Source organism: Lagenorhynchus albirostris, chromosome 16, assembly GCF_949774975.1.
Source record: "Lagenorhynchus albirostris chromosome 16, mLagAlb1.1, whole genome shotgun sequence".
NCBI classification, from domain to species: domain Eukaryota; kingdom Metazoa; phylum Chordata; class Mammalia; order Artiodactyla; family Delphinidae; genus Lagenorhynchus; species Lagenorhynchus albirostris.
The window spans coordinates 10,601,872-10,746,050 of NC_083110.1; the positions used below are offsets into that span (position 1 = coordinate 10,601,872).

The 144,179-nt window shown below is 39.7% G+C and overlaps 3 protein-coding genes and 1 non-coding gene across 9 annotated transcripts in view; 2 read left to right on the forward strand and 2 right to left on the reverse strand.

The window, feature by feature from the left end:
- Positions 1-32,040: 32,040 nt before the first annotated feature.
- LOC132507495 (zinc finger protein 33B-like) lies at positions 32,041-111,368 on the reverse strand. Its single transcript, XM_060126917.1, is given in 7 exon segments — positions 32,041-35,194; positions 76,153-78,075; positions 78,181-78,285; positions 96,556-96,651; positions 96,912-97,038; positions 108,836-108,894; positions 111,148-111,368. Coding segments are annotated over 6 exon segments (3,111 nt in total). The 5' UTR covers positions 108,851-108,894; positions 111,148-111,368; the 3' UTR covers positions 32,041-34,349.
- On the forward strand, positions 40,282-60,195 carry ZNF25 (zinc finger protein 25). Of its 2 annotated transcripts, XM_060126981.1 has the most exons (6): positions 40,282-40,417; positions 42,701-42,814; positions 53,653-53,779; positions 54,078-54,173; positions 56,191-56,254; positions 56,749-60,195. In XM_060126981.1, the coding sequence occupies exons 2-6, from the start codon at positions 42,800-42,802 to the stop codon at positions 57,806-57,808; spliced, it is 1,362 nt and encodes a 453-aa protein (XP_059982964.1). In that variant the 5' UTR covers positions 40,282-40,417; positions 42,701-42,799; the 3' UTR covers positions 57,809-60,195. The 2 variants fall into 2 exon arrangements, 1 of the variants encoding a protein (XP_059982964.1); XR_009536208.1 differs by lacking the exon at positions 56,749-60,195 and having other exon boundaries at positions 54,078-54,299; positions 56,191-56,255.
- On the reverse strand, positions 60,389-60,461 carry TRNAG-CCC (transfer RNA glycine (anticodon CCC)). Its single transcript has one exon. It is a non-coding gene; the product is annotated as a tRNA-Gly (tRNA).
- Positions 111,369-122,278: 10,910 nt separating the features above from the next.
- Positions 122,279-144,179, forward strand: part of ZNF248 (zinc finger protein 248) — a 21,958-nt gene continuing 57 nt past the window's right edge. Inside the window, exons 1-7 of one of the 5 annotated variants that reach the window (XM_060126976.1) lie at positions 122,279-122,363; positions 123,375-123,428; positions 124,167-124,268; positions 124,361-124,402; positions 132,621-132,768; positions 133,047-133,142; positions 137,819-144,179. The exon at positions 137,819-144,179 is cut by the window's right edge and continues 57 nt beyond it. In XM_060126976.1, the coding sequence (XP_059982959.1) occupies positions 124,388-124,402; positions 132,621-132,768; positions 133,047-133,142; positions 137,819-139,299 (1,740 nt within the window). In that variant the 5' untranslated portion in view covers positions 122,279-122,363; positions 123,375-123,428; positions 124,167-124,268; positions 124,361-124,387 and the 3' untranslated portion in view covers positions 139,300-144,179. The remainder of the gene's footprint in view (positions 122,364-123,374; positions 123,429-124,166; positions 124,269-124,360; positions 124,403-132,620; positions 132,769-133,046; positions 133,143-137,818) is intronic. The other 4 variants (XM_060126975.1, XM_060126977.1, XM_060126978.1 and 1 more) reach the window with 4 other exon arrangements.

The window sequence follows — 144,179 nt, forward strand, 5'->3', positions numbered from 1 at the left end:
ATAATCAGTGTGAGTACAATTTACCTGTTGAAACTGCCTTCTTGAAAGTGTGCCCTGTGTTCAATTATTTTTGAACACTTAGGCCTGGACATTCTTTGAGGCCAAGTATCATTTAGAGCCCAGCAGTTCTTGTGAATATTAAGTGCCCATAATCAATCGTCTGGAGTTTGATTATCCAGATTTCCTCCGGCCCAACATCTTGCCCAGCAAACAGAGCCTTAGGGCAAATCCTGTTTGTGGCTTGTAAACTGAAGGGGAGTGAGCCAGAACAAACACCCACATCTCGTGTCAATTTTTAAATTAGATTAATTTTAGATTAATTAAATTAATTTTAGATTAATTTTTAGTTTTTATTGGAGTAACAGTGATATACAATGTTGTGTATGTTGTAGGTATAGGGAATCTTTTTTTGTTATACATATAGAGATATATATGCATGTTTGGCTTCTTTTCTCATATATATTATTAGAGAGTTGATAGCCCTACCTTGGTATACGTACATCCTTGTTGAATATCTGTTTTATATGAAATAGTTTGTATTTGTTAATCCCATCCTCCTAATTTTTCCCTTGTCCCTTTCTGTCCCCTTTGGTATCCATGTTTTTTTTTTAAGTCCTTGAGTCTGTTTATGTTTTCTCAATTATTTCAATGGTGTGTATTTTAAGATTCCACCTATTAGTGATATCATATAATATTTGTCTTTCTGATTCTGACTTACTTTACTTACTATGATTATCTCTAGTTTTCTCTATGTTCCTGCAATTATTTCATTCCTGCATTATTTCATTCTTTTACATGGCAGAGTCATATACCATTGTGTACATGTATCACTTTAAAAAAATTTGTTCATCTGGCCATGGACATTTTGTTTGTCTCCATGTCTTTGTAATCAAATTTACTCTGATAAAAATACAAATTTAATTTAAAAAATTCAAATGAGAACTAATGAGATATAAGCTTTTGGGGGTTTGTCCTGGCTGATTCCACTCTAATTTACAACCTAGGAACAGGACTTCCAGGAAGGGTCTGTTGCCATAGTAACCAGAGCTGGGAATGGAGAAATTGTGCAGACTTGTGGCCGTTTAGCAGCTTTCAATCCAGTGCTAATGGTCACTTAATATTCACAAGGACTGTAGGGCTGTAAATGACACCTGCCCTCAAAAAACATCCTGGGGTCTGGAATTGACAAAAAATTTCAAAACAGGGCAAACTTTCAAGCACATAATTTCAAGAGGTAAATTTTTCTCGCTGTAATTTTTAAAGAAAAAAAAGGACATGGAAAAATGGTCAATATAACGAATAATTAGAGTCATGCAAATCCAAACAACAAAGAGGTATCACCTCACAGCAGGCAGAATGGCAATCAGCAAAAAGGCTACAAACAATAAATGTTGAAGGGGTTGTGTAGAAATGCGTGCCCTCCTATGCTGCTGGGGATATGTAAACTGGTAATAGCAACTAATGAGAAAAGAACGGAGCTGCCTTTAAGAGGTAAAAATTGAGCTACCATATGATCCAGCAGACCTATTACTGGGCCTATAACCCGAGAAGACCAGAATGGATAAGGCAGAGGCACCCAAAAGAGCACTGCAGCCATATGTACAATAGCCAAGACTTGGAAGCAAGCAAAATGTCCATCGACACATGAATGGACAAAGAATAAGTGGTACAGGTACACAGTGGAATATTAGCTACAAAAAAGAATGAAACATAGCCTTTTGCAGCACCATAGATGAACCGAGAGATAATCATAGGACGTGAAGTAAGTCAGAAAGAGAAAGACAAACATAATAGAATATCATTTGTAGGTGTTATCGAAAAATTGATACCAATGAACATATTTCCATAGAGAAAGACACTCACAGGCTTAGAAGACAAACTTATGGTTAACCAAAAAGAAAGGTGGGAGGAATGGATAAATTAGGATACTGGACTTAACATACATATACTAATACATGTAAAATATATAATCACCAAAGACCACCTTGTACCAAGGAATGTCTACTCAACACTCTGTAATAACCTGCATAGGAACAGGATCTGAAGATGAATAGGTATATGTATATGTATAAATAAACCAAATTCTGCACACCTAAAACAAACACAGCATTGTAATCAAATTTACTCCGATAGAAAATAAAAATTAAATTAAAAAAAAGAAACAACAAGTCATGAGACATAAGATTGGGGTTTTGTCCTGCCACATTCCACTTCAATTTATAACCTACGAACATGAATTCCAGGAAGGCTCTCTTGCCATGGTGACCAGAGTGGGGAATGGAAAAATCCTGTCACCTTGTGGCGGTTTCCCGCAACAGCAGTTTTAAACCCAGTGCCAACAGTCAGTTAATATTCACAAAGACTGCAGGGCTTTAGAAGACACCAGCACTCAAAAATGTCCTGGCGTCGGGAATTTACAAAAACTTTCAAATCAGGGCAAACTTTCAAGAAGATAATTTCAAGAGGTAAATTTTTCTCACTGTAATTTTTAAACAAACAAACAAAAAATGACAGAAAAATGCTCAACATCATGTATCATTAGAGACATGGAAATCTAAACTAGAAAAAAAATATCACCTCACATCAGTCAGAATGGCCATCAGCAAAAAGTCTAAAAACATTAAATACTGAAGTGGTTTTGGAGAAAAGCACAACCTCTATGCTGTTTGTGGATGTATTCTGGTAACGGCCACCAAAGAGAACAGAATGGAGGTGCCGTTAAAGGTAAAAATTGCGCTACCATATGATCTGGCCGACCCACTACTGGGCCTGTAACTGGAGAAGACCAGAATCGAATAGGCAGAGACACCCCAATGGGCACTGAAGCAATATTTACAATAGCCAAGACATGGAAGCAAACAAAATGTCCATTGACACATGAATGTACAAAGAAGCGGTACATGTACACAGTGGAATACTAGCCCCTAAAAAGGATGAAATGATGTCCTTTTCAGCACATAGATGAGCCTAGAGATAATCATACTATGTGAAATCAGTCATAAAGAGAAAGACAAATATCTTATGACATCATTTATAGGTGTTATCTAAAAATTGATACCAATGAATACATTTCCACAGATATTTACTCTGTTAAATAAAAATTAAATTTAAAAAAAAGCAAGCAAGAAGTAATGAGACATAAGCTTTTGGGGGTTTGTCCTGGCACTTTACACTCCAATTTACAACCTCGGAACACAACTTCCAGGAAAGTTCTTTTTCCCTAATAGCTAGAGTTGGGAATGTAGTAATCCTGCCGCTTTGTGGTCATTTCCCGCAACAGCAGCTTTAAACCTAGTGCTAACAGTCACTTCATATTTCCAAGGACTGCTGGGTAATAAATGATACCTGCCCTCAAAAAGTGTCCTTAAGTCAGTAATGGAAAAAAAATTCAAAACAGGTCAAATTTTCAAGAAGAAAATTTTAAGATGTAAATTTTACTCACACTTAAAAAAAAAAGGACATGGCAAAATGCTCAATATCACGAATTATTAGAGACATGCAAATCCTAACTACAAAAAGGAGGGGAGAAGGAATGATACACATGCCCTGGGGTGTTTGTCCAGGCACATTCCACTCTAATTTCCAACCAGGAGAAGGACTTTCCCTAAGGCTCAGTTTGTCCCAATTACCAGAGTGGGGCATGAAGAAATCCGGCAGGTTTGTAGCTGATTCCCGAAACAACAACATGAAAACTGGTGCTTGGGGGTCCTGCATATTCACAAGGCCCTCAAGGCTGTAAATTACACCTGTGTCTTGGGGTTAGTTTTGGAAAACAAATTCAAAACGAGGCAGAATTTCAGGAACCAGATATCAAGATGTAAATTTCCCTCACAGTGATTTTATATTTTTTTTAAAAAAGCACACCAGAAGCTACTCAACATCAGAAATTATATGCTAGTGCAAAAAAAGACTACAACGAGGTATCACCTCTCACCAGTCAGAATGACCATCACCACAAAGTCTCTGGAGAGAGCGTGAAGAAAAGGGAACCATGTTACACTGCTGCTGGGAATGAAATATGCTAATATGTGCTAAAAGGCACTCTGGAGAACAGTATGAAGGGTCCTTAAAAACAGAAAAATAGAGCTACCTTAGGATCCATCAAAACCACTCCTGGGTGTAAATCTGGGGAAAACCAGAAATCGACAAGACACACGGCCCACAATGCTCACTGTAGCCCTGCTTACAAGAGCCTAGACTTGGAAGCAATGAAAGTGTCCATCAAAGGACGAATGGATAAAAAACATGTTGTACATATATACAATGGAATATTACTCAACTATGAAATGAATGAAATAAGGTCATTTGCAGCAACTCGGATGGACCTTGATACACATACTAAGTGACATAAATCAAACAGAGAAAGGTAAATTTCATATGATATCCCTTATAGGTGGAATCTAAAAATTGATACAAATGAACTAACTTACAAAACAGAAACAGAGGCACAGACTTAGAAAACAAACTTTTGGCTGCCAAGGAGAAAGGTGGGGGGAGGGAGGCATAAATTAGGAGGTTTTAATTAGCATACATACCCTTATAGAGAGAAAACAGATAATCAATAAGGACCTACTGTATAGCACAGGGAACTCGACTCAACACATTATAATTTCGTCAATGGAAAAGGAATCGGAAAAAGAATATACAGATGTCTCCGTGTAAGTGACTCCAGCTGCTGTGCAACAAAAAGCACAACATTGTAAATCAGCCGTATCCATTATATGATTAACATTAAATTAGCAAAACAAACAAACAACAACAAAAAGAGAAATGGTTACTAAATTGGTTCAGGCCCAGTGACCCAACACAGCCTCACATCCCTGGAGCAAGCGCTGGCTTGGCTCTCAAGGCTGAGTTGCCAAGGGGCTTAGGGAGCTGGTGAGGATGTGCCAGCCAATGCAGCCCCACGGGAGTTGTACTGCCTGATCCCCACTCCATGCGTCCAAAATCTCCAGGTGCAGCGGAGCCAACCTACAGCTAAACATGCCTGGGACACCCAAAGGATGGTGCACCCTCTGGGCAGGAAGAGATATGAAAAGTCACCTAATCTCCACATCTCCTGGTGGTGGGGTTCCCACCTCCAGCCTCTTTCCTTAGAGTCTCCCCACCTGGGGAAGACAGCACCTTCCAACAGCCAGTTTTGCACAGATTGGTATTTGTCCGGGGATGAAGGGTAAGGGGGGGAAGGAATGAGACACAAGCCCTGGGGTTTTTGGACAGGCACAGGCCACTCTAATGTCCAGTCAGGAAGAGGACTTTCCCGAAGGCTCAGGTTGCCCCAGTAACCCGAGTGGGGCTTGAAGAAATCCTGTCCCCTTATGGCCATTTCCTGAAACAACAACTTGAAAACCGGTGCTCAGGGACATTGCCGCTCACAAGGCCTGCAGGGTTGTAAAGAACACCTGCCCTCGAAAAATGTCTTTGGGTAAGTAATCAAAAAGGACTTGAAAACAAGGCAGAATTGCAGGAACCGGATTTCAAGAGGTAGATTGGACTCGACATTAAAGTCGAGTCATTGGACATCGCCAATGACTGGGTTGGCCCTAATGGGCATTGGAGTTTTTCCATAAGGTATGGAAAAACCCCAACGCCCATTATGGCCAACCAAATATTCGCGAAATGCAAATCAACACTACAAACAGGTATCATCTCGCACCACTCAGAATGACCATCATCACAAAGTCTAAAAACAGAAATGCAGAGAGGGCGTGGAGAAAAGGGAACCCTGCTACGCTGATGGTGGGAATGTAAAATGCTACCAGCCACTCTGGAGAACGGTATGCAGTTTCCTTAAAAATCTAAAAAACAGAGCTACAGAGGATATGGCAATCACAACATTGTAAATCTGGTATACTCCATTATAAAAATAAAGTAGCCTAACATGTGAAGTATTTAGGTATGAAAGTCTTCATTATTTTTTATTTTTTTAATTTTAATTTTTTCTAATTTTTTTTTTATTTGCTTGACAGGGTCTATTTCCATATCGAAAAACAAGACTGTCCTTTTCCAAAAAGCAGCCTTTAATTGTATCTGTCAAGCATAGTGTTTGCTCTACAATTGGTTATTTTAGGTTTTCCATTTTAAATTCGTCCACCATTTCCATTGTTTAAAATTTTGTCTTTCATTCCTAGGTTCAATGTATGTTTTTTGTAATTAATACTTGTAATTGAAAACTTCAAGTTTTTACTGAAAAAATAAAGCACAGCTGCCATAAGTGAAAAAAGACAAAAGAAATGAAGTTATAGTAAGTGATAGATGGAAGAATGTATTTTCCCCATAGATAAGACAAAGAGTTAAAATCAATTACATACAAAGTTACCACAAATTAAGAAAAAAGAATAGAAAACCTGACAAAGGGCATAACAAAAACTCACATCTAAGGAATTGCAATTGTCAGTGAATTTCAAATTTATCCCTGACCTTAGCTAGCCATAAGAAAAGAGCATTTTAAATGACTTCCAATCACTACTTTTATACAAATTTTTAAAAATTGTACCATGCTTTACCTGGCACGAAATGCACCTCTTTCACAACAGAAACAAGCAAATACCCTTCAAGATGCAAGGCTAAGCACACCTCTTTGTGCTTCTTTCATAGGTTATAGGGTCTTGATTGGATAACTGCAACAGCACGGATTCTATGGAGGAGCCATTTCACCCATCAGCTTACCTTTTTCCCAATTAATCAAATGATCTAAGATGCTGGGGGGCTGAGAAGACTCCTTCAAGGAGAGACTGGTGACAAACCTTCGTTATATGTTAGTTAACCATCATGTACTGGTGTGAAACACTAGGAAATAGAAGACTTGTGTTCCCCTGGCTGTTGATGGCGGGGTTTTCATTAGGAGGGAAGACCCCTTCTCAGCTACCACCCACTTCATACCAGTGTTTCCCAATTTCCCTGAGCATGAGAGTTCCTGGGAGCCTTGTTGGAAGCAGAGTTCACCTGGTGCTTCACGGAAGCCTCAGCAGCAGGATCAGGAGCATGGACTTTTCACAGCACGAGGGGCTTCTTAACATCAACAAAGACTGGGGAAACACTCTTCAAATCATTCACTCTGTGCTGCTTTATCGACAGCTTCATGGGTGTACCAATGAGGTACAAAAAACTGCACATATTTAAAGCATACACTTCAATGAGCTTTGTCATATGTATATACACAGTAAAGCATCAGCCTAATTAAGATAAAATACATACCCATTGCCCCCCAAAGTTTCCTCATGTCCCTTTGTAATCCACACCTCCCTCCTTCCCATCCCCAGGCAACCACTAATCTGATTTCTTCCACCAGAGATAACATTGCATTTTATATGAATGACATCTTTCTGTATCTGGCTGCTTTCTCGTAGCCATAAATATTTTGAGATTTACAAGGAAATAAATAAATAGCTACAAGGATACACTGTACAACACAGGGAATACAGCCAGTATTCTAAATAACTTTTTCTTTCTTCTTTTTTTTTTTTTCCTGAACCACACGGCATGCAGGATCTTAGCTCCCCGACCAGGGACTGAACCCACGCCCCCTGCAGTGGAAGTCAGGAGTCTTAAACCACTGGACCAGCAGAAAAGTCCTAAATAACTTTTAATGCTGCATAATCTATAAAATTTTGAGTCACTATGTTGTACACCTGAAACTAGGATAATATTGTAAATCAACTATACCTTAATTTAAAAAAAAAGAACACCATTGTGACCACCATCCAGGTGAAAATTTTACTTTTCCATCCATGGCAGAATACCCTCCCTGTGCCCCATCCCAATCTCAACCACCTCCCTACTTCCAAAAGGACTCACTGTCCTGATTTTTATAGTCATTACTCTCCTTGAGTTTCTTTTAGTTTTTATCACCCAACTGTGCTCTCTAGAACCTACAGTTTAGTCTCGCTCATGTTGTTGATGTCTTTTAATCCTCTCTTAGCCACTAAGTTCCTTCTCCATCCCTTTCTCTTTCTTACATTGTATCCATGGAAGAACCCTAGCCCTTCCCCCATGGGATTTTCCAGTAAGAATTTTGTAGACTGTGTTCTCAGGATGCAGTTCAACACATCCCTCTGTTCTCTATTTCCTGCAAATTTTCAACTGTATTCAGAGGCTTGACCAGACTAGGATAAATATTTTTGATGAGACTCTAGGTATTGATGTGCTCTTTCATCAAGGGGCACATAATCTCAGGTTGTCTGTCTTTACTGAGATGTCAGCAGGGATGATTTTCAATGCTTACATTCATTAATCCATTGGGGGTGGAAAATTATGATATTCTAATTACATCATTTTTTTTATTTATCAGCTGGATTAATCTAATAAACAAATACTTCCCTTCATCTACTATTTAATCACCCAGTAGAACCATTCATAAAGGAAAGGCAGATTAGATGCTTCTTTCATTTATTTATCTGTTATCAAGATAATAACTTTCTGCCCTGTCATACTCCAAAGATGATGAATTAATTTAAACACACCGGGATGAAGTGAAGAATTAAAACATATGTGACAGATTTCAATACATGGCCATTATTATATCTGTTGATGTTCACATTGTCCCATCTTTTACATGGTGAACCCTCTTCAGGTTAACTCTTAAGTCCTTTTGACATGCCCCTAATAGTCTGAATACTTCCATGATATCTGGTTTGGCAAGATGTTTCAAGTTCATCTTGTATATTTCCTTCCCAGGACTAGAATCAGTCATTTCTCCAAGAAGCCTTTGTTTCCTTTAGTGGGAAATAATATTGAATATTAAATACTGAACATTGTGAAGTTAGGAATCCTCTTTGCTTCTGGTTTGATCACTGTTTCTAGTCTTTTCAGTGGGAGGAGATAGATTTTACACATATAATACAATACTCTGGTAGGTTATACAGATATACCCAATTCAAATTGAGAACTGTAAGGTTTTTACTTAACCTGTTCTGTGACATCTGTATTTCCTTTCCTCCACACTGGGAAATCTGGTTCTCAAGGACACAATGGAATAACTGAATTAGAATATCCAATTAGTCATTTGTTTCATCTCAACTGATGCACACACAAGTTCAGATTAACAGTATCCATAATAGCATACAAGACACAGATGAAAGAAGTTGAAGAAGATATCACTAAATGGGAAGATATTCCACCTCATGGATTGGAAGAATCAATATTGTTAAAATGACCATGCTACCCAAAGCAATCTAAAGATTTAATGCGATCCTTATCAAAATTCCAATGGAATTTTTCACAGAAATAGAAGAAACAATCCTAAAATTCTATAGAACAACAAAGGTCACCCAATAGCCAAAGTGATCTTGAGAAAGAATAACAAAGCTGAAGGATTTACACTCCCTAATTTCAAACTATATTACAAAGCTATAGTAAACAAAACTCTATGGTGTTGGCATAGAAACAAACCTATAGATGAATGGAACAGGGGGGAGAGCCTAGAAATCAACCCATGCTTATATGGTCAGTTAATTTATCACAAATAGCTAAGAATATACAATGGGAAGAAGGACAATCTCTTCAGTAAATGGTGATGGGAAAACTCAACAGCCCCATGCAAAGGAATGAAACTGGACCACTATCTTACAACAAACACAAAAGTTAATGGATGAAAGCCTTGAGTGGAAAACCTGAAATCACAAACGTCCTACAAAAAAACAGGCAGTAAGCTCCTTGACTTCAGTTTTGGTGATGATTTTTTGGATCTGACTCCAAAACAAAGGGAAAAAAAGCAAAAATTAATAAGTGGAACTACATCTAACTAAAAAGCTTCGGGACTTCCCTGGTGGTCCAGTGGGTAAAACTCTGCGCTCCCAATGCAAGGGGCCTGGGTTTGATCCCTGGTCCAGGAACTAGATCCCACACGCATGCCGCAACTAAGAAGCCTGCATGCCCCAACTAAAGATCCCACATGCTGCAAAGAAGATCCCACGTGCTGCAACTAAGACTGGGTGCAGCCTAAATAAATATTTAAAAACTAAAACTAAAATGCTTCTGCACAGCAAAGAAAACCATCAACAAAGTGAAAAGGCCCATTGGAATGGGAGAAAATATTTGCAAATCATGTATTTGATAAGTGGTTAATATCCAAAATATATAAAGCACTCATACCACTCAAGAGCAAACAAAGAGGCACTCTGATTTTAAAAAATGGGCAGAAGAGCTGAAGAAACATTTTTCCAAAGAAGATATACAGGTGGCCAATAGGTATTTACGTGAAAAGATGCTCAACATCATTAATCCTCAGGGAAATGCTAATCAAAACCACGAGATGTCACCTGTCACCAATTAGAAAGGCTATTATCAAAAAAGACAAGAAATAACAAATGTTGGAGAGGATGTTCAGAAAAGGGAACCCTTGTGAGGTGTTGGTGGGAATGGAAATTGGTGCAGCCACTATGGAATATGGTATAGCATTTCCTCACAAAATTAACAGTGGAACTACCATATGGCCCACCAATCCCACTTCTGGTATTTATCCAAAGAAAAGGAAAACACTAATTTGAAAAGATATATGCACCCCTATGCTCATGGCAGCACTATCTACAATAGCCAAGATAGGGAAACAACCCATTGTCCAAAGACGGATGACTGGATAAAGAAACTGTGGTATAGATAGATATACAATGGAATATTATTCAGCCAAATAAAAAAATGAAATCTTGCCATGTGATAACATGAAAGGACCTTGAGGACATTATGCTAAGTGAAATAACTCAGAGAGAGAAAGACAAATACTGCATGATCTCCCTTACACGTGGAATCTTTAAGGAAAAAAACAAAAATCCTAGTTCATAGATAGAACAGACTGGTGGACGCCAGAGTTAGGAGGTGGGTGGGGTGAAATGACTGAGGGTGAAAAGGTACAAACTTCCAGCTATAAATAAGTCATGAGATGTAAGAAACATCATGCTGACCATAGATAATAATATTATATCGAATACGTGAAAGTTGCTAAGAGAGTCGACCTTAAAAATTCTCATGAAAGAAAAAAAAATGTACTTATATATGGTGACAGATTTCATCTAGACTTATTGTGGTGATTATTTCACAATATATACAAATAACGAATCCTTATGTTGTACAGCTGAGAGTACCATAATGTTATATGTCACCTATACCTGAAAAAAAATAAACTATGATATCCTTAGAACAATAAAATATCAGAACTAGTTGTGACTTCTGAAAACAGTTAAAACTTTTTTTGCATGAAATTCTCTCCTTCCCTTCCCCTTTTCTTTGTTTGTACCATATCTATATTCTTAGATCATAAAGCCATTATGAGATGGGTTGGGACGTGGGACCCTCTACCTGAGCGCTTGTACCTGCACCTGGACAAACGTCTCCTCCAGCAACAGAATAGAAGGCAACTATAAGGGATTAAAAATAGCTTCATGCCAGCCAGGTAGAGGCAATTAGGAACAGTAAGATACTAAAAGGCCACAAACCAACCACCACTTCTGAGGTGCCAGGAGCAAAGGCAGGGTACTGCACATGATCATTGCACACGGCACCACCAAGGGGGTGGGCAGGCCACCTAAGCCACACCTCAGTCCGACTTACCAATCCTCCCCCACCCTCATCCCATTGAAGGAATCGGCCCCCCACTGGAGAGCTAGCAAGGGCGCCTGTTACTTGTTTTTATCCCTTGTGCTTCAGCATGAGTCCCAATAAAGGCTTGCCTGAATTCCTTGTCTGGCCTCTTATCAATTTATGTTGATTGAAGAGTCCAAGGGCCCAAATCTGTATCAGTTACATAGTATAACCTCTTCTTTTTAACCCGCATTTAATCTTAATTCTAGAGGTAACTATATATTTACTGCTCACACTAATCCTTATTGCAATGTCTCTTTAGTTATTGTGGTTTCTGAAGCTGGTTCTTCAGTAGATTCCTCAAGGAGGGCTCCTGGAACACTCTCCTGAAACTGTAATAAAGACAAGGTCAGTATTACTGGCGCTTCCTTTTGCCTCCAGCTCCAATATGGCTCAATACGGGACTTTTAATGATTCCATCTTTATTTCAAAGTTTGATATTTTGTTCATCAAGGACTTTTTGGCATTGAATTTGGTTTTCGAAAAATTATTGCATTAAAATTTCAGTTGTCTTGATTACTGAGTTGTTTGGTGTCCCTGAAACTTTGTGCCCAATGCCAGTGCCTTTCTCACCTCACTCTGGCTCAAGCATTGAGTTGAGCTTCTCTGTCCTTCCTCTTTACTGTTTCCATCGTACTTATTTTGATTACACACCTTATAATGGATGTCAATTGTGGGGTGCAGTCCCAGTGGAGCCCTGGGGGCTCAGTGGGAGAAGTCAAGGACTTTTCATGCCTTACCTTAGACCTCTGCCTCACTCACTGGCGGAGTGAACCTAGTCCTCCCAGTCTCAGCTGCGGCTCCCGGCCTGGCTCCTGCTCTGCACAAGCTCAAGGCTCTGCGGCGGGTCCTCATTTGGCTCCTGCACCGCGCATGCGTGGGGCTCTCCTGGGAAGGGGGCGGATGCGGGCGCACCTGCTCCTGTACTGAGCATGCGCAGGGCCCTCAGGCGTCCAGTTACGCTGTTACTTCCTTCTCCTTTCCCAACACTCATGGTGATATTGGGCAGGTCTCATGGCTGTTGTTCACTTGTATTTTGTGGTAACAGGGGGATACCTTGTCATCTAGTCTTGTTGTAAATATTGCCCATGGGTTTTGTTTTTAATACCGCTCTGTGTTTATGTGGGGATTCTGGAAGACAAAGACTATGCTTCCACGACAATTGCTATCTTCCCAGAATTCTTAAATTAATTTTATTTTTAAAAGGATACTTTAAAAGAAAGCAACGGAGAACCAGAATTATTTTCTACACACAGAAAGCTTAAAAAAAAAAAAACTACATAAAAAAATCCACAAGAGTATTGTTAGCTAAAGGCCTACGCATGTTCTCATTGTTAACAAGGGGGACTGCAGCTGCCAAGGATGTGACAGCTCCTGGTCCAGGAAACATGCAGACCACACAGTCCAAACACCCTTGTGCTACAAACACCCAGTCGTGTGATGGCCTGGCCAAGCTCAGAAGAGAGCAAGGGAAAGGCTCTGGGAGTGAAGAGAGAAAGGAAAGCTGGGTGCAAGTTTGTGATCTAATGTTTCAGCTGCCAGGTGAGGTTCCTGCTACTGGTCCACAGAACCAGGTGAGGGACTGAGTTTCACTGCCTTTTGGTGGGAGAGGAGGCAGGGATCAGGGATGGACACACACAGAAAGCCAGGTCTGCTGGTGGACTGTGCCCCTAACAGAAGGGGGACTAGAAAACATTCTACTCACTGAGGAAGCTTTACTGTCTGGGCTCTGGGTGAGCAAGAAAGAGACCCCCCTGAGGGAAAAGCTACTAGGCCTTTGCTATGGACTGAATATTTATGTCCCCCCAAGTACATATGCTGAAAACATAACCTCTAAGCTGATGATATTAGGAGGCAGGGCCTTTTGAGAGGTGATGAGGTCAGAAGGCAGAGCCCCGATGAATGGGATGAGTGCCCTTGTAAAAAAGGCCTGAGAGAGCCCCCTGGCTCCTTCTCACATGTGACAACACAGCAAAAAGACGGCCACCTATAAACCAGAGGATGGTCACTCACCAGACACTACATCGGCAGACACCTTGATCTTGGACATTCCAGCACCTAAAACTGCAAGAAATAAATTTCTATTGTTTATGTGCCACCCAGTCTCTTTGTATTTGTTATAGCAGCCCAAACAGAATAAGACAGCCCATGATTCAGGCAGCCAGTGTCTGATTATAAGGCCAGCGTCTGAACATAAGTAAACGGAGGAACAGGGTGGAGATGGGGAGTGTGGGACATTTTGTTTTACTGAGGTGATAAGTGAGGTCCATGTACTTTTCATTCTAAACTATCACTCAAGAATAAAAGCAAAATAAGAACATCTTCAGATAAAAAAGACTAAGAGTCTGCCTCTCTCAGGCTCTCACTGAGTGTGAGGAAAGATGTATTTAAGGAAGAAGTGAGTGAATCCCAGAAGGAAGGAGTGGAGTCTGAGAGACGGAGGCAGGAGATGGCGGGAAGCGGGTCTCAGTCAGACAGTCATTGACTGTGTGAAACAACAGTCATGGATTAGTAATAACAATAATCACGACTAATTAGAGGCATAAACTTCTGTGGTTCAGTGCTGTGTCCTGGCCACCACCTGCCACTCTACCAGGGTTCAGGAAGCCTGAGCTGAGGTTGGGAGCACATATACATCTATTTATATAATAATCAGTTATAACTACTTTGTAATAAGAATATATACCATGAACAAGTGTGATTTATTCCTGGAATACAAGAATGTTTCAACCTAAGAAAATGTACCAGTGTAATGCACTACATTAACAGAATGAAGTAAAAAACATGATCATCTCAGTTATTGCAGAAAAAGCAACTGAAAAAAATTCAACACACTTTCATGATAAAAAACGCTCTAAAACTACGTTTGTAGGAAATTACCACAACATAATTCAAGCCATATATGTAAAACGCACAGCCAACATCACACTCAATGGTAAAAGACTGAAAACTTCTCCTTTGAGATCAGGAAGCATGTAAGAATGCTGTGTTTTACCAACTCTATTCAACATTGCACTAGTATTTTTAGCCACAGCAGTTAAGAAAGATAGATAAATACATTAATTAATTAATAAATGAATAAATCACTGACATCCACATTTGAAAGGAGGAAGCAGAATTATCTCTGTTCACACATGACATGATTTCATATGGAGTAATTTTAAGGATGCCACAAAAATCATGTTAGAATATATGAATTCAGCAAAGTAACAGGATACAAAGTCAATGTTAAAAATCATGTACATTCCTGTACACTAACATGATCCCCAAGGGAATCAGAGGCATCCCCTGAGCCCTGGAGTGGACAGCCACACAGTAGGACAATCAAGGAGGACAAAGTGAGGAAGAGAAGTCAGCAGATGGTGAGATTTGATCTACGAGATACCTGGGATCAGCTGAGTCCTGGCTGAAGGGTGCTATGAGAAGGCCAGCAGGTGTAAAGGGCCTGGCAGGTGAGGTGGCAGCCGATTTACGATGACCTCCTGTCAGGACAGCTCTGGGAGAGTCCTGATTTCAAATACATTCTCAAACCTGTCAGATCTTGCTTCCCAAATGTATTCATTCAGCAGTATTGGCCTGTCTTCTTTGCCAAGTGCAGGGCTGGCGGTCTGTAATATACTGAAACCAAGGTGTAGACTCTGCTGCCAGAAGGTTGAGCATCAGTTGTAATGTAATACAGTGAAGGCTGTTGTAGGCAGAGTACCAGGTAATTAGAATCATAACCCATCTCTCTCCCATAATTATTTTTTTTAATTAATTAATTTATTTTTTTGGCTGTGTTGGGTCTGTGTTGCTGTGCACAGGCTTTCTCTAGTTGCAGCGAGCAGGGGCTACTCTTTGTGGCGGTGCACGGGCTTCTCACTGCGGTGGCTTCTCTTGTTGCAGAGCACGGGCTCTAGGCGTGCGGGCTCAGTAGTTGTGGCGTGTGGGCTCAGTAGTTGTGCCTTGCGGGCTCTAGAGTGCAGGTTCAGTGGCGCACGGGCTTAGTTGCTCCGCGGCATGTGGGATCTTCCCAGACCAGGGCTCGAACCCATGTCCCCTGCACTGGCAGGTGGATTCTTAACCACTGTGCCACCAGGGAAGTCCCTCTCTCCCATAATTATTATAACCATTATAATAATGACCCTGATGCTCCTTTAGGATGGACAGGATTTTAGCAAAGTTCCCCAGGGGGAAAGCAGACAGTGCTTTGGGGATAGGAGACATGTGGACCCGATCTTGGCTGTGCTGAGTAGGAGATCTCCACTTTTGACCGACTCCACTGAGACCTACTGCCCACCTTCAATTGTCTCCTAGGGCGTCAGGGACATTCTCACTGTCTTACAAGCAGACAACGTGCCACCCAAAAAGATTCACAGCACAAAGAAGGGGCAATGTGATTGAAAAATATCTCTAATATGTTACATAGATGATGTTTTACATAAACAGATGTTTATAGATGGTTGGAGGGAGAGAGGAAGGTCCAGAGGTAGACAGACATGGGGAGGAGTTGGACACATATTTTTTTTTTTTTTACACTAGGCCACCAGGGAACTCCCTTTGGCATTATTTTTTTTTTAACATCTTTATTGGAGTATAATTGCTTTACAATGGTGTGTTAGTTTCTGCTTTATAACAAGGTGAATCAGCTATATGTATACATATATCCCCATATCTCCTCCCTCTTGCGTCTCTCTCCTACCATACCTACCCCACCCCTCTAGGTGATCACAAAGCACAGAGCTGATCTCCTTATGCTATACAGCTGCTTCCCACTAGCTATTTTACATTTGGTAGTATATATAAGTCCATGCCACTCTCTCACTTCGTCCCAGCTTACCCTTCCCCCTCCCAGTGTCCTCAAGTCCATGCTCTACGTCTGCGTCTTTATTCCTGTCCTGCCCCTAGGCCCTCCAGAACCTTTTTTTTTAGATTCCATATATATGGACACATACTTTTAAATGCCTGGAAAGATCACAAGGGACAACATCCAGTCAGTGGCTCACCTTATATTTGTTACTTTTAGTGGATTTTCACTAGTTTCCAAATGACATTGGAGAAGAAAAGCAAGCAAATATACCTTAAAGAATTCCTCTAAGTTTATAAAACACATTCTGATGAAGGCTAACTTGGAAATGACTGCTTTTGAAGGGGGCAGTGTGTTTGTCAGAAGCAGCTACACACCGCCCTCTGGTGGCCTTGTGAGAAATGGGAAGAGTGCTGCAGGGCTCTATAGTTCTGTCAGCAGAAGTCAATCACACTTACCCACCTTCACAGTCCTGCTGTTAGAGCAAACCAAATTCTGTAGATTCAGTGTTTCTGAGGGGTGCCTTCTAGTGGAAGTCCTTGTCTGGACTATGACACAATAGGCCAATGAGCCCCTGAGTCAGGCGGCCCTGGGTCCACAGCAGAGAATAGAGATGAGGTCGATGCCTCACAGGGAGAGGACCTGCAGGGAAAGGGTGAGAAAGTGCTGGCGTTCACTTGTCTACATCCCAGCTGTGTGTGTCTGGTTTGGAGGAATTAGTCTATCCAACCAATGTAATTTATGGCACTTTTCTGTTTAAATTAACCATAAAAAATTTTAGAAGACTGTCACTCAACATATCTATATAATTCCATCCAAATTTATATAGAGTTAAAAATGAGATTAGCTTATTTACTGGTCACTTTTTCATTTAACATTAGTAATTATTCCATCCATTTAAAATTTTAGAAAATATGAATTTAATGGCTGCATTATATTCCTTATGACACCTTGTACTTAAAAGACCTGCTTCTACAGCTCCTGCTGCATCTTCCTCCACACCCGTATCTTGCTCATCTCTGAAAGTGGAGTCCAAATCCTATCATCTCCAGGCAGCTTCCAAATCTAAAATCATCCCCTGAACTTCCAGATCAGGTTGTCTTTATCCTTTTCTCCCAGGATGGCAGGCACTTTATACCATGTCCTCTCTGCTTCTATGGATTCAGAGCTTCTCCCCGATCAAGATGCTGCTCAATCAATTCTCACTTTAAACCCACAGAATGGGAGAAAATATTTGCAAATGATGCAACTGACAAAGAATTAGTCTCCAAAATTTACAAACAGCTCATGCAACTCAATACCATAAAAACAAATAACCCAATCAAAAAATGGGCAGAAGACCTAAATAGACATTTCTCCAAAGAAGACACAGATGGCCAAGAGGCACATGAAAAGCTGTTCAACGTCGCTAATTATTAGAGACACTCAAATCAAGACTACAATGAGATATCACCTCACACCAGTCAGAATGGCCATCATCAAAAAATCTACAAACATGGGGACTTCCCTGGCGGTCCAGTGGTTAAGACTCCACGCTTTCGTTGCAGGGGGCACGGGTTCCATCCCTGGTTGGGGAACTAAGATCCTACATGCCACATGGCACAGCTAAAAAACAAATTTAAAAAAATTTACAAATAACAAATGTTGGTGAGGATGTGGAGAAAAGGGGACTCTCCTACACTGCTGGTGGGAATGTAAATTGGTACAGCCACTATGGAGAACAGTACGGAGGTTCCTCAAAAAACTAAAAATAGAGCTACCATATGATCCAGCAATCCCACTCTTGAGCATATATCCAGAGAAAAACTTGGTTCAAAAGTATACATGCACCCCAATGCCCACTGCAGCCTTCTTTACAATAGCCAAGACATGGAAGCAACCTAAATGTCCATCGACAAATGAATGGATAAAGAATATGTGGTACATGTATACAATGGAATATTACTCGGCCATAAAAAGAGAATGAAATAATGCCATTTTTCTAAAAATTTATTAAATTTATTTATTTTTGTATATGTTGGGTCTTCGTTGCTGCGTGCAGGCTTTCTCTAGTTGCGGCAAGCAGGGACTCCTCATCGTGGTGGCTTCTCTTGTTGCGGAGCACAGGCTCTAAGTGGACGGGCTTCAGTAGCTGTGACTCGTGGGCTCTAGAGCGTAGGCTCAGTAGTTGTGGCACACGGGTTTAGTTGCTCCGCGGCATGTGGGATCTTCCCAGACCAGGGCTGGAACCCGTGTCCCGTGCATTGGCAGGCAGATTCTTAACCACTGTGCCACCAGGGAAGCCCCTGAAATAATGCCATTTGCAACAACATAGATGGACCTGGAGATTATCATACTGAGGGAAGTCAGACAGAGAAAGACAAATATATCATATGATATCACTTACATCGGGAATCTAAAAAAAGAAAAAAATGATACAAATGAACTTATCTACGAAACAGAAACAGACTCATAGACTTAGAGAATGAACTTATGGTTACCAGAGGGGAAGGGTGCTGGGGCGGAGTGACAGACTGGGAGTTTGGGATTGACATGTACATCTGTAATATTTAAAAAAGATAACCAACAAGGACCTACTGTATAGAGCAGGGAACTCTGCTCAATATTCTGTAATAACCTAAATGGGAAACGAATTTGAAAAAGGAATAATTTTTTTTGTGTGTGTGTGGTACGCGGGCCTCTCACTGTTGTGGCCTCTCCCGTTGCGGAGCACAGGCTCCGGACGCGCAGGCTCAGCGGCCATGGCTCACGGGCCCAGCCGCTCCGCGGCATGTGGGATCTTCCCGGACCGGGGCACGAACCCGTGTCCCCTGCATCGGCAGGCGGACTCTCAACCACTGCGCCACCAGGGAGGCCCTAAAAAAATTTTTTAATGAAATTAAATTAAAAAAAATAAACCTAGGTGCAATAAAAGTATTATACTTAAAGAAAAATCAAATCTCATTCTACTCTCCACACAGTGCTTGGTGTATGATAAATACTCAATATAGATTTGAAAACACAGTAAATCTAATAAATTACTCCTGTTGCTGACAACTTTGTCTATGGAAATCCATGCTCCCCTTCTTGGGGCACACAGCTGGAAGATTTCCCAGCCTCCTTTGTGGCCACAGGACCATTTTGTTGTCAATGGAGCAGGAGAGGAACTGATGTGTGTCCCTCCAGACCTGGCTCATTTTAACCTCCCACATGCATTTCTCCTGGTTCTTGGCCCTTCTGCTCATGGAGGTCCTAGGGATGGTAGAGGCACAAGATGGGAGACTCTGGGATCCTGAACAACCACGTGAAGGAGTGCAGCCTCCTCAAAGTGAACACCCACCCAGCGCTGAGATGTGGGAAATAGAGAGTGATACGCTGCTGAAATTTTGAGTTATTTGGTAATTCAGCATAAACTACTATACCCACAAAAATTTTAATCATAGAATCAACTTAAATAGCCATTGATCTAATACATTTAAAATGACAAAAGTCAATTTTGCATTTTTAATAGTTTTGCCCTCCAATTTAACCCTGCTCTTCTGACCCAGTGATCTGACCTCAGAGAACTTAAATTCCTCAACAATTTTTACTGAGTTTAATAAACACTGCAATCAGCATTATAATAATATTTGAAAAATAGTGTTGAGAAAGACATTTTAATTCCTTGATCCTGCTTTGAAAACACAGCACAGTAAATTATTTATAGTTTATCCATGTTTATTTTTAATAAACTGAAAGTATTTTGGTTGGGATCTATTTTTAACAAATAAATGACAGGATTCTTGTCCACATCACAGCTGAATGACTATAAATTCTCTCTTTGGAAGTTCTGTCTACTAATTAATATTTGTACTCAGTCGATTGGCCTAGGTCAAATATCAGACATCAAAATTCTTCAAAATGTTCTTTTTCTTTCATCAATATTCAGTCAATAATTCATTTGATGAGGTGCATTTTTATATGGTGTGGATTATTTCTCCATGACGTTGCAAGTGACCTTAAGTTTGAAATGCTGGGGTCTAGTCAGTCCATTTCTTTGAAGACAGCAATTCACTTTTGGTCCAGCTTTTAAAACACTTGCCCCGAAAGGATCCACCACCCTCCCATTCTGCCCACCTCATTAGAGAAGAGCATTTTCTCAGAGCTACTTAGAAGGACAGGCAGATGAAAGCTACACAACAGATTCTGTCACCTGTCTAGGAACTGAAAGAATCTTCCCACTCAAATATCCTGGTGAGGAAACCACGTTTCTAATTTCCCTGGGAATCAAGAAACACCAAAAAGAAAGTATGTGGTTGGTAAATGAATGTCCATTTCATCTGAAAATCACTCCATCTCCTCCCCTTCTTCTTGTTGTTTAGTGTAGGGAAAGAGCCCTGGTCATCACCAGGTGGTTCTCGTTCTTTTTCCCTTAGAAGAGAAACTCAGTTTTATTGAGGCCGCCAATTCACCAAACTCAATGCTCCAATTCCTCTTGTTACCAGATCCCCATCTTTGAAATGTGTGTCATTATTTTCAACAGTGAAACCATGTGCTTGCTTCCTCATTACCAGAGACGGAACTGAAGTGTTTTTAAAAGTCATTCCTGAGTGTTTTGTGTGGAAAATGTGCTAAGTCAAGAAAAAATTTCAATAGAGAAAGGCAACCTATCTCTCTTAACAAAGCACTGTACCTTACATCAACTACTACTTCTGACTACATTCTATTATGATTTGAAGCTAGCTAATTAGGTAGATTGGTACCAACAAAATACTACAAAAAAAAACCCCACAGAACAAAAAACAAACTGTTCTCAAACAAATTATGCATTTGCTGGGGACAATCAAGATTCACCCACTGTTAGATACTCAAAATTGCAATAGTGCTGCATGGCAGAATATCATGAAATAAACATTTCTCATGATTCAGAAATCTTCCCTTCCTCATGCAACATTTACCAAAAAGCCCCCCAAAACAACCAAGCCCTTTTTAGTAGCTAGAATTTTCAAATATTTGAGCATCTATGATAACTACTCAAAAATGAAAATTTAAATGCTCATTTAACTTAGAGTAACGCTGCTTCGCAAGGTCTTGTTGCTGGAAAAGAGTAAAACAAACCAGAGAAACATACTGGTCAAAAAGCCCTCCATACGCAAAAAGCACAGAATTTCCTTATTTCAAACTTTGGTTAGATGTTATTATGTCCCACGTCACCCTCCAGAGAGCGCTCTGCGAGTCAGTTACGAGTCATTTCAGTTAATCAAGGGTGAAAACGCTGAAAGCGAACCTTCAGCCTTTGGAGCTGACCCTCCTGAGGGCTTCAGGAAAGGGCACAGAGGCCCCCGTCTGAACACCGCTCCTGGCGGCCGGGGGTCCAGGATCCCCGAGCTGTGCGCGCGCCCATCACCCGCGCGCGTCCCGAGAGCAGAGGCCCCTGCACCGCTCCGGACACTCCGCGCCCGACACGCCCGCCCCGCGGCCCCGTCTTCGGGCTCCTCTGCGCCGCCTCCCCGTCCAGGCCCCGCGAGCCCACGGCGACGGGGCCGAGTCCGGCGTCCGCAGACCCAGAGGCCAGTCCCCCCCCCCCCGAGCGCGTGGGGACAGCCCCGCCGCGAGGAGGCCCGAGGGGCGCCGAGTAGGGAGGGCTGCGAGCGCGCGGGACGCCCACCGCTGAACGGCCGCCTTCGTGGCCCCGGCCCGGCGTCCTCACTCTGCGGCTGGTGGCGGCGGTCCCGGAGCCGAGGAGCGAGGGAGGCTCGCGCTCCTCGGGGCTGGAGGGGTCGGGCCCCTGGCTGTTGGTTAGGCGGGGGGCGGCGGCCGGGGGGCGCGCGGTGACGGGCTCCGGGTAGAGCTGTACTTACTCGTCTCTGCGCTGCTACCTCGCCGGGAGCGTCACAATGCGGGGACCGACTCGGTCTCCAACTTCCCTTTCCTCGGGACGCGGTCCTTCCAGAGCCCCAGCATCCCAGCGGCGCAGCCCTTTCACCTGCCTCCGCTCACGCCTGCGCACTCTCCTCGGGATGGAGGCGGTGGGGCGGGGCGGGGCGCCTCCCGGCCTCAGGACCCCCGGGCTGCATACCCGTGTTTATTTTTAATTTCCTGAAAGTGTTTTACTTGAAATTAATTAAAAAAAAATAAATGACACGTTTTCTTGTCCAAATCATAATTTACTGACTACAGAGTCTGCCTTTGTAAGATTTCTTTAGGGGATCTTAACTGGTTCTCGGTCAAATGACCTGAGTCAAATAACGGGTATCAAAAACATTTTAAATCATATTCTCCTTCCATCAGTTTTCAGTCACTAATAAGTTTTACCATGTGGGGTTTTATTGGGTGGGGGATTATTTTTACTAATAATCAAAACGATGGTCCATGGGTTCCTAGTGTCAAAATGGCAATGTCTGATAGTTCTACTTCCTTGATCAAAGAGATCTTTTTTTGACAGACACTGAATTTTGATCCAGCTTTTTGAACATGCTGCTTCCCCCAAAGACACCACCCTCCATGTCTCTCCACCTCATTAGAGAACAGAAGAGGAATTTCTCTGAGCTGCTTTCAAGGTACAGGCAAACGAAAGCTACCAAAAGTTTCCAGTCACCAGCAGGAATTGAAAGAATCTTTAATACTCGAATATACTGGTTAGAAACCACATCTCTAATTTCTCTGGGAATGAAGAAACAACAAGGAGAGACTGTTGTGGGGAAATGAATGAACAACTCATCTGAAGAGTATTCCATCTTTAACTCTTCATCCTGCTGTTTACTGTAGGAAAAGAGTACTAGTCATCAACACTTGGTTTTCATTCTTTTACTGAGGACAGCAGTTCACCAAATTCAAGGCTCTAATTTCTAACCTCTCTAGCAGCTCAGAGTGGCCAAACTTCAGGCAAATCAGTTGTGAATAGAAAGATTACCTGGAGCTTTGGGGACTGCTTAAACAGTGCAGACACAGCTGTGTGGGAGCTATGGCCCTTCATCTTTGCTCCGTCCTGCCTCAGAAATGAAGACATGGTGGCTGGTCTAGGCTGGTGCTCCAGCAGCCATTTTGGGGTAGGAGACTGACTTAAGGATTGACACTACGTAAAAGCTGCTGGAACAGAAAGACAGATGATGGCTGACTATACTCATGTGCATTTCAGGATCAGCAAGGACTGTCCAAGTTCATAGATCTTTTTACATGAGAGAGGAAAAACTCTGCCTCTTGTCTAAGCCTGTATTGTTCTGGGTTTTCTGTTATATTATGGAAACCTAATATTAAGGGAACTATTGGTTTTGCACTGAAATACGGTGTGAACTTTGACGCGACAATCCCCATCTCAGAAACGTCCTCGTAGGTACCACGGCAGTCGTAAGGTTGAAGGTGGCTCATCTATTCTGAAGATCCCATTCCTTGGCCTGGTCCGCATCCATGTCATCTTCTATTACTTACAGTGCTTCAGCACATCTTGGGGAACTGTCCCTTGTCCCTCAGTGCACAAGGTTAATTGAGGCTGAAACCCCTTCCTGGCTGCAGGTCAGAGGGACCCAAGAGCCACTGGGGTGACTCCAACCTGTAAGGAATGCCTGAGGGTGCTTGTATCACCAAGACATACCCAGCCCAGGGATGTGGAAGGCTAGTCAGACTGTGTGCAGGCTTTAGAATGTCTTTTTTTTTTAACCCATCATTGTACAATTGGAAAACTGAGGGCCAGAAAGGGGCAGGGAAAACCCAGGGCACTGGGCAGGGGCAGAGTCTTGAGATGAAGTGAGAGTTTGGACCTCCTAGGCTAGGGCTGCCCCCTCCCACAGGGCTTGCTTTGGAATTAGAACTCCTAGGACCCCAGAACATGTGGAGTAGATTCCTCTGCATGTCCACACAAGTGTACACCGACACTCACACGTTATAGGAAGGGACCATGGGGCATGGGGTCAGGAAAGGAGTGGACCTTTGGATGGTGAAAAATGGAAAAGAAGAAAGACAATAACTGAAACCTGGATCACTCTTCCTTGGACTAAAAGAAATTCCCACTTGTTAGACCATCAGGGTCCTCATTTGAAATTGAGGCAAGAACCACTGCACTGGCTGTGCTGAGGAGTCCTTGTAAGGGAACTGGACACCACAGGGCCAATGTGGACAAGAGGGCCCCTTTCCGGGGGGGCCCAACATGCCGGGGCCCAAGGAATGTTGATGTCCTGAATTCTCTGAAACAAAGGTATGTTTTGTGCTGTGGCTTCCCTGCTTGGTGTGTGGTATGGGTGGTTCCCATCAGGGGGAATGATGTGTCCAGTGTGCTCTACTGGAGCAACTGGGGCCAGGAGAGTGTCCCCTGGACTCCTGAACATTCCCCTGCCCCTGACCTGGCCTGTACCTCCTCTTATTAGCATCCATCTCTAACATCTGAGCTTGTCAGTGGCAGGATGGAGCCTCTTATCTACTCATTCACCAGCTGTGCCCTGAGCCCTCAAATGGGGGCCATGATGAAAAGAACCACCAGGGTCCCTGCCCTCCAGCAGCTCACAGTCTGGAAGGGAAAATAGACAAAACCAAGAATACAGAAACAAAAGAAAGAAAACAGCAAGTTCTATATCGAAAAACAGCAGGGTGCCACAACGGGGTACTGGAGTCCACTAGGTGAGGGGATCTGGAAAGGCTGCATTGAGGTGACATGTCTGTTCCCAGCAGTGAGACGAGAAGGAGCCAGCCCTGCACACATCTGGGGAGAATTAGCCTAGAAGAAGGCACGAAACATAGAAGCTGAATGTGTTTGGCCAGAGAGGAAGTCAGAAGGGGGCCAGTGTGGCTGGTGGGAGCTTGGGAGGACAGTAGGGGACAGTAGGGAGGGCAGGGCCAGGGCCTGGTGCTTGATGGCCGTGTGGGTGATCCACTGTGTGCGACAGCATTAGCCACTCTTAGTGGCTTAAGCAACAAACATTATCTCACGCTATCTGTAGGCCAGGAATTGAACAGGACTCAGCTGGAGGCCTCGGCCAGTGTCTCCCAGGGGTTTGGGGCTGTGGACTCGAGTCAGGACCCAGGTGCTCCTCTGTCTGCTGGTCTCCCTCGGTGCCAGGCCACGGGGACCTCTTCAGTCAGCAACTCATAATGTACAGGCTTCTTCCCCAGAGTGAGGGACCTGGGAGAGAGAGAAAGAGAGAGAGAGAGAGAGAGAGAGAGAGAGAGGAAATTGCAACATAGATGAAGAAGTGAATAGTACACCTAAATTCTGGGGGATTGTCAAATTGTAAAAAACCACTGTATACAAGACTTGAGCAGATCCTCAAAAGGACAGGCATACAGTTTTCAGTCAACCCCAAAATTCCACTCCTAGATCAATCAATACCCAAAAGAAGTGAATACAGACACTCAAATGCTGGTACACAAGTATTCAGAGCACCACTATTCACAAGAGCCCAAAGGTAAAACAGTCCTAATGTCCATCAACAGATGTAAGGAAAACTAACTGTGGTGTGTTCCTGGAAGGAAAATTATTCAGCGACCAAAACGGTACAAGTGTTCTCGAATAGATGTTAGAGGGGGTTATGTAACACTGTGAATGTACTTACTGCCATTTACATGTACAATTTAAAATAATCCAACTATTAAATTTTATTTTAAGTGAACTTCATATCATAGAATAAACAATTTAGTATATGTAATAAAAAATATTAAAAATGGACTTGCACCACTGCTGAGCACCACTGCTAACCAGATCCACCAGACAGTGAGCCGGATGCTCTCCACACCTTGTGTTCTGGGTCCCAGAATGGGGGGTGGAGGCAGAGCTGGGATGGAGAGGGGACGGGTGTGGACTCTCTTAGGGGCTGACTCTGACCTCTGACCTCCCGAATGCTCCTCACGGCACCCCAGCCCCGTCCGCAGCGCTCTTGGACTCCTTTCCTCTTTTCCAGGAGAAGCCCTCGGACCTCTGCCCTCAGCACGAACCATCAGATGAGTGGGATCCAGGGTTCTGCCAGCCCTGCCCATCTACAGACCCCACATCTCCATGCAGTTCTTTGGAGAAGGGAGTCCCTCCCTCTTGAACCAAAGCCCACTCACAGGGCTTCCCTGGTGGCGCAGTGGTTGAGAGTCCGCCTGCCAATGCAGGGGACGCGGGTTCGTGCCCTGGTCCGGGAAGATCCCACATGCCGCGGAGCGGCTGGGCCCGTGAGCCATGGCCGCTGAGCCTGCGCATCCGGAGCCTGCGCCTCCGGAGTCTGCGCTCCGCAACGGGAGAGGCCACAGCTGTGAGAGGCCCGCGTACCGCAAAAAAAAAAAAAAAAGAATACACACAAAGACCACTCACATTTTCAGCTGGTGCAGGGGTCCACCGTCCTCATCAGAGTAAGGGAGGATGCATCCATAACTAGGAGGCCAGGAAGGCGTCACATGGACTGTCCTGAGGACACACCTGGATGTGATGCCTAGTGTGACAGTGTGACCCCCGGTAGAACGGAAGCCCTGAGGGGCAGGACTGCTGTCTGCTCGATGCATTAAATGATGGGTGTTCCTAGAAAAGCACCTGCACCTAGTGGGCCTTCCTCTATATGTGAAGAATGACTGAGCCCCACCAGCCCCATCGCACACATCTGAGTGGCCTGGGGCCCCACTGCCCACTCCTAGGAACCCTTGCTCTCACCCACCCAGGACAGGGCACCCCTAATGGAATCACCCATCACCATTCAACTGGGAAGAGTTCATCTCAAGGTGAGAGGCACAGTGACAACTGAGGCAGAGGCTTCCTCGTGGGGAGGAGGGACATGATGAATTAGCACAACCACGGCCCCTCCAGCAGACCTTTCCACAGGCCAGGCCCGCAGAAAGCACTTTCCGTGAAGGACCCGCTGGTTTCTACAGTCACCGTAGGGGGCTGGTCCTCTCTTTACGCTAGTGTGCAGAGGGGCCAGCTGAGGCTCAGAGAGGTGGAGTGACATTCCCACATGTCACAGCTAGAAGGTGGCCGAGTCACCAATGTCCCATAAGGAGCAGAGTGCTCACCTTGTGAAGAGAAGGTCCAGCACCTGCTGGGTGGTAGGGAAAGCCCTGTAGGTGCCCAGGAATGTGGGGAGGTCGGAGGGGGCCCCGCCCAGGCACCAGGTTTCCCACCAGCTTCTCCAGCCTGCCTGCCTGGACGCTCCACAACATGCAGGTCTCATTCCTGTCCCCTGTGGACACGTTTTCCCCCTGGGGTGAAACAGAGCAGGGACATGAGTCAGAGGCAGCCTCAAGGACACCAGGAGGGCTGGGGCTGGAGCTGAGACCGAATCCCCAAGCCTCAGGGACTCGAGGCAAGAGGTGGGACAGGAGTGCCCTCAGCAGAATAAAGGTTCTGGCTTCACAAGTGAATTGGTGGTGGGCGATGGTTACATGTGTTACTATCTCAGGGCAGTTTGTAGCACAGTATTGACAGCTCCCCCTGTATTAACTGCATCATCCCTGTGATTGTTATCAAAACATCCCATTCTGGGGATGAGAACACAGAGTCTCCCTGGGTCGGGAGGGATCAGGTTAGTCAGGCCAACATGGACACCTGAGGATGGAGTTAAAAGAGGAAAATCTGTAGAAAAATGCAGAAACAAAGTTGACTTAACATTAAGTGGGGGCTTCCCTGGTGGCGCAGTGGTTAAGAATCCGCCTGCCAATGCAGGGGACACGGGTTCGAGCCCTGGTCTGGGAAGATCCCACATGCCGTGGAGCAACTAAGGCCGTGCGCCACAACTACTGAGCCTGTGCTCTAGAGCCCGCGAGCACTGCAACGAAGAGTAGCCCCTGCTCTCTGCAACTAGAGAAAGCCCACGCGCAGCAACGAAGACCCACTGCAGCCAAAAAAAAAAAAATGAAGTGGAATCCTATGAAAGTCTCTTTCTGAGATTCCCACGTATATGTGGATAGTGACTTTGCATCTGGACCGGGCAGGGCCTGGGCCGTGAGGGCGGGCGGGAGAGGAGATGGGGGCCCGGATTCCTTTGGGAGCAGGACGGCAGGAGGGACCCAGGGGAGGGGCAGGGCGGCTCTGGGGCTTCCTGGGTGTGCAGTCTCCTCGCTGGCGCTCACCCTGAGCCTGCCCTGGGCTCTGTTGCTGGTGTGGGGCTCCTGCCCCTCCTGCAGGGAGATGGAGCAGGGGCGCCAGGGACCGGCTCCTGCGCGATCTCCTGTGCGGAGCCCTGTGAAGCCTCAGACCCTGCCTGCCGCCTGCGCTGCCCCTCAGACCCACCAGCCATGTCCACTGCAGACACACGCAACCACTCTCCGCACAGACCTCCTCCGGGGGGGTGATGACAAGCTGAGGGCCTTGGGTCCACGCTGGCACAGATGAGAGGCACCCCAGGAATCCTCTCTCACCCCTGTGCTTGCGTGCGATCATGACGGGACCACCAGCTGACCACGTTCCCATCCACCCGTTCCTGCCCAGAGGGGGAACCTCCCCTCAAGTCCCCCTTCCCCCCCATGGAGATGCGGGGACGTGAGGCTGCCCGGGGAGGGCTCCCAGGCGCGGCCGGGCCTGGACTGGCCTGCTCTCGGCCACCTCGTGTTCCCTCAGGGACCTCCTGGTAAAGGACCAGAGTCGTCCAGGTTAAGCATTGAACCGCCTAACGCACCTGAGAAACCTCCCACTCAGGGGTTTCCTGAAGCAGAAGCCCTGGGAAGTCAGGACAGAGCAGGAGAACATCCGTCTCTGTGAAGCGTCTCCAGCCAAGTGAGCCGGCTGTGGGGCTGTCGCTAGAACGTGTGTGCCTGGCTCCCGGGGCTCAGAGTTCTGTTGGGGTCTGTTGCCGAGGAGGTGACTTCACTTCCTGGGGGCCCCTTACTTGAATCCCCTCCTCAGACAACACCGCTACGCACAGCCCTCTGGGCTGCCGACGGCTCACCCCTTCTGCACGCAACCCCATATCTCACACAGTCACACCTCACAGCCCTCTCCACCGCTCCCGGAGCGGGTCTGTGCGCAGCTCTGAGGAGGCAGACCTGGGTTCCAGACTCAATTCCCCATTTTACCTGTTCTCCATCCTGGATAATTCCTAGTGTAATAGCGTGCTGCAGTGTGCATCCCTAGGCCATTGCCGCGAGCTTTACGCACCTCCCCCACGCTGTTACCAGGCAACAGTTACCGGGAGACCATGAATGCGGGAAGGTTAAAGCCGGGTTAGAGGTCCTGCTCAGCCATTGGTCCGCGCTACAGTGGGCCCCCAAGTGAGCAACTGTCAATGAGCGACCCTTAGGGGGCGCATTGAGCCAGTGTTCGGGGGGAGTGTTGGTCGTCAGGTGGAGAGTGAGGTAAGAGGCAGATCCCGGCCTTCTTTCTCCCTGGGGCCCTCAGCTCCCCGGCTTCGGGCTGGCGGGTGAGCTGGGGGCCCAGGGAACAGGCTGGGGGTGTGTCCTGCAGGGCTCCAGAGCCCTCGCCACGACGCCCACTGGCCGGGCCCAGGCCCTGAGGCGGCGGTGAGCCAACCTCTCCCCCATCCCTGCCTCTGCGACCTAATGGCAGCGGCAGGCTGCATGGGACACAGTCTGGGGGACCTGGCCCCCACCATTTGGGCAGCCTGAGGAGCCTGAGGGCCAGCTGGGTGCTGGGTGCCTGGCTCCCTCAGCGATGACGGCTGGGCAGGGTCTGGGGACCCGGCCCTGAGGGAGCCACCATCTGAGATCTGCCTCTTCAGCCAGGCCTGGGCTCTGGCGGGAGGACCCAGACTGGGGGCTGGACGAACGCTCTGGGGCAACGTAACCCGCTCCCCGCCCCCCGCGCAGGGACCCCCTTCTCTCAGCCAGGCCTGGACCTCGAAGGGTGAAAGCCGTGCCTTGCGACCTTCCCCTTTCTTGTAGAACAGAGTAACATTTGTTTCGGCGGAGGTTTAAAGGAACATCGTGACCTATGACCTGACTTCAGGAACAAAGGATCTGACACCAAGAAGTCTGCAACAACTAACCACGCCCCTTCCTCACCTTTCCTGTAAAAGGGCTTTGCTGAAACTTTCAGGGAGTTCGGCGTTTTTTTTTTTAAGGCATGAGCCACCCGTCTCCTTGCATGGTCCTGCAATAAACCTTTCTCTGTTCCTAACTCCGGCGTTTTGGTATTGTTTGGCCTCACTGTGCGTTGGGCACATGGACTTGCGTTTCGGTAACACTTGGGTCTCTCAAGGCCTGTCTCTCTCCCCCCACCTGCCCAGTGGGGATGATTCTAGCATGTATCTCTAAGGATGTCCTCAGGCATGTCCTTTTCTGATCCCACCCCATAGTTCCTTATTTAACGTCACTCTGCAGGTGTGCGTGTCTGTGCGTACACAACAATAAGCACACAGCCCTCTGTACGCGCGCGCGTGCGTACACAACTGTGAGCACTCTCTGGGAAGCCAGAAGAAAACTGCCCCCACATAGGGAGGGATGTGCAAAAACTTCCTAAGATCTTATGGTTTCTAATTTCCAAAGCAATCCCAATGAGAGGTGTCCAATCCTTGGCCTAGATCAGGACACAGTGACACAAGGCCATACAGGTAGCAGGAGCTGGAGTTGGGATAACAGACTCAGACACTGGCTCCACTGTCCACACCCGTAACCACAGTGCTGGGTGCAGCAAGACAGCCGCCTTCAGCAGGGACCCATCCTGGCAGGCTTGGCTACTCTGGCTGGACACATAGTGGCCCAGGGTCAGACTGGAAAATGATGGGCTGCTGTCACCAGACAGACTTGACAATCTTATTTGCTTCTGCCTTCATGTTCCTGTCCTTAAATACCTCTCCTCAGTACTGAGGGTGGCTGACACCTTTTACCCAGGCCCAACCTCAGTATAAACTGAGTCAACTTCACCAGGATCAAGAGGATTTTTTAGTCAGCTGGAGTAAAAAGATCCTCAGCCTCGCTGGAAATCCCCGGATAAGCAGTTTTCCCAGTGACTTCATGAGGAGTCAGGCACCAGAGGTAGTCACTGAGATGGGGAAAAATCACATGCTCAAATTTATAAATATTCTCTCATAAAATCATCTCATTATTAATAATGTCTTACCTGATTAAGGACTTCACGTGTCCTGTCAGATAATATATGCCTACATACATAAAATGCTGCACATTTCCACACTGCATGTTTTATTCAAATATGGCATACATACACACACGCACCAAATCCACTCAGAATATAGTTACAGTAGCTATTTGTACTATTCCTTTCCTTTAACTTCTATATATTTGAGGGGGTAACAGACAATCCTAATACAGAGTTACAGTTTTCTAAGTTTATTTTCACCTTTACCAGTGTCCTGTGTATTTTCATATGTTTTCACGTTGCTGATTAGCATCTTTTCATTTCAGCTTGAAGGACTCCTTTCAAGGCAGGCAGTGTCCTATAATTGGCCCATCTGCGTTATGCACCAGCAGAATAATGTGGACAGGAATGCAGAGCCTAAAAATACAATAGCCACTTCAAAGGGTAATTCTGCATACATTTTTTAAACATCTTTATTTATTTATTTATTTATTTATTTATTTTTGGCTGTGTTGGGTCTTCGTTTCTGTGCGAGGGCTTTCTCCATTCGCGGCGAGCGGTGGCCACTCCTCATCACGGTGCGCGGGCCTCTCACTATCATGGCCTCTCTTGTTGTGGAGCACAGGCTCCAGACGCGCAGGCTCAGTCGTTGCGGCGCACGGGCTTAGTTGCTCCGCGGCATGTGGGATCCTCCCAGACCAGGGCTCGAACCCATGTCCCCTGCATTGGCAGGCAGACTCTCAACCACTGCGCCACCAGGGAAGTCCTGCATACAATTTAAAAATGGGTTTCAAATCAGTGAAATAGGGTGAATAAATCAAACGGTGAGAGATCAACTGGCTATTCATCTGGAAAAAAACAAAGTTGGGTCTTTACTTTGCACCATATTTAATCAAGCAGTAAGAGAAGGGGGTCAGTTGATCATTCAATTTAACTTAAAACATATTTGTTTCATATGTTTTAAAGAGAAGACACCTGACAAAATGGAAAGTTCTAAAAAGAATCTTCTTGTATCAACAAATAGAAATTCCTTTCAAACAATGGAATGATAGACAATTTTATTTCTAAAGTTCAAGTTCTGAACATAAATGCCTTTGGCTATAACAGAACACTCCAAGTCAAACTATTCAGTATCTGTGAAGTAGGTAATAGTATCTCCATGTTGCAAATGAGGAAACTGAGGCTCAGAGAGATTAAATCACTACATAGGTCACACAAATAATAAGTGGCAGAAATAGAACAGCTTGTCTGAGAAAACAATGCCATGTCACATAATTCAAGGAAGAAAACTGTGGCATTCTACTACACTAAATACAAACACAGATAGTTCTTAGCTCACATAAAATCTGGGCTTCACACCTAAATTTATATAAGCATATCACTTAGACATATAAAAAATATAAAATGGGGGTAACTTCTTCAACAAGTGCTGTTTTTAATCTGTAAAGCATAAGTACTAATGTTCAAGGCTACTTTTGAACATTGACTCAGATGTGTGTTATAAACAATTGTGTACTGGTTCGTTGCATACTTTAAGTAAACCTTGATTCTATTAAACATTGTTTGGGTCATTTACTGAAAGGACAGTTTGGTAACAATGTTTATACCCATTTATATATGTCACCAAAGAGTAAAGAACACAGGATATGTGGCATTTTATGCATTCAATGTGTCTTCTAAAGTATATGTTGTGTAAATATATGATGAAACAACAATAGTATTTAGTGTAAGAAACCCTGATATAAATAAAGTTATTTAGGTAAGCGTCATCATTCCACTACGATTATTTTGGGGTCTAAAACAAAAATCAAACATACATGAAATAAGTGTTAAAGAGCATAATTATGCGTATCAGCCTGACATAGCTCAGAGGCTATTTACATACACAATGAAAGCTGCTATTCTGATGCTTCAACTCATTTGTGCCTTTTTTAAAGCTACATATTCCATGGTGAGCATGACTAAGTAAACATACTGTGTTATATTTCTAATAAGATATTTGGTACTGCATCCAAAACCTTGCTTCTAGAATTAGATTATTTCCAGATGAAGATTCCCCCAACATTTTTTTTAATGAATTTATTTATTTTTGGCTACGTTGGGTCTTCGTTGCCGTGCGCGGGCTTTCTCTAGTTGCGGTGAGCGGGGGGCTACTCTTCGTTGCGGTGCACGGGCTTCTCATTGTCGTGGCTTCTCTTGTTGCGGAGCATAGGCTCTAGGCGCACAGGCTTCAGTAGTTGTGGCACATGGGCTCGGTAGTTGTGGCTTGCGGGCTCTACAGCTCAGGCTCAGTAGTTGTGGCACACGGGCTTAGTTGCTCCACTGCATGTGGGATCTTCCCAGACCAGGGCTCGAACCTGCATTCCCTGCATTGGCAGGCAGATTCTTAACCACTGCACCACGAGGGAAGCCTCCCTGACATTTCTAAAGCTGACAATTTTCTTCTGTCACATATTCTCTGATATACAAATTTTGAAATGTATTTTGAGATTATAAGGTTTTATTCTACTCTCAATTATCTGATGTTCAGTAAAATCTGTGTCTTTGTGAAAATCTTCCTACAGCCATCTCATCTTGGGGTTTTTCATGGTAAATATCTGATTTACAAAATGTTTGACTTGCTGATGAAGGGTTATTAAAATGCAGGATATTGACAGGGGTTTCTCTATTACTGAATTCTCTGACATACAGTGTTTCTCACTCCATCATTAGATTCACAGGCTATATGAAATACAGGATGGCTAAGATAAGCTATGACAAAAAATAGACCTGAACATGTGATGGCTCAACACAATGCAAGTTTATTTCTTGTTCCTGAAAAGACTTAAGGGTCATGGTAGAGAAGGGAGGGCTCTGCTCAGGAAGTCATTCAGAGACCCTGGTTTCTTCCAACTTGTGAATCTGTAATCTCTAATGCCTCACTCCCAAGCTGTCCTGAGGATGATCTTTGACAGGGAAAGAGTGGGAAGTAGGAAGGATTCCAAATGAGGTCTTTCACGGGCTTGGAAATAATGTACATCACTTACGCCCACATTCTGATACAGAGCTTGATCACATAACCTCATGTGGATCAAGGGAAAGCTAGAAAATCTTAACTAGTTGTGAACCCACACAAAAAAGGAAATGAGTATTGGGAAAAACATAGCCAGTTTGTGCCACATGGGGCTTCTGCCCTATGTGAATTCCCTGATGATTAGTAAGGGTTGATTTCTGGCAGAAAGTTTTCCCACATTCTCCACATTTATAAGGTTTCTCCCCCGAGTGATTTCTCAAATGATTAGTGAGGGTAGATTTCTGACAGAAATTCTTCCCACATGCATTACATTCATAGGGTTTTTCCCCTGTGTGAGTTCTCTGATGTTTAGTAAGAGTTGACTTCATATGAAAAGATTTCCCACATTCATTGCACTGGAAGTGTTTCTCTCCTGAGTGAGTTCTCTGATATATATCAATGGCTGACTTCTGACAGAAAGTTTTACCACATTCATTACACTGAAAGGGTTTCTCTCCTGTGTGAGTTCTCTGATGTTGAATGAGAGCTGACTTCTGGCAGAAAGTTTTCCCACATTCATTACATTCATAGGGTTTTTCCCCTGTGTGAGTCCTCCCATGTTGAGTGAGGGATGACTTTCGGTAAAAGGACTTCCCACATTCATTGCATTTGTAGGGTTTCTCTCCTGTGTGTGTTCTCTGATGGTCTGTGAGGGCTGATTTGTGACTGAAGGTCTTCCCACATAAATTACATTCATAGGGTTTCTCTTCTGTGTGAACTCTCTGATGGACCATGTGCATTGACTTCTGTTGGAAGGACTTCCCACATTTAGTACATTCATAGCGCTTCTCCCCTGTATGTGTTCTCTGATGCACTGTGAGGTTTGACTTGTGATTGAATGTTTTCCCACATTCATTACATTTGAATAGCCTCTCTCCTCTCTGATTTTTCTGAAGTTGAGTGAAGTGTGACATTCTGCTGCAATTATTTTCAATTTGACAGCTTTCATGTTGCTTCATTTCCACATAGATTCCATGACATTTCAAAAGAGAGGACTTCTCACAGAAACTTTCCTCATGTCCGTTATATTCACAGAGTTTCTCTCCTGTATGAATTTGCCTATGTGGGATTATCACAGTCTTTTTCTCTAAGGCTTTCCCACCATTATTATATTTAAACGTCTTCTCTGAAGTTTGGATGTTTAGGTGTTGAATAATACCATTATTACAATCAAGGGCTTTCTCATTTTGATTATTTTCATAAGAATCCCCTTGAGTATGAGACTTTTCCTCCTTAATAACAAATAATTTCTCATGTGTATTTAACACATCAGGCTTCTTTCTTGAAAAGTTTCTATTACTACTAATTGATACTGAAGTATTTTTCAAACTTGTTCCATATAAGTCATATTTATAAGGCATTATTCTTGAAGAAACAAAGTTTGTGCTCATATTAGATGATTTTCCTAAAGCATTAACTTTCTCTGAAGTCAATGTTTTGTTGTTGAATGCAACTTGTGGCAAATATTTGTTTTGGTTGTCCTGGATTCTCTCTGTTAGGTCATGAGTTTTGCAGTCTTCTAGAAATGAAAATATTGAACATACCATAAGAATTTGAACAGATTTCTAATAGAATTGGACTAAGATACAAATGTCATACTATATATTTGACTTTTGGTTTCAGGAGTCTCTCAAGATCAAAGTGACTCTTCCCCATCTAGTTTGTTTGGGAAAACAAATGTGGAGAAAAGGGAGAAAAGCTAATAATAGGCAGACGTAATTATTCAGCATTTTACAAACAGAAATTTCAAAGTGGGTAGAAATGAAAATGTAAACTCAAGAAACAGCAAATAGAAGATGGAAGATTTTACAGAAGTGGTAGCTTCGGGTAGGAGGAAAATCACAGAGACTGGGATGGGTACAACTGAGCTAATGAAGAGTAATTTCAGTGACAAGGAAAACAAGTAGATAAAGGTGTTAATGGGGAAAATAAAGAGATGGACTACAGAGTAGGTCTAATACCCTCAAATCTACATTGTTTTTAATAACATTGTGACAAGTTTTCATGCTCCAGTTGAACTTCCCTTATTTCCATTCTACACATAACAGCAAAGTAAATCTCTGAATGCACCAACTGCCTCATGTTTGAGGGAAGAGTTATTAGATTGCACTCTAATTTTCCTTCTAGCCATGATTCACAGGGATGTACAAAAGAAAGTACAAAACAATGGCAGACTAAGTCACCTGTGGCAATCTAGTTCTGACTATTTTGGCTGTGATACCTTAATATTGATCTATCATAGTTGTTTGACAGGTAAACTACCATGATAATCACATTTACTTTCCCTTACTTTTCCTTAAAACCTTGCCTGTGCCACAATACTAACACTTAATTTTGCTTTATATTTCACATCTCACATTTCTACATTTCAGGCTTCTACATATTATTAGAATTTAAGGGACATATTTTTCAATCCAGTCTTAGAAAATGAGTAACAATCATGTTTATTTACCATTTAGAAAGTCTTGTTCACATTTGTTATCCAGTGCAACGAAGTCTATCCCAAGCTGAAAAACCACTGACCAAGTACCACATAGAAAACTATTACAAGTCATCATTCTAGCAAACAAAATTTACACCAACTAAATGCCCATCAGATTTTCAAGCTACCAATCTACAGCTCCATAATCAATAACCCCTGCCCCAGTCTAGTCAGTTCTTTGTCTCATTGAACTGTCCACTCTTCACAACAAGCTGAAAATGTGTTCTCTCACTCAGCCTTGGCTCTATTTAGTATCTAGAAAAAAAAGTCATAATGATACTATTACTCCAAATCTCCACAAATGCCATCTCAAATCTTCCTACTTTCTAAACTTTCAAAAGTTACATTTACTCTAAATCTAAAAGTAGTTCCTGTCTAGACCACATGAATAGCATCATTCTACAAATTTATTCTACTGTCATTTCCTGGGACCAGTCAAATAGAAATCACTTGGATAAGTGGTATGAAGAAAATAAAATTGGGGAAAATTCTAGGTGGGGTTTTAGTTAAGGCAGTACATTTGAAAGGAAATGAAATTTGAAATACTGTAGACAAAATAGTGTCTCATGTTTGTTTTAATATTTGATTTCTAGTGATGTTACATATTTTTCATATACTTAGTGACTAGTTGTACTTTCTTTTTTGGTATTTACTTAAAAATTTTGGGGGGCTGCATTGGGTCTTAGTTGTGGTAGGTGGGATCTTTCATTGTGGTATGTGGACTTCTCTCTAGTTGTGGCACACGGGTTCCAGAGTGCATGGGTTCTGTAGTTGCGGCACACAGGCTCTCTAGTTGTGATGCATGGGCTCAGTAGTTATGGCACTTGGGCTTAGTTGCCCTGTGGCATGTGAGATCATAGTTCCCCGACCAGGGATTGAACCCATGTCCCCTGCACTGGAAGGCAGATTCATAACCACTGGACCCTCCAGGGAAGTCCCTGTACTTTCTCTTTTATAATTACATTTCAATATTTCTAAGACATGCATTTTTTCTCGTATTTTAACAGCTCTGAAATTGGATCTTGTAATGCATCTTAAAGTAAATGGTATGTCATAGTTTAATTGTCCATATATTTTCTTTTGCAATAGTAAATAGAATATTGAGGCATGTGGCAGTCCACTGCATTGTAGATTGAATGAAAAGCTGCAGCAGGATATTCTTTTTCTATTTTTATTGCATGTTAGATGTTCATCTTTCAACTGATTTGTAAGAGCAGTTTATCAAGAGTGTGAAATCTGTGTCTTGTAATTATTAAATATATTTTCTCAGTTTGTGTTTTAACTTTCTGTTATATCCTTTCTGGTTTCTGCCTTTTGTTTCATGCTATATCAAATTATGTTCTTTAAAATCTTTTATTTATATTCTAGGTAATTGATGGTTTACTTTTTAAATTTACATGCTGAATTCATGTACCATTAACCTTATTTTCTCAAATCATTAACTGAACATTCCAAACTATCTCCATTGTTTGAAATAACAATTAAAAAATAAATTTATGTATTCATTTATTTTTGGGTGCGTTGGGTCTTCGTTACTGCATGCGGGCTTTTCTCTAGTTGCGGCCTGCGGGGGCTACTCTTCATTGTGGTGCACGGGCTTCTCATTGCGGTGACTTCTCTTGTTGCAGAGCACAGGCTCTAGGCACGCAGGCTTCAGTAGTTGTGGCTCGCAGGCTCTAGAGCGCAGGCTCAGTAGTTGTGGCGCACAGGCTTAGTTGCTCTGCATGTGGGATCTTCCCGGACCAGGGCTCGAAACTGTGTCCCCTGCATTGGCAGGCGAATTCTCAACCACTGCTCCACCAGGGAAGCCCTGAAATAACTATTTTAACATATACTCAATTCTTATGTATTTGGATCTGTTTCCGTTCTTCTTTGAAGCCAGCACCAAACTTTTAAATTATGTTTATAATAATATGCATTTCCAATAAAATTTCCTCCCTATTCTCTGAGGTTATATATTTCCTGATGAAGTTTAAAATTATTTGTCAAGGAAAACAAAACCAAACTCTCAGAAAAAAATTGTCATTTTGATTTAAATTGTTAAGTTTTATAGTTTCCTGTAAGAGTAAATACAAATATTTAAAAATTGAATTTTCCCTGGTTCAAAAAGGGGAAAAGATTTTCCTCCCCTCTTTTCTTAGAGCATTTCCTTGAGAAAACTTGTAACTGAAATCCTTTTTTCTGTCCCTTTGAGATGCATGCAAATGTTTTTAAAAAGTAAATAAACCTCTTGTTAGTTTTACAACCCAGGATTATCTTTGTTAAAGGCCTTGGAGCTATGTCTTTGAAATGTAAATAAACATCAAGGAAGATAACACCCCATCTCCCTGTGTCTGTGGTAAACTCCTAGGCTTTTGGCTACAAGTTGTAGCTACTTGCTTGTCATAGAGATGCAAGAAGCTTTACTTTTCATTTGGATAAAGGCAATTAACTAATAGAAATGGCCACCCCAATTACCGTGTGAATTTAGGATGAACAGTGTGTAGTAAATGGTGTTGTCAAGTTCTCTTAGTACATAGAAAGGGTTGTATCTGCCTAGCTACATAAAAGTGTGATATTTCTGTCTGCAAACTCATTAGCAGATTGCCTGGAATGCGCATTGCAGTCTAGTTTAATGCTTAGTTCATTAATAAAATAATTAAAAATAATTAATACTTTTTTCTTTCTCCATTTCTGGAGAGGATTTTGTGGGTTGGCAAGAGACTATTTTTAATCATTTCCCCAACACCTCCCACCCAGGATATTGGTGTGTGTGTGTGTGTGTGTGTATACAGCTATGCACACATGTGCACACATTATTCAGATATGTATATATATTTTCTCTATATGGATTCCACGTTTTTTAAGTTAATTTTATTATAAAAATTTAGTATTTTTGTAATTACTTTGAGAGGAGACATTTCTATTGTTGGCCCAGAGTAAACTGATGTCATAAAGTTAGATCAGAAAATCAGCATACATTCAGTATATATTCCTTAGTGAAGTGATAGTCAAAATATACCATTAGCGTAAAATTTGAGTAAAAATCTCAGAAGAGTGTGCACCTAACATTAAGCGAGGTTTTTTCCTTTTGTAAAGTGGGATGTGTGCGACTCGTCTTCTGTTTTAGCTTATTCATGTTTTCATCACGTTTCATGTGTCATTTCCATAATTCTGAAAGCTAATACTCCTAAAATAAAGTCAGCTGTTACAGGGTGTTATTCTTTGAATGTACTACTGTACTTAGTTCCGAGTACTACCTTTCGATTACTATCGATATTCATCGCACTACCTCAAGGTAGCTTCCTGCTTTCAAGCGGGTGGCCAGTTCTAATCCGTTACCGCTGCGAGTGAGGAAAGGACCGGGCCAGCAGAAAACACTCGGACCGCGGGAAGAAGCCGACCCTCGTGACGTCATCCGAAGTGGAGGCGCCGGGAGGCTCCCGGGACGCGCAGTGCCTGCGTGGGGCGCGGGAGTGTTCCGCGCATGAGCAATTCCACCTCCCCGCAGCAGCCGCCATTCTCCGTCTCGCGCCCCGGCGGGGAGAGGACTCAGGCGCCTCCAGTCTGCTCGGCGCCGCGGAGGGCGGGGCCTGGAACCTGCGCGGGCCGGGAGCTGAGGCCGAGCCCCTGCAGGTGTGTCGGAGGCTTCGGTGCGGGCGCTAGGCCGGGGGCGGGGGGAAGCCGGTCTCCACGGCCGCGCCGAGTCGGAGACCCTGGCAGCCGCCGCCCCCCACCCCCACTCTGAGCGCCGGACTGGCCTCCGAGGACTGGGGAAGAGGCAAGGCAGGGAGCCTGGCGGGGAGGCTGGCTGTCCGCAGTGCGGTTCCTCCCCAGAAGCCTTGTTTCTCGACCTGCGTGAAAGGGGCGGCTGGAGGAGGCCTGGGGCGCCGGGCTTATAGCGGGACGTACGCGCGCGAGAACAGCCGTTTGTGACGTGGATGCCAAACCCGTCACGTCGGCGCTGGCGCGTGGGCGGCGCAGGCTGTTGGAGACGTGGGTTGTAAAGCCTGAGGGGCCCGGGCTTAAGGCCAGCGCCCGCCGGTAAATGGGCAGGTTAATCTGGGTACGACTCGGATACTCATCTGTAAAATTATAATAGCCTTTAGGGTCGTTTTTTGTATTGAATAGGGTAGTGTATATAAAGTACGTTAAGGATTCAATAAAGGTGAGCTGCTTTTCTCATTAAAAGGTATGCTGTTCTTTTCATTATTGGCTCATTTAATCATCTTAATCATCATAACCATCCTTTGAACCCGTATTTACCACCTCCATTTTAATAAATACAAGTACCGAAGGTTCAGAGAGATAACTGGCTTAGCCATCATTAGCAGGGATTTGTTTTACTCTGTATCTCATGCTGTTTTCCACCCTAAAATCCACAGGCTTGGGTTGTATTTAATCCAGTGGTTGTCCCTGAGCACCACCAGAGTAGAGTGTAGTGGACCTAATCGTACAATGTAGTATTCTATTTTCAAAAATTTTTGAGGCTTCCTTAAAACTCCTGTGTAAAAGGTTAATTAAGGCCCTTCCTGCATTCTCTAACCTGTCTCGATACCCAGACGACTGTTACGAATTTAAACCATAGTTGAAACCCTGAATTTTAAGTTTTACTGGAGAAGCTGAGAATCCTATCCAGGCCAGAGGGGAAATGGGACAGACTTTTTTAAAGATGAAAACAGCGATTTCATCCATGCTCCAAATTATGAAGGTGATATCATAATGCCTCTTATTGGATGGTGTATCTAGGCTTTAGTAAGTAGGCATCATGTAAGCACCAGGGAAGTGGTTTCTTCTGCATATGAGAAGGACCTCGGCATTTGGCACCTTTTGCTCCCCACGTGAAGTGCCTATTTTGGGATTATGGTGCCAAATTGTTATTTTAGAAGTTATATTTGTGTTAGTGTCAACAGTTTAGATGGCCATGTCAGAATTCATCAAGGCCTAATTACATTTTACTCTAGGCCCCAGCCCAGGGTTGGAGGGGCCAGTGAATTCTGGGGTTCTGTTGGATTTGTGGTACTGAATGAAGACTTACAGAATCAGAATAGTACATGATTGTTTAAAATTACCTAATTCCTTCTCATGTTAAAGATAATAGCATAAGTGGGAAGCAGCCACATAGCACAGGGAGATCAGCTCGGTGCTTTGTGACCACCTAGAGGGGTGGGATAGGGAGGGTGGGAGGGAGATACAAGAGGGAAGAGATATGGACATATATGTATATGTATAGCTGATTCACTTTGTTGTACAACAGAAACTAACACACCATTGTAAAGCAATTATACTCCAATAAATATGTTAAAAAAAGATAATAACATAGAAACTAAGATAGTCACTATGTTTGTTAATAGCAGAGCTTAGCATAGAACTGAAGCCTCCCTGTCACTGTACCATATTTTAGTCAAAATAGGGTTTTTGGAGAAGTGATTCTGGAGAAACTGAAATTTAGAGAGATGAAACATCTTATTTTCGAGAGCTCTGAAGACTTTCTAACCTTGTGGGGTTTATAGTATCAATAGGAAAAATTGTTATGACATGTAACTTAAAAGATTTTCCATATCAATAGATGTTTCTCTTGATCATTTGTGATGTCACATCATTTGTGATGTCAGCATAGGGTTCCATACTTTGGATATATATTATATACCTTGCTTAACTAATCTGCTATTATTGGACATTTAAGTTTTATATTCTTTTGTGTTATTTAGTAATGGACATATAATTTTCAAAACAGCCAATAGGAAAGGAATGTTTAGATTCAAAAATGTCCCAGATTCATCAAGATTATATGAGAGTCACCAGTGGACAGGTGGGTACTCCTTTCTCATGGTCCTTCCTATTCCTTCTCATGTCTCAAAGAGACATTTTCCCAGATATTTATCTTTTACTAAAATGTTGTATGTAAATTTCTCACAGGTGATTCCTGACTGCAAGATAAGGTCTCTTATGACTTCTGTCTTCCAACTTTCCCTGTTCTGACTTCATAGTTTCTATACTTTCCAATAGCAGCAGAAAATGAACAAGTTCCGGGTGAGTCATTTATTTACCTCTTAACTTTATTTCACTCTGTGTGTGTGTGTTTTCAGTGAATTTTATGAAAGAGAGCCCATATATTAAGTTAGAAAAGTGGAAATCATTAAAAATCACCTTCAGGGAAAATACTGTTTGAATACAACAGCAGTTCCAAGGTGTAGTCTGGGAGCCCCAAGACCCTTTCCGAGGGTTTGTGAAGTCAAAACATAATACCAGGATGCAAATTGCCTTTTACACTGACGACATTAGCACTGATGGTGTAAAAGCAATAGATTGCTGCCTATCTGGCATACATCAGGATGATGACACCAATGACATTGTCTTCCTCTGCAGTAGTAAAAAAACTGCCACCTTTACTTAAGGATATCTTTGATGAAACAGTAAAAGTTAGTAATGTTATTAAATCTTGACCCTTGAGTACACATCTTTTTAATATTCAGTGGGATGAAATGGCAAGTTCACCTAAAGTACTTTTGCGGCATACTGAAGTATGATGGTTGGTTGTCTTGAGGAAAAGCACTTGTGTGATTGATTTGTGAGCTCACCTAGCCACTTTTTTTCATGGAATGTCATTTTTATGTGAAAGAGCAACTGGCAGACAAACTACGGTATTCACATGGTATTCAAACATTTTCTCAACAATGAGTGATGTGAGCCTGTCATTTCAAGGAAAATAACTTAGTATTTGTTGCTAATATTAAAAGTTGAGCTTTCAAGTGAAAATTAGAATGTTGGAAAACTTCTGAAGTTGACAAATGTTGATACTTAAAGACTTTTCTGATGAGATTGGTAAGGATATTAACAAATGTGATTCTTTAATATTAAATAATAAAATGTGTCAACACTTGAGTAATATTTCTGATGTATCTGCTCAGAGGCAAACTCAAGCAGTTTAAGAGGACAAGTGTTAGAAGTGAGGAACAGGGAATAAGTTGGTTAGGGAATGCCACTCTAAAAGGTAATATTTGAGGAATATCTTGAATTAAATGAGAGACAGCCAGGTAGAAATCTGGAGGAAGAGCATACTACATAGAAGGAATAGCAAATGCATACACCCTGAGGCATGTTCCAGAAACAGTATTTAGGATACTGAAACTAGACAGAAGTGAACTTGGGGGAGAACAGTAAGAGGTAAGATCTAAGAGGTAGAAGGGAGTAGAATGTATATGACTTTGTAGGCTGTAGAAGACATGAATTTTGATTTTATTGGTTCATTAAATATTTAAAAAATCATACTTTATGCAAGTAATGTACATAATGTATATGTATAATTTAGGGAATACTGATTAAGTAACACCACTGTATCCCATATCTGGCTTAAGCAATGAAAATCACTAGTACTTTTGAAGCCCCTGTATGCCCTTCCTTAATCTCATCCCACCATTACCCAGAGAAAAGGAATCCTGAATTCTGTGGTAACCATTTCTTTGCTTTTTAAACTTAATTTTTAAAAACAAAATAGCATATTTAGCAATTAATTAAATGCCCAGCCCTTTGGTAAGCCCTTGACGTAGTTTATCTTACATAATTCTCACAGCCAACTTTTGAAGTGTTGTTATTATTACTATAACATAAATTTTCAGTGTGGACATTATTATTAATTAGAGATCATAGCCTTTAGGCCTGATGGTGGAAAGAAAGAGACTCTAGAAAAATTTAACCTATTCTACGGTTCTGCTTTGGTCAGTCTTGAACACATTTATACCTTATATATGAAAATTTCCTTATCCGGCATTTGTTCAGGTGTGGCACATGATGTTTTTCTTACCTTATGCTCTGTAATTAACTGCTGAGTGGTCAGTCTGGAACAAAAGAAATAACTAGTGAGCCTTTTTGTTTTTTGAAGTAGTTTTAAGTACAGTCATCACTACCTACTCTTGGAAAAATTTATTTTGTGCAGATAATTGGATTTTTTAAGGCATTTTGGCCAGATTAGAAAGTCTTTTTTATTCCTTCTTGCATCTCTCAAGTTCTGCTGCCATCAATTTCTGCTGTTTGAAAACATCCTTTATAGTTATTGTTTTTATTCTGCTTGCTTGTTGTTTTAGTGAGGGTCTGCTGGTGGAAAATTCTCAGTTTTCTTTATATGAAATATCCACGAAGAGCTTTTTCATTGTGTATAGAAATACTGGTTGACAGTTCTTACCTTTTAAAACACTGAAAAGCATTCATTGTCTTCTATTACTGGTACTATTGAAAATTCACCTGTTAACTTGTCACACCTTTGAAATAAATTTCTGTTTTGGGCTAGCTGCTTTTTAAGATATCTTTTATCCTAGTATGTTTATATCTATATTTCTTTTTATCCTAATTAGATTTACTGTACTTCCCTTCGGTTGAATATTTGAGTATTTTGTGTATTACACTGTATCTCCTTTATTGACTTTGAAGCTTTATTTTTGTGTGTTATTTTGCTTATTGCTGAATCTGGAGATTACAACATGCACCATTAAAATAATGGTGTCTTCAAATACTGTATTCATGAACAGTGTAATAAACTTTTATCAGTATAATTCTCTTTACAGCCTCCTCACCCTGTGGTCCTTGTCTTATATCTCACTTATACATATATTTTAACCCCCAGTACTTGTTATTTTTGCTTTAAACAGTATTCATCTTTTAAAGAAACGTGTGTGTGTGTGTGTGTAAATAAAACTCTTTTGTGTTTATGTACATATCTGCTTTGGGAGCTCTTTATTCCTTCCTACAGGTCTGGGGTTCTCTCTGATATCTTTTCCCTTCAGCCTAAGCAACTCATTTTATTATTTCATGTATTATTTCAGCACTGATGGTGACAAATTTACTTGGCTGGTCTTTCTGAAAATCTCTTTATTTCACCTTGGTTTTTGAAGGACATTTTGCCGGATATAGAACTTTATTGAGAGTTTCCTTTGTATCTGCATTTTTAGGATGTCTTTGTCTTCTGGCTTCTGTTGTTTCTGATGAGAAGCTAGTCTTCATCTTACTGTTATCCACCTGAATATAATGTGTTCTTTTCCTCTGTGCTTAAGATTTTCATTTTATCTTTAGTTTTCAATAGTTAGACCATGATGCACACAGGCATGATTTGTTTTGCATTTATCCCTTTTGAAGGATGACAAAGATTTGTGGGTTGTTGTCTTTTTTTTTTTTAACATCTTCATTGGAGTATAATTGCTTTACAATGGTGTGTTAATTTCTGTTGTATAACAAAGTGAATCAGCTATACATAAACATATATCTCCATATCTCTTCCCTCTTGCTTGTCCCTCCCTCCCACCCTCCCTATCCCACCCCTCTAGGTGGTCACAAAGCACCAAGCTGATCTCCCTGTGCTATGCGGCTGCTTCCCACTAGCTATCTATTTTATGTTTGGTAGTGTATATATGTCCATGCCATTCTCTCACTTTGTCCCAGCTTACCCTTCCCCCTCCCCGTATCCTCAAGTCCATTCTCTAGTTGGTCTGCATCTTTATTCCCGTCTTGCTCCTAGGTTCTTCTGACCATTTTTTTCTTTTCTTTTTTTTTAGATTCCATATATATGCGTTAGCATACGGTATTTGTTTTTTTTTTTCTGACTTACTTCAGTCTGTATGAGAGTCTCTAGGTCCATCCACCTCACTACAAATAACTCAGTTTCGTTCCCTTTTATGGCTGAGTAATATTCCATTGTATATATGTGCCACATCTTCTTTATCCATTCATCTGTTGATGGACACTTAGGTTGCTTCCATGTCCTGGCTGTTGGAAACAGAGCTGCAGTGAACATTTTGGTACATGACTCCTTTTGAATTACGGTTTTCTCAGGGTATATGCCCAGTAGGTTGTTGCCTTTTATCATTTTTTAAAATTCTTGGAACTCACTCTTCAGATAGTTTCTTTGCATCATTCTCTTTTTCTTTCTAAAATCCCAGTTACACAGTGTTGAAATATGTACATATTGTCCTAAATGTTCAGATGCTCTGTTCAGTTTGGGTTGTTTTTTGTGTGTGTGTCCTTTAGTTTGGATATTTCTGTTGAGCTGACTGTTTTCAAGTTCATGGCATCCTTCTTTTGCTCTGTCAGTTCTCTTCACTCATAAGCCTGTAGAATCCACTTCTGATATTGTATCATTCAGTTCTAAAAATTCCTGTTTTTTCTTTTGTTTTTCTTTCTCTGCTAAGATTTCGCATCATTTCATTTATATTCTCAATTTTTTTCACTAGGTCATTTAGTTTTATTTATTTAGTGTTAGGGTAATTACTTTAAAATCCTTATCTGCTAATCCCAACATCTAGGTTAATCTGTAGGTCTGTTTCAATAGGCTCCTTTCTTCAGTATGAATCAAAATTTTCTACTTCTTTGCATGTCTCCTATTTCTTTATTATTGCTAGACATTATATATAAAAGTACAGTAGGGATTGAAGTAAATAATACCTCCAGAAAAAGTCACGTCCCTTCCTTTGTCTGCTCGCTAAGTCAGATATGTAGCTGAGATGGCCCTGGGCTTTAGTGAGGTACTGTTCACCACCAAGCTTCACATGATTGAGGGCAGTATCAAGGCTTTCCCTTCAGGGGGCTTGGGTTGTGAACACCACCAGAGCTCCACTGATGTGCTTTTAGCTTAGCCACCAGCTTTTCTTTTGGATGACTGAGGAGTTGCTGCCCTGTAGAGCTTTAAGCACCAGAGACATCTCTTCCTGCCCTGGTGCTCTGCTCCCAGCCTTTGGAGGGTTGTGGCCATGCACTCAGTAAAGGCCTGTGGGGGGAAAATGGTGTTTGTATTTCAGAGCATCCATATAAATTATGGAGCTTTCCTTTGGTTCTAGAAACTGCTTCCCCAACTTAAAATAAACTGACCACTTTGAGACATTTGATAGGAAGTAAAAAAGTTCTACAGAGGGGGCTTCCCTGGTGGCGCAGTGGTTGAGAGTCCGCCTGCCGATGCAGGGGACAAGGGTTCGTGCCCCGGTCTGGGAGGATCCCATATGCTGCGGAGTGGCTAGGCCCATGAGCCATGGCCGCTGAGCCTGTGCGTGCAGAGCCTGTGCTCCGCAACAGGAGAGGCCACAGCAGTGAGAGACCCGCATACCACCACCACCACCACAACAAAAAAAGTTCTACAAATACTAAGCTTATGTTTGGGGACCTCTTGAATATGAAACTCCCACTCAGTCACCAGGTAGTATCAAAAGGCAAGTTGGTGTTGACTTGCTTTGTGACCAGGGGTCTTAGGGATGCTAATACATCACACAAGACCATAAGCAAACATTAAAAGTTTGTTAAAAGTTGAACCAGTTTCCTCTCTTCCCTACTTGCCCCCAAGAATGAAATAAGTTGTGGTTTTCTGTTGTCTTTTGAAATATTTGTCTCTTCTGAATTTTATCTTTTGTTCGCCTTTGGATTCTCAGATCTCTGATTTTAGAAAACACTAGGTTAGAGGCTTGTTCTCGTTAAAGTTAAGATCAACTTCTCCTTTGCTTCTCAGAATTTGTTTCTATTCAGAATTTCTTTCTTTATGCTTATTTTAGAGATGCTGGCTCTGAGCTGCTTTCTGCTCTACATTTTTGCCCTGGCTATGAAATTGGAAAATGCCCTGAAAATGCTAACCAGAGGTATAAGACTCATCATAATTAATTTCACTTTTTTCTTGGATCTTTACCTCTCAAATTCTAGTGCTTAAGTTAATATTTGATGCTTTTGTATAGCTATTTTTAGTGTTTTGTTGTTTTCTTTTATTTATTTTTCTTTTTTAAAATTAAAGTATAGTTGACTTATTTTTAATTGTAGTAAAATACACATAACAAAATTTACCATCATAACCAATTTTAAATGTATAGCTCTGTGGCATTAAGTACATTCACATTGTTGTGCAACCATTACCACCATCCATCTCCAGAACTCTTTTCATCATCCTACACTGAAACTCCGCACAAATTAAACACTAACTCCCCAGTCCCCCCATACGTTGGGAGCCACCATTCTACTCATTTGTTCCAGCACTAGTTTTTTGAAAAGACTATCCTTAATCCACTGAGTTTCTTTTGAACCTTTGTCAAAATTATATGTGTGGTTCTATTACTAGATACTGTTTTTTTTCCAATGATCTGTGTGTTTATCCTTTTGCTAGTAACACAATTAATATAGCTTTGTAATAAGTCTTGAAATCAGGTAGTGGATTTGCTGATATTTTGTTGAGGATTTTTGTACTTATAACCATGAAAGATATTGGTTGGTAGTCACTATGGTGGTAAATGTTTAATCAGATTTTGGGGACTGGGAGAGAAATCTGGTTTGTACTGTTTACCAATTTCTATGGTATAAATACCCCTGCCAGGGCTAATTTCAAGCTACAAAATGATGTTAATCAATTGCCCAAAATTTGACAATCAGCACTCTTGATCTGGTACAAACAGGTGCAAGCCACCACTGTAGTTTTCTTTTCTGATAATCCTTTTGTTAGGTTTGGGTATCAGGGTAACGTCGGCTTCATAAAATGAGTTGAGAACGGTTCTCTTCTCTTTGTTTTATGGAAGAGATTGCATATAATTGGTATTGTTTCTGCCTTAAATGTTTGGTGGAATTCACCGAGACCTGAAGATTTCTTTGTTAGAAGGTTTTGTTGGTTTAAATGAAGTGAAATTCACATAATATTGACCATTTTAAAATGTACAGTTAGGTGACATTTAGCACATCCACAATGTTGTGGGACCACTACAACATATAGTTCCAAAACATTTTTGCCATCCCCAAAGAAAACCCCATTCCCATTAAGCAATCATTACCTAGTCCCTCTCCCTTTAGCCTCTGGCAATTACCAATCTATTTTCCGTCTCTGTGCATTTACTTATTCTGGATATTTCATGTAAGTGTAATCATATAATATGTACCTTTTCTGTTTGGCTTCTTTCACTTAGCATAATGTTTTCCAAGTTCATTCACCCTATACCATGTATCAATACTTCATTTTTATGACAAAATAATATTCCATTGTATGTTTATACCACAATTGTTTATCTGTTCATCCACTGATGGGCATTTAGGTGGTTTTCACTTTTTGGCTGTTGTGAATAGTGCCGCTATGAACTTTTGTGTACAAGTATGCTGGGTTGTATGGTATTTGTATGTTTAACTTGCTGAGCAACTGCCAAACTTTTCCACAGCAGCTGTACCGTTTTACATTCCCACAAGCAATATATAAGGGTTACAGTTTCTCCACAACCTCTCCATCACCTGTTATTTTCTGTTGTTTTTTTTAAAAAAAAAACCCATCATAGTAAATATGAAGTGGTATAATTGTGGTTTTGATTTGAATTTCCCCTGAGGACTAATGATGCTGAGCATCTTTTCATGTGCTCATTTGTATAACTTAAAGAAATGTCTGTTCAATTTCTTTGCCCATTTTCTGGCTGGGCTATCTTTTCTGTTATTGAATTGTAAGTTTATTTTATATATTCTGGATAATAACACCTTTATCACATACGCGATTTGCAAATATTATATTACATTCTGTGAGTTGTCGTTTTCCTATTTTGGTAATATCCTATGATGCATACAAGTTATATATATATATATATAAAATTTTCTTGGCTGCCACGCCACATGGCATGTGGGATCTTAGGTCCCTGACCAGGGATCAAACCTGCGCCCCTTGCATTGGAAGCGTGGATTCTTTACCGCTGGACCGCCAGGGAAGTCCCCATAAAAATTTTAAAGTTTGATAAAGTCAGCTTATTTTTCTTTTACTGCTTGTACTTTTGGTGTCATATCTAGAATCCATTGCCAAATTCAAGGTAAGGAAATTTATTCCTATGTTTTCTTCTGAGTTTTATAGTTTTAGCTCTTAATATTTAGGTCAGTGATCTATTTCGAGTTAATTTTTTTTTATATGGGGTGAAGTAGAGGTCAGGTTTCGTTCTTATGCATGTGGACATTTGGTTGTCGCAGTGCCATTTGTTGAAGAAACTATTCTTTCTCCATTGAATGGTCTTGTCTTCCTTGTTGAAAATCAGATGGCCATAGATGTATGGTTTTATTTCTAGACTCTCATTTCTATCCCATTGCACAATAATATGTCTATCTTTATGCCAATCACACTGTTTTGATACCGTAGCTTTATAGTAAGATTTGAAATAAGTGTGAGTCCTCCAACTTTGTTTCTTTCCCAATTTTGTTTTGGCTATTAGGGACTTCTTGCAATTCCATATGAATTTGCGGATTGGCTTTTCCATTTCTGTGCAGAAGTCATTGGGATTTTATTAGGGATTGCACTGAACTTGTAGATTCCTTGGAGTAGTACTGTCACTTGAAGTATATTAAATCTTATAGTCTATGAACATAGAATGTCATTTCTTTTATTTAGGTCTTCTTTAATACTTGAGCAATGTTTTGCAGTTTTCAGTGTATAAGTCTTACACCTCCTTGAGTAAATGTATCCCTAGGTATTTTATTCTTTTTGGTGCTACATTAAATGGAATTGTCTTAATTTCTCTTTTGGATTTTCATTACTGGTATATAGAAACACAACCAATTTTTGTGGGTTGATCTTATAATTCTGCAACATGCCGACTTTGTTTATGAGCTCTATTAGTTTTCGTTTTTGTGGATTCTTTGGGATATTCTATATGTAGATTAATGTAATCTGCAAATAGAGATAGTTTTTTTTTTTTCCTTTCCAGTTTGGGTGCCTTTATATCCTTTTCTTGTAAAACTGCTCTGGCTAGAACTTCCAGTACAGTGTGGATTAGAAGTGGCAGAAGCAGGCATCTTGTTCCTGGTCATAAGGAGAAAGTTTTCAGTCTTTCACTACTGAGTATGCTATTACCTGGGGTAGAGGTGGATTAAAAATGTTGTTTATCATTTTGAGGAATTTCCTTCTATTTCTAGTTTACTGAGTGTTTTTATCATGAAAGAGTGTTGAAGTTTGTCAAACACTTTTTGTGCGTCAATTAAAATGATCTTCTACTTTTTCCCCTTTGCTCTATTACTGTAATTGATTGACTTTTGTATGTTGAACCACTCTTGCATTCCTGGGATAAATCACACAAGGTCATGGTATAGATTATAATCTATTTTTTTTTATTTTGTTGGATTTGATTTACTAGTAATATGTTAAAGGTTTTCATCTTTATATTCATAAAAGATATTTTAACTCTTTATAGGGTAGAATGCTTATCTCCACTTCATTTAATTCTTTTTCTGAGGTTTTGTCTTGTTCTTTTGTTTGGAACATATTCCTCTGTCTCCTCATTTTGCCTAATCCTGTTTTTATTTCCATGCATTTGGTAGGTTGGTTACATTTCTCAATCTTAGAGAAGTAATCGTATGTAGGAGATGTCCTCTGAGGCCCAGCAGTATATTCCCCTCTGATCACCAGAGCTATAAGCTCTACTGGTTCCCTATATGTGGGCTACATGAATCCTTCTTTGTTGTGGGGCCGACTGTTGTGGGCACACTGGTAGGCAGGGCTGACCCTCAGCCCTGTTGGATGCCAGGCCCTGCCTCATCCAGTGGCTCCTGGCCCACTGTTGGGAGGGGCTGGGTCCCTGCCTGGCTAGCTGCACGGCCTGTGAGGTGCCTGGAATGGGACCCAACGTGGCTGGCTGCATGGCCTGAAGTGTCCTGGGATTGGTGATGACCCATTGGTGGGCATGGAAGCCTCCAGCACTAATAGGCTAGAGGGAGGACTCCAGAATGGTCCCTATTAGCACCAGTGTCCTCATGGTAGAACAAGCTCCCAAAATGGCTGCTGCCAGTGTCTATGTCTCCAGGGGGAGTTCCAGTTGCCTCCTCCCTCTCCAGGAGGCTCTCCAAGGTCAGCAAGTGGGTCTGAGGTAGACTCCTTTCAAATTACTCCCTCTGCACTGTGACTTGGAACGTGTCAGATTTTTGCATGCACCCTTTAAGAGTGGAGTCTCTGTTTTCTACAGTCCTCTGGCTCTCAAGCCGCACTGGCCTTCAAAGCCAGACGTTCTGGGGGTTCGTCTTCCTGGTGCAGGACCCCCCAGGCAGGGGAGCCCAATGTGGGGCTCGGACCCCTTACTCCTTGGGGACAACCTCTACAATTTTGGTTATCCTCCCATCTGTGGGTCACCTACATGGGCGTGTGGGTCTTGACTATACTGTGTCTCTTCCCCTCCTACCCATGTCACTGTGGTTCCTTCTTTGTATCTTTAGTTGTGGGGAATATTTTCTGCTACTCTTCAGATAATTTTCATAGATCGTTGCTCTGTGAATAGTTGTAATTTCAGTGTGCCTGTGGGAGGAGCTCGGCTCAGAGTCTTCCTTCTCCACCATCTTGGCCATCCTTTGTGACCATCTTTCATCTTGCACATACTTCTGTCATAGCAACTGCTATGCATATTGCATTTAAGAATTTAATCTTTGCCTCCCTGTCAGCATGTAAGCTCCTTGATGACAAGAACAGTTGCTTTCGGGGCTTCCCTGGTGGCGTGGTGGTTGGGAGTCCGCCTGCCGATGCAGGGGACACGGGTTCGTGCCCCGGTCCGGGAAGATCCCACATGCCACAGAGCAGCTGGGCCCGTGAACCATGGCCGCTGAGCCTGCGTGTCCAGAGCCTGTGCTCTGCAACGGGAGAGGCCACAACGGTGAGAGGCCCACGTACCACAAAAAAAAAAAAAAAAAAAAAAAGAATAGTTGCTTTCATTCATCTCTATATCTCTGGCAGAGTTCCAGGCATGGAGTGATATCTGAGTAAATATATACTGAACAAATATTTTATATATGTATAAAGCACGGTGGCAGTATATCTAACTCTCCAGAATAAATACTATAGTTAGCACATTAACAGTTCACATGTCTTTTTGATGGTACTGTATTTTGATCGCTTCAGTTTTAACTGAAATACATTGTTTCAGGGACCAGTAACATTCAAGGATGTTACTGTGGAATTCACCCAGGAGGAGTGGCAGTTGCTGGATGCTGCTCAGAGGACCCTGTATAGGGAAGTGATGCAGGAGAACTATCGTCACCTCATCTCAGTGGGTGAGGAAATCTTCCCTATCTGTAATCCCAGTAGTTTGCATTTCCTTTCTCAGTTACTGGAATTTGTTAAGTCCCCTATAGGGTTGAATATTAGCTTTGTTTTAGGGGTCAAAGTTGATGAATCCATTTTGGGTACCAGAAAAATATGTGTGTCCCCATGCACTCCACTGATACAATCTAAATTTGCCAAGCCTATGTGGAACCTTCCTTGTTCTGCTCCTAAACTGCACTTCTTTATCCTTCAGAGTTGCTGTATTCCAAGCAATTTGTATTGTTTTCTTTATCTTTCTGTCAATAGGTTATTGTGTGAATAAGCCAAATGCAGTCTTCAAGTTGAAGCAAGGAAAAGAGCCATGGATATTAGAAGTAGAATTTCCACGTCAAAAGTACCCTGGTAAGTTAGAAATTATAACCTGTGAGGAGGTTGGTGCCTTTGACTTTTGAAATTTTTTTTTTCAGGAATCTCTTTTTTAAATGCCCTGTACTTTTGGAAATGATTGAGGATACTTGATCTGCATATGTAAGCAATATAAATCACAATTCCAGTTTTCGTTCTCCATCTAAATTCTCTCTTTTGCTTGACATTTTTAAAATAGATTTACTTCTCTTCCCTATATACTAACTTTGACTTAAACTTTCATTTTGTCTTTTTTCTAGAATTCCCAGTTACTCCTTGCCATTAAAGTATGCAACTATAATCTTAAAATCTGTCTTATAAATTTTGTCAAATGCCATTTTCCTCCTTTCATTAACAACAAAATGCCTTAGTTTTTTCAGCACCCATTTTAATTTCCTATTCTCTCTTTAAACTCTGAAATCAGTTTACAAATCATTATGCCGTTCATCGGTTATATTATTTTGGAGTTGATACAAAATACACCTAATTTTCTGTCAAGAACTAGTCTGGCGCTTTATTGCCTACTGCATCTTATTATTTATTTATGTATTTACTTTTGGCTGTGTTGGGTCTTGGTTGCTGCACGTGGGCTTTCTCTAGTTGCGGTGAGCGGGGGCTACTCTTGGTTGCAGTGCACAGGCTTCTCATTGTGGTGGCTTCTCTTGTTGCGGAGCACAGGCTTCTAGGCGTGCAGGCTTCAGTAGTTGTGGTTCACGGGCTCTAGAGCGCAGGCTTGGTAGTTGTGGTGCACAGGCTTAGTTGCTCCGTGGCATGTGGGATCTTCCCAGACCAGGGCTCGAACCTGTGTACCCTGCATTGGCAGGCGGATTCTTAACCACTGGGCCACCAGGGAAGCCCTGATTCTTATTTTTCCTTGTGGCCCCAAAACACATGCTAATTTTCATTTCATCTGCTCTCTTAAATGTCTTTCATATGTAAGATCTTATTTCATGAGTATCCAAGTTAACCTTGCACATGTCCTTATCAAACAACTTTTTTTATATTTTCCCCACAAATGCCATGAAATTCTAACCCCAAGCTTCTGCTCATAATCTTTCACTTTCTTTCAAGCATTTAAAGATGAATAAATATGAAGGCCCATAAAGATTTAGAACAATGTTGAATAATTACTCTTTAAAGATCAGGTAGCAAATTGAAGCAGACATGTGGGAGCTAAGATGTGAAAGCAGAATAAAACTAGTGTTGAGTCATAGGTAACTCTCTTTTGGAGATGCAGTATTTGGTGGTCAGCATTGAAAATCTCTGGTGCTACAACTGGGAATTCGTTCTGTTATAAGGATGGCTTGCACTCTGCTTTTCTTTAATCTTTCCTTTTGGATGTATGTGTTTCTGGGTCTTCTGAACCAGCAAAAATTAAGCCAACTAGACAGAGCGGAATTTTCCTCTAAACATTAGGAAATGGATGTTTTGAGAAAGTCACTTTAGTGTTGACATCGAGATTGTTGTATTATGGGTAAAGAGAAATAAAGTGGAAGTTTATAGTCTACTGATTACTAGGAATCCTAACACAGTAAACTAGGTTTGAGTGGGTAAAGACCTATACTTTAGCTCCTTCATCCAGTTTAATCTTTCCTCTGATATCTCCAGTGAACACAGTTGTCTACTAATTTTTATTTTCACCCTACTTACTATTCATTGTCCTTAATGGACTCACAGCATTCTCTGTGTCTCACATTCCTGTTCAGCAGCACTTTGAATGTCCTTTGTTCTCTGCTCCCTATTCTTTGTTTTTTTTTTTTGGCTTAACCTTCTCCAGGTTTTTAAGATCATATTTGTAGTGTCAAAGATACTTGGGTTTATAACCAGGTCCCTTCCCCTCTGCTATAGCAGTTTTTAGTGTTATTTATGTTTCTTCTAAACCACTGAGATAGAGGAAGTTTGCACTTGAGAGTTCCTTCATTTGAGGATATTGGCCTGAAGCCTAAGAATCCACCCTATGACCATAATAATGTGTTAAGATTTATACGGTATTAAATTTTGGATTCCTTTGTAGAAGACCTATGGAATACTCATGACCAAGGAGCAAGATACCAGGAAAGCCAAGCTAAAAATTCAAGGCAAGTTCAAGAATTCAATTTTGAGATTAGAAGCTTCGTAAGAAAGGGTCTTGATGGGGGTACTAGAAGTGAGAGAGCACTAGTTAATAATAAATGTGAAAAAACTAACACTGGAGAAAATTCCAAAGAACATAATCCAAATGGGAAAGCCTTGTTTCATAATAGAGACCTTGTTTATAATTCAAGATCAGGAGATTACAACTTTGCAACAGTCTTTTGATTCTTCTTACTTACACGATAAGGGAGGCTTTATTACACAAAGTGGAGTTCAGGCAGTTAAGAGACCTATAATGCAAGTGAAATTCCTTCTACCAAATGTTAAGCCATAATGTATTTCAACATAGAATATTCACAATGGAGAAGCCCTATGAATCTAATGAATATTGGAAAAATCTCTAGAAATTGGTTCTCAGAGTTACTTGGAAAATATACACAGCAGACCAAAAAAAAAAAAAAAGCCTTATACATTAATGAATCTGGAAATTTCTCTTTAGGAATGGAGAACTCACAAAACATCAGAAAACTCATACCAATGAGAAATCCTATAAATGCAATGAATGTGGAAAGTCCTTCTGCCAAAAGTCTGTCCTCATAATACATGAGCATACTCATTCAAAGGACAAACCCAGTGAATGCGGGAAATCTGTCTCTCGGAATGGAGACCTCACAAGACAACAGAAAACTCCTACCAGAGAGAAGACCTATGAATGTAAAGAATGTAAGAAAACTTTCTACCACCTGTCATCTCTCAGTAGACATTTGAGAACTCATGCAGGAGAGAAACCCTATGAATGTAATCAGTGTGAGAAATCCTTCTACCAGAAGCCACACCTCATGGAACATCAGAAAACACACACAGGAGAGAAACCCTATGAATGTACTGAATGTGGGAAGTTCTTCTACGTTAAGGCATACCTCATGGTACATCAGAAAACACACACAGGGGAGAAACCATATGAATGTAAGGAATGTAGGAAATCCTTTTCCCAGAAATCACACCTCACAGTACATCAGAGAACACATACAGGGGAGAAACCCTATAAATGTAAGGAATGTGGGAAATTCTTCTCTAGAAATTCACACCTCAAAACTCATCAGAGAACTCACACGGGAGAGAAACCCTATGAATGTAGGGAATGTGGGAAATGCTTCTACCAGAAGTCAGCCCTAACAGTACATCAGCGAACTCACACAGGGGAGAAACCCTTTGAATGTAATAAATGTGGAAAAAACTTTTACTATAAATCAGACCTCACTAAACATCAGAGAAAACACACAGGGGAGAAGCCCTATGAATGTAATGAATGTGGTAAATCTTTCTCTGTGAATTCAGTCCTCAGATTACATCAAAGGACTCACACAGGAGAAAAACCCTATGAATGTAAAGAATGTGGGAAATCCTTCTCTCAGAAATCACACTTTGTCATACATCAGAGAAAACACACAGGAGAGAAACCCTATGAATGTCAGGAGTGTAAGGAAACTTTTTTCCAGAAATCAAAACTCACTGCACATCAGAAGACACACACAAAGGGAAAAGCTTATAAAGTATAAATTGGGAAGTTCTTCTGTCTGAATTTATCCTTCAGAATAATCAGATAATTTACATGAGACAAAAACCTTATGAAATATCAGTATGGGAAAATTTCAGCCACAGTCTTTCATCATGGAGAGAAAGTCTGTAAATATTTTAGGGAGAAATTTTTATATTTCAGACTTTTACTAAGTATCAGACAACTTAGATGGTAGAAACACTACAAATTGTAAAACATGAGGGAAACCTCTCTTTCAGAAGTCATACTTTATTGTACAGCATAGAAACCATATGAGAGAAATCCTGTAAGTAAGTGAATGTAAGGAAATTTCTGTCAGGGTAGCCATCATTTAGACATCCAAAAGCTCACATGAGTGAGATTCCTATCAGTATCCTGACCATTCAGAAATCTTTTTATATCAGTTGGACTTAGAATACTGTAAAAGAGGATAATCACAAAGACAAACACATATGGAAGGCTTTATCAAGAAATGATGTTTTGGTGAATGTCAGATCAGTGATAAAGTATAGAACCTTTATAAGTATTTAAATATGTGAAAGCTTTTTAACAAAAATTCCAAGAGAATCTGTACCTAGGGTAACACTTTTACTAGAAGCCATGTTGCAGAAATCTGATTACAAAGTTGTTGTTTTTCTTTTAAAGAAACCTGCAAATATCTAGATATATGGAGCTTCTTAAAAAGCACAAATAAATTGAATAACCAGGTGACATCATTAAACACATGTGAAGAGTCCTGTAGTATGTAGGACTTATGTGTGAATGTCAGTGTGCTACAGAATACAGATTGTGGATGTTTGATGTGCATGTGGACCTATCCATAACTGTACATAGGGAAATATGTAGCCTTATTTAGTTCAGTAACTTTTTTTTTTTGCGGTACACGGGCCTCTCACTGCTGTGGCCTCTCCCGTTGCGGAGCACAAGGCTCTGGACGTGCAGGCACCGCGGCCATGGCTCACATGCCTAGCCGCTCCGCGGCATGTGGGATCTTCCCGGACCGGGGCACAAACCCGTGTCCCCTGCATCGGCAGGCGGACTCTCAACCACTGCGCCACCAGGGAAGCCCTTAGTTCAGTAACTTTTATGTATATGAAGATATTAAGTCTCAGCAGTGACTCTCGTTAATAAGAATGTGTATTTAAGTGTAATACTCTTAAAATTATAATGTATCTTTTCCTCCTATTTCTGAATGGATTTGGATTTTACTGAACTAATCTTTCAGAAAGAAGCTAAAAATGTTTTTGTAAATTTTTCAACTCATGGTCAGCCAAATTTTACATTAGGGATACATTTATTTATAGGAAAAACCTAAGTTCATTTTAAAAAACAGCTGAAAACACCCTACACAATAAAAAAAATGCTATGTAAAGAAACGTCTGTCTTAGTGTTGTTTTAGCAGATTGCAGAGCTGTCTGAATTTGTATTTTGTATGAGAGTCCTAAACATTCTTCACTACCTTTTTCTTCCTGGTAGAAGCAACGTGATATAGAGGTTAAGAGTGTGGACTCTGGACTCCTACTGCCCAGGCTCAGTTTCCAGCATGAAGCATGCACTTAACCTCTCTGTGCCTCAGTTTCCTTTTCTATAAAAAAAGAAGTGAAAATGTGTTAGGATTGTTGTGAGGTGTAAAAAGTTAATATTTTTAAAGCACTTAGAATAGTGTCTGAGACACAGGAAGAGCTATATGTTAGATACTATCATCGTTATAATTTGTATTTCTTGAAGTATTTTGCAAAATAAATAAAAGGTTGACTACCAGCATTCATCCCTCACTTCATTGCTGTAGTGCCTTGGTTTGGTTTGGTTGTACATTTTTCCACAAGTGATTCAGATCTGGCCCACCGCCTGCAACCTAAGAATGGTTTTACATTTCTGAATGGTAGAAAAATTAAAGAATATCTTGTGACATGTGAAAATTACATGATATTCAAACTTAAGTGTCTATAAATACAAATTTTATTACAACACTAATACAAAAACAAAGCAAAAAACATTTGTACCTGTTTTGCCTGTGGCTGCCTTCACATTACAGTAGCAGAGGTGAGTGTTATGCCTCACATGCCTAAGATGAGCCTAAGATAGTTACCATTTGGTGCTTTACAAATTTAAGTTTTCTTAGAGCTGAAAACATCACAGCCAATGTAAAGGTATACGTTTATATACGGTATGTTTCAGAAATGATGCATATAGCAATCTGTGGGTAGGTGGGTGTTTTTCCAATATATTATGTGCATTATATTTATATGTTACAAGACTAAGCGTTAGAATTTATTTTCAAATGTGTTTTACCTGCTGGACTGTTGTAACATCAAAGCAAATTTCCTGATGGAATGTAGCAGTAAATTATGAAATAAACATTGTCTAAATTAAATTAATTGATCCCTACTCACAGTATTCCTGTATTTTCTTCCATGTCAGTGGCCAGTTTTCCCTGTATCATTTAAAAATATATATTTATTTATTTTGGCTGAGCCAAAATAAGCCAGGTCTTAGTTGTGGCATGTGGGCTTCTTAGTTGTGGCACACAGACTTCTTAGTCGCAGCATGCAGACTCTTAGTTGTGGCATGCGGGATCTAGTTCCCCGACCAGGGATCGAACCTGGGTCCCCTGCATTGGGAGTGCAGAGTCTTACCTACTGGACCACCAGGGAAGTCCCCCTGTATCATTTTTTAATTTTCTCACTATCTCATAATAAACTACATCTTTATGTCATACTTAACTAATGCAACCCAATAACAAAAGCAAAATAGAATACCCAACTCCACCAGCTACATTACTAGTAAAATTATTTTATTGCCCACGCTTCATAGAATTGTTAAATGCTGCTCCAATCTAAATTCTGCCATCTTGGACCAATGCAGCCTGTGGTGGGGGCCTTGGAGGGCAGGGGACCCAGCCTGGGAGACCAGCAGGCTTCCTGGGCCTGAGTGGGCAGAGCAAATGCCTTTTGCTGCTGCTCTCCTGCTCCTCTGGTCCTGGAGGGCCCCTCCGGCCTGCCTCTCCTGTTCTCCCCCGGCCTCCTTCCTATGCCCCCAGGATCAACACGGCCCGGAGGGGGCCTCTGGGGGCACAGGACCTGGCCTGAGAGCAGGGCAGACTTCCCTGGCCGGCTGGGCAGGGGAAATGCTCAGTGTGCTCCCCACTGATCTGAGCCCCAGAGGGTCCCTCCAGGTGTGGGAACCCCTCCCCTTTCTCAGCCACCCCTCAGGGGTGCCAGTCCTGTCAGGCCTCCACTTCTCCACATCCCCCAGTCCCCACACATCCTACTGGTTCACTTGGGGTTCCTCACATCTCCTTGGGCATTGAGGTCCCCTACCAGCATCTGGCAGGCACTGGTGGTGTGGGGAGACATTAACTCTGAGTCCTCCCATACCGCCATCTTGACTCTGCCTTGGGGGCATAAGAAGGAAGCCAGCATGAGAACAGGAGACACAGGCGGGTGGGGCCTTCCAGGACTGGAGTGGGAGAAGGAGCGGAGGATGTCTGCCCCGCACACTTGGGCCCAGGAAGCCTGCTGGACTCCGAGGCAGGGTCCCCCACCCTCTGAGAGCAGGGGCATGCCTGGGCTCCTTCTGTTCCGCTGAGCTTAAACCCCACCCCCCCACACACCCCAGGGCCTTTTCTAGCCCTGTGTCTCCTAAGCATAAACCCTGCCCACCACCCAAACACCACCTCTGATTAGGCCAGGCCCTCCACAGCCAAGGCCTTTTCCACCTTTTTGTTGTTGTTGTTGTTCTCCTCTCTTTTACTATTGTGGTTTTACCTTCCAGTTGTTGTTTCATCTATATTTCTATTTTTATATTCTAATATATCTGTTAGTTTCCCAGTCTAATTTTATATTTTACTCTTTGTTACTGTTCTTTTTTTTTTTTTTTTTTTGGCCGCCCCATGTGGGTTGCAGGACCTTGGTTCACAAGCTTGTGGTCGGGCCAAGCTGCTGCAGTGGGAGCTCCAAGTCCAAACCACTGGACAAATAGAGAACCTCAGACTCCAGGGGATATTCGCTGGAGTGACGTCTCCTGGAGGTCCTCATCTCAGCACCAAGACCCAGCTTTACCCAACAGCCTACAAACTCTGTTGGAAGCCTCAGGTCAAAGAACCAGTAAGACAGGAACACAATCCCACACACCAAAAAAAAAAAAAAAAAAAAGACATGGCAAAAAAAAAATGTCACAGATGAAGAAGCAAGGTAAAAACCTGCAACACCAAATAAATGAAGAGGAGCTGGGCAATCGACCTGAAAAAGAATTCAGAGTAATGATACTAAAGATGATCCAGAATCTTGGAAATAGAATGGAGGCACAGATTGAGAAAATACAAAAAATGTTTAACAAAGATCTAGAAGAACTAAAAAACAACAAACAGAGATGAACAACACAATAACTGAAATGAAAAATACAACAGAAGGAATCAATAACAGTAACTGAAGCAGAAGAATGAACAAGTGAGCTGGAAGACAAAATGGTGGAAATAACTGCTGAGGAGCAGAATAAAAAAAAAAAGAATGAAAAGAATTGAAGACAATCTCAGAGACCTCTGGGACAACACTATACACACCAACATTTGAATTATAGGGGTCCCAGAAGAAGAAGAGAAAAAGAAAGGGTCTGAGAAAATATTTGAAGAGATTATAGTGGAAAACTTCCCTAACATGGGAAAGGAAATAGTCACCCAAGTCCAGGAAGTGCAGAGAGTCCCATACAGGATAAACCCTAGAAGAAACACACCAAGACACATATTAACCAAACTAACAAATATTAAATTCAAAGAAAAAATATTAAAAGAAGCAAGGGAAAAACAAAAAATAACATAAAAAGGAATCCCCATAAGGTTATCAGCTGATTTTTCAGCAGAAACTCTGCAGGTCAGAAGGGAGTGGCAGGATAAACTTAAAGTGATGAAAGAGAAAAACGTACAACCAAGATTACTCTACCCAGCAAGCGTCTCATTCAGATTTGACAGAGAAATCAAAAGCTTTTCAGACAAGCAAAAGCTAAGAGAATTCAGCCCCACCAAACCAGCTTTACAACAAATGCTAAAGAAACTTCTCTCGGTGGGAAACACAAGAGAAGAAAAAGATCCACAAAAACAAACCCAGAACAATTAAGAAAATGGTAATAGGAACATACATATCGATAATAACCTTGAGTGTAACTGGACTAAATGTCCCAACCAAAAGACACAGGCTGGCTGAATGGATACAAAAACAAGACCCATATATATGCTGTCTACAAGAGATCCACTTCAGATCTAGGGACACATACAGAATGAAAGTGGAGGGATGGAAAAAGATATTCCATGCAAATGGAAATCAAAAGAAAGCTGGAGTAGCACTACTCGTATTAGACAAAATAGAATTTAAAATAAAGACTGTTACAAGAGATAAGGAAGGACACTACATAATGATCAAGGGACCAATCCAAGAAGAAGATATAACAATTATAAATGTTTATGCACCCAACACAGGAGCACCTTAATAAATAAGGCAAATGCTAACAACCATGAAAGGGGAAATCGACAGTAACACAATAATAGTAGGGGACTTTAACACCCCACTTACCCAATGGACATGTCATCCAAACAGAAAATAAATAAGGAAACACAAGGATTAAATAACACAATAAACCACATAGATTTAATTGATATTTATAGAACATTCCACCCGAAAGTGGCAGAATACACTTTCTTCTCAAGTGCACACTGAACATTCTCCAGGATAGATCACATCTTGGTCACAAATCAAGCCTTGGAAAATTTAAGAAAATTGAAATCGTATCAAGCATCTTTTCTGACCACAATGCTATGAAATTGGAAATCAATTACAGGAAAAAACTGTAAAACACACAAATACATGGAGGCTAAACAGTGTGCTACTAAATAACCAAGAGATCACTGAAGAAATCAAAGAAGAAATAAAAAAATACATAAAAACAAATAACAAAAACACGATAACCCAAAACCTATGGGATGCAGCAAAAGCAGTTCTAAGAGGGAAGTCTATAGCAACTCAATCTCACCTCAAGAAACGAAAATCTCAAATAAACAATCTAACCTTACACCTAAAGCAACTAGAGAAAGAAAAACAAAGAATACCCAAAGTCAGTAGAAGGAAAGAAATCATAAAGATCAGAGCAGAAATAAATGAAAGAGAAATGAAGAAAACAATAGCAAAGTTCAATAAAACTAAAAGCTGGTTCTTTGAGAAGATAAACAAAATTGACAAACCCTTAGCCAGACTCATCAAGAAAAAAAGGGAGAGGACACAAATCAACAAAATCAGAAATGAAAAAGGAGAAATCACAACTGACACTGCAGAAATACAAAGGATTATAAGAGACTACTACAAACAACTATATGCCAATAAAATGGACAACCACGAAGAAATGGACAAATTCTTCAGTTTGTCCATTTGATCTAGGTCATCTAGATGGTTGTCATGCAACTGCTCATACTATTCTTGTATAATCCTTTCATTTCTGTAAAATCATTAGTAATATCCCCACTTTCATTTCTGATATTAGTAGTATGAATTCTTTTTTAAAAGTCAATCTAGCTAAATAAAGATCTGCCAATTTTGTTGATCTTTTCAAAGAAATTTTTTACATTTTGTCTTGTTTTTCTATTTTATTTATCTCAGCTGTAACCTTTATTGTATCCATCTGATCTATGAATGTGAGATGTTTTTCCCAGGTACTTAAAGGTCATTTCAAAGTTTCTTTCAACAATGTTTTGCATTTTTCAGATTATAAGTTTTGCAGTTCTTTTGTCAAATTTACTCCTAAGTATTTTATTCTTTTTGATGCTATGTAAATAGAATGAGTTTTTAAATTTCATTTCTGAGTTGTTATTTGCAAATGTGTAAAAATACAATTGAGTTTTTGTATACTGATGTATCCTGCAAACTTGCTGAACTGGTTTATTAGTTCTAATTGTTTTTTAGTGAATTAAGATTTTCTATACATTAGATCATGTCACCTGTGAATACAGATAATTTTACTTTAATTTTCTATTGGTGTGTTTGTAGAACGTTTTCCATACTTTTGTTTTCACTCATTCTATATCACTATGTTTTATATCTATTGTAAATAAAATGTAGATACTATTTTTAAATGGGGTCTGTCAAATTCTGTACTCTAGTCAATTTACAATTACTGTAATTAATATTGATATATTTAAAATTCCATCTACTCTGTACCTTCTATTAATTTTACCTCTCCTATCCATTCCCTTCCTTTTTCTCTTTTTTATGAATTCTTTTATTTTTTCCCAATTTTACATTTAACCCTCAATGTGGTTAGTCCACAATTCTGCTTTGTTGGGTTCTACTGGATCAGTCCATAGTTCCACTTTAAGAACTGCTGGTTTTGTTGGTGTACACCTAAGGCCTTCTCTTGGCCACTCCAAAGGACCATTTCTTTGATTACTGCTGGTGTCCACAGTTCTATTTCTTCAATTACTGTTGATTTCTGCTAATGTACACATGACATAAAGGAATAACAGATCTGTTATTAATGGGAATCTCACTGAGAAACCAAACCTGCAAAATTGGTGAGCATGGGTTGAACGCTTAAATGGTGTGTTCGCCACCTAACTCTTAAGACTCCTGTGCTAAAATAAGCTAGTCATGGAATGGGTTAGATTGACACTAGGTCAGCTGTCAACCTCGAGAAAATTTCCTTGCAATGAGGTACACTGTAAAGCACCGCAAAATCCCCAACCCAATGGCACATCCCTCTTAGGTATTAATATGGTTCTGAGAGATCCAAGATTAAAGAAATGGGATCTTCAAGTTTCAAAGAATTGAGTGTGCCACCTTCCAGCACACCTCAAGAACTATGCTCCTAAAAGCTGTAGTCCCAAAAATGGCAAAATTTTACTAAGATAACCTAGAATTACAATGGCCATTATGGGGAATGTTCCAATTAGATATGATCATTCATTTGAGAAGTACACTTGAAAGCAAGGGCTCCCAAATCAAACAAACAGAATGGGATACTTATTTTATATGCAGAAGCCTCCAAAAGACTTCAAGATTCCAAAACAGCATCACTGAAAGACTCATTACAAAGGCTAATGAAAAATTAAAGACACAAAATGTACCTAAAACAAAAGACTAAATGACTGATGTGTCTCCGACCACTCCCTTTCTACCCTCATTTACCTGAGTACTCAGTCTACTAACTATCTTAATTGCCTTTCCACTCTGAAGACATTGTAAGGCTATAAACAAAAGACTACCAAGTTAGTCACCTTATAGCTGCAACAGCTCCAAGGCCAGAAACCTAGAACACCTGAGCCTCCCCTGTTGTACCCTCCTAGGGGTCCATCACCAAAACACTGGCCCAGAAACTAGTGTCTCATTTGTAATAAACTGGGATAGTGGAAAAAAGATTGTCCTTTGTCAAATCCTTCCATAAAAACTTGAATGCCCCCATTTTCACCCCCAGAGAAGACACGATATGGGGCACTCAGGACTGACAGGACTCCGAGGAATCCTCCAGCAAACTTCTAGCAATTATTCCCTTAAACAGCTAAGAGAAACTGAGAAAGGAACGAAGGGGGGCAGGGCACAACCACTAAAAGAATGAGAAGGGGGACATGGCCTTTAAGAAAAACAGAATATGACAGAAACTTATTAGAACCAACTAGGCCCAAGATGGCAGAAGATCTGACTTCCAGGAGACCTTATGCCTCATTGTACGCTCACTGTAATACATAAGCATGCTAAATGACACACCCACCAGTGCCACGACAGGCACCATGACAGTTCCGAGGCTGACCATAAAAGGTCAAAAAGTGGGCAGTGGCCCAATTCCTGGAAATTTCCATCCTTTCCCCAAAATAGTTAAAACATTTCTCCCACTCATTAGCATATTAAATTACCCAGCTCATAAAAACTAACAACCCTATACCCCAGGGCCATTCTCTGAGCCCGTCTGCATTCTGCCTATAGAATATGTATCTCTCTAAATAAACTTGCTTTAACTTTACTTTGGCTCACTCTTGAATTCTTTCCTGCTTGAAGCCAAGGACCCTCACTTGGTGGTCCATCCCAGGGATTCACTCACACATCCCAGGACATGACATTTCTCTCTCCTGCAACAAAACTAAAAATTAGTGGAAAACTGCCAAAGTATGGTAGGTTCTGGGGCAACTCTCTCTCTACCCAAATTGCTCCACAGCCTGTAGATGGGATCCTAGGAAAACTGGCAGAGCCAGCAAAGGGTGAGAATTCTTACCAGAGTCAACTGTCCTAGATCTATGTACTGCCTGGTTGAGAGAGAAAGATAAAATTTCATATTGTCCCTTTCTTTCCAAATTCAGATTCTTGTGAATTTGGTTTTGAGATACCCATTTGTTGTCATCCTTTCTCTTCCAAGGACAACTACTGCTTTCTTGTTTGTCTTATATTGTGTTCTGAGAACTGGCTTGGTTTTCTGCATGCCTGGGACATGGAAATTGTTGGTTCTTACATATGCAGGCAGCTCAACAGTCAGGTTGGAGGCCAAAAAATGTGGCCTGACAGAAAAGGTGGGTTGCACCCCATTTGCGGCTAGGATCCTATCAACCATTGCTAGCTCCCAGAGGGACTGTCTTACTTTCTTTTGGCTATCTTTGGGACTGGTTCTGCATCTTGGGAGGGCAGTATCTTTTGCACCCGCTTTTTGGGAGGCCTCTTGTGTCCAAGAGGTTATTCAATACTGACAGGTATATTTACTGTTTGTCTCAGCTGAAACCTGGTAAGATATCGGGAAAAAAATTTTTTAAGGGGCACTATGATCAAAAGTTGACCAAACTGGAAGCTGATATTCAGAGCCCCATAGGAACTTTTTAAAGGCCTTCTCCCCTAAGCTGAAATGAAACTGTGTACCCAGAGGAAGAAAAGCATTCCAAAGGGAAACAGCTCTAAATCAAGACCAATGGAATCTTTTGATTTCCATCTTGGTTGAGGATCTCCTCTATAACATAAGGGAGCAAGCTAAAGATAATACTGTCTGATGAGTGGGTTAGCTTCTTGATGTCATTCAGGTTGCAACCCAACTCTAAGGAATTAAGAACAACTGTCCTTGTCTTACGAATTTAGTCTTAGCAAGAACAAAAATGCAGCTGTAGAAGCAATTCAAAGCCCACCTAACCTTTTTACCAATCCCCAAAACTTCCCTATTCATCTCAAAAGTGTTATAGATATTGTTAAAAATCTGGACTCAGGGAACAAAAGTCCTTCTTGGTAGAATTTGTATTCATATATATATATATATATATAAATTTTTTAAAAGTTGGCCTTTTTTAAAAAATATGTATTTATTATTTATTTGGTTGCGCTGGGTCTTAGTTGAAGCAGTGGGCTCCTTAGTTGTGGCTTGTGGGCTCCTTAGTTGCAGCTCACCAGCTACTTAGTTGCAGCTTGTGGGCTCCTTAGTTGCAGCATGAATGTGGGATCTAGTTCCCTGACCAGGGATTGAACCTGGGCCCCCTGCATTGGGAGTGCAGAGTCTTAACCACTGCACCACCAGGGAAGTCCCAGAACTTACATTCTTTCTCTGCGCCTTTAGAGAGTCATCTCTAGAAGCCCAGGTCATTCTTATCAGAATTCAATGGAGAAAGGATAGTCTTGTCAACAAATGGGAGTGAACAACTAGAAATCCATATCCAAAAAAATGACCACAGACACAGACCTACAAGTTTAGCAAAAAGTTAACTCAAAATAGATCACAGCGGTGTCAGCAAAAATGGTGGAGTAAGGAACTCAAAATTATGCAACTCCATAAAAGCAACAAAAATATGGGCAAAAACTGTCAGAATCAACGTTATGAAATCTGGAATTTAATTAAAGCCTTGCATCCAAGTCAGAATGCAAATTCAAGGAACATGGCTGATTTTTGGTAAGAACAGTGAAACTGTGGGACATTCTAACTTGCCCCCATCATGGTCCTCACTCTCCAGCTTAGGAATAAAATGTCAAAATAATAGCCCACATTTCCAATATTAGAAGAATCACAACAAACCCCACTCACAAACACTTATATTTATCTGACCTGTCTGATAGCACAGCTCAAAGGCCTTGTATTTCTTTCAGCTAATTCAAAACTGGCCCAGTGCTAAAGTTGCTTCCTGGGGGGCATCTGTCAAAAATATTTACAGACTGATGTTGCCTAAGGTGATGGATGGCATTTGAGGTGAAGCTACAAATAGAAAATCCCAATAAATTCACACAAAAAGGGATTAAATCCAAAACAATTCATCAAGTGGCACTATACAAGATTAACCCACAAAAATCACTGAAACTACAAAACATCACAGAAAGAATTAAAGACCTAAATAAATGAAATGACATCTCATGTTCCTGGACTGGAAGACTTAATATGGTTCAGATGACAATATTACCCAAGGCAATCTACAGATTTAATGTAATCCCTATCAAAATCCAAACAGCTTTTTTTTGCAGAAATGGAAGAGGTGAGCCTCAAATTTACAAGGAATTGCAAGGGACCCCAAACAGCAGAAACAATAATAAAAAAGAAGAACAAAGTTTCAAGATTCACGTATTCTGATGTCAAAACTCATTACAAAGCTATAGTAATCAAAACAGTGTGGTACTGGGACTTCCCTGTTGGTCCAGTGGATAAGACCCTGTGCTTCCAATTCAGGAGGCATGGGTTCGATCCCTGGTTGAGGAACTAAGATCCCACATGCCACATGATGCGGCCACAAAAACAAAATAAAACAAAACAGTGTGGTACTAACAGAAGGATAGACATATAGACCAATAAAATAGAATTTAGAGTCCAGAAATAAACCCATACATCTATGCTCAATTAATGTTCAATGGGGGTAGGGGTACCAAATCATTCAATAGAAAAACAACAGTCTCTTCAGCAAATCGTCCTGGGACAACTGGTTATTGACATGCAAAAGAATGCAGTTAGACATTTCCTTCAGAATATATACAAAAATTAACTCAGAACAGACAAAGACCTAAGTGTGAAAGCTAAAAATATGAAACTATTAGAAGGAAATAGGTGAAAATCATAATCTTGAATTAGATAATTTCTTATATATGAAACCAAACAACAAAAGATAAATTGGAGTTGACTGAAATTTAAAACATTCCTGCATCAAAGGAAGGACATTATCAAGAGTAAAAAGGCAACCTTCAATATGAGAGAAAATATTTGCATATTATATACCCGATAAAGGTATACAACCCAGAATATATATAGAACACTTATATCTCAAAAACAAACAAAAGAATCCAACTAAAAATGGGAAAATAATCTACTGCATAGACATTTCACCAAAGAAGACATGCTAGTGGCCAACAAGTTCATGAAAAATGCTCAACATCATTAGTTATTAGGGAAATGCAAATCAAAACCACAATAAGATACCACTCACACCCATTAGGATGCCTAAAAATTTTTAAATACAAAATATCAAGTGCTGGTAAGTATTAGCGAAACTGGAACCCTCATACATTGCTGGTGGGAATGTAAAATGGTGCAGCTGCTGTGGAAAAGTTTGGCAAGTTCCTAGTAATTCCACTCCTAGTTATAAAAAAATTCACACAAAAACATGTAATATATGTGTTCATAGCAGCATTATTTATAGCAGTCAAAAAGCAGAAACTGGGCTTCCCTGGTGGCACAGTGGTTGAGAGTCCACCTGCCGATGCAGGGGACGTGGGTTCGTGCCCTGGTCCAGGAGGATCCCACATGCCGCCGAGTGGCTGGGCCCGTGAGCCATGGCTGCTGAGCCTGCGTGTCCGGAGCCTGTGCTCCGCGACAGGAGAGGCCACGGCAGTGAGAGGCCCGTGTACCACAAAAAAAAAAAAAAAGGCAGAAACCATCCAAATGTCCATGAACTGAAGGATGGATAAACAAAATATGGTAACTCTACAATGTAATATTATCCAGTCATAAAAAGGAATGAACATGCTATAACATGTTATAACATGCTATGACAAGGATGCTATAACAAGGATGACCCTTGAAAATATAATGCTAAGAGAAAGAAACCAGACAAAAAAAGGCCACGTAGTATATGACTCAATTTATATATAAAAAGTTCAGAATAGGCAACTCCATAGAGACAGAAAGAAGATTTAGTGGTTGTTAGGGATGAGGATGAGGGTATAATTGGGACTAAGTGCTGATAGGTATGGGATTCTGGAAAAGAAAAAGGACATTAGGGAAAAGTTAAGGATATCTAAATATTAAAGTACCGATATGAACTTCAGTTAACAATAAGGTGTCAATATTGGTTCACTAATTATAACAAATGTACCATATAAAGATATTAATAATGGGAAATAGCTGTGGGGTATACAGCACCAGAAAAAACAAAACAAAATAAAATAAAATAAAAGGCTTAGTGTCAATGACACAATACCTACTGGTCTAAAATATATGTAACTAAATCATTAGAAGAGAAAAGAGAGACAAGAAAATATTTTTTAAATAAATAGGCAAATGGGTTCCAATACTGACCAAAACTACAACCCTAAGATCAAAGAACCCTAAGCATGATAAATGCAAAAAACAAAAAAAACCCAACCAAGGCACATCATAATCAATTTCCTGAAAAAGATATGAACAAAAAAGTTTTAAAAAAAGTTTAAATGAGTCTGGGGGGGGGGGAACATGTACTGAGGAACAAAGATAAAAATTTCCTCAGACTTCTTATCACAAACTATCTAAGGCAAAAGACAATGAAATGACATCTTTAAAGCCTTAGAAGAAAACAAACTACCAACATATAATTCTATATCCAGCTAAAATAACCTTCACAAAAAGGCAAAATAACTCCCCTCCAAATAAAGAAACGAAAACCTGTGAAAATTCATTACCAGAAGTACTGCATTACAAGAAATGTTAAATGAAATTCTCTTAGGCTAAAGCAAAATGATATCAGATGAAAATGTGAATACACACAAAGTAATAAGAAACATCAAAATTGGTAAAATAAGGAGACAAATATAAAATACTTTTCACTCAAATTTATTTAAAAAGAAATTTTAAAGTAAGCACAATAGTATATCGTGAGATTGATAATGAACAAAGAAATGGAAAATATGATAAAAACAGTGCATAATAGGAGAAATTTAAGTACACTCATGTATTTTAAATATTAAATGATCTATTACTTAAAAGTAGACTTGACAAATTAAAGAAGCGTACTGTAAATTTAAAAGAAACATCTATATGGTAATTTTAAAAAGAAGTATAGTAAATAAGCCAATAGCACTGATAAAATGGAATATGGAAAATATACATTCAAATTCAAAAAGGTGAGAGGAAAGGAGGCCAAAAGTATAGATGAGATAAATAAAAAACAAAAGCAAACTACTGGTTTATACAATATGGTGTAGAGCCATTTCTCCCTGCTCCTCTCTGTAAAACTCTTCCTATGAAACAATATGAGACAATCAACAGTGAACTGTGAAAAGTGTTAAGAAAAAGGCAAACTGGTTTATGACCCCAGGACTGGAGGAACAACTGTAGCACGTCCCTCCACTCAACAGAAGAAGGCCATCCAGACTCACTGTTTCCCAACCCTCAACCTAGCAACAGAAAGTAGGTAGTTTCATTCTTCTCCCCAGATTAAAAGGGAGTCCTTTTGACAGCTCCAGGCAAGCCAGAACCGCTGGCAAAGGGGACCGATCTAGAAGATCCCATCCAACAACAGGCAGCGTGGGGAGGCACCCCCCTCCCCTACCAAGAAACAGAGGTAGGTGGGCCGAAATGACAAGAGAGACCCAACCAGCGCAAGCACCTTGTCAAGGAAGCCTCTTTGCCTCCACAGGCTAAGATTTCTCTTTTCACTGAGACACCAATTGAATGGTGAGATATATCATATTCATGGATCAGTAGAGTCAATATTATTAAGAGGCCAATTTTCCCCAAACTGACTTATAGAGTCAGTGAAATCATAAAACAATATTAAAGCAGTCTTTTTTTAAAAAAAGAAATTGACAAGTTCATTCTAAAATGTATGTGAAAATGCAAAGGACTTAGAATAACCAAAACAATTTTGAAACAGGAGAACAAAGTTAGAGAACTTATACTATTTCCAAAAAGATTTACTATAAAGATAAGGGAACACAGACAGTGTAAAGAAGATATAAAGGTCAGAGGAACAAAATAAAGGGTCCATAGATAGACCCCCCCCACATAAACAAATAATCAAATGATTTTTAAAAAGATGCCAAGTTAATTCAGTGGGGAAAGGGTAGTCTTTTCAACAAATGGAGTTAAAACAGTTGAATATTCAAATGAAGTAATATAAATCTAGACCCTTACCAAAGACCACATACAAAATGTACTCAAAATAGATCATACACCTAAACATAGAGTTAAAACATTTAGAAAACATGGGGAAAAAATCTTCGATGCCATTGGATCTGCAAAGATTTCTAAGAAAAGAAAAAACTGATAAGCTGAACTTCATCAAAATGAAAAGCTTTTTGTGAAAAACCACAGACTGGGGAAAATATTCACAATTAACAAAGAACTCTTATAACTCAATAATAAGACAAACAACCCAAACTAAGAAGAGGCAAATGATATGAACAGGTGCTTCGCAAAATAAGATATACAAATGGCCAATAAGTAACTGAAAGATGCCTAATGTCATTATTCATCAGGGATATAAATGAAAACTGCAATGAAAAACCTATGCACTCCTTAGAATGGCTACATCAAAAAGTGACAATACCAAGCGTTGACAGAAATGTGGAACAACTGCAAGTCTTGCACACTGCTGACGGAAATGTAAGATGGAACAACCACTTCAAAAAAGTTTGATATTGCACATAGTAACCCTACCAACCCAGAAATTTTACTCTTAAGTATTTAACCGAGAGATATAAAAATACCAGTCTACACAAAAATGCACATTGAGTTCATTACAGCTATGTTCTTAACAATCAAAAACTGCAAAGAACAGGCGAATGGATTAAAAAACTGTAATATATGCATACAGTGGAATACTGTATGAATTTTGAATACTGTATGAATACAGCAATAAAAATGAAGGTATTTACTGATACATGCTAAAACATGTATGAATCTCAAAATCATGCTCAATGAAAGAAGACAAACAAGAGGACATCTTGTATAATTCCATTTATGTGAAATGCAATTAAAAAAATCAATCTAACCTAGTGCTAGAAAGCAGATCACTGGTTTGCCAGGGGCCAGAAGGGAGAGGGACATCCCAGGAGGGACTGGGAAGGGAAATGAGGAACACTTCTGCATAAAGGGTATGCTGTCTTTCTTAATTGCAGGAGTTATTACATATGGTTAAACTACTATTAAAACTCATTAAATCAGCTACTTAAATAGGGTATATTTTACCACATTTAAATTATACTTCAAAGTTGATTTAAAAAAACTCAAACCTTATTACTTTATATTGAAACTGAAAAATTTAAAAATCATAAACAGAAAAATGGACAATATTGTTATAGTTACATAGTCATATATTATGCTATTTTTTTAAGTTTTCTTAATATGGACCATTTTTAAAGTCTTTATTGAATTTGTTACAATATTGCTTCTGCTTTATGTTTTGGTTTTTTGGCCACAAGGCATGTGGGATCTTAGCTCCCTGACCAGGGATCAAACCCACACCCGCTGCATTGGAAAGTGAAGTCTTAACCACTGGACTGCCACAGAAGACCCCATATATTACGTTTTATTAAAATGAGTCAACTAAAGCAAAATATATCAACATGTATAAATACCAAAGCCATGCATTTGAAGACAAAAGTTGCAGAACACGTTCCCAGTGATATACCTGTAAAACAATATTATATCACACACATACACGCAATAATATATGTGTATTATTGTAAAAGTAAGGAGACATGTGGGATCAGTATTAACCAAATTTAGAATACTGTGGAAGGTGGTAACAGCTATAGGATGTAGAATGGGCTATGAAAAGCTTCCTGTAAATGTAAATGGGAGCACTGAGGTCTTATGTCCTAGAGTATTCTAGCCAGTACTCTAGCTTCATTCACACTCAATGTTTCCGGTTACTGAACCTAAGAAGAGGAAGCAGAAGCAGTCTCAATGCTGCCCCTGGCTGATCCTGGCAATTGTTCTGGGGATCTAGTCCATTCTGAGATCCCCTAGAGGTAGGCCCCTGGATGAACCGGACAATTAGGCAGTACAGTCATCCCTCAGTATCTGCTGGGGACTGGTTCCTGGACACCTCTTCAAATACCAAAATCAGCTGATGCTCAAGTTCTTTACAGTAGGCCCTCCATACTCTTGGGTTCTGCATATGTGGATTCAACCAACCACAGAACCGCAGATAGGAAAACACAGACATGAAGGACCAACTGTATTTGCATGGGTAACAGCACAGTTGGGGTGCAGACTCATCAAAAACATGTGATGGCTCATGATGTGGAAGGCCATGGCTGATACGTGTTTCTCCAAAAGTAGAATCAGAGACTGAGAAGATTATTCAATTTATTTGTGCTTTTAAAAAAGCTTCATATTCCAGTTAATATTTTTATAAATGTCTATTTTCAGTTTTATTTCTACTAAAAGATTTGAAATAAGTGCAAAATATAACTTTTAGAATAACATCATATCTAAAGGAAAATTTCTGTCCATACTTCCTAAGTTGACAGACTTCCTTCAAAACAATCTTCAGATATAATAAAGTCTGAATTCTGTTAAAGCCTTCACATTCAAAACATCTTTAAGACTTCATCTCAACATCGCCTTGTTCAGTAAAATGGCATTTCTTGAAATAGGCTCAACTATATTTGCTGTATTCTTCAGGTCTCTTCCCTATTATTTCCCTGACATACAGCAAGTACAACTTGTGTATGAAGTTTTCAAAAAAATACAAGATGTTGACAGTTCTCCCTAGGTGTGGTTTATCTGACCGTTAGTAATGGCCAAGTTCTGGAAGAACATTTTCCTACATACATTTGATCCACAGGATTATCTCCTATGTAAGTTATTTGTTTAACAAGCCCTAACTTATAATATTTCCCCCCATTTCCCATATATATTAGTAGGGTTTCTTCTACATGTATTCATTTTTTAGTTGTCTTATTAATAGATATTCATTACATTCATAGTAATTTCCCCTATGGTTACTCTTTCATTTACTTTGGAATATGACTTAGGGTAAAAAAATTTGCCACTTGACACTCATAGGGGTCATGTTCTGTGTGAATTCTCCATAGTATTTCAAGGTATGAAATGCTAGATACTAAGATTTCTCTCATTGCTAAATTAAAAAAATTTTTTCCCCTGTATATAATTTTGAATGTACTGTGAGAACTGATTTCTTAGAGGTTTTCCCACACTCAATACATTCATAGGGTTTCTACCTTATGTGTCTTCTCTGATGTACTTTGAGACCTGAGTTGCAACTGAAGGTTTTCCCACAATGACTGCATTCATAGGGTTTCTCCCCTGTGTGTGTCCTCTGATGTTTAGTGAGATCTGACTTATGATAGAAGGGCTTCCCACATTCATTACACTTATAGGGTTTTTCCCCTGTGTGTATCCTCTGATGTACAGTGAGGACTGATTTCTCAGAGAAAGATTTCCCACACTCCGTACATTCATAGGGCTTCTCCCCTGTGTGAGTTCTCTGATGTGATCTGAGGACTGAATTGCAAGTGAAGGTTTTCCCACACTGATCACAGTGAGAAGACTTCTCCCCTCTGTGTGTTCTCTTATGTACTGTATAGTCTGACTTATAGTAGAAGGTTTTCCCACATTTTTTACACACATAGGGTTTTTCCCCTGTGTGAGCTCTCTGGTGTACTGTAAGGTATGAATTTCTAGAGAAGAATTTCCCACATTCCTTACATTCATAGGGTTTCTCACCTGTGTGAGTTCTCTGGTGTTTAGTGAGATCTGACTTATTGTAAAAGGTTTTTCCACATTCATTACACTTATAAGGTTTTTCCCCTGTGTGTATTCTCTGATGTACCGTGAGGACTGATTTCTCAGAGAATGATTTCCCACACTCATTACATTCATAGGGTTTCTCCTTTGTGTGTGTTCTCTGGTGTACTTTTAGGCCTGAATTGCGACTGAAGGTTTTCTCGCACTCATTACATTTGTAGGGTTTCCTCCCTATGTGAGTTTTCTGGTGTTTAGTGACATCTGACTTATGACAGAAGGTTTTCCCACATACCTTACATTCATATGGTTTCTCACCTGAGTGAGTTCTCTGATGTACTGTAAGGTATGAATTCCTGGAGAAAAATTTCCCACATTGACTACACTCATAGGGTTTCTCACCTGTGTGTGTTTTCTGATGTACTGTGAGAACTGAGTTGCTTATGAAGGTTTTCCCACATTGATTACATTCATAGGGTTTCTCCCCTGTGTGAATTCTCTGGTGTACTGTGAGATATGACTTATGGTAGAAGCTTTTTCTACATTCCTTACATTCATAGGGTTTCTCTCCTGTGTGAGTTCTCTGATGAATTGTGAGGTGTGAATTCCTAGAGAAGGATTTCCCACATTCATTACATTTATAGGGCTTCTCTCCAGTGTGGATTCTCTGATGTAAAGTGAGAAGTGACTTCCTAGAGAAGCATTTCCCACATTCGTTACATTCATAGGGTTTCTCTCCTGTATGTAGTCTCTGATGTTTGGTGAGTTTTGATTTTTCACAGAATGCTTTTTCACATTCATTACATTCATAGACATTGTCTCCTATGCCTGTTCTCTGAGTTACATTAAGAACTGACTTCTCCCAGAAAGGTTCCCTCAGGCTGTTAGATTCAAATGTTCTCTCTCCTGTGTCAGGAAAGTTTGATCTGCTGAAATTATCCACTTTTTCAATATGTTCATAATCTTTCACCTTCAAATGAACTCTATGTTTCAAGAGAGATAATTTCTCAGAGGCTTTACCATATTCATTAAACTCATAAAGACTTTCTCCTTTTTGGGGGCTTGAATAATTACAGAATGTTTTATCACATTCCCTATGTTCACAAGGACTCTGTCCCTTGTGAGCTTGTTTATATGTGATGAAAAGTGTCTTCTCACAGAAATCTTTCCCATGTTCTTTGTAGTCAAAAGAATGCTCTACATTTTTAATTTTCTCATATGGCATGAAGTCTTCATTATGACTGAGGTACTTTCCATTTTGAATGAATTCATAAGGTATCTCTCCCACATGAGTTTTTTCATGGTTAATATGAAGGAATAATTTTCCATATGCGCTGAGATCATCAGACTTCTTTCTTAAATAGTTTTTCTCAATAATTAATTCTGAAATATATTTCAAACTCATACCACTTGTGTCACATTTACAAGGTATTTTTACAGAAGAAACTGGGTATGTGCTGAAATTAAACATTTTTCCTAATACATTACCTCTCTCTATAGTCAGTGTTTTGTTGTTGATAAACGGAGTTTTCCCGAAATGTCTGTCCTGGATTTCCTGACTCTGCTCTAGCTGATTATCAACTTTGCAGACTTCTGGAAAAGAGAAAAAAAACACTATAAGTTATTAATTTTATTACTATTATGATAAACTTACACTTACATACAAATGCCCTTTTATATGATTGACTCAGTTTATTGAAATAAGAGTAATCCAAGATGTTCATGTCCCTCATCCTTTTGGCTTAGAAGAAATAAACAAAACCTGACAGAGCAGAAATGGGGGATAAAAACTTAGAATGAACCCATCTACATTTAACAATTTATAAATATGTACTTCAAGACTTAATATAGGTTAAAAATAAATACAAATCACAGTGAATAAAGAAAGACAGACTTTGAAAAAAAAAAAGACTGATCCAGGTGTTGGAAATGCAGAGAAACAGAGAGGCAATGATTAGTAGGTAAGAGTACCCTGGAGAAATATCAGAGGACTGATTTGATCTTTTGAAGGATACAGATTAGACTTTACATGATATACTTAAAATACTGCAGCTAAATCTCTATGATTTACATGTTTCTAGTTCAATTCTCCTCTTTTTAAAATTATTTTAATTTTCTCTTATATATTGCTAATTTATTATACTGTTAATACCAAATTAAATTTATGGAAAAGTACCAATTTGTTCCTGCTTAAGGAGACCTGTAGCCTACTTTCTTATTCATTCTCTACTCATGTGACTTACAAAGAATACAAATGCCTACCAAGAAATGTAACATCAAAGAGACAAGGAAGACTGCCAGAGGGCCAGATCCATTTGTTTTTTTGTTTGTTTGTTTTTGTGGTACGCGGGCCTCTCACTGTTGTGGCCTCTCCCGTTGTGGAGCACAGGCTCCAGACGCGCAGGCTCAGCAGCCATGGCTCACGGGCCCAGCCGCTCTGCGGCATGTGGGATCTTCCCGGACTAGGGCACGAACCTGTGTCCCCTGCATCGGCAGGCAGACTCTCAACCACTGTGCCACCAGGGAAGCCTGTTTTTAGTTTTAGTATATTCAGGTTATTCTCTAAGAGTTTTTGCAAAAGTTAACCTATCCAACCATCAAATGCTAACTTTTCCTCATCTTAAATTTTCTGTGACAAATTTAATATGTTAATATATTTTTTTGTTTTTAAACCCAGATCTCTACATTTCTGGGTTTTATTTATATTTAAAACCATGGAGGACCTGACCTAAAATATTCACTGATACTTACATTTATTTATCCTAAGAATTCTCAGCTAGACTTCGTCTTGTTATCTTCCTGTTCAGTATTTGCAATATAACAATGATGACCCTGTTCAAAAACCTGTCCAGAGCCCACTGTCTCCAAGCATCATTAGACAAAATAGACTGTAGTTACCATTCTGTGGGGAAAAATACTTTTTCCAACTATATTCATATTGGGTAACCACAATATCACTCCACAAGGCCATAATAAATGTATTCTTTCTAGAAATGACAGACTATTAATTTGCCAGAAATTGTTCAAGTTCAACCAAGACTTTCACTAAGCTGGTTTACATTCCCATTTTGGCTTTGCTTAGAATTTAAACATTAAACATCAAGGAAATGACACTGTTTCATATCTGCTTCCCAATATGTCTTTACAAACATCTCTACAATTTCAAGTTCTATTTACACTGAAATATAAATTTATTACATTCTGTACATCTCATTCTATCACAACACTGGACAATACTCCTTTGTAACATAAACATCCTCTATTAATTGCTGAAATTTAAAATAGTCAGTTGTCTTTTCTTTTTTTCCCCTTCTTTTCCCAACTATAACCCATGGTCTTACAAGTGTTTACCTCTGATTTCCTTTGAATACCTTGAGTGGATATGGAATTAATAATGGTCCTTAACAAGCAGTGTGCTTTTCAAAACACAAATCTCAAATTTTATTCAAACCTGTAATTTTTGAACAAGAATCTAAAGGTTTAAAATTCAATATGTGCATTCAGAAGTTAATTCTTTTGTAGTGTCTTCTGAATGAATCAATATAAAGGCCCTCTCACTCATCAAGAGTAACAATTAAGTAATGATCCAATATCCATTATAAGTTATATAACAAAATAAGGTATGCTCTTTTTGGAGAAAGCATAATATACATAAGAAAACAGCCTCATTCAATATCCATACACTATCAAGAATTAGAATCTACAGCAGATAATGTATATCAAAGCAAGTACAAAACATTTCATAAAAGCTGGGGAACCTTGAGCTTAAATTTTAAAATTTATCAAAATATTTTTACTTCAAAAGATAAAAATTAAAAATAAACTAAAATGAATACATGTTGCAACATGTATACACATATATTATAAGCTAATGGGAAATACCAAGATTTGTTGGAAATACCTCTTAAAAATAACTGCTTATTAAATCTATAATTTTTATTATGAAAATAATGTACAAATATCTCATTAATGGGTATAATCAATATTTAAAACAAATCATTCATTTCAAAGCACTGTTAAAAAGCACATAAATACAGAGAATTTCAAGCTTTCTCTTTTATATCAATAAATTCGAAACTGATTTTTAATGGATATAGTTTCTATTCTGTTTCATGAATGGTAAAGACAGGATCTGAAGCACAAAGACAAAGGAAGTAGAAAACCACAAGTATTTAAATAAAAATCAGTGGATGGCCACCTTAAGGCAAGCACTGAGTATAAAAAAAAAACTAATTAATAAATATAGCATTCTATATAGTGGAATAACATCCCTTTTTGGATCACTAACCAAAAAGGGCTAAATTATTTAAAAACAAATATGCTAGTACTGAGTTTATACCAGCTATTAGACCAAATTCTTTGGGAGGGGCACATCAATGAATAAACCTTAATCCTGACCCCAGGACCTTAGTACATAGTAGAGGAAATGTGGAAAGTGGATGCACAAATACAGCTATACTATATTGCAAAATGTAATAAACACATAAAAGAGAAATGAAGGATTATGAGAGTGGGAACAGGTAAAGATTGTTTTTTTTGAGGGGATCTATGAAGGCTTTTTAGAGGAAAGGGTAGAAATTTTTTTGTTGTTGCTGTTCTGGACTTATAAAGGATATAAAAATTATAAAACAGATTTTTTTTAGTACTATATTTTGAAATGAATAAGAAAATCAAACAATGGCAAAATGTATAGCTCCCTCTGAATATTAATAATTTTTATCATGGTAAATGAAGCATTATATGAATCTGCTGTACAAATACTGAACTATGACCAATTTAGTCATTAATATGTAGAGGGGATAATTTCCAAATTCTAAATATGAGTTTGGGTATTTTTCATCTTATAGATATTACTTGTTTCGTGAAAATATAATTTTAAGCAGAGTGCTCTTTTTTGCTCAAAAAATTATTTATGGAAATATATTATTTTTCTCCTTTGCCTCAGATGTTCGACAAAGTCAAGAAATAATCTAAAAAGAGTAAAAAAACAAAAAAACAAGAAAAATGTTTAAAAATATTAATAATGACAATAACAACAAGAAAAATAACAAACCATCTCCATGAGCCAGGCTCTGTTCCATGTACTTTTCACATATTAATTCATGAGAATCACTGAGTACATAGGAATCAAACATAGAGCTGTAGGGAAGGAAAGCGTATATATGGGTGATACTCAGGAAGGATTAAATGGGAGTTTAGCACCCCCAGTTTTGTGCCAGCATTATTAAGGGACTTCCCTGGTGGTCCAGTGGGTAAGACTCCATGCTCCCAATGCAAGGGGCCCAGGTTTGATTCCTGGCTGGGGAACTAGATCCTGCATGCATGCCGCCACTGAGTCCGCATGCCGCAACTAAGAGTCTGCATGCTGCAACTAAGAAGTCCACATGCTGCAATGATGAGCCCGCATGCCGCAACTAAAAAAGAAAGATCCCACATGTCTCAACTAAGACTTGGCACAGCCTAAGTAAATAAATAAATAAATATTTTTAAAAAACATCATTAAAAGAGAAAAACTTAAATTTCATATATTACACATTGGGGAAAATGTAACTCAGGCTACTAACATGATAAATTAGATGCTTTGGGGGGAAAACTATAATTTCATTTAGAAACTAGAACAAACTAAAACAATATGGTTAGTGTTTTGGGTGGTGTCAGTGGAAAATGAGAAAATAAAAATATTTTTTAAACACTTTTACAAAAGTATAACAATAATAGTGATCTAGGGACTTCCCTAGTGGTCCAGTGGTTAGGAATTCACCTTTCAGTGCATGGGACGCAGGTTCAATCCCTGGACTGGGAACTAAGACCCCACATACCACAGGGCAACTAAGCCCACGTGCTGCAACTAGTGAGCCCACGTGCTCTGGAGCCCACACACCACAACTAGAGAAGCCCAAGCCGCAACAAAGATCCCATGCATGGCAACAAAGAGCTGGTGTGCCACAACGAAAGACCCCGCATGTTGCAATCCCATGTGCCTCAATCCTGTGTGCTGCAACTAAGACCTGATGCACCCAAATAAATATTTTTTAAAAAACCAGTAACAGTGATCTAATATCAGTAAGAAAGGATGATAGAGAGAAAAATAAAATGCTGCTATGTCAGTTTTAAGAGTAGAAGGTTCACAGAACCTAATAAATGAAGATTAGTAGGGAAGATTGTGATTTGTGAATGATGATTTTAATAGTAGTTCTTGCCACATTAGAGGAATTGGAGTATCCTGTTAGAGATGTTCTGCAGACACATAAAACACAGAATGCTGAGTGAGCAAAAGATGCTGAAGGTACAAAGTTACTAAAACCTGATGTCTTAGATATAGGTTATTTTATTATTTGAAGAACCAATTTGACTGGTAAATTTAGTCCTTTTATATACAATTATGGTGATTATTAAAATATGTCACGTTGTCTCCATTTTACTTGCTACTTTGTATTTGTCACAGTTTTACTACTACTTTTATTGTAACTTTCTTTCTTTGTTTTAGACTGATTTTTTTTAAATCTTTTCCACTTTTTTCTCTTTACGACTTTGGAGGTTATACATACCTGTTTCTCCACTTTAGGTGGCTGTCCATTAAATTCTGTCATTAATATTTAACTTAAAATCTAAGGTGATTCTATAACCTGAACCTCTTTTTCTGAATAAGAGAAGAGTCAAATGCCATTTGATCACCTCCCAACTCAATTATGCAACTATTTTTTAGTTTATCATAGTATCTTTTTTAGCCTTACAAATTAGATATCATAATGATTCTATCCACATGTTGTTTAGACTTAGCTATAAATTTCCTAATTTCTTATAACTTACCACTCCTCTCATCTCAAGCACTCTTCTGGGTTTCATTTTCTCTCTTCCTGTAGTATTTCTATTTTAATTTTACTAATAAAATTATACAATAAAAGATATTGTTCCTATAATTTATTTCAGGACCAATCCAAATTTAATCATACACTCTGACAAAGACTCTCTCCTTGACTAAATTTTAGTTAAGCTCCTCTGAGACTTATTCTTGACTAGGTCTTGACCTTGGCCTTTCATGTCTGTCTCTACTGAGCAGTTTCAGCATGAAACCTTGTCAGTCTAGTGACAATCTCCTCACCCTTGATATCTCCTCACCCATAAGTTCCTCATGCTCCAACCACGATTTATAAACCCTTGGCCTGCATTTAGCAAGAATTCTGTTAGGCCAGTTTAGCAAGAATATCCCTACCCTTGATGTCTCCTCTTAGTAATTTTCTATTCACTTACACCTTCACTCTGCTTGTTGGCTACAAATCCCCAGCTGCCTTTGCTGTATTTGGAGTTAAGCTCAGTTTTATTGAAATTTTATCCCTCTATTTCAATAGTTACTGAATAAAATCTATATTGCCTTTAACTAGTATCTGGCTTTATTTCTCTTTGACAACTCTCATCCTTTAAAAAATAGCTTCCTGAGTTCATTATTCTAGATTGACAAATATTTTTTGCTTCAATTTAGATGTCTCTGGCAATGTCTCATTCCTTAGGCAGTAACCTGATTTTCTCTCTGGCTGCTATTAAGATCCAGTGTTCTCAAGTTATACTAATAGTACTTAAGTATATATTACTTTTTATTTATCCTGCTTGGTGTGTGTTTTGTGTCCACATATGTGGTCTTACTGAAGGATTTCTGGAAAATTCTAAGCTATTATTGCTTCAAATATTGCTTCTCCATTCTTCTTTCTGCTTCTTGTGATCCAATGATTCATGTTATATCTGTCTTATCATCCCTATCTTATACATCTTTGAACGTACTGACCTATTTTCCTTCTCCTGTCACCCTATACTTGGACTGTGTCATTTATTTACCGGTATTTTCTAGTAACGTCTCTTCAGCTGCATCTAATCTGGTAGTTAATCCATTTTTTAGAATTTCAACAACTTATTTTTAGTTCTAAAAATTCTAATGGGTTATTCAACAATCTGCCTAGCCATTTAGACATTCTTTCTTCCTTACTTATTTTATCTTTTATTTCTTTGAATGGATGCTTTACACTTATCTAAAAAATCCATTATCTTAATTAACAGGTATTGGAAAATATATTTTGTTATTTCTGCTTAATCTCATGAACAATATATTTCTTTAAGTTTTTTTAAAGCTCATATTTAATAAGTGAGAATCCTAATGTCCTGTATTGAGGGTGCTTTTCCTTAAGAGAGAACTCATTTTCTTTTGCTTAAAGCAAGCTACCAATCTGAGATGAATTTAGCCAACAATCTGGATCCCCTAGTATGGGAGTATAGGGGGACAGGAGTAGAAGATAAATACTCTATACCCAGAGAAGGAGCAGAGAACCCATCTTGGGCCCAAAATCCGTAATTGATACAAAAGTAGAAGTCTCCTACCACTGAAGAAAAGGGAGGTACGCTGAGGAAACCCCACTACTGAAGCCCAGGCTCACACCTAAAACTGAAGCTGGATCAGAACAACAAAGAACACCCTTGCCCCCACCAGAAGTACAGCATGAAGTAACAAGTAGTAGCAGCTCACTGCTGGAGGAAGAGCAAGAGCAGAAAGATAAACCTCTGTAATACAGCTTTGGGAGGACAGCTAAAAGCTGAAAATGGAGCACAAATACTGAGAAAATTCTCCTGACGTGTAAGATCCAAGAACCACGGAATAATATCAAACACAGCCACATATAAGTAACTGGAGTCGCAGAAAAAAAGGTAGAAAAGATGAAAGACATCAAACCATGTATTTGAGAAGCTGATAAAACAACAAAAAAGAAAAATACAGACAAAACAAAGCTAAATCTAGAAACATCAGAGCCAAACAGTTGAAAACCAAAGATAAAAAAAGTCTTGGGGCTTCCCTGGTGGCGTGGCGGTTGGGAGTCTGCCTGCCGATGCAGGGGACGCAGGTTCGTGCCCCGGTCTGGGAGGATCCTGCATGCCGCGGAGCAGCTGGGCCTGTGAGCCATGGCCACTGAGCCTGCGCGTCCGGAGCCTGTGCTCCGCAACAGGAGAGGCCATAGCAGTGAGAGGCCTGTGTACCGCAAAAAAAAAAAAAAAAAAAAAAAGTCTTGGAGGCAGCTAGAAAAACCAGAACATTAAATACAGAAGAACAAAGGAGGAAATAAGAGTGTAAGCCAGAAGACAGTGGATCAGCTCTTTAACGTAAGGACAGAAAAAAAAGTGCCAATCCAGAAATCTGCACAGAGAAATTCTATACTTCACAAATGAAGATTAAATAAAGGCCTTTTTAGACAAATAAAAGCTGAGAAAATTAACAGCCAACAGGGATTCCCTGGTGGCGCAGTGGTTAAGAATCTGCCTGCCAATGCAAGGGACACGGGTTCGAACACGGGTCTCACGTGCCACAGAGCAACTAAGCCCGTGTGCCACAACTACTGAGGCTGCACTCCAGAGCCCATGAGCCACAACTACTGAGCCCGCATGTCACCACTGCTGAAGCCCATGTGCCTAGAGCCCATGCTCTGCAACAAGAAAAGCCACCACAGTGAGAAGCCTGCACACTGCAGTGAAAAGTAGCCCCCACTTGTCGCAACTAGAGAAAGCCCGCACGCAGCAATGAAGACCCAACACAGCCAAAAATAAAATAAATAAATTTACAAAAAATAATTAACTGCCAACAGACCTGTGTTACACGTAGTACTAAAGGAAGTACTGGAGAGAGTAAGATAAAGAAATAGAGTGCTGAACATGGTTTTTAAAAAGGTAAATAAAAGACTTTTTAATCACTTTCAAAGATGATTGTCTCAAGCAAAAATATTAATTATACATTGTGGGGTTTCTAAGTAAAAATGTATGGCTACCACATCACATAAAGTGGGAGAAGGTGACAGGAGTATATTGTTATAAGACTGTAAGACCACATACTTAGACCAGTATACTTAGACTGTGATAAACTGAAGATGTATACAGTGTACCACAGGGCAACCACTTAAAAGATAAATTAAGACAGGTATTACTAATAAGTAAATAGTAGAGATAAAACAAACAAAAAACTCAATCTAAAAGAGATTTTTTTTTTTTTTGCTGCACCAGGCGGCTTACGGAATCTTAGCTCCCTGACCAGGGATCAAACCTGGACCCTCAGCAGTGAAAGTGCAGAATCCTAACCACTGGACTGCCAAGGAATTCCCCAAAAGAGATTTTAAAAAGGAAAAAAGGGGGAGAAAAGGATAGATGAGACAAATATGAAACAATCATGAAATAAATTTGAATCCAAACACACAAAAATTATGTTAAATTTAAGTGGTCAAAATACTCCAATTAAAAAGTAGAGGTTTTCACATTCGATAAAAAAGACCCAAACGTATGCTATCTGTATGAAATCCACTTTAAATATAAAAGAATGGGAAAAGGTATACCATGGAAATATTAACTAAAAGAAAGCTGGAGTAATTATAATAATATCAAAGTAAGCTTTAAAACAGAGAGTTCTCTCAGGGATAGAGAGACATTACATAATCATAAAAGGGTCAATCCATCAAGAGGACATAAAGATCCTAATATGTATGCACCTAATAATTCTTCAAAATTCATAAAGCAGAAACCAATAGAACTGAAAAGGAGAAATAAACAAATGCAAAATTATAGCTAGAGACTTCAATACTGCTCTCTCAATGTGTCACAGACAGAGCTTTTAAGTGTTATACCCCAACCCCATTTTCCCATTGCCATGTGATTTTTAATATACTATTTTGCATAAAACAATGATTTTTTAGGAATGCACACAACCTGTTTTAACAGAATTCACTGTATTACTATATTCCTTTCCATGTTTTTAGCCTCCCCTTATCAAGAGATATAGCCTTTCTGTGTTGCTCAGATTTGTAACTGTTAAGGTCTGCACATCCTAACTAACTGTTATCAAGTAAGTTTTTGCTTTAAATTCTGTGTTCTAGGATCATCCACTAAGATAACATGTATGTTTATTTCCCCACATATAGGCATCTGTGAGGATTTTTTTTCCACAGATGGAAAGTCTCTCTTTTCTTACTTGTCAGAGAAACAATAGTGCTACTGAAAAACATGGCTTATGTGTCTGTTTCCACACGTAGCCTTAGTATGTCTGATTTGCAGAACCAAATTGTATCCAAAAAGGCTCCAGCTATCCTGTGCCCAACATTGTAGTTAATCTAAACATTTAGGTTTCACACCTCAGAGCGTTTACTTTGTCCCTGATAAGTACTTTGCCAATTCCTTTCAGTGTCAGAAATGCTTTTGTTTTTTATCCATCTGCTGATACATACACTCCTGCTTGATTTTTCCAGTGATTTTGCAGCTTCTATATTTGTACTGATTTGGGACTTTAGAGGTTCTCTAGTGTTATTAAATGGAGTTTATATTGTTCACTTACTTTAATGTTTCTGGATGATTTGCAGGCAGGGATAGAGACAATGCTGACTTCACACATCCTTCTTTGAAGAAGTTCACTCTGTCCTTTAAACACTGTCTTCTCTTGGCTACAGGACACCACATTCTGTTTCCTCCTAATCTCCAAACTGCTGCTTCTCTTTTTTCTGCTGAGTCATCTCATTCTCATGGCTTCTGAAAAGTAGTGTCCTAGGGTACAGCCTTCAGGCCTCTCAAATCTGTGCATTCCTTCTCCTAAGGAGAGACGTTATCTAATCCCTTAGCTTTAAATACTGCATTTTAAAACTTTAAATATTGCCATGGCTGATAATTTACAAATAAATATCTCCAACCTGGACTCTCCCCTAATCTACCTCTGCTTATATACCCATATGTTTATTCACAAGTAAACTTGGATATTTTATAATCACCTGAAATTTGGTATATGCAATTTAAACTCCTAATAACTCCTCCCAAGTTGTTTCTCTCCAATTTTCCCAGTCTTGGCAATTGGTGCCCATTCATCCAATTTTTCTGGATGAAATCCCTGGAGTCTTTCTTGACTCGTCTCTTTCTCTCACAGTCCTTGCCCAATTCAAGAGCAAATCTTATAGGTCCCACCTTCAAACTAAATCCAGAAGTCAATCACTTTTATTCTTCCTCACTACTTCCAACCAAGGGTAAGCTACCATCACATTTACAGAGATTAAAATACTATTCTGACTGATGTTCCTGCTTTCAGCCCTCTGCCCTCAATAGTATTTTCTCTGCTCAGCAGCCAGAGAAATCAATTTAAAAAAGCATATCAGCATATGTTGCTTACTGGGTTAAATTATACCAATGGCTTCTCATCTCACTCAGAATAAAATCAAAGTCCTTATCGTGGTCCAAATGGCACCACATAATTTCAGCTCCCGTTACCTCTACAATGCCAACTCTTTCTACTCTTCACTCACTCATTTCCCCCAATCCACAGTCATATTTATGTGTCCTCAAAAACACCAAGTATATCCCTGCCTTGGTGGACTGACATTTGATGTCACCTCTGCCACCAAGACTCCCCATGATTCTCATCCTCATTTTATTCAAGTTGGTAATATTAGAAAGGCCTTCTTGATCTCCTTTCTAAAATAAAATACTCCATCATTCTTAACCTTCTCTAATTTCCTAGCTATTTACTGGCATATTTAAGTGTATATATGTGTAATTGTTTGTTTCTTATCCTTCTCTCCCTATCAGAATGCAAGCTCCATGAGGTCAGGGGCAAAATTTAGTTCACTGATATATTTCCAACACCTAAAACCAGAGTAATGAACGTAGGTACTCAATATCTGTTGAATGAAAAAACGGGGGCGGGGCAGGGGAGTCAAGATGGCATACTAGGAAGATGTGGAATTCATGTCTCCTCACAACTAGGGCACCTACCAGGCACCAGTGGGGGACCACAGACACCTAAGGGGCCGGAAGTAACCCCCAGCGACTGGGTAGGACATGGGGCTTGGGGGGAGTAAAGGGGAAGGAGAAGTGGAGGCGGCAGGGAACTGGCGCTCCTGAGGGGTGGCTGGGGGAGGGGAAGTGATACCACGCAGGAAGGGGAAATTTGGGGAACCAATGGGAGGGCAGAGGATCAAAAGGGAGCATGGCCAGGTTTCCCCTGACCACTTGGACCCCCAGGAATCTGCTGAGATCCCGGGCCTGATCCTCTGCACACCCAGGCCTCCTCCAGCTGCCCAGATCCTGAGGGAGTGGGTGGGGGGGAAGGGGGAGCCAAAGTAAAGGCTGGACCTCCAGGACTGGCACCCTGAAGGGTGGCTGAGGGAGGGAAGGAGTTCCTACACCCAGCAGAATCCACCCACGCTTAGCGGTCCAGTGGCTATGGGGAAGATGGTGGGGGAGGGGCAAGAAGGAACGGAGGGGAATGGGGCCAGCGCTTTCCCTGCCCACTTAGGCACGGGGGAGCCTCTTGGGCTCCAGGGCCTAATCCTCTACCCTCGGAGCCTCCCTCTTGCCGTGCAGAGCCCAAGCCCCGCCCCTGCACCCCCACCCGGGGCCCCACCTCTGCACTCGGAGACCCCCCTCTGAGACCCCCTCCAACGGGCTGGGCCTAAACCCACCCAGGCACCCTCACTCAGGGCCCTGCCTCCAAACTCCGGAACTCTACAATCCGGAGGCCCTCCTTTCCACCTGCTGCCTCTCCCCTTCTAAGCAGGTCCAAAGCAGAGGCCCCACCCCACACTCAAATGTCACCCCATCTATGCCCCGCCCCACACTTGAACGTCACCCCGCCAAGGCCCTACCCCATACTCAAACGTCACTCCCCCACCTGCCTAGGACCTGCCTAAGTTACAACCCCTGCCTAAACTCTGCCCCCAGAGTCGAGGCTTTTTTTTTCTTTTCTTTTTTCCTCTTTTAGACTGGGGTTCTGTTTTACCTTGTTGATTCTTTTATATTTTTATTTTTCCTAATAAGTTTTATTTTTCTAATTTTATTTTATTTTTTATACTTTGTTAATGATCTCTCCTTTTGGCTTGTTCCCCACCCCACCCCCTTTGTTTTTCTGTTGTGGTTTTATTTTACCTTGCTGCAGTTGTTTCAATTACAGTTTTAGTTTTCCTAATATATTTTTTACCTTTCTAATTTTATTTTGTTTTATATTCATTGATATTATACTGCTCCTTTCTTTCTTTCTTTCTTTCTTTCTTTTTTTAACCGTGCCACGAAGCTTGCGGGATCTGGGTTCCCAGTCCAGAGGTCGGGCCCGAGCTCCTGTGGTGGGAGCTCTGAGTCCAAACTGCTGGATTAAGCGAACGTCAGACCCCAGGGAATATCAATCAGAGTGAGGCCTCCCAGAGGTCATCAGCTCAGCACCAAGACCAAGCTCTATCCAACTGCCTGCAAATTCCATTGCTGGGCATCTCAGGCCAAACAACCAGTAAGACAGGAATACAGCACCACCCATCAAAAAAAAAGAAAAATGAAACAACAAAAATATGTGTTACAGACGAAGGAGCAAGGTAAAAACCTACAAGACCAAATAAATGAAGATGAAATAGGCAACTTACCTGAAAAAGAATTCAGAGCAATGATAGTAAATATGATGCAGAATCTCAGAAACAGAATGGAGAAAATACAAGAAACATTTCACAGGATCTAGAAGAACTAAAGAGCAAACAAACAGTAATGAACAACACAATTACTGAAGTTAAAAATACTCTAGAAGGAATCAATAACAGAATACCTGAGGCAGAAGAATGGATAAGTGAGCTGTAAGATAAAATGGTGGAAATAACTCCCAGGGAACAGAATAAAGAAAAAAGAATGAAAAGAATTGAAGACAGTCTCAGAGACGTCTGGGACAACACTAAACGCACCAACATTCGAATTTCACGGGTCCCAGAAAAAGAAGAGAAAAAGAAAGGGTCTGAGAAAATATTTGAAGAGATTATAGTCGAAAACTTCCTTAACATGGAAAAGGAAATAGTCCATCAAGTCCAGGAAGCACAGAGAGTCCCATACAGGATAAACCCAAAGAGAAACATGCCGAGACACACATTAATCAAACTATCAAAAATTAAATACAAAGAAAAAATATTAAAGCAGCAAGTGAAAAGCAACAAATATACAAGGGAATCTCAATAAGGTTAACAGCTGATTTTTCAGCAGAAACTCTGCAAGCCAGAACGGAGTGGCAGAACATATTTAAAGTGATGAAAGAGAAAAACCAACAACCAAGATTACTCTATCCAGCAAGGATCTCATTCAGATTCGATGGAGAAATTAAAACCTTTACAGATGAGCAAACGTTAAGAGAATTCAGCACCACCAAACCAGCTTTACAACAAATGCTAAAGAAACTTCTCTAGGCAGGAAACACAAGAGAAGGAAAAGACCTACAATAATAAACCCAAAACAATTAAGAAAATGGTAATAGGAACATGCATATCGATAATTACCTTAAATATAAATGGATTAAATGCTCCAATCAAAAGACACAGCTGGCTGAATGGATACAAAAACAAGACCGGTATATATGCTGTCTACAAGAGACCCATTTCAGACCTATGGACACAAACAGACTGAAAATGAGGGGATGGAAAAAGACATTCCATGCAGATGGAAATCAAAAGAAAGCTGGAGCAGCAATTCTCATATCAGACAAAATAGACTTTAAAATAAAGACAATTACAAGAGACAAGGATACTACATAATGATAAAGGGATCAATCCAAGAAGAAGATATAACAATTGTAAATATTTATGCACCCAACATAGAAGCACCTCAATACATAAGGCAAATGCTAACAGCCATAAAAGGGGAAATGGACAGTAACACAATAATACTAGGGGACGTTAACACCCCATTTTCACCAATGGACAGATCATCTAAAATGAAAATAAATAAGGAAACACAAGCTTTAAATGACACATTAAAAGATGGACTTAATTGATACTTATAGGACATTCCATCAAAAAACAACAGAATAAAACAACAGAGTGCTTCTTCTCAAGCACTCATGGAATATTCTCCAGGATAGACCATATCCTGGGTCACAAATCAAGCCTTGGTAAATTTAAGAAAATTGAAATCGTATCAAGTATCTTTTCCGACCACAATGCTATGAGACTAAATATCATTTACAGAAAAAAAACTGTAAAAAATACAAACATGTGGGGTTCCAAGGTGGTGCAGTGGTTAAGAATCTGCCTGCCAATGCAGGGGACATGGGTTCGAGCTCTGGTCCGGGAAGATCCCACAGGCCACGGAAAACCTAAGCCCGTGCACCACAACTACTGAGCTGGCGCTCTACAGCCCACAAGCCAAAACTACTGAAGCCCGTGCGCCTAGAGCCTGTGCTCTGCAGCAAGAGAAGCCACTGCAATGTGAAGCCTGTGAACCGCAACGAAGTAGCTCCTTCTAACCGCAACAACAGAAAGCCCATGCAGCAACGTAGACCCAATGCAGCCAAAAATAAATAGATTAATTAATTAATTAAAAAATACAAACACATGGAAGCTAAACAATATGCTATTAAATAACCAAGAGATCACTGAAGAAATCAAAGAGGAAATCAAAAAATACCTAAAAACAAATGACAATGAAAACACGACGACCGAAAACTTATGGGATGCAGCAAAAGCAGTTCTATGAGGGAAGTTTATAGCAATACAATCCTACCCCAAGAAAAAAGAAAAATCTCAAATAAACAACCTAGCCTTACATCTAAAGCAATTAGAGAAAGAAGAAGAAAAAACCCCCAAAGTTAGCAGAAGGAAAGTAATCATAAAGATCAGACCAGAAATAAATGAAAAAGAAATGAGGGAAACGATAGCAAAGATAAATAAAACTAAAAGTGGTTCTTTAAGATAAACAAAATTGATAAACCATTAGCCAGACTTATCAAGAAAAAAAGGGAGAAGACTCAAATCAACAGAATTAGAAATGAAAAAGGAGAAGTAACAACTGACACTGCAGATATACAAAGGATCATGAGACGTTAGTACAAGCAACTATACGCTAATAAAATGGACAACCCGGAAGAAATGGACAAATTCTTAGAAAAGCACAACCTTCTGAGACTGAACCAGGAAGAAATAGAAAATATAAGCCAATCACAAGAACTGAAATTGAGACTTTTATTAAAAATCTTCCAACAAACAAAAGCCCAGGACCAGATGGCTTCACAGAATTCTATCAAATATTTAGAGAAGAGTTAACACCTATCCTTCTAAAACTCTTCCAAAATATAGCAGAGGGAGGAACACTCCCAAACTCATTCTACGAGGCCACCATCATTCTGATAGCAAAACCAGACAAGGATGTCACAAAAAAAGAAAACTACAGGCCAATATCACTGATGAACATAGATGCAAAAATCCTCAAAAAAATACTAGCAAACAAATCCAACAGCACATTAAAAGGATCATACACCATGATCATGTGGGGTTTATCCCAGGAATGCAAGGATTTTTCAATATATGCAAATCAATCAATGTGATACACCATATTAACAAACTGAAGGATAAAAACCATATGATCATCTCAATAGATGCAGAAAAAGCTTTTGACAAAATTCAACACTCATTTATGATAAAAACCCTCCAGAAAGTAGGCACAGAGGGAACCTACCTCAACATAATAAAGGCCATATATGACAAACCCACAGCCAACATCATTCTCAATGGTGAAAAACTGAAACCATTTCCACTAAGATCAGGAACAAGACAAGGTTGCCCACTCTCACCCCTATTATTCAACATAGTTTTGGAAGTTATAGCCACAGCAATCAGAGAAGAAAAAGAAATGAAAGGAATCCAAATCGGAAAAGAAGTAAAACTGTCACTGTTTGCAGATGACATGATACTATACATAAAGAACCCTAAAGATGCTACCAGAAAACTACTAGAGCTAATCAATGAATTGGGTAAAGTAGCAGGATACAAAATTAATGCACAGAAATCTCTTGCACTCCTATACACTAATGATGAAAAATCTGAAAGTGAAATTAAGGAAACACTCCCATTTACCATTGCAACAAAAAGAATAAAATACCTAGGAATAAACCTACCTAAGGAGACAAAAGACCTGTATGCAGAAAACTGTAAGATACTGATGTAAGAAATTAAAGATGATACAAACAGATGGACAGATATACTATGTTCTTGGATTGGAAGAATCAATATTGTGAAAATGTCTATACTACCCAAAGCAATCTACAGATTCAATGCAATCCCTGTCAAACTACCACTGGCATTTTTCACAGAACTAGAACAAAAATTTTCACAATTTGTATGGAAACAGAAAATATCCCGAGTAGCCAAAACAATCTTGAGAAGAAAAATGGAGCTGGAGGAATCAGACTCCTGGACTTCAGACTATACTACAAAGTTACACTAATCAATACAGTATCGTACTGGCACAAAAACAGAAATATAGATCAGTGGAACAGGATAGAAAGCCCAGAGATAAAACATGCACATATGGTCACCTTATCTTTGATAAAAGGCCAGAGTATACAATGCAGAAAAGACAGCCTCTTCAATAAGTGGTGCTGGGAAAAATAGACAGCTACAGGTAAAAGAATGAAATTAGAACACTTCCTAACACTATACACAAAAATACACTCAAAATGGATTAAAGACCTAAATGTATGGCCAGACACTATAAAACTCTTAGAGGAAAACATAGGCAGAACACTCTATGACATAAATCACAGCAAGATCCTTTTTGTCCCCCCTCCTAGAAAAATGGAAATAAAAACAAAAATAAACAAATGGGACCTAATGAAACTTAAAAGCTTTGGCAGAGCAAAGGAAACCATAAACAAGATGAAAAGACAACCCTCAGAATGGGAGAAAATATTTGCAAATGAAGCAACTGACAAAGCATTAATCTCCAAAATATACAAGCAGCTCATGCAGCTCAGTATCAAAAAAACAAACAACTCAATCCAAAAATGGGCAGAAGATCTAAATAGACATTTCTCCAGAGAAGATATACCGATTGCCAACAAACACATGAAAATGTGCTCAACATCACTAATCATTAGAGAGATGCAAATCAAAACTACAATGAGGTATCACCTCGCACCGGTCAGAATGGCCATCATCAAAAAATCTACAAACAATAAATGCTGGAAAGGGTGTGGAGAAAAGGGAACACTCTTGCCTTGGTGGTGGGAATGTAAATTGGTACAGCCACTAAGGAGAACAGTATGGAGGCTCCTTAAAAAATTAAAAATAGAACTACCATATGACCCAGCAATCCCACTACTGGGTATATACCCTGAGAAAACCATAATTCAAAAAGAGTCATATACCACAATGTTCACTGCAGCTCTATTTACTATAGCCAGCACATTGAAGCAACCTAAATGCCCATCGACAGACGAATGGATAAAGAATATGTGGTACATATATACAATGTAGTATTACTCAGCCATAAAAAAGAAGCAAAATTGAGTTATTTGTAGTAAGGTGGATGGACCTACAGTCTGTCATACAGAGTGAAGTAACTCAGAAAGAGAAATATAAATACCATGTACTAACACATATATATGGAATCTAAAAGAAAAAAAAAAAGGTTCTGATGAACCTAGGGGCAGGACAGGAATAAAGACACAGCTGTAGAGAATGGACTTGAGGACGCTGGGAGGGTGAAGGGTAAGATGGGATGAAGCAAGAGAGTAGCATTGACATATATACACTACCAAATGTAAAATAGATAGCTAGTGGGAAGCAGTTGCATGGCACAGGGAGATCAGCTTGGTGCTTTGCAACCACCTAGAGGGATGGGATAAGGAAGGTGGGAGGGAGATGCAAGAGGGAGGGAATATGGGGATATACATATGCATAAAGCTGATTCACTTTGTCACACAGCAGAAACTAACACAACACTGTAAAGCAATTATACTCCAATAAAGATGTTAATAGAAAAAATGAACACATGAGCAATACTTAAGATTAATAAGAATTCGTACCTATCACCAGGTGTCCTTCTGTTTAATACAGCCTAACTCACCTGGGGAGCTCTGGCTTGGGGACTCTTCCTCTAATACCCATGGTTGCTCTCCTTGTTCCAACCTGAAGATCAGTTCTGGTTTAGGGATGCAATACCCTGTGAATGGGAAATGACATGGGAATTGCGCTAGGCTCATGGGCTTTACGGCTCCTGAAGAAAACAGAAAATGAAGCTTCAGGGACCAATTTCAATCTATTATTGGGATAAGAAAAATTCTTTATGGTGTTTCAGCAGTCCTTCTTCTTATCACCCTGGATCTCAAGCCTAAGTATCTTCAAACTCAAAAAATATCCACAGGTGTCAGCAACCAAGAAAGGACATGCATACTAGGAATCTACATGGAAAACAATCCCTACCCACTGAGACGAGGTGACTATAGTTCTCCAGCATCACATCCCTGTACAGTGTCCTCTGAGCAGGGTCCAGCTGCTGCCACTCCTCCTGGGTGAAGTCCAAAGTCACATCCTCAAATGATAAGGATTCCTGAAATAGCACATTTGTGCTCAAATTTAAGTAATCAGAATTGAAAGACATGGAGAAGCTACATGAGAATGGTTATACTGTTCACTATTCAGAGTCGATCAAAATATGTTTTGGGATGTCTACTTCTGCACTGTACTTGGTTGGGGAGGGAGAAATCCTAACAGATATTCCCTACTAATTCTCTCCAGTTATTAATATAAGTTATTGATGCTTGCATGCCATAAAAACTATCCTACTTTGGGGGAATCTGAAGACAAAGCAATGTTACTGTTATCAAGAAGCATATAATCTGAAAAACAGACAAATATACAAGCATATAACTACAATAAGATGTTACTATTGTGAAAAGATGAGCAAAGTTGATTGTGGTTTCAAAGGGGACAAAAGTTCTATTCCTGCTATTAGGGTGGGTTTCACTGAGGAGGTAAAATTCTGAGTGGTTAAACAACATTAGAGTAACAGTCATGAACCTGGGGCAACAGCATAACCATGGATACCTCTAAGAATAGTAGTTAAAGGAAAAGCAATTAGCACATAAGAGAGTACCATTTGGGACTATGATAAGATAAAGAGCTATGGAGTTATTCAGGGAGTGAGTTATTGAATAATTTTGGATATAACTCCTGTAGAATAAGGGTGTCCAAAATATCTGCTTACTCTTCCTTCTGGGAAACCTTTTTATTTATTTATAAATTGTAAACTTATATTGTCAATCTATATATAAAATTTCATTCTTATTTTTTTAGATTAAAAAAATGTAGGTAGGCACCTGAGTATTTTCTTCCCATAACTGAACAGTCTCATACAATCTTCACCAAGAGTAGATTCGATCTCAAGAAACCACTTTCTTTGCTCATCTAGAAGGAGCAACTCCTCAACCGTTAAAATTTTATCAAGAGATTGGAGTAATTCAGTAATATCTTCAGGCTCCACTTCTAGTTGTAGTTCTCTTGCTATTTCTACGATACCTGCAATTACTTCCTCCTCTGAAGTCTCAAACTCCTCAAAGTCATCCATGAGGGCTGAAATCAGCTTCTTCAAAATGCCTGTTAATGTTGATACGTAGCCCTCTTCTGATGAATCACAAACATTCCTAATGGCTTCTAGAATGGTGAATCCTTTCCAGGTTTTTACTTTGCCAGATCCATCAGAGAAATCACTGTCTATGACAGCTATAGCGTTATGAAATGTATTTTTTAAATAACAAGACTTGAACATCAAAATCACTCCTTGACCCATGGACTGCAGACGCTGTGTTATCAGGCATGAAAACATTATTAATCTCATTGTACATCTCCATCAGAGCTCTTGGGTGACGAGGTGCACTGTCAATGAACAGTAGTATTTTGAAAGGAATCTTTTTTTCTGAGCAGTAAGTCTCAATAGTAGGCTTAGAATATTCATCAAACCATGTTATAAACTGATGTGCTGTCATCCAGGCTCTGTTGTTCCATTTATAGAGCACAGGCAGAGTAGATTTAGCATAATTCTTAAGGGTCCTAGGACTTTGCAAATGGTAAATGAGCATCGGCTTCAACTTAAGGTCAACAGCTGCATTAGCCCCTAACAAGAGAATCAGCCTGTCCTTTGAAGCCAGGCACTGACTTCTCCTCTCTAGGCATGCAAGTCCTAGATGGTATGTTCTTCCAATTTAAGGCTGTTTTGTCTACATTGAAAATCTGTTGTTTAGTGTAGCCACCTTCACTAATTATCTTAGCTAGGTCTTCTAGATAACTTGCTCTAGTTTCTACATCAGCACTTGCTGCTTCACCTTGCACTTTGATATTATGGAGACGTCTTCTTTCCTTAAACCTCATGAACCAGCCTCTGCTAGCTTCAGATGTTTCTTCTGCAGCTTTCCTCACCTCTCTCAGCCTTACATGGAATTGAAGAAAAGAGAATTAGGTCCTTGCTCTGGATTAGGCTTTGGTTAAGGGAATGTTGTAGCTGCTTTCATCTTCTATCCAGACCACTAAAACTTTCTCCATATCAGCAATAAGGCTGTTTCACTTTCTTATCATTTATGTGTTTACTGGAGTAGCACTTTTAATTTCCTTCAAGAACTTTTCCTTGCACTCACAACTTGACTAACAGTTTGGTGCAAGAGGCCTAGCTTTTGGTCTATCTAGGCTTTCGGCATGCTTTCCTCACTAAGTTTAATCTAGCTTTTGATTTAAAGTGAGAGATGTGCGATTCTTCCTTTCACTTGAACACTTAAAGGCCATTGTAGAGTTATTAGTTTGCCTAATTTCAATACTGTTGTGTCTCAGGGAATACAGAGGCCCAAGGAGAGGGAAAGAGACTGGGGAACAGCTGGTTGGTGGAGCAGTCAAAACAGATACATTTAAGTTCACTGTCTTATATGGGTGTGGTTTGTGGTGCCCCAAAACAATTAAAATAGTAACATCAAAGATCACTGATCACAGATCACCATAACAAATATAATAATAATGAAAACGTTTGAAATATTGTGAAAATTACCAAAATATGACAACAGACAAGAAGTGAGCAAATGCTTTTGGAACAATGTGCCAAAAGACTCGATGCAGATTTACCACAAACCTTCAATTTGTAAGAAAAATACAGTATCTATGAAGTGCAGTAAAGCAAAGCACAATAAAACAAGGTACACCTGTATTATACATGACAATGAAAAATGGAAATGGCAAGCGTCTCTCAGTAAAGAAATGGAAAACTAAAATGTGGTATGGTCTCATAATAAAATATTATATGACATTAAAAATTATAAAGTATTAATCAATTTGGACCAATCTTAAGTACAATATTAAAAATTTTAAAACGGAGGTACAGTAACCTACATATCAAATGAGATAACTGACATAATTCTAAGAAGCATATAAAACAAAATATATATTCTTCCATGATACATACATTTCTGTCTACTTACACAAATAGAATGAGAAATTAATGTATATATATAAATGTATAAACATGTATATGAACAGTGAGTCAAGGATGAAAACCCAGCTGTGGTAGGCTGAATAATGGCCTAAGGATATTCATGTCCTAATCCTGGAACATGTGAATATTACTGTATACGGCAAGAGGGCCTTTGCAGATGTGATTAGCTAAGAATCCTGAAAAGAGAGCATCCTGGATTATCCAGGTGGATGCTAAGGATAATCAAAAGTGTCCTAATAAATAAGAAGGAGCCAGAAAGAGATGTGACTACAGAAGAGGAGAAGGCAATATAAAGAGTTGAGACTGATGTGATATGCCTTGAAAATGGAGGAAGGTGCCACAACAGCTGAAAAAAGCAAGGAAACAGATTCTCCCACCAGAGCCCAGAAGGTACAAGTCCTGTCATCACCTTGTAAGATTAATTTGGACTTCCCTCTAATTTTGTGTTGGTTTAAACCATTGAATCTGTGGCAATTTGTTACAGCTGTAACAGGAAACTAATATACAGGGATACATTAATTGCCAGGAGTCAAAGTCCTTAATTGTTCTGAAGGAGACATCACTAGAGGGGTAGAAGGAGGGCTGTATGAAGTTATAGGAGCTGCTAGTAGAGGCTGTGCAGAAGAGCAGGCAGTGGGGTCAAATGATGCAGAGAGGTCAAGTAACTCCAAAACTGCAACATATCATTGGTAACAGACTCTGACCAGGGAAAACAGCAGAGCACAGAACTCTCAGGGCCACATCCCTGCAAAGGAACACCTAAAAACCTGGCTAAAACTATCAGAATCAACTTTAGCAGAACTCTGAAAAATAGACAAAGGTTACAACAATCAAGAGAATGATTAATCAAGAAAAATGCAACTGAAACCTGGTAGGAGGGATCTTATGTTGTTTTAACTTACCCTTGCTCCATCTCACCCTCTCAGGCTGTATTAGCTTGCTACAGTTGCCATAACAAAGTATACAGACTGAGTGGCTTAAACAACATAAGTTTATTATCTCACAGATCTGGAGGCTAGAAGTCCAAGATTAAGATGTCAGCAGGGCTGGTTCCTTCTGAGGGCTGTGAGATAAGAATCTATTCAAAGCCTTTCTCCTTGGCTTTCAGATGTCTGTCTTCTCCCTGTAACTCTACAATGTCTTCCTGCTATATGTAGCTCTGTGTCCAAATTTCCCTTTTATAAGGACACTAGTATTGGATTAGGGCCCACTCTAATGACCTCACTTTAACCTGACTACCTCTGTAAAGACCCTTTCTCCCAGTAAGATCATATTCTGAGATATCAATGATTAGGACTTTAACATATAAATTTTCAGGAGACAGTTCAACCAGTAACATTTGGTCTTGAAGATGGACTCCAATATTCTTGGTGTAGATTCCTGGTGCCAGAGAGAGCAGAATGGAGTTGTTTCTCAACAATTGGGGTTGTTTGTTTTGAACTGTCTGGTGGAGACCTGAAAAGACTACAGCAGAATGCTCAGAACGTCTCACATCAGAGAAATGACTACATGAAGGGCATTTACTGAAAACATTTAAAGGCAAATGAACCACCTGCTGCCATTGGGGCAAAGGACGTCAGCTGGAGCAAACAAAAGATATGTCAAAAAAGTCTGTGAAGAAAAGCTGGGGAGTGAAATACTTTGGGGCTTTGAAAAGTTTCCATATAGTCCTGGAAATCTAGAAGACCCACACATATCTAGGATGAGGCACATGTTCAAAAAAGACCTGACAAAATCCTAAGCACTCAACTCTGGGTGACTATCAAGCTCTGTACAAATAAGAAGTGAGGGTGAGGGAAGAGTTTTAAACTGCCCAGTGTGGTGTTGAGGATATGCTCCAATACACACAAACCCTACAGTAAGGACTGGGGAGATTTTTAGTTTTGTTGACTCCAGGCACTTAAGGAAATCTCTGTTAAATCACTAGTTGAGCACTATGTAAATGGGACAGAGATTTCAGTAATGACATGCAACAAAGAAGACAGTCTTTACAAAAATAGTTTAGACATTCATGAAACAAACAAAAAACTATGCCTCACACAACAGTAACAACTCTGAGGGTTGGGGAGGAGATCTGATCTCTGAATTAACACATTATAATATTCAAAATGTCCAGTTTCACCAAAAAATTATAAGGCATTTAAATGAGAAAGTATAGCCCTTTCACAAGAAAAAAATTCACAGACACCTTCCCTGAGGAGGCCTAATCTTTGGATTTACTAGACAAAGATTATAAATCAATTGTCTTAAATAGGGTTAAAGAAGTAAAGGAACCATGGGGGGGAAATTAAAGGAAACCAGAAGAATGATGTTCCACCAAAGAGAATATCAACAAATAGAAATCCTGAAGTTGAAAAGTACAAAAATTGAAATAAAAACTTCAGTAGAGAGTTCAACAGCAGATGTGAACAGATGGAAAAAAGAATCAGCAAACTAGAAGATAGGTAAACTGAAATTATACAGTTTGAGAAAGAATAAAGAAAGATAAACAGAGCCTAAGAGACCTGTGGGACACCATCAAGCACACCAACATTTGCATATTGGGAGTACCAGAAGAAAAGTAAAAGACAGAAAAAATATTTGAAAAAATAAAAGCCGAAAACCTCCCAAAGTTGATGAAAGACATGAACCTACACATCCAAAAAGCTCAAGGAACTTCAAGTAAGATACGCACAAAGAGACCCACTAAAACACAGTATAATCAATTGTCAAAGATAAAGAGAATCTTGAAAGAAATAAGAGAGAAGTGACTCATCATGTACAGAAGATCCTGAAAAGGAATATCCAATTTCTCATCAGAACCATGGAGGAAAAGAGGCAGTGGCATGACATATTAAAGTGCTGAAAGAAAAACTTTCAATGAAGAATTCTATATTCAAAAATACTGTTCTTCCAAACAAGGAGAAATTAAGCCATTCTCAGATAAACAAAAGCCGAGGGAGTTTGTTGCTAATAGACTTGTCCTTCAAGAAAACCTAAAGAGTCCTTCAGGCTAAAATGAATGGAAGACACTAACTCAAAGCTAGTTAAAGAAACAAAGAACACCATTAAACTATAAAGGTAGGGACTTCCCTGGTGGTACAGTGGGTAAGACTCTGCGCTCCCAATGCAGGGGGCTCAGGTTTGATCCTTGGTTGGGGAACTAGATCCCACATACATGCTGCAACTAAGAGTCCACATGCCGCAACTAAGGAGCCTGCATGCCACAACTAAGAAGTCCACATGCCACCACTAAAGGTCCCGCATGCCCACATGCTGCAACTAAGACCAGGCACAGCCAAAATAAATAAATAAAATAAACAAACAAATAAATAATTTTAAAAACTATAAAGGTATATGTGAAAGCCAATATTATTATATTTTTGGTTAATAACTCCTTTTTTTCTCTAACTTAAAAGACAAAAGCATAAAACAATAATTACAAATTTATGGCACATGGATTAGATCCCTAGGGCTGCTATGACAAATTCCCACAAACTGGTGGTTTGTAATGAGAAATTTATCCTCTCATAGTTCTAGAGTCTAGACGTCGAAAAGCAAGGTGTTAGCAAGGCCATGCTCCCTCTGGGACTCTACACAGAAACTTTCCTTGCCTCCCCCTTATTTCCGATGGTGGCCAGCAATACTTGACATTCTCTGGATTGAAGCTGCATTACTCCAATCTCTGCTTCTGTCATCACATGGTGTTCTCCCTGTTTGTCTCTATCCTTCTGATACTATGATACAGTAAGGAATATAGATATATTTTGGTCTTTGTCTCTGACAGGAGGAAGGAAATAATGAAGATTAGAGGAGAGACAAATAAGTGGGGAAAAAAATAGAATGAACAAAACCAAAAGTGCTTCTCTAAAAAACAATCAACAAAACTGACAAACCTCTAGCTAGACTGACAAAGTAAAAAAGACTCAAAATATTAAAATCAGAAATGGAGACATTACTACCAACCTAACAGAAATAAAGAGGGTTATAAGACAATACTAAAAACAATTTACGTCAAAAAATTAGAAACTTAGATTAAATGAATAAATTCCTAGAAACACAAATAACCAACTGATTCAGGAAGAAACACAAAATGTGAATAGCAAGCAAAGAGATCAAATCAGTAATCAAAAACTTTTCAACAAAGAAAAGTCCAGAACCAGATGACTTCACTGTTGAATTTTAACAAACATTTAAAGAAGAATTAACACTAATCCTTCCCAAACTCTTCCAAAAAGAGGAAGAAAAATCCTGAAAAACGTTTTTCAGACCCCTGAAAAATGCAGGGGTTAGGGGTGATGACCTCAGTGTGGTTGAAAATCCGAGTATAACTTCAGAGCTATCCCTCCTTATCTGCGGTTCTGCACCTGCAGATTCAACCATCCATGGATTGTGTAGTAATCTAATATCTAGTATTGAAAAAACTCTGCATATAAGAGGACCCATGCAGTTTAAACCTGTGTAGTTCAAGGGTAAACTGTACTTCTTAATTAATTCAATGAGGCCAGCATTAATTACCCTAATATCTAAGTTAGATAAAGGCATCGCAATAAAATGAAATTACAGGCCAATATTCCTTATGAATATAAATGTAATATCCTCAACAAAATACTACAAAATTGAGTCCAAACAACATATTAAAAGGATCATGGGTAATTCCCTGGCGGTTCAGTGATTAGGACTCCACACTTCCACTGCTGGGGGCAAGGGTTCCATCCCTGGTCGGGAAACTAAGATCCCACAAGCTGCGTGGTGCATTATGAATGAATGAATGAATAAATAAACAAACAAATAAACAGATCATGAATCATGACGAAGTAGAATTTATACCAGGAATGCAAGAGCACTTTAACATGAGAAAATCAATTTAATATACCAAATGAAGATGAAAAATCCCCACATGATGCTCAAGTGAAGCAGAAAAAGCACTTGACTACATCCAAAACCTTTTCAGGATAAAATCACTCAATAAACTAGGAACAGAAGTGAACTTCCCAACCTGATAAAAAGCCTTTTACGAAAAACCCATAGCTAGTATTTAATGGTAAAAGATTGAAAGCTTTCCCACTAAAATGCGGAACAAGACAAGAATACCCACCTTGGTCACTTCTATTCAACACTGTAAAAGAAGTCCCAGCCAGAGAAACCAGGCAATAAAAAGAAATAAAGCCATCCAAATTAGAAACAGTGAAGTAAAACTATCTCTGTCATTAGATGACATGATCTTACACACAGAAAATCCTAAAATATCCATCAAAATATTATTAGAGCTAATAAATTCAATAAAATTGTAGAACACAAGATTAACACACAAAATATCAGTTTAATGAACAATCCAAAAGTAAATTAAGAAAACAACTGTACTTACAATACCATCAAAAAGAATAAAATACTTTGGAACAGAGTTAACCAAGGAGGTCCAAGACTTGTATACACTGAAAACTACAAGATTTTGCTGAAAAAAATTAAAGACCTAAATAATGGAAGGACACTCCTTGTTCATGGGATAAAACTTAATATAGTCAAGATAAGAATACTCCCCAGTGTTCCACAAATTCGATGAAAAATCCAACAGCCTTTTTTGCAGAAATGGACATGATCTTTATATTCACGTGGAATTGCAAGGAACCTCAAATAGCCAAAACAACCTTGACAAAGAAGAACAAATCAGAGGACTCACGTGTTCTGACTTCAAAACTTGCCACAAAGCTAGAGAATCAAAACAGTATGGAACTGGCATAAGGGTACACATATAGATCAAGTGAACAGAACTGAAAATCTGGGAAAAAACCTACACATCTCTGGTGAACTATTTCTCATCAAGAGTACCAAGACCACTCAACGTGAAAAAAACAGTCTCTTCAACAAACGGTGTTGGGACAACTGGATATCCACATACAAATATATGAAACTGGACCCCTTCCTCATGTTATATATGCAAAAATTAACTCAAAATAGATCAAAGACCTAAATGTAAGAGCTAAAACTGTAACACTCTTAGGAGAAAACACAGTAAATCTTCATGATCTTGGTTTGGCAATGAGTTCTTAGATACGACATCAAAAGCACATACAACAGAAGAAAAATAGATAAACCAAACTTCATCACAATTAAAACCCTTGGGCTTTCCTGGTGGTGCAGTGGTTAAGAATCCTCCTGCTAATACATGGGACACGGGTTTGAACCCTGGTCTGGGAAGATCCCACATGCCATGGAGCAACTAAGCCCGTGAGCCACAACTACTGAGCCTGCGTTCTAGATCCGAGCCGCAACTACTGAGCCTGCGAGCCACAAATACTGAAGCCTGTGTGCCTAGAGCCTGTGCTCCACAACGAGAAGCCACTGCAGTGAGAAGCCCACACACCGCAACGAAGAGTAGCCCCCGCTCGCTGCAACTAGAGAAAGCCCGCACGCAGCAACAAAGACCCAACACAGCCAAATATAAAATAAATAAAATAAATTTATAAAAAAAAAGAATCAAGCACCAGTAAACTAATTTATTAAAAAAAAATTAAAACCCTTTTTGATTCAAAGTATATACTATCAAAAGAATGAAAAGACAACTCAAAGAATGGGAGGAAATATTTGAAAATCATATAACTGATAGAAGCCTAGTACTCGAAATACTCTTATAATAAACAACCCAATTTAAAAATGGACAAAGGACACGAATAAATATGTCTGCAAAGTAGTTATAGAAATGTCCAAGAAGCACACAAAATGGTGCTCATTTGTCATTAGGGAAAAGCAAATCAAAACCACAATGAGATACGACTTCGCACACACAAGTGTTGCTGAGGATGAGGAAAAGCTGGAACTCTCATATATTGCTGGTGAAAATGTAAAATTGTGCAGCCACTGTGAAAAAGTTTGGTGGTTCCTCATTAAGTTAAAAATAATTAACATAGGACCCAGCATTTCCACTTCTAGGTATATACCCATAATTGAAAACAGGTTTTCTTTTTTTTAATGAAATACAATTATTTAATGAGACTATTCAAGACTGGAAAAGATGCAGTGATACAGGCAGAAAACAGGTTTTCAAACAAAAATGTGCACAAATGTTGACGGTGGCCCTATTCACAATAGCTGTAAGGTGGAAACAACAAAGATGTCCATCAATTGATACCTGCATAAACAAAATGTGGTACCTCCATACAGTGGAATATTGAGTCATGAAAAGATATGAAATCTTGGTAAAAGGGTACAAACTTTCAGCTATAAAATGAAAAAGGTCTGAGGATCTAATGTATAACATGGTGACTACACTGATAACATTGTATTGATTGTATAATTGAAATCTGTGGAGAACTTAAATGTCTCACAAAAAAAGAGAAAAATATGTGAGGTGGTGGATGTGTTAATTTACTAGATGGGAGGAATCCTTTCATAACATATATGTATATCAAATTGTCATGATATGTACTTTAAATATCTTACAATTTTGTCAATTATACCATAATAAAGCTGGGGGGTGGGGAAGGAATGAAATCTGATACATGCTGCAATATGGATGAAATTCGAAAACATACTAAATGAAAGACACAAAAAACACATACTGTATAATTACATTTATGTAAAGTATCTACAAGAGGCAAGTTCTTAGAGTCAGAAAGTAAATTAGTAGTTGCCAGGGACTGGGGTAAAAGGGGAATAGAGAATGACTTTAAACGGTATTAGGTTTTATTTTGGGATGATGGAAATGTTCTGGAACTAGATAGTGATGATGGTTGCACAATACTGTGAATGTATTAAACGCCACTGAAATGTACACTTTAAAATGGTTAATTGTTTACGTGTACTTAAACAATATATATTATTGGTGACTTTCACTGACCAAATTCCAGCAAATGATGCGGCAGAATCCATTCTGCATGAAGCAGATTGAAATTTGATTAGGTGCAGAAACACCTGCCAGAAAATCTTCTCTTAACTGAACACTCTACATACTGCGCAAGACAAAGAATTTTAGAAATTTATTTTAAGGACATGCAGTCAATTTATTCTGTAGAGGTTCTAGTTTTATGCAGGGGTGGGCCCCCCCAAAAAACCCAAGACCATCAGAGAGCTGTCTACATGAGCATCAGTAATATGGCCTCCTGAAAAATCTGATTAACTGGGTTTTGCTTGGTACCATCTTTTGCATCCACTGAAGAATAATTACAGGCATTTATTTCATGGTTGCCACCAAAAGGTTGTTCATCATTTACAGGAAAAGAAACAAAAGGTTTTTTTTTTCTTCTTTCAGCTTTCAATGTCAGAAAATCTTTTGGCTCCAAAAGGAATCAGGCAGCTTTATTCACATGATCAATAAAAGCCATGTAACATAGTCTTTTTTTTGGCCATGACTACCAGATGGTCAGAAATATTTGCAGCTCTAATGAGAACCTACTCTATAGCTCAGGGAACTCTACTCAACGCTCTGTGGTGACCTAAATGGGAAGGAAATCCAAAAAATAAGAAGGGATATAGGTATACATATAGCTGATTCACTTTGCTGTACTGTAGAAATGAACACAACATCATAAAGCAACTATACTCCAATAAAAATTAATTTTTAAATAAATAAATATTTGCAGCTTAATTTTGGTAACCACATAATTTCTTATGATCTGTGTGTATGTGTCTCCTTGCCAGTTCTGCTCTAGTGACCTGCTATTCCAATGTTACTGGCCTGTAGACCTCAATATCACCATCACCTGCAATCTCAGGCCCCATTCCATGTTTTGCAAACTTTCCAGGTGATTTTAATGCACATTAAAGTTTGAGAACCATTATGCTATGCTGTTTCCCTCAGTTTCATTTTACCTATTTCTACTTTTCCATTTCAAGTACAGAAGTCATTAACCTCATAAAATACATTGTTAAACAGTGTAGAAAGACTTTAACAACTCACATAAGATTTCTTCATATTTTGCTGGTCTTGGAAAAATGTTGAAATTTCTGAAGGTATAGCTGGGACAGAAAGAGAGGAATAAAGTCATTAGAGATATAGACTGCCTGCAACTCCTGGATTTGCCTATTTAAATGGCTACAAAAATAGCCTGGGTAAAATGCTTCTATGTGGGAGAATATCCTTTTCATCCTGCAGAAGGGGCAGGAAGAGACATACGAAACAAAGTACTCACATGTCTATGTGTGACTGTGATATGGTCATGCAGAGCTTGGGTATGCAATTTTTCACTGGGTGAATGTAATTATTTTCTACTTTTTTAAAACAATATATGTACCCCTTTATTTCAAAGAAATTTAAAAATTACAAGGAAATTGGTCAAATAACAATACCCTAAATGAAGGAACACTAAGCTTTCATTAAGATATACAGCAAATGTTGTAATGTACACATATATTTTCTTATTTACTGCTTGAGGTAGAGAATTCACCCAAAGCTACGGAAAAAGGGAAGGAGGCACTTCAAGGCTACTTTTTAAGTGTTTTTCTAAAGTATGTGTATAGATAAACAACAAGGACCTACTGTATAGCACAGGGAACTATAAAATATAGTTATATATATAAAGCTATTCAGTATCTTGTAATAATCTATAATGGAAAAGAATCTGAAAAAGAATATATATATGTGTAACTGAATCACTTTGCTGTACACCTGAAACACTGTAAATCAATGATACTTCAATTTTAACAATCAACTAATTAAAAAAATTTTTTAATATGGATAAAAGTAAAAAAAAATACAAAAAAGTATATATAGATCCTCAAAAGACTGCCTTTTAAGAAACATTTTACCAATGATGATGCAGCAGCAACCGGCCTGGGTATCAGGAGACTCAACATCTACTCTTGGCTCTGCCACTAACACAAAGCCAGGGAAATTCATTTACACCCTCAGGACCAATTTTTCCCAACTTTTAACAAGACAAATAGAAAGTTCTTCTTATACTGTTTTGTATAAGAAAATCATCAGCGTATTTTTAGATGCCAGATTCACTGTGCTAAGAGCTCAGAATCTGGGATGAGTGAGTGAAAAATAGAGAGTGCGGGTTTAACTGGGATTGCTAAAACAGAATTCATTCCAATATAGCTGTAAAGCTCCTTTCCTGACACCATGTCCTCAGAAGCTCTCCAATGAACTTATATTTCCTGAGTAGCCTAACCCTCCTTCATTCCTCACAGCCCAGTTACCCTGCCTTCTGAAAACTGGTCCAGACTTTCCTCCATCAGGCAGCCTGTGACGACTTCTGAATGTGGCAACATCCAAATCTCACTCATTCTGAGCAGGCGGTGCAAACCTGGGATCTGCTCCCTTCTAGGAACTACTGCCTCTGCTAAGACACTTGCTCAAATGGTGGAGTGGTTCTCTCCCACGTCAGATTCTGTTCCTAGAGACTCCTCCTTACTTCACAAGAGGTACTTTATTCCAAGGTAGATGAGAAATGCACCTAAGGAACAAATTCATTTTCATTGGAACCTTCACCCAGGCCCGCAGTTCAACTCTTAGTATCCATTATTCCATAGAATCTCAGGTCGGACCTTCAATAAACTCAAACCAAGGCTGCTCAGAACACAAAACTAGACTGTTACAGAACTAACTCAGAAACAATTATGCTGTCTGTCCCCAGGACTCCGAAGACATCTAGAAATCCCAGAAACAGAGCTGTTACATGGTAATACTCAACCGTTCAAATTATTTCTTCACACGTCAAATTATTTTTGCTAAGTTCTGGGGAGGATGCAGTGCTGGCTTTTATAACCAAGACAGTAAATGCGAAAGACCATGACATTCGGAGAAAATCTGAGAATGTCTTCTAGTTTGTTATCTGATAGTTTTGTGGCTTTGTCTATATAACTGTCCTCTCAGCCTCAGTGTTCTAATCTGCTACAGTGGGGAGAGTTATACTGACCTAAGTGACAGGTTGTGAGCCATAAAGTAACGAGTAAGAAGAATTATTTCTATGAACCACGGTAGCTAACATTTACTGCCAGGCACTGTGCTATATGGTATTTAATCCTCTGAACAACCCCACGAGGCACATGTTATTAATATCTTGAGTTTCACAGACGAGAAAATGAAGTCTCACGTAGGTAACTTTCCCAGATAATTCCTTTATACCTAGTTCTGCCCTGCACCCAAGCTCCCCTCAAACCCGCCCCCCACTCGCGGGCAGGGCGCACCCATCACGCATGTGCACATGCCCCACTCCCGTGGCCGCAGAGACCAGGCGGCCTGCGTCGCGGAATTTGCAGCCTCACCGAGGTCTGGCGTCCCCACGCCCGACGCCGACGACTTCTCCAGAAAGAAACTCCGCCAAGGCCGCCACCACCTGCCCTCTCAGGTTCTTACGCCGCGGGTCCTGCTCCTCCCCACCTTCGGGCACCGCAGTCCCCCCCGCCTACTCCCTGGAGCCGCGCAGGGCCGCACCCTCCCTCCCCCCGGCCCTCGTCCAACCCTTCTGCCTCGCCCGCCACTCCCACTAGGGCCGCACCAGCTCCCTGAGCGGCGCGCAGACCCGGACGCTCCGTGACCGTCTGCCACAACCGTCCCGAGGCTTTCTGGAGGCAGAGCCTCCAGGCTATTAGACATGCGCAGAAGGAGACGCAAAAAAAGAGACCGGTTCCCGTGACCATGCGCGGTGAGCTCACGAACTGCCAGACTCCATTTCCCAGAAGCCTGTTCGCCCAGTACCTTGAAAGAATTTCGGTAACATTTTTGTTCCTTAGCAATTCAGAGATTGTGGGCTAGGGTTATCTACTGTATGCAGCCCTGAGTTCTTTTAGTACCTCACAAAAACAGTCTCACAGCCAGTGTGCCTTTTAAACACCAGGCTACCCAAGGAAGCAAAGTTGTAAATCAATGTGAATTATGAATATGAACAGGAAAGTTACTTTAAATACTAAGAAATTAAATGAATTAAATACTAGGAAATACTAGCAATAAGATGATACTGTTTAAAAGTAAACGGTATATGGTAGCATTTCTCTCAGCAGTGAAAAAGATAGCAAGATGGCGCGTTGGACGTGAAAAATAAATCCAGGCTTCGGGTTAAGAGAAGCCTCTAAAAAAGACTACTGCAATAGAAATAATGCCCTGACTTAAGGATCGGAAAGCGTCTCAAAATTAAATAGAAAAAGGCTTTTCTTTTCTAGGGAGGAATAAGAAGGATTAGCGGGAACTCGAGAGGAAATTGAGTGAGTGGAGGAGGTGAACAAACAGCGTGATGGGGTAGTCTGACTGGAAATTTGTCTGACTCTGTTAAGCCCTTTTTGGAATGAGCTGTTAAGGGATGGGAGGATATATTCTGTATTTCTGTGCTTGGTCACACTGGGGGACAGCCAAAGTTTGGGGCTTGTGAGGGCGAGAGAAGCCTGATTAAAGTTTGGTCCAAGCTAAGTCAGTGTAGACCTACCCTACAAGAAATTCTAAACTCTGTTAGCCTGAAAAGGAAGGATACTCAACACTAGACAGTAACTTAAAGCCGTATTAACAAATAAAGAATACCAGTAAAGATAACTACATAGGCAAATATAAAAAGAAGTACTGTTGTGTTTCTTTGTTAGTAACTCCTCCTTTTTTTTTTTTTTTTTTTTATGAGTGGGATTATGTTCCCATCTCACTGGTTGTTTGGCCTGAGGCTTCCAACACTGGAGATTGTAGGCTGTTGGGTAGAGCTGGGTCTTGGTGCTGAGATGAGGACCTCCGTGACACCTCACTCTGATGAATATTCCCTGGGGTCTGAGGTTCTCTGTTGTTAGTCCAGTGGTTCGGACTTGGAGCTCCCAACGCAGGAGCTTCAGCCTGACCTGGCTCGTGAACCAAGATCCTGCAGGCTGCATGGGGTGGCAAAAAAAGAATGGGCTCAACAACATGGACTTCCCTTTACCAAGGCTGACTTGGCTAATGCTACTGCTAAGTGTCTAATCTGTCATCAACAACAGACATCAACACTAACTCCTGATGTGGCACCATTATCTGGGAGGACCAGCAAGCTACCTCCTGGCAGGTTGATTATATTTGACCTCTTCCATTATGGAGGGGGCAGAGATTCATTCTTACTGGAATAGATACACATTCTGGATATGGATTTGCCTTCCCTACGTGTAATGCTTCTGTCAGCACCACCCCTTGTGGTCTCAAAGAATGTCTTATCAACCTCATAGTATTCCTCATAGCATTGTATCTGGTCAAGAAACTCATTTCACAGCAAAGGCTCATGCCCATGGAATTAACTGGTCTTACAACATACTCTATTACCCAGAAGGAGCTGGCCTAACTTGAAAGGTGGAATGGCTTACTAAAGACTCAATTATGTTGCCAATTGGAAGACAATATCCTGAGAGGATAGATAATGTCTTCAGGAATGTAGTATATTCTTTTAAGTAAGCATAAGTCACTGCCCCTTTCCCCATGGTTGCTAGGCTCCCAGCACCCATGGAGCATTCTTGGTACTACCAAATCAATGAGAGAGTTTTTAATATACCTTCACATGCCTAGTCCACAAGATTTGGGGGCCTCAGGGGTCTTAGAAACTCAGAGAATCCTCAAGCCTGAGGAGACTCCAGGCCTCAGGGCCCATACAAGTTTTCCCCCTTAAAGTAAATGTAGTAGGAGCAGTAGGGCCAAGGTGGTGCCATTCTTGATTCACATGCATATATTTACAAATATTCTCAACAATAGTGTTTTTAATTATGTCTCGGCTCATGTTGAATATAGTTGTGATGGTCACTCACACAATGTTATGAGCCTCTCCCTTAGGATAGCAGGTTACTATGGCCCTAAGCGTTCATCCTGGAGGTCACCAAGTTGACCTACTTGAGCACAAGACAGCAACCTGGGTTTCAAGAACAATCCAGGACCTTATCCTTTCCCTCTTTACCCCTATTCTAGGCTCAATATATTTGAAAAATTCAAAAATATATACATACAGGGACTTCCCTGGTGGTGCAGTGGTTAAGAATCTGCCTGACAGTACAGGGGACATGGGTTCGAGCCCTGGTCCAGGAAGATCCCACGTGTCACAGAGCAACTAAGCCCGTGCACCACAACTACTGAGCCTGTGCTCTAGAGCCCGCGAGCCACAACTACTGAGCCCACATGCCACAACTACTGAAGCCTGCATGCCTAGAGCCCGTGCTCTGCAACAAGAGAAGCCACTGCAATGAGAAGCCCGTGAACCACAACAAAGAGTGGCCCCCGCTTGCTACAACTAGAGAGAACCCATGCACAGCAACGAAGACCCAATGCAGCCAAAAATAAATAAATAAATTTAGTTAAAATATATATATATACATACAAAATTTTTCTGTAACAACCCCTCCACACAGAAGAAATGCTCATAAATCTGGAGGTAAATAAATTAAAGTTCTAGTTGAATGCAGGAAGAAGAGAGTCAATTAGCCTAATTTATCAAGATCTCTTGGGCTGCATCATGAGACTTGTTTATTTGGGCCTGTGAGATAATGGAAAATATATTTTGGTCTCTGCCCCCAGTTCCTGGCACAGGGCTCCTAAAACACTTGAAAATTCCTAAGTGATAAGAACACCAGAAGCATTTCTCTTCTAATATTTGGTCTTTGACCCTGGTTCCTGACAGTGCTTATGAAACTCTGGGAATTTCCTGGGTGATATTTCCTTTTGTTCTGATGAGGCAACTCTGGGTTGGCTCCTCCATGGGCTCCTCGATGGGTGTAAAATCAGTAACCCAACCTTCCAAATTGAGACATTTAAAAAGCAAGAGCAAAATAAACTTCAAGCAAGTAGAAAGAACTGATAATAAAAGGTTAGAGCACAAATTAATAAAACAGAATAGAAAAACAATAGAGAAAATCAATGAAACAAAAAGCCAATTCTTTGATAAGATCAATAAAACTGAGAAACCCTTAGCTAGATAGATGGGGGGATGAGGGGAGAAGGGAGGAAGTGAGATAGGGGAGACTCAGATTACTAGAATCAGAAATAAAAAAGAGGAATTTACTATCCACCTTACAGAAACAAATAAAAATAGATTATAAGAAATACTATGAACAATTGTATGCCAGTAAATTACGTATCTTACTACAAATGGAAAAATTCCTAGAAAGACACAAAGGATCCAAACTGACTGAAGAATAAATGGACAATCTGAACAGACCTACAACGTGTAAAGAGATCAAGTCACTAATCAGTAATTACCAGCAAGAAAAGCCTAGGCCCAGGTGGTTTCACTATGAATTCTACCAAACATTTATAGAAGACTCAATAACAATTTTTCACAAACACTTCCAAAAAAATAGAAGAGGATGGTACATTTCCCAACTCATTCTGTGAGGTCAGTATTATGCTGAAAACAAAACCAAAGGCATGACAAAAAATAAAAATAAAAACAAGAGACAAGTATCTCCTATGAATATAGGCACAATAATCCCCAACAAAAGAATAGCAAACTAAATCTTACATAACATACAAAAAAATTATAAATCACGATGAAATTTTCCCCAGGAATGCAAGGTTGGTTTAACATTTAATAATCTATGTCATATATCATATCAATAATATAAAACTAAAAACCACATGACCATCTCAGCACACACAGAAAAAGCACTTGACAAAATTCAACACCCTTTTATAATAAAAGCTCTCAACAAGTTAGGAATAAAAGGAAACTTCCTCAACCTGGTAAAGAGCATCTATATAAACCTACAGCTAATATCATACTTAATGATGAAACACTGGATGCTTTCCCCCTAGGATCAATAATAATTCAAGGATGCCAATTATTTCCACTTTTATTCAACTGTGTACTAGAGCAGTGGTCCCCAGCCTTTTTGTCACCAGGGACCGGTTTCATGGAAGAAAATTTTTCCACAGACGGTTGGGGGATGGGGAGGGATTGTTCAGGCGGTAATGCGAGTGATGGGGAGCGATGGGGAGCAGCAGATGAAGCTTCGTTCACTCGCGCACCGCTCACATCCTGCTGTGCAGCCCAGTTCCTAACAGGCCATGGACCAGTACCAGTCCGTGGCCTGGGGCTTGGGGACCCCTGTACTAGACGCCTTAGCCAGGGCAATTAGGCCAGAAAAATAAATAAAAATCATACAGATTAGAAAGGAAGAAGTAGAAATTCCTTGGTGGTCCAGTGGTTAGGACTTAGCACTCGCACTGGCAGGGCCCCAGCTTTGATCCCCGGTGGGGGAACTAAAATCCCATAAGCCAAGGGGTGTGGTCAAAAAAAAAATAAAAGAGAGGAAAAGAAAGGAAGAAGTAAATCTCTATTTGCAGATGACATTATCCTGTATATATAAAATCCTAAAGAATACTTGAGTTCAACCAGGTGCCAGGATACTAGGTCAATATAAAAAAATCAATTCTATTTCTATACACTTGTAATGAACAATCTAAAAACAAAATTAAAGAAACAATACTACTTAACAATAGTACCAAAAGAATAGAATACTTAGGGATAACTTTAACAAAAGAATTACAAAACTTGCACCTAAAAACTGCAAGACATTGATCAAAGGAAATAAAAATCTAATTAAAGGAAAGAAACTATTCTATTCTATTTTATTTTTTTGGCCACGCAGCATGTGGGATCTTAGTTCCCTGACCAGGGATTGAACCTGTGCCCCCTGCAGTGGAAGTGTGGAGTCTTAACCACTGGACCACCAGGGAAGTTCCGAAAGAGCCCAAAGTTTTAGATCACAGGTCTTAGTATTGTTAAGATGACAATACTCCCCAAATTAGTCTACAGATTTGATGCAATTCCTACCATAATCCCAGCTGGCTTCTTCATAAAAATTGACAATTGATTCTAAAATTTATATAGATTAACAAGGGACATAGAACAGCCATAACAATCTTGCAGAAGAAAACAAGTTGGAAGACTCACACTTATGAATTTTAAAACTTACTGTAGAGAAGCAGTATCAAAGACAGTGAAGTATGGACGTAAGTATAGAAATACAGATCAACAGAATAGAATTAAGAGTCCAGAAATAAAGTCATAGATCTGTGGGCAGCTGATTTTTGGCAAGTGTGTCAAGAATATTCAATAGGGAAAGAATAATTTAAAAATAAACGGTGCGGGCTTCCCTGGTGGCGCAGTGGTTGAGAGTCCGCCTGCCGATGCAGGGGACAGGGGTTCGTGCCCTGGTCTGGGAAGATCCCACACGCCGCGGAGCAGCTGGGCCCGTGAGCCATGGCCGCTGAGCCTGCGCGTCCGGAGCCTGTGCTCCGCAATGGGAGAGGCCACAACAGTGAGAGGCCCGGGTACCGCAAAAAAAAAAAACAAAAAACAAAAAACGGTGCTGGCTGTTGGTAGGAATGTAAATTGAAACAGCCACTATGGAAGACAGTATGGAGGTTCCTTAAAAAACTAAAAACAGAACTACCATACGACCCAGCAATCCCACTACTGGGCATATACCCTGAGAAAACCATAGTTCAAAAAGAGTCATGTACCACAATGTTCACTGCGGCACTATTTACAATAGCCAGGACATGGAAGCAACCTAAGTGTCCATCAACAGATGAATGGATAAAGAAGATGTGGCACATATATGCAATGGAATATTAATCAACCATAAAAAGAAACAAAATTGAGTTTTTGTAGTGACGTGGATGGACCTAGAGTAAGTCAGAAAGAGAAAAACAAATACCATATGCTAACACATATATATGGAATCTAAAAATTATATATGGTTCTGAAGATGCTAGGGGAAGGATGGGAATAAAGATGCAGATGTAGAGAATGGACTTGAGGACACAGGGAGGGGGAAGGGTAAGCTGTGATGAAGTGAGAGAGTGGCATTGACATATATACACTACCAAATGTAAAATAGCTAGCTAGCGGGAAGCAGCTGCATAGCACAGGGAGATCAGCTCTGTGCTTTGTGACCACCTAGAGGGGTGGGGTGGGGGGGGTGGGGGGGTGGGAGGGAGACACAAGAGGGAGGCGATATGGGGATATATGTATACGTATAGCTGATTCACTTTGTTATACAGCAGAAACTAACACAACATTGTAAAGCAATTATACTCCAACAAAGTTTAAAAAACTGGTGTTAGTACAACCAGATAGCCACTTACAAATGAATAAAGTTAAACCCTTATTTCATACTATAGGAAAAGATTAACTCAAAACAGATCAAAGACCTAAATGTAAGAGCTAAAAGTATAAAATTCTTGGAAGAAAACATAGGGGTATATCTGCATGACCTTGGATTTGGCAATGAATTCTTAGACATGATACCAAAAGTACAAGCAACTAAGCAAAATATAAACTGTACTTCATTGAAATGCAAAACTTTTGTGCTTGAAAGGACAGTATCAAGAGAGTGAAAAGACAACCTACAGAACTGGATTACAAGGACTTCCCTGGTCGTCCAGTGGTAAAGAATCCACCTTACAATGCAGAGGACGCGGGTTTGATCCCTGGTAAGGGAACTAAGATCTCACATGCGGCGGGGCAACTAAGCCCGCATGCCACAACTACTGAGCTCGCACGCCAACTAGAGAGCCTGCGTGCTGAAACTACAGAGCCCACCCGCTCTGGAGCCTGGGCGCCACAACTAGAGAGAAGCCTGTATACCACAATGAAAAATCCCGCGTGCTGCAACTAAGACCCAACACAGCCAATAAATAAATACATAAATAGATAATTATTTGCCTTGATAGGTTTAAAAAAAAAAGAATTGGATTACATATTTGCAAATCATATATCTGATAAGAGACGTGCATCTAGACTACACCAAAAACTTTTACATCTCAATACTAAAAGGACAATAAAATAACACAATTTAAAAATTGGCAACTGATCTGAATAGAAATTTCTCCCGAGAAGATATACAAATGGCCTATAAACTTATGAAAAGAGGTTTATCCTCATTATTCATCAGGGAAATGCAAATAAAGACTACAGTGCAGTTGTAGTTCATAACACTAGGATGACTAGAATAAAATATCAGATAAAAGCAAGTCTGTGTAGGGGAGTTCCCAGGTGGTCTAGTGGTTAGGATTTGGCACTTTCACTGCCGTGGTCCAGGTTCAATCCCTGGTCGGGGAACTGAGCTCCTGTAAGCCACGTGGCATGGCCAAAAAAAAAAAAAAAGTGTGTGTAAGGATGTGTAAAAATAGGAACCATCATACACTTCTGGTGAGGATGAAAAATTGTGAAGCCACTGTGGAAAAAAGTCTGGCAGTTCTTCAAAACATTAAACATAGAGTTACCATGTGAATCACCAATTTAATTCCTAGGTAAATACCCAAGAGTAACGAAAACATGTCCAAGCAAAAGTTATACATGAATGTTTATAGCAACGTTATTCACAATATCTAAAAGGTGGAAACAATCCAAATGTCCATCACCTGATGAAGGGATAAAGAAAATTGATACAAAACAAAAATATTCCATACAAGGGAATATTATTCAGTCATAAAAAAGAATGAAGTATTAATACGTGCTAAAACATGGAAGAACTTTTTAAAATAAATTTATTTCATTTATTTATATTTGGCTGCGTTGGGTCTTCATTGCTGCGTGCGGGCTTTCTCTAGTTGCAGCGAGCGGGGGCTACTCTTCGTTGCAGTGTGTGGGCTTCTCTTTGCGGTGGCTTCTTTTGTTGTGGAGCACAGGCTCTAGGTGTGCCGGCTTCAGTAGTTGTGGCTCGTGGGCTCTAGAGCACAGGCGCAGTAGTTGTGGTGCACAGGCTTAGTTGCTCCGCAGCATGTGGGATCTTCCTGGACCAAGCCTCGAACCCGTGTCCCCTGCACGGCAGATGGACTCTTAACCACTGTGCCACCAGGGAAGCCCATGGAAGAACTTTGAAAAACATTATGTAAAGTGAAAGAAATCAGTCACAAGAGGCCACATATTGTTTGATTCCATTTATATGGAGACAACAATAGATTAGTAGTTGCATGGCATTGGGGAGATGAAGGTATAGGGGGATGATAGCTAAAGCATATGGGGTTTCTTTTGAGTTGATGAAAGTGCTCTAAAACTGACTGTGGTGATGATCACTCTTATCTGTGCATACATTAAAAACGACTGAATTGTACACTTTAAATGAGTGAGTTGTATGTTATATGAATTATATCTCAATAAAACTGTTATTTCTTAAAAATGATAAGAATACTTTAAGAGGATCCAAAAGCTAACCTACGATAGCTCTCAATGCCCAAACACAGAACAATTTGAGCAACATAATAACATAATAGTATTGGATGAAATTAAAAGAGTCAGGGAAAAGGAACTGACCTAAAAAAAAAGGGAGCAACCACATGAATGAATCTTAAATGAATTTTGCTAAGCCAAACCCAGGAGATACATATAATTCCATTTGACATTCTGAAAAGGGTAAAATTATAGAACAGAAGACAGATCAGAGAGTGCCAATGGTTGAGTGAGAAGGTGGGTTGAATAACCATGGTTGGGAATAAAATAAATATCCATACTGATATAAATAAATGATGTAATAAATAAATGCTGGAAATGAAAGTTTTCCCTTACAGGGGATTCCCAGTTAATAAATATAGAAGAAAGAGGTGAAATATAAAATCACCAATTGGAACACCACAGTAATAACTGTTGCAGGCAAGAGCCACCAGTGAAAGCTAAAATTAGTGGCCAAAACTCTAAGTAGGAATAGTATATTTGCATAGCCTTAAAGGTTCTCGCCCCAAATTTACTACTAAATGTGGTGATTTAAAAATATGACCCTAAATTTGAGATGGAGCTTATTCCGCTCCCACTGAGTGCACTGGACTTAGTAACCCACCCCTAAGCATAGATTGGAAAGGGGAAAATCCTAAAGATATAGTGGAGAAACCTGTCAGACACCACCTTCACCAAGTAACCAAGGTTAATATAAGTTGTGTTGATATCATGTGTCCCCTCATATATAGGTAGGACACATCCTCTCTGTGGTATTCTTTCTAAAAATTTATAACCTCAGTCCAATCAGGAGAAAACATCAGACAAACTCAAAGTCAGGGACATTCTTCATAATATCTGACCACTATTCTTCAAACATCTGAAGGTAATGAAAGACAAGGAAAGACCACAAAACTATTGCAGATGGGACGAGACCAAACAGACTTGATGATTAAACGTACTGTGGTATCCTGGATTGAATCCTGGATCAGTAAAAGCGCATTAATGGAAAAACTGATGAACTCTGAATAAACTCTGTAGTTTAGTTGATACAATTGTACCCGTATCACTTTCTTAGTTTTGGTAAATGTACCATGGTTATGTAAAATGTTAACAATTAAAGGGACTTCCCTGGTGGTCCAGTGGTTAAGAATACGCCTTCCAATGTAGGAGACTTAGGTTTGATCCCTGGTGGGGGAACATATCCCACATGCCACAGGGCAACTGAGCCCGCACGCGCGGCAATTAGAGAAATCCTCACGCTGCAACGAAGGTCCCATGTGTGCCACAACTAAGACCTGATGCAGCCGAATAAAAATAAATAAATAAATGTTAACAATTAGGTGAAACTGGGTGAAGAGTATATGGGAACTATCTTTGCAACTCTTCTGTAAATCTGAAGTTAGTAAAAAAAAGTTAAATGACATTGATCAAAAAGAGTTAACTACATATTCTTTTACGAAAAGTTCATCATAAAATAATACACCCATATGCTCATACTGTGCTAAAAATGTCATGAGGATGCCCACATAAAAGAATGTATATTTGGTTCCAGGTAAAGCATTTCTGAGAGATGATAAAGTGCTTTCTTCGTAAGTTTGGTGTGTGAACAGTTTCTTACATAGGAACAGTTTTTATTATTAATACTGAATTGCTAGGTTGCTTTTTTCCTCATTCCGGAGAATAACTAGGCTGCTCACAGATATTATTTTAGTTTACATAGATTTACTGTCTAAACTATAGAAGATAAATTTATCAAAACTAAAATAACATCTGTCCACGTTCATAAATTAAATTCACGTACCACTTTGCTTCTCTTGGTTTGTGTCTAGTCGAAAACGCACACTGCTTTGACATACATCTCTGGGACACGGACAGAATCCAGGGTCCAGGTAGCAGGAGTGAATATATCAGATAGTAATATCTCAATCCAGTCAACAAGGCAGAAACTCTCCAGCTGATTTCTAAAGGAGTGCGCATGGCGTATACTGGGCAAGGTAATCTTAAGAAACGTACTGAACAATTTATGTGCCAGACGCCACCCTAAGTGCTTTTGTAAACGCCCTTAATCTTCATAAAAACCGTTAGCTAGGTACTGTACTACTATTAGCTTACTTTTGTACAATTTAGGAGTGAGGCATTGCTTCTAAAGGTAGAGCCACTTTTCCAACCCAAGCTGCCAGAAGCCAACTTCTAACTCGCCGCCACCGCGCCACGCCGCTCCCTCCCTCTGCGCATGTGCATCCCCGCCTTCTCCTCCCGGCTCGTCCTTCCCCGGCCTCCAGCCCCTCGTGGGAAACAATCCCTGGCCTCCAGGTCCACGCGGCGAGGGAGCTGCGGGTGAGCCCCAGAGGGTGGGGGCGAGGGCCATGGGGACCCCGCGCGGCTCGGGGAGCCGGCGGAGGCAGCGGTGCCGGGTGGTAGGTTGGAGCCCCGCGAACATCGGCAGGACCCCAGGAGTCTGCGGCGCCTGCAGAACTGAAGGGACTGCAGGCGGCAGCGCCTCTGCCTGGAGAGGCCGGAGTTCCGCGCGGGAACGCGGACTCTCGGGCTCGCTCGGTCCTCAGCTCTTCAGCCCTTGAGCTGAGCGGGCGGCGCCGTCGTGTGGCCGCCCGTGGGGAGTGCGCGTGCGTGACGTGTGCGCTAGGCCCGCGGGGAGGGAGCGGGGTTGTCAAGGGGAGAGCGCGTGCGTGACGTGTGATCTGGGCCTGCGGGGAGGGGCGAGGAATGCGGGGAAGAGCGAGTGCGCGAGCGCGACGTGTGTGTGTGTGTGTGTGTGTGTGTGTGTGTGTGTGTGTGTGTGTGTGTGTGTGTGTGTGTGTGTGTGTGTGTGTGTGTGTGTGTGTGCGTGCGTGTGTGTGTGTCTCTGTGTGTCGCTGTGTGTGTGTGTCTGTCTGTGTGTGTGTGCGCGCGCGTGTGTGTGCTTTACGTAGTGACGTGCTGGGATTACGGGGCGCAGGGAGGATGTGGGAGAGAACGACTGCCCCAGGAAGGGGCTCGGAAATACATGAATTTCCTGGACCAAATAGCCGCTGGGAGATTTGTCTTGCTTAGCTGTAAAATGCAGATATCTGGAGTGCTTGCCACACTGTGTTGTTTTGAGCGCTCACGTTTTGTTGGCTGCTGTTGTATTTAATTGTTTTGTATGTAATACAGGCGGCTGGAGCTTGGATAAGTCTCTAGGGCCTCCATTCCTCAGTTAATTCGTTTGTGAAATGGGATTGGAGGGGGCTAAACCAGCTAGCCACCAAGGCCTTTTCCTGGCTCTAACATCACCCAGATCCCAAGTTATTATTTATTATGTATTCATTTGTTATTTGTTGTGTATAATCATGACACGGTATCCTGAAGCCATCGAAGGCTGTGTGACGGTGGAAGGTCTGAGACAAATTTAAGAAGAGAGAGGTGAGCTGGAGCTGAGATGGGTGGGCATGCAGGCTGCACAGGAAATGTCACCTGTTTGGAGAGTTTGTGAAGGCATGGTCGGGGTTGAAAGGCTCACCAGCCATAGCTAAGGAAATTCTGTCATTGTCTGTCCCTAACACCTCCTCCTCCCCTCGTTCTCCAGTCACTCTTTCCTGAGGTGAGCTGCCCTCAGTGTCCCATTTTTCATGGCATCTAGAGAAATGCTGAGGTTCCTGCTCCCCCAGCTGGATAGACGCGCAGGATGGTAGTGCAGGCAGGTCCTTTTGGGTTATCTGTTGCTTACTTGAAAAATGAAAAAAAAAAAAAAAAGAATTGAGCCTGAGAAGGTGAGTGCCTGACGTCATGCAATTTGTTAGTGGTAGAATCGAGGTTGAAAGTCAGGTCTGCAGATTCGTGGGCCACTGCCCATTTTGTGACTGTTAGGTCAAAGTTAGTTTTTTTATTAAAAGATCCTTCTGAAAATTGTAAGCAGGTGAGAACATTAAAAAAAAAAAAAAGAATCTTGCCTTAAACACTCCCATCCCTTTTTTCAGAGGTTTCTTGGATTATCTGACCTCATAGGATTAATGGTGTTAGCAGATAACCAGATGAACAATATGGTTTGAGGTGTTTTTCTCCCCCTACAACATCAGTTTTGGCAGATCCATAGTGTTCCTTCCTTTAGATTACTGTTCAATGTTAAACTCATCTCATGTTTTTAATTTTTCTGTGTCACAGAACCTAAATTGGTAATAAATCAATAAGAAACAAATGTTTACATTCACTCAGTGAAAAGTATCATGTCTAAGCTCAACATAAATCGGAGCCACACATGGACAAGTAAGTATCTTGTGTGTGGAGCTGTGTAGGCAGGTGAATCCAGGAACTACAAGGCAGGTCAAGTTCTTACTTCCTTCTTCCTTCTCCTTCAGCTCTCCCTCCTCCACTAAGAGTGAAAAATGAACAAATCCCAGGTGAGTTTTTTTTTGTTGTTTATTGCCATTTTGTCTTAAAATGCGTTTTCTAAAGTTTCTAAAGGTTTATAAAACCTCATGTTAGCTCATTTGTATTTCTAGCTTAAGTAGCAGGTAGTCCTGGCTTTTGTTTCTGCATTTCCATTTCCACCTAATACATGCAGTCTTGCTTCTTCACCACCACTCACCTGAATCAGTTCTGGAAAAGATCACCAAATTGTAATCAAATCCATGTTTTTGTCTTTGTCTTACTTGACCCTTTTGCAGCATTTGGTACTATTATCCATAGTCTCTTTGTTTTGGAAGTCTCCTCTGTTGTTGTCTATGATACTACCCTCCTAGCTCTCCTTTTCCTAACTTCTGTCCCTCATGAAGTTGGCTTTGCCTTTTGCCCCAACATTGCTTATCCCTGGATTTATTGCTTATCCCCTGCTTATCTATCCTTAGCCAACTGCCCTTCCCAGTATACCTATTTTTCCTGACTGCTTTTGTCTTTTTTAAAAAATGAAATAATTAAAAATTGTTAGTATATTAACATGGTTTTTAAAAAAAGTAAGTGATACAAAAGAAGTAAGTAAAGGGACTTCCCTGCTGGTCCAGTGGTTAAGACTCCGTGCTTCTACTGTGGGGGAATGTGGGTTCGATCCCTGGTCACGGAGCTGAGATCCCGCATGCTGCTTGGTGTGGCTAAAACATGGAAAAAAAAAAAAAGTAAGTAAAAATTCACACCCCATCCTCTCTGTAGCTGATGCTTCCTCCAGGTAGGGTGACATTTATTTCTCATCTAAACTGTGACACTTTCACTGAGAGTGAAAGAAGTTTTATTAACAATTATGCTGAGACAGCTGGCATATATAGGGACAGTCCCAGATGAGCTGCAGTGTACTGTCACCCTACTATAGTATACATTATTTCTATTTCTTGTTTGTCCTCCCAGTGTTTCTTTATTCAGTTGAAAGAAAATATGTGTTCCCGGCCTTTATTTAAAAGGGAATCTATTATTAGAGCTTCTTAAATTTAGATGCACCTGTACATCCCTGGCAACGTGTTAAAATGCAGATTTTGATTTAGTATATCTGGGTGGGGCCCTGGAGTCTGCATTTCTAATCAGCTCCCAGATGGAGTTGATTCTGCTGCTCAGGGAACCACACTGAGTAATGAGTGTATACACTATTTCCCATTCTTTTTCTTCTTCTTTTTTTTTTTTTTTCCTTTTTTCACTTCTTTTTTCAGCCTATTCCCAGGGATCTTTCTGTAACAGAACATCTTTCTTTGTTAATAATCACATGGTGATTCAATTACGAATGTTCCATAGTTTATTAAACTAGTTATTAACTATTTCCAACCTTTTGCTACTACAAACCATGTTTTAATGAATAGCCTTGTACATGTAGGTTTATTCTACCAGATAAATTCCCAGAAGTGAGATTGCCAGGTCAAAGGGTTGAATACAATTGATAAACTTGATCCTTTTGGTGGGATTATAGATAGTCTCATTTTGCATTTCCATTGGTACTGCATGATAGTGCTTTTTCTCCATAGCTTCTCCCATAGAAATACGTGGTTCACTTTTGGATTTTGGCAACTGATAGGTAAAAATTAGTATTTTATGTACTTTACATCTGTAATTATCTTAACTATGAGAGAGGTTGAAGATTTTTTTCATGCATCTAAAAGGTGTCTTATTTTTATATTTCTGTGAACTGTCTGTTCATATCTTTTGCCCATTTTGCTCTTAGGTTTCTGGCTTTTTTCTTTTTTTCAATGTCTGGTTAGCTCTTTGTATATTAGGGATACTAATGCTTGTCTTTTATATGAGTTATTTTCTGGTATATCATTTGTCTTTTGATGATTGTTCATGTTTTTTTCCCCCATGCAGGTATTCTGCTTCAGGATATCACATTTCACTTAGTCATCATGTTTCCTTAGGCTCCCCTTGGCTGTGACAGTTTCTCAGACTTTCCTTGTTTTTGATGACCTTGTCAGTTTTTGAGGAGTACAAGATAGGTGTTTTGTAGAATGTCCCTCACTTGGGAATTGTCTGCTGTTTTTCTCGTGATTATATTGGGGTAATTGTTTTCGTGTAGAAAGACCACAGAGGTAGAGTGCCATTTGGTAACATCTTATCAGGGTAAATGCTCTTCACATGACTTTTCACTTTTCAACAGATGATGAATCAGTTTTGATCACGTGGCTGAGGTCATGTGGTCAACTTTCTCCACTGCAAAGTTATTCTTTTTTCGTCTGTTTTCATACTGTACCCTTTGGAAGAAAGTGGGGAGTTATGCTACACCTCCTTCATGGTGGAGTATCCACATAAATTATTAGGAGTTCTGCACAGGATACTTGTGTATTTATTAACTCAGTCAGTGTTTAATATCAATATGAACTCACGGCTAGTTATTTTTTACTTTGTTTATAGTCCAGTACTACCTTGGTCATTTTGTTGCTCAAATTGTTTCAGCTTGGTTATTAAATAGAGCACTTTCAACTGGTTCCTGTGTCTTTCTTATGTACCTCATTATTGTGTTTTTGTTTGAGTACTTCTTCTATACTTTCTGGTAGTAGGCTCATCTTATATTTCCTGCCCTAGAATTAGCCATTTTTCCCTGAAGAGCTCTGGTTCCTTTTATTGGAGCATGGTATTAGAAACCAAGATTGGGGGGCTGGATTGCTACTGGTTTCTAATTCCTTAGAGACCCTCTCAGCTGACTGAACAAGAAAATATATATGTATACTAACTCACATGTATACACATATCTATAAATATTTCAGTATGTAACCGTCTGTGTTTGCATTAAGCTAAGTATTATTTCACACTGATGTCCCCTGCTGTAATCATTATCACATGGAACATTCTAGCGTTCTCTCCTTGCTTGTCTGTAACTCCCATTTTAGCAATCTGTCTACCACCATCTGCACTTCATTTACTTAATTGTTCAGTTCCAGCATACATGTATAAGTGATTTCTGAGTCATTAACCCATGGACTCTTGGTTCCTTCCAGTTTTTGGTCATTATGAATTAAGCTGCTAGAAACATGTAGGTTTTTACATAGACATACATTTTTAAATAGCTAGGGTGTGAAACTGCTTGATCATATGTTAAGACTGTTTAGCTTTGTAAGAAACTGCCAGCCAGTTTTACAAAAGTGCTGTATCATTTTACATTCCTACCAACTGTGAATCAGAATTCCTCTTCTGCATCTGGAACTGAAATTGATGTTGTCATTGTTTTGGATTTAACTGTTCCAGTAGGTGTGTCATGGTATCTCATTTTTGTTTTAATTTATATTTCCCTAATGACAGGTGATATTGAGCATTTGTTCATAAATTTATCTGCTATCCATATGTCTTTGCTTGACATGTTTATTCATATCTTTGGTCCATTTTTCTATTAGGTGATTTGTTTTCTTACTATTGAGTTTTCAGAGTTCTTTTGCATATTTTGAATGTAACTTCTTTATTAGATATATATGTTGCAAATATTTTCTTCCAGTCTGTGGCTTGACCTTTCATTTTCTTACAAATGGCTTTTGCAGGGCAAAATATTTTATCTTAAATGAAACCCAACCCATGTATTATTTTAATGGAATGTGCTTTTTTCTGTTGTATTTAAAAACTCATCACCAAATCCAAGATCACATAGATTTCCTATGTTCTATATTGTCTTCTAGAAATTTAATAGTTTTGCATTTTACTTCTAGATCTGTGATTCATTTTTAGTTAATATTTGTATAAGGTGTAAGGTCTGTGTCTAGGTTCATTTTTTTGCATAGATGTACAGTTGTTGAAGAATCATTTGTTGAAAGACTATCTTTTCTCCATTTAAATGCCATTGTGCCTTTGTCAAAAATCAGTTGACTATATAAAACAAACTAGTGAATATAACAAAAAAGAAACAGACTCACAGATATAGAGAACAAACTAGTGGTTACCAGTGGAGAGAGGGAAGGGGGAGGGGCAAGATGGGGTAGGGAATTAAGAAGTAGAAACTAGTATGTATAAAATAAATAAGCTACAGAGATATACTGTACAACATAGGAAATATAGCCAATATTATATAATAACTATAAATGTAATATAATCTTTACAAATTGTGAATCACTATGTTGTACACCTAAAACTTATATAGTAGTGTACATCAGCTATACCTCAATTACAAAAAAAAAAAAAAATCAGTTCACTATATATCAGTGGATCTGTTCCTGGGACCTCTGTTCTGTTTCACAGATCTATGTGTCTCTTTCAACAATAACACACTGTCTTGGTTACTTGTAGTTTTATATGTCTTGAAATCAGGTAATGTATATCCTCTTTTTCCTTCTTCCATATTACGTTGGCTATTCTAGGTCCTTTACCTTCCTGTTTAAATTTTAGAATCATTTTTTCAGTGTCTACAAAATAGCTGGGATTTTTATTTGAATTTCACTGAATTTATAGATTAAGTTGGAAGGAATTGACATGTTAACAATACTGTCTTCTGATTGATGAATGTGGAATATCTCTCCATTTATTTAGATCTTCGATTTCTTCTATCAGTTTTTGTTTTTCTGCATATCCCTGAAATATATTGTGTTAGATTTATATTTGAATACTTTGTTTTTGGTAGTCATATTGTAAATGGTATTTTTTTCATTCAAAAATTTGAAATTCCAATTGTTTATTCTGATATGGGAAAACAGTTGACTTTTTAATATTGACCTTATATCCTATGATGTTGCTATATTTGCTTATTACTTCCAGGATTTTTTTTCTTTTTCTTTTTGTAGATTCTTTGGGACTTTCTACATAGACAATGTTGACTTCAAATAAAGACAGTTTTATTTTTTCTTTCTAATCACATTTCAGTTTTTTATTTTTCAGTTTTTTTTTTTTTTTTTTTTTTTTTTTTTGCGATATGCGGGCCTCTCACTGTTGTGGCCTCTCCCATTGCGGAGCACAGGCTCCGGACTCGCAGGCTTAGCAGCCATGGCTCACGGGCCCAGCCGCTCCGTGGCATGTGGGATCTTCCCGGACCGGGGCACAAACCTGTGTCCCCTGCATCGGCAGGCAGACTCTCAACCACTGCGCCACCAGGGAAGCCCTTTTTGTTTGTTTTGTCTTGTTGTAGGTCTTTCTGTACTAGCTAGGACTTGAATAGGAGTACTAAGACAGGACATCCCTGCCCTGTCCTGCACTTAGGGGAAAAGTGTCCAGTCTCGTAACATTAAGTATGATGTTAGCTTCTTCATTAAGTCGGGAAAGTTCCCCTCTATTCCTAGTTTGCTGAGAGTTTTTATCATGAATGACTGTAGGATTCTGTCAAATGCTTTTTCTTCATTAATTGATATGATCGTGTAATTTTTCTTCTTTGGCTTATTGATATGTTGGATTATACTGATTGATTTTTTTTTAATGCTGACCCAGCCTTCCATACCTGCAATAAATTCCACTTGGTTGTGGTTTGTATTTCTTTTTATACATTGTCAGATTTGATTTGCCAATATTTGAGAATTTTTGCATCTATGTTATTGAGAGACATTAGTCTTTATTTTTTTCATAATGTCTTTATCTAGTTTTGGTATTAGGGTAATGTTGGCCTCATGTAATGAGTTCGGAGGTGTTATTTACCAGAGGAGATTATGGAGAATTGTTATTATTTTTTCCTTAAATGTACAGTAGAATTCACCAGTGATGCCATCTGGGTTTGGTTCTTTCTATTTTGGAAGTGTTTTAATTATTGATTCAGTTTTTTTTTTTTTTTAACAGAAATGAGTCTATGCAGGTTATCTGTATCTCCCTGTGTGAATTTTGTAGCTGTGTCTTTTAAGGAATTTGTCAATTTCATCTATGTTACCAATTTTTCAGGAATAGAATTATTTGTAGTATTCTCATTATTTTTTTAATGTCATTAGGCTTAGTAGTGTCAACCTAGCTTTCATTTCTGAGATTTCCAATTTGCCTCTTTTTTCTTTTTTTCTTGGTTAGATTGGAGGTTTATTAATTTTATTGATCTTTTCAAAGAAGCAACTTTGAGTTTCATTGGCTTTTTGTATTTTTTTCACATTTTCAATTTAACTGATTTATTCTAATTTTTATTATTTCCTTTACTTTGCTTGGTTTAGGCTTAATTTGCCTTTTTTCTCTAGTTTACTAAGATAGAAGCTTAGGGTTTTGATTTTTAATCTTTTCTAATGTATACATTTGATGCTATAAATGTCCTCTGTGCACTGCTTTCACTGCATCGCACAAATTTTGATACATGGTATTTTCATTTTTATTCCATTTCATTTAAAATATTTTAAAATTTCTTTTGAGACTTCTTTGACTTATAGGTTATTATAAGTTGACTTATAGGTTATTTAAAACTTATAGGTTAGACTTATAGGTTATTTATAAGTATGACTTACAGGTTATTTGTAAGTATGTTGTTTAATTTTCAACTCTTTGGGATTTTTCAGTTATCTCTTGCTTATTGATTTCTATTTAATTCCGTTGTGGTCTGAGAACATATTTTGTATGATAGCTATTGTTTTAAATTTGATAAGGTGTGTTTTGTGGCCAGGACTATGGTCTATCTAGGTGAATGGACCATATGAGCTAGAATAGAATGATAGAATGTGTGTTTTATTTTTTTGGGTGGAATATTCTACAGATGCCAGTTAGATCATGTTGATTGATAGTGCTGTGCAGGTCATCTATATACTTACTGATTTTCTGCCTGCTCAATCGCTCAAGATAGAAGACCCCAACTATGGTTTTAGATTTGTCTATTTCTCCTTTCATTTCTGTCAGTTTTTGCTGTATGTATTTTGATACTCTTTTGTTAGATGAATATGTTTCAGATTGTGTCTTCTTTCTCTAATATGATTTGAACCCATCTAATGGTTCTTAATTTCAGATATTGTAATTTTCAACTTTGGAATGCCCATTTTATGCACGTATGTATGTATCTGTGTGTGTTTGTATACACGTGTATCAGAGGTCCCCAAGACCATCACCAGGTTCAGTGATTTGCTAAGATGACTCAGTATGTAGTTGTACTTACTGCTATCATTTATTGAAGTGAAAGGGTACAAAGCACAATCAGCAAAGGGAAAAGGCACATGGGCATAGTCCAGAGGACACCAGGCACAAGCTTCTAAGAGTCTTCTCCCAGGACACACCTAAGTCCTCTAGCAGTGAGATGTGGCAACTGATGTGAAATGTCTGCCAGGGAAGCTCAACAAACACTCAGTGTTCAGCATGTTTATCAGGGGCTAGTAACATAGGTACTTTCTGCTTAGCATATAACAGAATTCCAGACTCCAGAAGGAATGTATGTGTGCAGCAAAAACCATATTGTTTACACAAACAGTTTAGGCTCAGTGAACCATTCTTATTAAGGACTGGTAAGAACCCTCCTGAAATCCAAGTTCCCAGATGCCAGCCAAGGAACACCCTTGTAGCAGATCGTTCAGAGGATAGCAGTCTCAGGCCTGCTCTGTTAATTCTTTCTCCACAACACACATACCACATATCTGTTGAACTTCTCTCATCCTTTCATTTACTTTGTTCATATTTTCCTCTATTTTATTGAACCTATTAATCATAACTCATTTTGAAGTTCTTGTTTGTTCCAATATCTGAGTGTCCTATGGGTATGCTTTTATTTTCTTTTTTTCCTTGGTCTTTGTCTCTTCATATAACATGACATTTTTTATTGGAGGCCAAACATTGTATTTAACAACACAAATATTGGTAGAGGCTCCAGAAAATGATCTCTTTTAGCAGAGAGGATTCATCCGTTTCTCTGTTGGGCAGGTAGAGTACAGGACTGGTCACTTTAATCAGTCACGGGTTGAGCTTGGTTAGGGCCTGTACCATATTAATTTTAATCCCTCTGTTCATTTTAACAACGGAAAGTTTTACTTCCTTAGTGACAGTTAACTTTATAATATAAAAGATAATATGAAAGAACATTTTCTTGGTAACCCCAGTCTACTTTGTGCATAATGCTAGTTCCTACAATGTCTAATTTAATAAATGTTAATGTGTATGTCTCCTTATCAGGAATAACAGTTGTAGCAACTAGTTCCACCCCCTTAGTGGAAACTCAATTTGTACAAGATATTACTTTTTTCCTACATAGGATAGCATAAAAGAAGGCAATCCTATATACCAATTTTTAGTAAACTCTAAAGAGATTGGTTCTTTTAAATATTTACCACTCATAGAGCTCTGACAATTTCATTATAGAAAAGGAATATACTGTTACAGGAACAAGTGTCATTCAAAGATGTGTGTGTGGACTTCACTCAGGAAGAGTGGTACCTGCTGGATCCTGCTCAGAAGATACTATACAGAGACGTGATCCTGGAAAATTACAGCCATCTTGTCTCAGTAGGTAAGAATTTTTTCTCCATGTGAACGAGGAGCATGCATTTCTTAGTTGATGAAACATAAGAACTCCCTGTGGAATTTTCTGATGGAGATTCAAGGGATCAGATGACTGATCCCTTTTGGCCACTATAAAGAATGCTATATTCTTACCTCTTTAAGGATTGGTTCATTTAGGCACCTCTTTTAGGTAGCTCCTGAAGCTATACATTTCTTCCCTATCATTTTTTCAGAGTCCCCGAAGCCAGGCTGTTCAGCCATAGTCCTGTGTTATTTTCTTTACAGGGAATTGCATTACTAAGCCAGAAGTGATCTTCAAGATCGAGCAAGGAGAAGAACCTTGGATATTAGAGGAAAGATTCCCAAAACAGTGCCGCTCAGGTGAGTTAGTGAGTTCACAGGCAGATGGAAGCCAGAGGAAATGAGATCTTAGGGCACTGGTTTATGGTTTATTAACTTTGAACTATTTTTCCAAAAACACATTTTTTAGCCCCAGACCTTTGGAAGTGATTAAGGACAGTTGGCCCACATCCCTTTGTTACTTTAATCACATTCCTCCATATGTCACTTTCACTCATAAATGCTTCCCTTTGTTATTTGACATTTTAGAGTGATTTACCTATATCCATAATCCAAACTCATTTGGCTTCATCTGAGATAATTTTTCTTGGTTACTTTATCTTTTAAAATTGTTCACCTTCTCTGTATTGTCTTTGGACATCTCTTGTTAGGTAGTATGTATTCATGCAATACTTCCATATATTCATTTAACAAATATATGCTGAGTGCCCAATATGACCCAACTATGTTTATAGGTAATTAAAAGAATGTCCCTATTATCACAGAGTGTCTATTACAGTGAGGGACAGAAAAGCATACGTGTGTGTATAGGTGTAGGTGTGTGTATGTGTACGGAGTTATACATGCTTGTATACACACACATGTTGTTGGGTGGTGATAAATACTGTAGAGAGTTAAAGCAGTGAAAAGGGGGCTGGAGAATGATGGCATGTGCTATTTGGTATGGAAGTCAAGAGAAAACCTTTTTGATGAGGTCCACAATACACAAGTCTCTAATAAATTAAAATGTGGGTTCTGTGGATTCTGAGTATTCCAGACAGAGGGAACATCAGGTGCTGAACTTCTCAGACAGGTGTGCTCTTAGGGTGTTTGAGGAATGGCAAGGATGTCAGTGTGGCTGGAGGTGAGAAGGCCTGGGGGAGATTGGTTGTAGATGATGTCATAAGTAGCATGTACCATGGGAGACCCATTAATTTTATTTTGAGTGAGGTGGGAAATCCTCAGGCTTTTTTGAGTAAACATAAATCAGATTAAGCTATAAGATTGGATTTACAGTTTTAAAGGTTCTCTCTGACTTCTGTGTGGTGAACATGTGGTGGGTAGATGATGCTTAGGCACGACCAAGGAAGGAATAACAGGACACTACTATGTACTCGGGAGGAGAGAGGCTAGTGGCTAAGGCTATGTTGGAAGTGCTGAGAAATGGTGGATTTGTACATATATCTTGGAGACGAGGCCAAGAGGATTTGCTATTGGGTTGGATACAGAGTGTGAGAGAGAGAGGAGTTGAGCATGACTCCAGTGATTTGTCTCAAGCACCTGATAACTTAGCGTACCATTTACTGAGATAGAGAAAATTTGGAGGAGAGATTATAGGGGAGTTACTACGAATTTTACATTTGGACACAAGAAGCTGAGGTAACTGTTAGAATCTGGTATTGAAAAGGCGATTTCATATATACATCGTGTGAAGTACATAATGAGGCCAGAGCTAGAAGTATCCATTCGAAAGGCATCAGCTTTAGGTGGTGTTAAAGGTTGGGGCTAGATGAAGAGTTTTAGATTAGAGATTGGCAAACTTTTTTGTAAAAAATCAGAGAGTAAATATTTTAGGCTTCGTGGGCCACACATGGTCTCAGTTGCTGCTGCTGCTCTTCCTCCTGCTCTTACCTCTTCCTCTTCCTCCTCACTCCTCTCTGCTGCCTCTTCTGTTGTTTTCCCTCTAAAAACATAAAAAACGTCCTGAGTTCTAGGACCACTGCCTTATAATCATAGTTTGCTGTCTCCTTTTCTAGAGAGTGATTGTAAATGAGAGAGGTAGTCCTGGGATGGTACCACTTTTACAAGGTGTGTAAATCTATTAAATCTCGTCATTAGAGGAGACTGAGAGGAACAGTCTGAGGTACAAGAAAATTAGAGAGCCTGGTTTCCCAGGGGTCAAATAAGGAACATTCAACCATCCATTACTGCCTTAAATGGCAACCATGGGATCAGGGTATGGAACCCGTTATCCCCTATTACTAGTTTTTTCAAATACTCCTGATATTGTTTTCCTTTCTATCTTCTTCATGTCTTCATTTTCTCACTTTTCACTGATGTCACTCAAAACCATAACTGTGTCTCTGTTCTGTCGTTCCTGACTTGATCTAATTCCTAATTGGTTTTTATTTTTTTACCTAAAGCATCCAATTTATCTTTCACTAACCTAACAAAATTGCTCCTTATTAATAAATGAATTTACAGTCTCCTTCCATTGACTGTCACAATGTGGTCCTGTTCTATATATCTCAGAGTCTTTCTTTCTGCTCTTCAGAGTTTATACTAAAACTCATACTATCTTAGGTCTTAAATTTCACTTATAAATATTTTATCCTTTTTCTATAACTTTTACTTTTATTTTGCCTTTTCAGAAACTTAATTAAAATTGTAAATGTAAAGTGTTTAAATATTGCATGGTATATAGTAATGGCTTGTTATTATTTCACTTATTTTACGTTAGAGATCAATTTTTTGCTGCAACTTAAATAGTCCATATTTTGTAACCCTAACCCACTAGTATCTGTATCCCCAAAACTCAGACCTGACCATATGACTGCTGCTTGGGGTTTCTATCATTGTTGAGATTTTGTTTTCCCAAAGAGAAGGCCCTTTCATATTTTTCCTGATTCTGATATTTTAATAATTACTTTGTTGAGCCAAGTTTAGAAGAGATCACTCTTTTTCATCTATTCAGAAAGCATTCTGTAGTACTCTTCCTAAATGCACATTTCCTTATTTTGTCCTCATGTACAGGTTGGAAGTAATTCATATGCACATTACTTTCTAAGAATGATTAATGTACCGTGTCCTCAATGAAGTCAGAGGAAACAGGATTTTGGTAACACCTGTCAAGAGCTAGACTGTGGTCATGACAAAGGATTTAGCATTGAGCACTGGATTTGTTTTATTTTACAGTGAATTAAACAGACAGTAACTTCTTCTAAGGCAGCAAGTGGAAGCTAAACATGGTAGGGATGTTGTAGAGTTTGTTGGCTTTTGTTCTTTTATTAATATTTTTGTGGTTTGTCGTTTTAAATTAAAGTAAGTAGCATTTCCTGAAGGATGTCCAGGTCCCAAGGAGAGCCAAGGCTGGAGTGTAGCTAATTAAGTGAAATGTGTGTTGTTAGGAATGAACAGTTTATGAGCGCTCCAGCTAGAGTTGCACAGATAGTTTTTAGTGGATTTGTGGAATTGTGATTTGAGCTCTTACTGTGAATCTAGTTTTTGTTTTGATTTGTGTTTGCCAGTATAAAAACAATTATCAGTTAGCCTTTGGAGCAGTGGGCTCAGGACTGTTCTAGATTTTTTTTTTAACACGTAATTAACATTGTTGCATTGGGTACCAACAGTAAAGTATAGACAGGAATTTTTTATGATAAAGTTTGTTGAAGGTCTCAGAACCATATAGAAAAATGTGATCATTATGGGTCTCACCAGTAAGTAAAAGCCACAGATGAGGCTAGATATGAAAGCAGAAAACCTCACTGTAAAGATAAACCTAGATATAAAAGCAGACTTAAAAATCAGTATTGCTTCAGAAACAAAATTGTTATGGGGAAAAGTAGACCAGCAGACTGAAGTAAAGAAACATATGACTTGATGGTTGGGACAACTTCATTAACAGCTGTGAGAAAACCAAATGAACCTGGTCGTTTTGCAGAGATGGTCTGCCCCTCCTCTATTTTGTATTTCCTGTTGGACATTTGTGTTGTTGTGAATCACAGCTAGATAGAGAGCTAGAGTCTGGGTTAAAGCACTGTCCCTTAAAACATGAGGAAATAGGTGCTTTCAGAAATTTATTTTGATGTTGCTATATCAAATGGGAAAAAGAGGAATGGCAACATGCATATTAGTGAGGATCCTACCACAGTAATCAAGGTGTGGGAAGATAAGGACAAGAAACCATAATCTGTCTCTGTCAAACTGAGTGCTTCCTCTAATATGTTTCTCAGACAGCCTATGTTCCTTTAAAAAAACTAAACAAAAACAAAAAACCTCCTTTGTTGAACTCATCCAGTTCTCGGAGTTTCCTGCTCCCTACATGAACAATGCTCAGAAAATCTCCATCCCTTGCTCACTGTGTCTTGAGTTCATTTCACCTTCTCTAGCCTGCTGCTCTTACAGCATTAAAAAAAATAATTATTCCTTGTGAATTAAAGGAAAAACTAGATCCTGGGCTAGCGGACAATTCTTCTGAACCTGAGGAAGTTGGTGTTTTCAGAACTTTAGGCTGGTGTTGATGTGTAGAGTAGAAGCAAGTACTCTAGTAGGAATCCCACCCAGCAATCAGTGTCTGAGGGGATTAGGACTAGACTGTTCTGTCTCCACCAAACATAGTTCATCCCCTGAAAGCCCTTGTCTGCTAATCTTCAGTGTCACTTTATTCAGTGTTCAGTGTCTCTGTTGGGCTCACTCCATTCTCTTGAGCTTCCTGATTTCTGAATCAGCCACTCACCGGTTCCCTGTGCTTTGAATTTATTTCACCTTTTTCTGTCCAGCTTTAAAGGTTATATTAATAAAGTATTCCACTGCAGCGTGTATTTATTTTCCACTCAAACTAGAAGGGTAAAGGAAATGTATACTTGGATTTAGTTTACACCAGAAAACTGAGCCTAAAACAAAAGAATCGACTGCGTAATAGGGCATTAGTGTAAAAGTCCAATTCCATTAGAAATGTACTAGGATTTATAAGACGTGGTTATTTTTCTCATTTCTAGAAGACTGGAAAGTTGATGACCTGATAGAGAGCAGCCAGGAAAATGAAGATGAACATTTTTGGCAACTTGCTTTCACCAACCAAACGTTAAGTACAGATAGTGGTGACAGAGTAAGGAAAACTTTAAATCTAGGTACAGATTCTGTTCCTTCAAGAAATTTTCTGTATAAGATATGTGACACATGTGAAATGAGTTTGAAAAATATTTCAGGCTTAATTATTAATAGAAAGAACTATTCTGGAAAGAAGCCTGATGAGTTTAATGTATATGAGAAATTGCTCCTTGATATTCGGCATGAGAAAACTCCTACTGGAGGGAAATCTTATAAATATAATCAAAAAAAGAATCGTAGCCCGGATCTCACTCAGCCAATTTTTGACCCACCTTTTGAATATAATGAAAATGGACAAGGCTGCCATGGGGAGGCAGACTCTTTCACAAACAAGAAAGCTCAGATAGGAGAGACACACTGTAAGTATAATGAATGTGGAAGAACTTTCATCCAAAGTTTAAAGCTTAATTTATCTCAGAGAACTCATTTGGAAATGGAGCCATATGAATGCAGTATTTGTGGGAAGTCCTTCTATATGGATTTAAGATTGGGGCATCAGAGAGCTCTTACAGGGGAAAATCCTTATAATGAATATGGGCAGATTTTCTGTGACAGTTCAGCTTTCATTATCCATCAGGGAAATTACACAAGAAAGATCCCCCATGAATATAAAGTAAGTCACAAAATGTGGGAAAAGTCAACCCTCTTTAGACATCAGATAGTACACATGGGGGAAAAACCTTATGAGCACAATGAAAATGGAAATACTTTCAACAAGAAGTCACATCTCACCCAACTTCGAAGAGCTCACTCAGGAGAAAAAACCTTTGAATGTGGTGAATGTGGGAAAACATTCTGGGAGAAGTCAAACCTCACTCAACATCAGAGAACACACACAGGAGAGAAACCCTATGAATGTACTGAATGTGGGAAGGCCTTTTGTCAGAAACCACATCTTACCAACCATCAGCGAACACATACAGGAGAAAAACCCTATGAATGTAAGCAATGTGGAAAAACGTTCTGTGTGAAGTCAAACCTCACTGAACATCAGAGAACACACACAGGGGAGAAACCCTATGAATGTAATGCATGTGGAAAATCCTTCTGCCACAGGTCAGCCCTAACTGTGCATCAGAGAACACACACAGGAGAGAAACCCTTTATATGTAATGAATGTGGGAAATCCTTCTGTGTGAAATCAAACCTCATTGTACATCAAAGAACTCACACAGGAGAGAAACCTTATAAATGTAACGAATGTGGGAAAACCTTCTGTGAGAAATCAGCTCTCACTAAACATCAGAGGACTCACACAGGGGAGAAACCCTATGAGTGTAATGGATGTGGGAAAACCTTTAGTCAGAGGTCAGTACTCACTAAACATCAGAGAATTCACACAAGGGTGAAAGCTCTTTCAGCATCCTGAACATTCTGAAGCCTTTATCCACTCTTTCAAATTCATTATACAGGTTTTTAAAATGAGATTAATGAAACCCAAAGAATGCCACAAATTATTAGAAAGTGAAGTTTTGTTGTGCTTCAGATAATTAGTACTAGAATAAAACCTTATAATGTTTTGAATATGTGAAAGCTTTCAAGAAAAATTAAAACTTTCCATCAGAAAATTTATATTGAGGGGAAATTCATTTAAATAATATGGCAAAAACCTTTATCTCAAATTTATGTTGTGTAGTGCCATATTCTGGATGTGATGCCGAAATTGTAAATCTAATGGATGATACTCTTTTACAGTCATATTCACAGAATCGTAAGTTTAAAAAAGTTAAATGACAACAGCATTAAACATTTATGTGAAGAGTCCTTGATGTTTGCAGGCCTTATGTGAGTATGCTAATATCATAGAAATTTGAGGTATTCTTGATATGTATATTAGAGCCCAACATGCTTGTGAAGAGAAACTCTGAACCCTTAGTTAAGTAACTATTATGGTCTATATTAATATTTCCCACACTAGATATCATCAGTGTCTTTATAGGTTGACACAATTATGTACATATGTATATGTAAATATGTTTATACACACATACCAACACACAGTGGTGTACTGCAGTAAGCTTATACTGGCTTGCAAGTACTGCTGATTGTTAAATTTTCAGGAATTTTGTGAGCCAGTTGTTAAAAAGAGTCATTATTTAAAAATTAAACTATATAAACTTACAGTTAAATATTAAAAAATCAAGGTAATAAGTACTCAACACTCATTACTTCCTAATTATTTTACAGTATTTTGCTGTTATCTTTGTTCTTTAGGTTATTTGTATTGTTGAATCTGCATGGTGAATACTGTATAATGATGTGCTACTGGACATCTCTTCCCAGCTCTACATTCAGTGCCAACATGTTGGTAGCTTGGCTTTAGTGGAAGTATTTATTTACACCATGATAATTGGCAAACTCTACAAATCAGGGTTTTGTTTTCTCAGAGAACCTGTAGTCACATATTTACAGTAGCACATCACTGTGTATTTATGAAAATACATTTGGAAAATTTAAAGTACAAGCCACATACCCCTTTTTCCGTTTTCTGATATAAATAAATGGCTATGGCCATTATTGCTGAATGGCCTCTTGAATAAAGAAGCCAAAATATGTTTTTGTGAGGTTTTTAACTACCTCTGCATCAATCCTATTCTAAATACTACCAGAGTCTCTCTGTAGTATGGCCAGTATATGCTATTTTACAACCATATTGCTTACCTTTCTTCTGACTTTGCTGGCATATGTGAATGAGTATGGCCATTTTTACTGAGCTTCCACTTCTATAAAAGAGCCAAACAATATTTTTCTGAGGTTACTCAGCTGCCTTGGGTCAGTCAATAATGCAAATGCTATTAATAACAATGATAGTTACATAAATTTCGCAAAGGTTAACATCAGTTTTGAACAGTAATGCTCACTGCATTCTACAAATAAAAAGTAGTGGTGTATAATGAAATGCCTCTGTCATATTCTTGGTGCTTTGTTGCTGTATCTATTTAGGCATGATGTGTGTAACCCGAGTTGTATGTAACAAAAGAACTAGGTATTTAATTTAATAGACTGTAATATACTGTCTCTCTCTCCTTTGTCTTAGTGTTTCCTTTGCTTCCTTGGAACACATTGAAAGCAGTTCCAAGAGATACTGCCCACCCAACAGCCAATCCCTACTTCTTAGTTGCTGGGCTGTTTTGTCTCTTTGTCCGTCCTTCCCCCAGATGATTTAGGGGTAAATCCACATTAGTCTAAGTTAATCATGAAGATTCTATTCTAATGATTTTGTTGGGATGGACATGTGAGCAGTGAGATATTTGGAAAATATTCTGCAGTGCTTTGGGGAAAGATCTCAGTGATAAAGTATTGTCATGACATGGGAAGAGATTGTCTTTCTTCTGCTGGACATTTTCATGTCTGTATGTTACACTAGATTATAGTTGTGACCCTGAAGGACAATAGCCTGAAGATAACAGTACACAAATGGGAAAAGCCTGGCTCAGAGATGACGTCACTAAGCTGCACAACTCTTTTTGGACCTGCTCTCTACTAGGAGTTTGTATTACTGTGGCAATAGTGGCTTCTTATTTATTCTCAGGGATGTCTGTTACTTAGACCTGAAGGCAGTTCCCTGATACAGATGAATTCTTGTCTAAGTGTTAATGTTCTATACAGCAATTTTAGGGAAGAATTACTTCTTTTGACAAGTTAGTATAGGGATGGCTGTTAGTATCAGCCATGGTTCTGGTGAAAAACAGAATTCTACTTCAACTAAGAAGACTTTAGTGGCAGACTTATTACAGTACAGTAGTTTGGGCCAAAAACAAGGGATATTGAAGCACCTAGAGACTAGTGTCACCAGGAAGCCATTACCATTCTAAGTTCTTAAGGGGCAAAGGATGGAAGCAAGTGTTACCAGAGCCCAATAAGAGCTGCTCTTATGGAGGAGGGGCCTCCTCATAGGAGATATTGTCACTACCAAAATTTTGGCACCAAATCCCCAGAGCCCTCAGGTGCCACGTGCAGGTGAGCACAAGTGGGCTCAGAATGTAGAAGGGAAGGTCTGGGTGGAGCTATTGGAGAATAAGCATCACAATGTATTTTATTCCTGTAAATTCCTATATAAAGGCTCAGTATTAGAAATAAAGTTATTCTACTAGTTGAAAGTTAAGTGTTTCTGCCTCATTGTGCTGTTACGTTGTCATAAAGTAAATTCCTTTTGGAACTGAGCACTGTGGCAGGTATGTCTTTCCTTTGGCATATGTGAAGCAGACATGTTAAACTGATTATTCATATAGCCCTACATGGTGTTTCTTGTCATATGTGGTGTGAGGTTAGCAGCTCTCTGTTCTTCCAAATAGCCAGTCCTCTGTACTGTTTGATTAATTCATCCTTTTTCTTGTTGGCTTGATATGACCAGTAGGGATAACTGGTTACCCCCCTTGAGAGCATAATAAGAGTAGGTGTTTACCTCACATATTATAATGAGTACATTTTTGTGTGGATTTTTAATTGAAATATAATATTTTGACAGTATTTCTGATTGGCAAAATTCAAATGCCCATAAAATAAGACTCCAGTGTATTATAAATTCTCTATAGGTAGATATATATGGATTAAAATACATGGCAAAAGGCCCAGGATACCTGCTGAACTAAAAGCCAATAGTTACTTTGGGGGAGGTAACTGTTGGGGTAGAGTCTGAAGAGTAGTCATCCGTTATACTCCAAAGAGTATTTATGCCCTCTTCTCTCAATATGGGCCCTGGTTAATCAGCACAGTCCTAGGAAAGCTTAGGAAATTTTGCTACCTCCTTGGGCACCAGTCATGGCCACCATGCTTCTCCAAGTTCCTCTTCTATTTTAAGGAATATGATTAAAGACTGACAAGAGCAGAGCATGTCTTCACAAGGGGCTTCAAGGAATTCTGAACCCTGTCTTATTCTTCAAGGACTTGGGCTTCTTTGCGGGGGGTTAGACAACTGAGAATTTTTGGCTGTGTGTTACTGGAAGTAAGTTCAGGGTAAGATCTGCTCTTTCACATAGGGATAGCTACCCCTATTTTGTAGATGAGGATACTGAGCCCAGAGAGCATCAACCATTCCATCCTGTGGAGTCCAGACATGCTCAAGGTGGGGCATGCAGGATATTAAGCATCACTTCTCTACCTCCTCAAGCATCTGAGGGGAACTTGCTCTCAAACAGTGGTGTGTAAGAGTAGACGTCAGTTCCTCAAGATTATGTAGTGGCTATTGCAACTTTTCTACATTGTTCTAGTAATGTAACCTATTCTTGTGAGCATGGAGTTGGCATTTACTCCAGATGGCACCATCTGTTCCTGGCTCCACATCTGTATTCATCCAGGAATGATCCTTTGTTAAAATGGGCCAATGAGAACCCATCCTAGAATATTTTTATTGAGACGTCATCGTGACCAGATAGTTTGTGTCCTTCTTGTTACCAGCAGCCATATCAAGAAAATATATCTGCAAGGGAGAAGATGATGGTGACAAGTGTTATAAAAATAAAATGGGAAAAGTTGTCAGAAAGATGGTTTGATTTTATGTAGTGTGGAGAGGGAAAGACCTCATTGGGGAGGCCAAAGTGGAGGAAAAGAGCCACTTGGATATCTGGAGGAAGTTGTGTGTATATGTGTGTAATACATACACATGTGTAACCTGTTTTTGTTTTTTGTTGTTTTTTTTAAAATTGGGCCTGTTTTCTGTCTTGAACTTGACCTTCCCTTGCTTGGTATGAGCTATCATCATGCCTATGCTTGGCAGGTAAAGGTGGAGCCATAGCCTCTGGGAGGGTTTAATTCATGGGTATCCTAGATGTCCTCAGCCACTACCCCTGTTTATTGCCCCCAGTTGGAGACTGCAGCTGTAGTTGCCCTGAACCTACCCCTTTATCTGTGTTTTTCTGGGGAAGGCTTATCCTGTTGAATCCATTATTTTCACTTAATCTTCTGCCACCCCAACACCATTTATTAAATAGGCCCATTTCTCTTCACTTTTTTTTAAAACACTACCAATATCATATACTGAATTCCTATGACAATCTTAGGACTTCACATGTTTTTTTACCCGACTCAAATCTAAAATATTTAGATTATTATAGCCATTAACAACACATCTTTAGATAAGCGTTAGTCTTTATTTTCACAAAATGTTTGGCTCTTCCCATTATTCCACATAAAATTTACATTTGTTCTAGCAATGGAACAAAAAAAATGTGAAGACACATAACTTCGTTGAGATTTTGTTTGGAATGTTGTGCTGTAACATACTTCATTTTGTAGTCAGGAAAATGATTT

Excerpts from the sequence above, each read along its gene's own strand:
- ZNF25 (XM_060126981.1), top strand. Across the intron at positions 53,780-54,077 it reads TCGTCACCTCATCTCAGTGG|GTTATTGTGTGAATAAGCCA; the intron begins GTGAGGAAATCT and ends TTCTGTCAATAG. Across the intron at positions 56,255-56,748 it reads AGCCAAGCTAAAAATTCAAG|GAATGGAGAACTCACAAAAC; the intron begins GCAAGTTCAAGA and ends ATTTCTCTTTAG.